Source organism: Mustelus asterias, chromosome 19 (genome assembly GCF_964213995.1).
Source record: "Mustelus asterias chromosome 19, sMusAst1.hap1.1, whole genome shotgun sequence".
NCBI lineage: Eukaryota > Metazoa > Chordata > Chondrichthyes > Carcharhiniformes > Triakidae > Mustelus > Mustelus asterias.
This window is the reverse complement of record NC_135819.1, coordinates 28,946,504-29,090,682: the sequence shown is the minus strand read 5'-3', so window position 1 is coordinate 29,090,682 and position 144,179 is coordinate 28,946,504. Positions and strand designations below refer to the sequence as shown.

Genomic DNA, 144,179 nt, shown 5'->3' with positions numbered 1-144,179 from the left:
TGCGTGCAGCTATATCCTAAAACTATGTTTGAGTTTTGCTAATTGATTGACCTGTCCTGTACAGGCAAATCGAATATGTTCAGATATTACAATTTTTTTTTGAATAAACAAAGCACGGGGGACAATGGTGTCCCTGGTACATTTGCGACGGCGACATCTCAATCAGCCAGAGCCGGCTTGCCAACCAATCAGCACCTCTTGTGCAGAATAAGTTGTTGTTTCCTTTGAAATTTGGCATTTTTGCTGGTGAGCGCAAGATGAAAGTCTTTAACAGCATTTCTCTTTTTTTAGCAATGCTCAAGTTCCATGCTACCAAAAACTGTTTCTGAATCTCATCAAGACTGGCTAATGTGGGTCAATAATATCCCTGCGAATAAAATGAATAATAAATCATGTTAATTAACATTATTTGATCATAGCAAAGCATCTGCAAATTAAATGGAATTTAGGTATCTTCAATAGGGAGACACATTATACACAATTCCTTTTTAAATTGTTTTCAACTCAGGATGTGGATGAAATGGCAAAGCCACACTTATTGGCCATCCTATTGTCCTGAAAGTGATGGGGTCGGAGGAACCCATCTTGGAACCACTGCAGACATTTAACCATTAACCACAGGCTGTGACAGTTTCCCCAAATACAATAGCATCAGATGTATAAAACACCACATAGATGATAAATCCAAATCCAATTCTTCCTGTCAGGTTTTCAGCTCAATTCTCACAATGGTGTTAAGTCAGCAAAGCCAAGATTTTGACACAGCGATGATGCTGTTTAGTTATTTAACACCAAGTCCTGGCCTTAAAGATTATAGATTATCAAAAATCTAATGGGAAGAATTGGATTGAAATTTACACATTTGTATCTGGTATTTTAGATTTTTATATTTGATATCATTGGGTTGGGTAAAGATTGTTCTCAAACCAGCTTAATTATATTGTCATTGTTAGTGGTTGTTGCAAATATAACGTGGTGCTGCAAAAGCTTACTATTAACCTGCTTGGAAGACCTCAAAGACCTGACAGAAAATTCAGGGTACTACAACTTTTACTTAACTACATCTAAAACCCTACTATCTATCACCGTTTGATCGGTCTATATTAATGAAGTTCAATATTCCAGATAGCAGCAAGACCTTGGCAGAGTTCTTATTGCAAAGTAGAATGAGAGTGCTTTAAAGTTGAGTCAGACTTGGACTTGCACTTAAAATGCAATCTCATTCATGTAGTAGAAAATCAGTTGGAGTACCCAAATTTTCATTGATTATGGAATGCAGATTTGTGTTTAGCTGTACAATACGGTATCTGTCTGCTTGAAATTCTTCATTTTCTTAAAGTCCTCTTCATTTCAAACTCTTGTTCAACCCCAAGGTTTTCAAAAAACTTAGCTGGCCAATGTTAAGCTGTAAATTATCCTGGTGCTGTGAGGCAGCAGTGCTGACCACTGTGCTGCCTACGAGGGTGGAGGAAGTGGAGACAATAAACAATTACAAAGGAAATTGGGTCAAGTGTAGCAAATGAATCATCTGCCACCAGAGAAGGTTCACTCGACTGATCCCTGGGATGGGGTGGGGGTGTTGGGCACAGTGGTTAGCACTGCTGCCTCACAGCACTAGGAATCCAGATTCAATTCCGGCCTTGGGTCACAGTCTGTGTGGAGTTTGCATGTTCTCCCTGTGTCTGTGTGGGTTTCCTCCCACACTCCAAAGATGTGTGGGTTAGATTGATTGGCCATACTAAATTGCTCCTTAGTATCAGGAGGCCTAGCAGGATAAATACGTGCCATTATGGGGATAGGCCTGGGTGGGGTTGTTGTTGGTGCAGGCTCGATGCGCTGAATGGCGTCCTGCATGTAGGGATTCTATGAAGCGGAAAGGTTGGACAGGCTGAGCATCTATTCATTGGAGTTTTCAAGATTGTGAGGTGATCTTACGAAACATAAAGATCCTGAGGGGACTTGACAGGGAGGATACTGAAAGGATATTTCCCCTTATGGGTGAGACTGAAACTAAGAGACACAGTTTAAAAATAACGGCTCTCCTATTTAAGACAGAGATGCGAAGAAATTTCTCTCTGAGACGATCGTAATCTCTCTGCCCCAGAAAGCAGTGGTGGCAGGGTCAATTAATATTTTTAAGGCAGAGGTAGATTAGCAAGGGAGTCAAGGGCCAGCACAGTGGTCAGCACTGCTGCCTCACAGCACCAGGAACCTGGCTTCAATTTTGGCCTTAAGTGACTGTGCAAACTCCACACACACATTCTCCCCGTGTCTGCATGGGTTTACTCTGGGTGCTCCGGTTTCTTTCCACAGTCCAAAGAAGTGCTGGTTCGGTGGATTGGCCATGCTAAATTGACCCTCAGTGTCGGGGGAATTAGCAGTGTAAATACTTGGTATTGTGGGGATAGGGACTGGGTGGGATTGTTGTCAGTGCAGTCTCGATGGGCTGAATGGCCTTCTCCTGTACTGTAGGAATTCTATGATTCTGTGAGTCAAAGGTTATCAGGGTGGGTGGAATCTCGAGTTGAGGCAACATTCAGATCAACCATGGTCTTATTGAAGAATGGAGCATGCTTGAGGGGCTGAATGGCCTACTGCTAGTTCACATGTATTAATTGGAAAAGATGATTCATCTTGAAAAGAAATGCCTCCAAAATTGTAGATGTCAACTTAATTAGCATATTGCATAACAAAAAACCTAAATGTTTTTACTACACTGTTATCAGCAATTATGTTAATGAGAAATAACCCCATTTCTTTACACCTTACTGGGATTAATGAAAGCCCATCAGAAACTGTATCAGATGAGCTGATAATATTGTGACTGGAGGACTAAAGGAAAATAAATCTCTTTGCCTTTCATTGAGCTCCTATAACGTTCAGCTGTAGAGTTCACATTACATAAATATTCACTCATCTTATGTTGTTACCAAGTACAAGGCTAACTGTTACTTCCTTGAGAGCAGAATTTCTACACTATAGGTGTAGAACATAACAGGTACTGGAAAAAAAGACTTTTGGACTATAATGTAAAGTGAAATTAGCCGATAATTGGCATTACAGGTGAGCCTACATTCCACACAAACATTTTCACTTTCTAAGCACATTAGTGCAGGGGTCAGAAAAAACAAAGAGAGAACTGTGTTAGGCCATAACCAGACCACAAGGCTTGAGGACAAATAACAAACCTGCAATTTTTATAGGGCACTATAGCAATATGGAGCAAGATTACTCCCAAAACAGGAAAATGCCTGTCTTTTTTCCCTGCAGTATCAATTTTAACTGAATTAATTTGAAGTAATTAACTCATCATTTGAGAGCAAAGTGCTGCAGATGCTGGAAATCTGAAATAAAAACTGAAAATGCTGGAGGAAAGATCATCAGCCTGAAACTTCAACTCTGCCTCTCTCCATGGCTGCTACCAGACCTGTTGGGTATTTCCAGCAGTTTCTGTTTTGATTTCAACAATTGGTTTTACATACTACAGACTAAACTTGTTCTTCGGGAGTCTTTAAATATGTAGAAAAAGAAAATCAGCTTCTAAGAAATCATGGACTTTAAAGCCATGTATTCTTCCAGTTTCATTAGCCAGTTACTAACTATAGAAGGGGAAAAAAGACAGGCATTTTCCTGTTTTAGGAGTAATCTTGCTCCATAATGCTATAGTGCCCTATAAAAATTGCAGGTTTGTTATTTGTCCTCAAGCCTTGTGCTCTGGTTATGGCCTAACACAGTTCTCCCTTTGTTCTTTTTGACCCCTGCACTAATGTGTTTAGAAAGTGAAAGTGTGTAGGCTCACCTGTAATGCCAATTATCGGTTAATTTCACTTTACATTATAGTCCAAAAGTCTAAGTCATGTAATGTATTTTTTTCCAGTATCTGTTATACTTTGTATATAAATCAATCTATATGAGCTAAGTCAGAATATGCTGCTATGATTTGTTTTACTCTAGTAAGACATGAATATAGTTCAGAGAATGTACTGTTGCATGCAAACAGCCTGGCACTGGTTTACTGTTGTGATGCCTTAATTATTATTAAACCTATCCTCTGAACTCTGAAATTGATAATGTTACCAATTACCTTTCCGCAATCCCATTAAAGGAGCTTGGAATGGGACTCAGCGAGGAGGCTTTATCTGATGAGGAGATTCAGGAACTGACTGATGGTTACAGTCTCAGACCCTTAAAGGTGTGGCGCATTGCAACGTAAGATGTAAAAAGGATTTTGTACTTGAGCAAAGTAAAACATTTAGAAATTAATGTTTAATAATATAATATACATTTTAGACAAATACATATAAGTACATGAGGGAGAAAGGAATAGAAGGATATGCTGGTGAAATTATATTAAGTAAGGCAGGAGGCGGCTCATGTGGAGCATAAACACCAGAGTACAACAATTGATCCAAATGGCTTTCCTGTGCTGTATACACTATGTAACATGTCTCTTCCAATCAAAAGTTCATGAAAACAATGTCCCACCCAATATTTCTAAGTAGATTAACTTTAATGGAAAATTGAGCATTTTATTCCCAAAGTTAAAGCATACCACAATGTGGAGTTTGCACTTTCTCCCTGTTTCCTCTGGCTGCTCTGGTTTCCTCCCACAGTCCAAAGATATGTGGGTTAGGCTGATTGCCATGCTAAATTGACTCTAATGTCAGGGATTAGCAGGCTAAATGTATGGGGTTACGGGAATAGGGCCTGGGTGGGATTGCGGTTGGTACAGACTCGATGGGCCAAATGACCTTCTGCACTGTAGGGATTCTATGATTCTTCTAGGAGATGAGACTTGTCAGTGATACTTTTCCTCCACAGGCACTGTCTTCAGTTGCACTGTGTTAAATTGCTTATCTTCTGCACAACCAACTTTGAGTGACTTCAACAGATAACTTTTTTTTCCCAAGTTCTCGTACATAAATGTCTTGGGATCAGTGGTGCAGCCAGTTGGAGCTCCCAGCGGCTTGTGCTATGAAGTTGCAAGACATGGGTTTGTCCCTCCAAGCTTTCCCGGTGTCAACAATGGAAAAAGCCAAGCAAAGGTCAAATAATTAACCCATAGGAAGGGAGAATCAGAAGACGGGACACACATGCTCAATCTTCTGTCATCTACTCAGATAGGAAAGAGAAGAAAAAACACCATAAAATAACATCCCATAAGCATAATAAAGGACAGGAAGGAGCAGTGCATTTCCTGATTAACCCATTCTGTACAGATGCTTTATAAAATATGCTGTAGGTGAACTATAAAGGTCACAAGTGGGATAAGCTCAATATTTAATTGTTTTCTTTGTTAATTAAATATTCTAAATATATGATGGTGCAGGACTTATTTGTAATTGGAAGAGATAGGGGACAGATAAAAACTCTTCCTGTAATTATGGGACGGCACCTGTTTCAATGCTTATCCCTATTGCATGAGTGGCCTGGAAAATAATTTGGATATACAGACCGGTAAATATCAGTATTAATTTTAATGTATCTTTTTGTGTTTAATAAAAGTTTATCACAAAGGTATAATTTTTTTTGTGTACAGGTACTGTTTCAGCTTTGGGTGGGTCAAAGCTCAGAGTTTTTCAGGCGCCTGGCTTTATTGTTGTCTACAGTCCAGGCCCCAAACAAGCCCCATATTAATCCACAGCACTTAGCACATCACGTGTTTGCAGAAGTAACCCGCGATGTACCTCGCGTCCTCACTACTTGCCTTGAAGAATTGAAACGCAGCTATGACTTCCATAGGTATTTGCAGGCACAGCACCATTCTAATTTGGAAGTCCCAACTAAGACCAAACAACAATCAAAGGAGCTGAAAAATGTCTATACTGCAGTGCGTAGTCTGCAACTCCACCTTAAAGCACTATTGAATGAGTAAGTTCATGCATTTAACAGAAATACTGTTGTGTTGTTGTTATTTGGTATCACTATGTCTGATTACAGGTCCGTGCTGATTAACCTGAAGCAGTATTCTACAGTAATAATAGAATCTTGGGTGTGATTCATCATTAAAACTTGTTGTTTGGCTCAGGACTTTAAACATTTTGGGATAGACTACTTTAAGCTTTCAAGTATTAGTTCAGTTTATATATGCTGGTTTCTTGAACAATTCAAAATAAGAAAAACTCTGCTTGTAAATCACAGTGTCTTTATCTGACAACATAGTTATTGTAACAGTTATTTATTTTATTGTCTCATGAGGTGTTTTGGACTTTTTTAAATATGTAACAAAATACACTCAAAGTTTCATTGATACACAGGGTTATTTCTTTAGAGGATTACCTGGAAAAATTCTTTGAATCCCAGGAACAGCATGAAATAACACTGGAAGTGTACAATAATCTGAATCAGAAGCTTAAATTGATCCAGCCACATATGGATGCGAGCATAAACTGCTGGGATGAGACAAGCAATCAGGTGGATAAACTAGTACACAAGTCTGTGAACAACAAAGGTAATATTACAAAAAGAAGTGTGGACTGCAAGAGTAGCTGTGTGTTTAATGTGTGTAGAATAAGGCAGAACTTTCTGCACCTTGATCTTATTCTTGGACTTACTTCCTGCCAAAGCTGCTCCACCCCTCTCCACTCGAATAAACCTTCTCAAAGTCCACCTCTTCAATCAAATTTCAGTTACCATCTTGGTTTCTCCCTTCCTGGCTCACTGTACATTTCCTTTTGCCTATTTCTGCAGAGTTTGTTTTTGGACTTTTCTTTGTTGAAGGCACTGTAGAAATGCAAATTGTTCCTGAAATAGGAAAGTGTTTCTGCACACATTGAAACAGAGCAGGAAGCTAATGTTTAGAATGAGTAACTTGCATTTTTTTAAAGCCATTCGCAATATCCTCCAATAGAGTTTGTGTAATGAGCTTGCCAAGTTAATAGGTATGAATGACGGCCTTCCAAATGAACTATGACTGTAATCACATTTAATCTGCTTGAAGATTAATTTAAAACTATAGTACTAGCTGTGTGTGACTGCAGCATGTGTCATGACCCTTGCTTGTCTGTTAAACAACAGAACTCGCGTCATACCATTTCAGCTGCTGACAGTTCTTTCCGTGCCAGTGAAGTGCAGCCCTAAAGTTAGATCTTTTTTGAACTGAATGGCATTTCAGTTGTAATGTACTTAACTATTCAGCAAGAACACAAATCATTGAAAAGCAACTGTCTGAAAGAAAATCCCACATTTTCAAGTTAAAACTATCTTCACCAGCATCCTGTGTCTGGGAAAGACTTCATTGCTACTGCCCTGTCTGTCACTGTTCTTTTCTTCCATTGTTAAAATTACTTTTAATTAGAGACTAGTTGACAAGATTGAAAACAAGGATTTTTCTAAGGATTTCTTAAAATCATAGCAGCAGTTGAAAAATGCCAATAAACCTATTCTCTCCTCACTGTTCTGGACTTCTTATTTAAATTAATCACGTGCTATTGATAGACTCCATGGCACCAAGTAGGACCGAGGATGAAGTCGGAGATTCATGGGAAAATCATAGCATGTAATTTTCCATCCATTAGTGTCATTGGACAACACTCTGGAACCATAGAAAGAAATCATAGAAACCCTACAGTACAGAAAGAGGCCATTCGGCCCATCGAGTCTGCACCGACCACAATCCCACTCAGGCCCTACCCCCATATCCCTACATATCTTACCCACTAATCCCTCTAACCTACGCATCTCAGGACACTAAGGGGCAAATTTAGCATGGCCAATCAACCTACCCGCACATCTTTGGACTGTGGGAGGAAACCGGAGCACCCGGAGGAAACCCACGCAGACACGAGGAGAATGTGCAAACTCCACACGGACAGTGACCCAAGCTGGGAATCGAACCCAGGTCCCCGGAGCTGTGAAGCAGCAGTGCTAACCATTGTGCTAACCCACTTGGTTTATTCTGTCCCAAACAGAGCACCTCCCTTTGAGACAACCAATATGATCAATCTTTTGTGTTTCTTTTGGCTTCTTTCTTACCAATCTGATGACATGAAGCTTGGAAAGCCTTGCTTCGATAAATCACTCTATCACCTCCAACTCTACAACCCATCAACCAGAATTTAGCTGGCCAAATTGTGGTAACCGCTTTCAAACTGGACATGGACACTACCTCAAATCTTCAGCTGTGGGAACCTAAAGTGAGGCTAAACCTCCTGTGGACAAATACAACCACGTCCTACGTTGGTGAATCATACCTGCTAACTAATTTGTTAGCTTTGCGTGCTGGTGATGACAGTGCTTTAAGATGGCTGGAATTGATCTCCAGAAAATTGTGGCAAAGCACCTTTAAACCTCCACCAAGCCATCTGCTTTGACTAGGGGGTTTCCAATGGTGTGTCGCTTTGCATGGTTTTGCTGCTGTTATTTCACTCATGTCCAAGAATTAACTGAACACAACTGATTAGCGAATAAGATATAGCAGTGTACAAACTATTGTTGTGGAAACAGCAAGTAGAGGAATTTTTTAGAAGAAATATAAATGTTGAATGAAAGCAGAATTAGTTAAAAGATATTTTTACATTTCTAAAAACTGCAGCTGATGTTCTGTCACGGGCTTCCCTTGTTCATATATTATTGTTCTCTCTCCTGCTAATTCCCTTGAAACTGCTTTCTGAATCTGTGCCACCAGCTCTTTTGCCTACAATGTCTTGATTGACTCTTCCCTGTGTCTCATCCATTTCCTCCCTTATCTGTTCTCTAAAGTTTTGGTTAGATTGGATCTATGTTTCCAATTGTGTTCAGTTCTGGGTTGTCTTGGCTGTCGCTCGAATCAAGGATGACATTCACTCAGGTTCATGAGTTCCTGCCATGTATCTTTGTGACTGAACAGGCCGACTCTGCCCACTGATCATCAGGCACATGGGGCAGGATGTGGTAGTGGAATCCGGAGTGCAGGATTTACTTCTTTCCTTCTCTGTCACCAATCTGCCTCATTAATCAGGTTTGCGACTCGAAGCATGGTGAAGCTTGTTGGCCCATTCTGTCGCCATTTTGAACAATTGACAGCAAGCTCTTCCTAATCATTAATGTCAATGCTGCGACACTTTGACGAGAGCTACATCCTTTGAAGCATTTTCTCTGATCTTGTGTGGAATGCTGGTCATCCGAGAGTTAAGAAAATAGGACCTGGCAGGGAAGACACTTTTCAGCTATCCGAACACAGTGTCCAGTTCATTGAAGTTCATTTTGCAGGAGTGTTTCCTGAATGCTTGTGGAGCTGGCTTCAAGAAGGACATTAGCAAGGAGATGTGATGGCACAGTGTAAATGTCACTGCACTTGTAACCCAGACACCTAGAATAATGCTCTGGTGACATGGGTTCAAATCCCACTATGACAGCTGGTAGAATTTAAATAGACCTGGAATTAAAAGCAAGTCTCAGTAATAGTGTCATAAAAAACACATCTAGTTAACTATTGTCCTTTAGGGAAGGAAATCTGCAGTCCTTACCTGGTCTGACCTACATGTGACTTGCAGCATTGTCTAACTTGTTGGTTGATAGTTTTGTTTAGGCAATGCTCAAGAACAGAATTCTTGCATGAAAAATTGAACCGATCGAGAGTGGCTTGTAAATCTGGTGAAGAGTGGGCAACGACACTACAGTCACTCCCAAAATGTTGATCATGTATGTCTATAGTGGTAAGTTCTGGATACCTCACCTCAGAAAGGATATATTGACCTTGACAGGAGAATAAGGTAGATTCAGCAGAATGATGTTGGCTGTGTTAAATTATGAGGACAGTTTGCATTGACTGGGCTTATATTTGTTGAAGTGTTTAAGTTGATAATGGACTTGATAAGGTAGATAGAGGAAAACTATTTACTTTGGTGGGGTAATCCAGAGAAAGGGGTCATAGAATTAGACCAAGGTCATTCAGAGATGATGCCAGGTAACACTTTGCATTTATCTGGACTTCTCATTTCCATCCCCTACCCAACTCCCAAAAAATGCTGTTGAGAGTGGGTGTCAATTGAAAATGTTTTAACTGCGGATTGATAGATATTGTTAGGCAAGGCTTTCGACAGATATTTAATCAAGTAGGTGAATGAAGTTGAGATAAGAACAACAGTGATCTAACACCAGTTTGAGAGGCTGAATAGCCTCCTGTTCTTGGGTTCCTGTCTATCCCCCTAGATTTCTTTCTTGTCCATGTTTTATTTATGTATTTGTTTTCCCTCCTATATTAATATGCGAGCCAGAATTGAGGCATGGCGTGGAGTTCTTTTATCTAGTTTATAATGGCAAACGGAAGTTGAAACAGCCAAAATATTCTATTCCCTGATTCCATTGGGAAACAACCTGAACAGGCCACCCATAAATGGCTTGGGTCACTGTGATGCTTACACTGTGGTCTCCAGCTGGGCCCAATTCACAGACATGTGGATTATACTAGGCGCAGAATGGCTGCTGGATTCAATTTTGTCAACTTCTGGGTCATAGAGCTGCAAACTTGTATAAACATGGTATTCCCATTAAATAGCAAGAAGCAGAAGAAATTCCAAAGCCAATGCAGGATTTTTGTACTGAGGCACAGAATCAATATGGGACTTTTCAGACTTTTCCCACCAAACTTAAAGCAACCTGTTTTCACAATTCACGGCAAATTGTTGGCAAGGGAACTCCTTTTTAAAAAAAAGAATTTTGGCAAACTTCCACCCAGCTCTCCTGATAGTGTGTATGATTGCTGTTTTATTTATCTTGCCTCCATTGATGCATACATGACAAAATGGTAAGAATTTTTTTTCAAATTGGGGGAAGAATGTGCTACATTGTTTAGAGATTTAAAAATATATATATATATATTCTTGGGATGTGGGTGTTATTGGCAAGGCCAGCACTTAATGTTGCCCTGGGAAAGTGGTGCTGAGTTGCCTTCTTGAACAGCCACAGTCTGCAAATGGTTTTATACAACTGAATGGCTTGCTAGGTTGCTTCTGAATGCAGTTACAAGTCAACCATTCAATAGAAACAAATGCAACTGTAATGTTTCCAAAAGTCCTCTTTGCCCTCTCCCAACCAGTACAGTATCCAAATTGATCTTAAATGATTCCAAGTTTTCACCCCCACCATTCTATCTTGAGTTCTATTACAAAAAATGTTTTATTCCATCCTTAATTTACAATGCCAATGCTCTGAATGGACTAGGCAAACGCAAATCCATTCCTTGCTTGCTCCAAAAACTAAATTCAAAATCCAATTGAATCCAATTCAAGGACTTCACAAGAAAGACGAATATGATCCACGCTGACAAGACAAGGCATTGCACCCCATCTTAGCCAAAAGGCCAAGAATAAGGATATTTAGCAATGGTTGGATTCAAACCTATGCCCCCCAAAGGGACAGGAGCTTTAATCTGACCACTCGGCCACAAAAATGTCCATTGACTGGCTGGGAATCGAACCCAGGCCGCTGCAGTGAGAGCACTGAATTCTAACCACGAGACCAGGGAAATTATGGAATGCTTCATGAATATGTGTTGATCACTCTGGATCTGTCTACTTCTAAATTGGCCTTTTGCTAGTTTGAACTTTAGTCATTGTTCTGCTCTTACAGTTTTAAGTTAAAGTACTGCTGTGAGTTTTTACTGTGTGGATAAACTTGCAAACCATCAGGAGATGAGTTAGAATAGGGTCTTTTGAATCCAATATTTGGATTTATCTCATTTGGATGTCTTAAATGATTAGTAATCATTTGGGTGACTTTGTTGCTCATTGAGATGTGAGGAGTCAACGTTTGGGGAACGAAGCACCCTTTAACTTTTGAAAGTCAGTTTCTGCATCAGGCACTAGTGGTCAGGTTGTGTTGTCCCTTCGTTATACCTTAACACCAGTCTCAGAAGGCTATCCTATCAGCAGCAGCATGTTGTTTCCATGCCCATATCCCTATAGTGCATCTGAATGAGACTAATAGTTTGTTGGCAAACATCTATGCATTTAGACTTATGCCCAACAGGAACTGTGTTGAGGCTATCCCATACTCACTTAAAATCTTTAGAATTTTCAAGAGAGGAAAACCTTTCATCGCAGAAGTCTGGGCTGGATTTGAACTTAGGTCTCCAGAGGTGAAAGGGCACCCATTTTCCCCAGACATTCCCTATTTGTAAGTCTCTTAAGGAAATCGGCAATAAAGAATACTGTACAAAGGAAACTGTAAGAAAGATAAGTACCCAGTCTGTGCTGAAGGATAATGGACAATTGGAAGTGTTGTTTACGATTTATTGTCTGGAGCAGCAGTTGTATCCATGTGTTGCACTCAACTAATTAAAGGTCCTGCTTTGTTTGGGTTTGTCTTCAGCTTTAAATTGGCAAATGCTGGTAGCTATGCCTCTGGATTCTGTCTGGCAATATCACAGATAATTGGAGTGTCAGCAGCCGCAGTAACAATGACATGTCAAGTATAATTTTGTTTTCAGGAATATTTGTGAGATGTAGAATGTAAAAACTTGATCAATCTTGTCTATTTGCAATGTTGGGAGTGAGGGTTACAGAGTAGTGCATAGAATAGGTATGACCTAGAAGTGCAAAAACAACTGGATACCCTATTGCATTAGTGGCTTCTGAAAGCTGGGACGCTAGCCTTGCCAGCGGTGTCTACATTGAGTTTTTTCTAATTACAGAACTACATTGCTTCTGGAAACTAAGTGAAATATTTACCACCAAAGTGTGTTTGTGTGTCATTTTTTTTCAATTCGTTAACAGCAAGAGCAGTGTAATCTGAACTAAACTTTACATTTCCTCTGCAGACACTCATCTGTGTTTCATCAGTATTCCACTTTGGGTGCCCACAAAAAGCAAACTAAACCAGAAGATCAGTGCCTTTCATTCTGTACAGTACTCTCTTTGTTCTCAGTAATAAGTTTTCTAGGCAACAGAATCACTTTATGAAAAATCTTGGACGATCACGTTTAATCTTGGAGTTTAATTACCTTATCTGAATATATTATACATAAGAAACTATAAAAAGTACTGTCACAAATATGTAACATTCTGGTACTTGTTTGCCTTCAATATTAAAGCAGTTTGGATTTCTGAGGTTTCTCATTGTCTTCATGGTGAGTGTGATCACCAGCACTTTGTAGATGCAGTTTCACTAACAATGCTTAACTGCAAGCTTCACTCAACTATTTGAACTGTTATAACTTAGTTGAGTGCATTTGTAGTAAAGGGATCAAAGGTTACGGGGAAAAAGTGGGGGAATGGGGTTGAGAAACTTATCAGCCAGGATTGAATGGCGGAGCAGATTCGATGGGCCGAATGGCCTAATTCTATTCCTATATCTTATGGTTTTACGGTCTTAATTTCAGAAATAATCTGAAACTTAACGTGCTCCAGTTTTGCAATCATTTCTTAACATTGTCTTCCACAAATCTAGGTGCTGATGAAATATGATACCACTGTTTTTTCCACTGCTGTTTTTTTTTGTTGCTGTAGGCAAACCTGTGGCACAAGACTATAATTTGCTTCCAACCTGGAAACCCTCAGCGAAATCGGTTGTGCAAATAGATGATCAGGATCCAGTCCCTGAAGAGCAGGTAAGAACATGTACGCGCATACTCATTCCTTGAAGAGCAAGTGCCTACACCACCGCTGTCACTGTATTGAAAGTGTAGTGGAAACTCTGTTTACATCTCCCGTCCTGTGGATTATGGTGCAGAGCCAGAGGGACTCCAAGGACATTGCTGTTCAAAGTTTGAAGTTATAGAATCTTGATCGAAACATTTATTTATTCATATCCAGCTCTCGGCTACAACGGATAGTGAAATCTGATATTGTTAATTGTAAGTTGTTTTTGTTGATGTCTTTAAAGAATAAGGTTAATATCTCATCACCAGCAACTCAACTAGACACAAATCATATTTCTCATGCCGTTGGTACCTATATGGAAACTTAGGAGCAAGAGTAGGCCAAATATACAAATACAAATTCAGAATATACCTAAAGTGAATGTATTTATTTCATCTTTGCTTGCCAGTTGTCAGGTGGCTAATTCATGGGAAGGCACTCACAGCTTCAAGAACTCTGGCTAGATGGCTTCCCTTCATTGTGTGAACCTAGAACCTTTCTGGAGTAGTGAACTGGCAGATGTCTTTGGAGTTTCTTTCAAACTTTTACCCCAGATCATTGTAGCTTATGTTTAGAGCAGCTGAAGAGAAGGCAAGTGAAAGGGGTTTGAACCCGACCAGCAAATTGGGAGTCAAGCAGACTGGGGAACAGCTATGTAATTCCACTTTTATACATTGGCACATGGAGTCTGGCAGTATCTTTGCTATCCACAGCCCACACTCAGGAAGTGTCTGAGCAGAGTAAATCTGCCATCTTGCTTATGCCAAATTCCTTAGATTTACAGCTTCTACATTTGCAAACAGGAGCCAAATTCTTCCCAACAGCTGGGCCTGTGAAGATGGAATATATATTTTATTTTTCTGAACTATGGCTAGTCTCTTTGAGATTACATCATGTTTAAATCTGACAGCTGAGTCATACTGTTGATTTCTCTCTCTCTCAACTGCAGGAACTTGAGGCTTATGTCGAAGAATCTGACTCAGATGGAGAGTTCAGAGGGAGCATCTTTAACTACTTGTCACTAGAAGAGCGCGACAAGGAGAAGCGAGAGAAGGAGGAATCCAGGAGAATGCTTCAGGAACTGAAAAATGTGTTGGGATTCAAGGCCTCCGAGCTGGAGCGGCAGAAGTGGAAACAGCTCCTTTTCAATGACCATGGTGAGAGGTAGCATTACCCATGTTGAGTTGGTCGAACTTTTATCACTGTTTATGAGATTTTTAAAAGTTCATTATGGGATGGGGGTATCACTGTCTAGACCAGCAATTATTGTCTCTCCTTAATTGCCCTTGAGAAGGTGATAGCTGCCGCCTTGAACTGCTGCAGTCCATCTGGTGTAGTTACATCCACCGTGCTGTTCGGGAGTGAATGCGAGAATTTTGATCCAGCGATGAGATACAGATGTTGCTGGTACAGCTGCTGTTACTGCCACTGCTTTGCCCTGAGAAAGTGGTGGTGAGCCAACTGCAGCCCTTGTGATAGTGCTCCCACCAGTATTACCTTGGGGAAATAGGCAAATGCCCTTTTTAATAGAAAAATCTAGTATGGGAACAAGTTAACCTTATCTGAATATATTAGATACAGGAAACTATAAAAAGAGCTATCACAAATATGTAACATTCTGGTACTTGTTTGCCTTCAATATTAAAGCAGTTTGGATTTCTGAGGTTTCTCATTGTCTTCATGGTGATGTGATCACCAGCACTTTGTAGATGCAGTTTCACTAACAATGCTTAACTGCAAGCGTTACTGAACTATTTGAACTGATATAACTTAATTGAGTGTATTTAAGATAGAGATAGGTTCTTGTGGTAAAGGGATCAAGTGTTACAGAAAAAAAGCGGGAGAATGAGGTTGAGAAACTTATCAGCCATGATTGAATGGCGGAGCAGACTCGATGGGCCGAGTGGCCTAATTCTGCTCCTATATCTTATGGTCTTAACTAGCATTATGACAGGAAAGGAAAGTTGGGCGATGAATGAGCAGAGAAAAGGACAAATAAAACAGCTCTTTCAAAATGCCAATGCAAACAGGATCCTATATGTCCTTAAGTACCGTATGAATCTATGATTCTAATACAAGCATGAATAACAATGAGCTCTAACGCCCGAATTGCCAAGTGTCAAAATGAGGGGTGCCACAAATATGGGCTGGGGAACCCTTCTTGCAACTTCACAGGTAAGTGTTTGTGTAGCAATAGCCCAGAAATGTAAACGTCCTCTGGTCAGTTTCTACCATTGAGTCCCACTCATTTCTATAGCTGTCATTTAGCTAAAGGAATGCAAGGGTTGTAAGGTGAATAATTTAAAAAAAGGAAACAGATGTGAAAAATGATCAAAACAGCTACATTTTTTCAGAGTTAACATGTTCATTAAGAATGGGCTTTGTCATATTTTAACCTGATAATCTAACTAATCCTGTCGCACTTCAAAATCTTTTTATAGCTGCACTGAAAACCATTCCATCTGCGGACTTAACACAATTGGAGGGAGTCCCAGTGGAATGTCAGGAGGTGAATGCAAATGAGCAAGGTCAGAAGGCCAGTGATAACAGCTTCCAACAAGCAGATGCCAATCGAGTAGACAACTTCACGGATAGCAAGGAATGTTGCAGATCAGTAGGACCAGGCTGCATTGATGTACATCTGACTCTTGGCAAAGACATTGATCCAAGTGACATAACTGGAATCGCTGAGGCAGATAGAAGCTTGGCTTGCTGCTCAGAGACAGCAGACAGTTCCATAGAAGAGCAAGAGAATTCACAGCCAGCTGTGTCTGAGCAGCTGCAGACAGCTGTGAAACTGAGACTTGCAGAAGGGCATGAAGCTGTCTCCCTCCACTTTACCTCTGCTCTGGCAGCACAGGTTGCTGCTCGCTCACACAGCTTTGCCTGCTTACCAGAGCAGACGTTTGGTGATGATGATGATGATGAGGAGGAGGAGGAAGAAGAAGATGATGATGATGCTATGGATAAAGATTTTGAAAGTAAATCCTGGAGCTCAGTAAATCCAGAGTGATTGGAGCATGCAAAGTTTTATTTATTATTTAAAAGCAGGTCAGTGCTGCGATGCAGAAAGTACTCGCTGTAACAAGGACAGTAAATCATTGTTTGACAAAACTTGTACTGTGCTGTGTGAATTTTCACTCTAAGCAATGAGGATTCTCTATGGTGAATGGAACACTTGGGTGCTGCTGAAACATGGAATGACCCATTCAGCAGCTACTTGCATTGTTTCTCCTTCATACCCTACTGTGCTCCTACCTCATGTGAAGGATTTGAGTGATAGGTTCTAGGGAAGTCGGTTACAAATCCTTTGGTCCTATGGTTGACCTCTTATGGGGCAGGCACAATACTCTACATAATCCCAGTGATATAGAATATTCTTTAACACTCTGCATCTGATCACTGATGATGCACCAAGTGCAAAAAGTGCAGTATACAGGAGCTGATATCCCACTACCTCCAAGAGTAGTTACGATACTGAACGAGTTAGCCAGACTCGTCCAAAGATCACAAGTTAATTTTCCACTGCAGCAGTTGAGAGTTTGAATTCAGTTTTTAAATCATGAAAATAAAATCAAAATTAGGTATTGGTGAAAGTGACCATGAAACTGACATATTGCTGTGCTTTCTGAAATCGCCTAACAGACCACTCGGTTATGTCTGTAAACTCAGAGTGGGAATAAATGCCTGTCATACCAGTGAACAATCCAGTTTCAAAAAGGTGATTACGCTTCATCTGACCTTCTCACCAACAAGATTATAACAGTGGCTGTTTTGTTTTTAACTTCTTCAAAAATAATTAAGTACTGCTTTGGCCACCAGCATCACCCATCTACGTTTACTGATTTTAAAGTCACAAAGTCCCTCAGCCAGCACACCGGTTGAAAGCCTGCAGGCTGCACTCTGCACTGTAGCTCCCCCACTTCCTCGTTAAACAGGAGTGTGAGCACACACTGTAATCACAGTGCCCTGTGTGTACCCCTCCCCCTCAAACCCTCCACCTCCTCATTAAACAGGAGTGTGAGCACACACTGTAATCACAGTGCCCTGTGTGTACCCCTCCCCCTCAAACCCTCCACCTCCTCATTAAACAGGAGTGTGAGCACACACTGTAATCACAGTGCCCTGTGTGTACCCCTCCCCCTCAAACCCTCCACCTCCTCATTAAACAGGAGTGTGAGCACACACTGTAATCACAGTGCCCTGTGTGTACCCCTCCCCCTCAAACCCTCCACCTCCTCATGAAACAGGAGTGTGAACACACATTGTAATCACAGTCCCGTCTCTCCCCCCCCACCCCCCACCTCCTTGGTCACTGCTGCTTGAAGGCAGAAACATCAGCTGGGCCGACATGAAGCAATGACATTTTGCAGGAACTCAGCTGTTAGAGCCCCAGGCCTGAGAGAAGGCAATCTTACTCTCATTATCTCTGCTTCTTTCCTCTGACAGAGCTCCAAAGCCGACTGGATTTTATCACAGCAGGCCTCGACTAAGAGGTCCCATACCCTCCTTTGATCAAAATCTGTGTATTTAACTGTGGTTTTCTCAAAGGATGCAATCAGAGCCAGCTCATCCTCGGTTTTTTTCCCCAGACAGACAGATTAAGCTCTTTAGCCACTAACAGGATTGGGGAAAACATTTGGTTTTATTGTTCATTCCTCGGATTTACTTTTAGTTCAGATCACATGCGGCCCTCAAAATAGATCAAGTCTATCCAACCATTCCCTTGAACACCAAGAGGTCAGTACCAGACTGATAGAGGGCCTCAGAGTAAAAACCACTCTACATGGTAGTGATTGTTGGAGGGCATTCATCACAACCCAAGGACATTTCTGCAGGAGTTCCTCAGGGTAGTGCTCTGGGCCCAACAATCTTCAGCTGTTTCATCAATGATCTTTCTTCCATCATAAGGTTAGAAGTGTAGATGTTTACGTATGATTATAAAATGTTCAGCACCATTCGTGACTCCTCAGATACTGAAGCAGTCCATGTCTAAATGCAGTAAGACCTGGACAATATCCAGGCTTGGGCTGATAAGTGGCGAACAGCATTTGCACCATGCAAGTGCTAGGCAATGACCATCTCCAGCAAGAGAGAATCTAACCATTGCCCCTTGACATTCAATGACATTTCCATCACTGAATCCCCCACTATCAATATCCTGGGGCTACCATCGTCCAGAAATTTAACTGGACTAGCCATATAAATACAGTGGCTGCAAGAGCAGGTCAGAGACTGGGAATTTTGCAATGAGTTGCTTAACTCCCAACTCCCCCCTAAGCCTGTCCACCATCTACAAGGCACAAGTGTAATGCAATATTCTCCACTTGCTTGGATGAGTGCAGTTTCCACAACACTTAAGAAGCTCAACACCATCCAGAACAAAGCAGCCACTTGATTGGCATTTTATACACACCTTAAATGTTCACTCTTTCCTAGAGTGGAATGCCTGAACTGGCAGATGTGACTAACGACGGAACGTCCCTCAAAGCAACCAAGTAGTCGATGACTAAAGTCACCAAGAAGCCCCCCCAGAGAAGTGGTGGAAAACCCATAAGCAGAGCTACTCAACCTACATGTACCAGGTGCGGACCCAGGTTCACCCTTCCACCTGGATTTCACCCAAGGCTACAAGCCTTGAACTCCTTTGTGGTGGACATTTTTGAGCACATTGCCTCCAAGCCCTCACGCCTAATTCACTACAACAAGCGGCACACCATCTCAGCCCGGGAGATCCAGAGCACCGTCCACCTCACGCTGTCGGGTGAACTGATGAAACACACCGTTTCCGAGGGCGTGAAAGTGGTCACCAAGTCTGTTTAGGTTGACCATGCTAAAAGATTTTTAAAAAATAAACAAAGAAACATCCTTGACAGTCAGTGGCAGCAGTGTGTACCATCTAAAAGTTGTACTGCAACAATTTACCAAGGCTCCTGTAAAATTAATAAGTAAATTAGGTTTTAGTTTTGGGACAATATGTTTGTGCTTATACAGAACAAGGGATTGAATTCCACTGAGTGCTATTTTTGTCTAAAATTCCGGTGGGTGTTATTTATAACATCATTCACCCACTCGAGTAAATCGATTAATGATTCTTTAAATAGCATGTGTGGGAACTTTATAAAACCCCAATCATCAGTGTGTTAAAGATGGTTTGCAGCTGAACACCCCCTGAAGTGTTTGATTACTTGTATGTCCCATTGCAACTAACTGAAACTGACTGATGATGTTCTCTGGGTTACAGATAGTTTTTATAAAGTTTCCAATCTCATGGCCAACTATGGTGTGATGTGGTATGAAACAATACTGAATAAAAATGGATATTGGGTAGGAATGGAATGAATAGAAATATTTTTAACTCATGGTGTCTGCGAAGCTAATTGATTTTGCTCAAAGCAGCGTTTGATGACATTTCACAATCAGCCTCATTGTCCCTGGGCAAGGGAGTATTTTAAAAATAAATCAGGATCTCTACTTCTGAACACTCTGCACTGACGTGTGCTTGAAAGTCGGTGTGCATGTACATGCATGTGTTTGTGGGGAGACAGGATTAATCAGAAATTGTGCCCTCTTAAGCTGCAGGGGCAAAAGATTAGCATTATTTGTCATCTCTCGATTCCTTTACTCCATTGTCTTCTTGCTGCTCTTCCAAAAATTCTTAATAAATTCTTAACTGGTTCAAAGTGGATCTGCCGATAACTGCTCATGTATTATTCCCATCCACACTGAACCATAGTGGCTCCCTCCAGCCAAATACATTCACTTTAAAATCCTTGTGCAAATCCCGAATGCTATGACCTTCTTCATCCTACATATCCTCTCCACTCCCTTTCCTCCTCTTTTTCCTCTAGTCTTCCACTTGCCTCTGCAATCATTCCTTATCCCATCAGTGCTTTCAGAGTCCCCAGATCTACACACTGGAGCTCGCTCCTTGTTAGGATGTGAGTTCTGCCCACAGTTCCCAAACTCCTGATCTCATCTGAGCCAAACCATGTGGAGGTTAAAATGTGTCTGTGGCGCTCTTGCCACTGAGTCTAACATAATTGGTTCAAGTCCCACTCCAGAGACGAGAGCACAAAAATCCAAGCTAACACTCCAAGCTGCATGTGGGAGTGCTGCACGCTTGGGCAGATGTAAAATACATACGGCAGTGTATGAGGAAGGGCAGAGGAGTTCTCTGCCATCATAGAGTCATAGAGCAATACACCATGGTGTCCTGGGCAATATCTATTGCTTAACCAACACACCTAATGGGTATCTGATCATTAGCTCATTGCTATTTGTGAGAGTTTACTGCGTGCAACTTAGCTGCTGCTTTCCTATAACAGTGACTATATTTCAAAAATACTCTATAAGTGCTTTGTTCATTCTGTGGCTGTGAAAGGTTAGTTCTAATAAACGGCTTCAAGCATCTTGCTGCACATTATCGTCCTTGAATTGTCCTTGAATTGTTCATCATAGCTACTTTTTTTTACAGTCTTGAGAGACAATGAAGATTATGCTATTTACATAACCAGCTGGGCAAAATTACCATCTGTACATAGTATAAACAGTGATCCTTAATTATCACTTTCATCTTCAGCTTATTCGTATCTAAAAGCATACATGAAATAATTTTAATCACTTAGCAAATAAGAAATTCTGTAACCTGTAGTTCCAAAGGTGAGATGTTACACTGATGGGTTACAGGTACTGGGATGTACTGCTCACTATTCTTGGGTGAAAGCCCAAGAGGCCTCTGTGCTTACCATGACATGAGATCCTAGGTTGATAATCCTAATGATATGAAATTAGCTGGGCTCAGGGCATCACCACCAATGTAGAAACAATGCATGTTCAGCTTTAAATAATTATTCCAAACCCAGGCACAGTAACAGACATGTTTGAGAATGCTTTTACTTTAATATTTTAGTTTCTTTACTATTCTGCAGTTTGAAAGGTGTGAAAGTTATATGGTATTGGACATAGTTTGGTAAGTCTTATAAAGGTAAGTATTTATTAACAACTGGAAACCATATACATAGTTCATAGTATAGTGAAGCACCAAGCTGGGAGCTGTCTCCATGCTTGCTTCTACGCACTGATGTATCCAACACTACACTGACTCCTAGGTGCTGGTCTTGTGTTCTCTTATCGTGTACTCAGACCCATGTGTCAGACCCGTATATTACATTTCTCCCAAGTCTTTATTAATGTATTTACAACTCATCCCAGTTTACCCCATGAATATTAATTGTTATTACTACCCCACCCCCTCAAGTCTCTGAGTCCATAGGCTCAGGTGATCTGGAGGCCTTATAATCCTCACAAATCTTGTTCTCAGTGTCTTCGGGGGAGTGGTAGGCTTGCTCTTTATGAAGCAAACTCTAGGCTTGTCTCTAGAGTGTGGCTCACCATGACATGCTGGGATTAAAGATCTTGTTGTAAAGGTGTGACCAGGTAATAAGCTTTGCGTTTGACTGTGCGTTGTGCTGTTGTCAAAGGGTGACTGCTACTTAGTTGTAGCATTGTTTGTGGCATAGTCTTACTGGCGGGGGATTGCAGCATCTGCTCTGTGGTCATGGGGTTTATCTCTCTAATAAGGGTCAGAGCCAGAGTTGGAGACTGTTCTCATTGCTGTTTCCCGAAGTACCATGGTAACCATTTGAATGGTTGGCTGGTCTGCCCAACAAGGGGCTTCTGACACCCATAACAAAAGTGGACAAACCTGCTCTGCAAAGAGAAAAGACAGTTCAACGCTGAAGTCCCTGCTGCAAAAATCTTTCTTGTTGGAGCTCTCAGGAGTTTGCAGTTCTGTATAATTTACAGTAGTGGTTGTCTTGACATCTTTTGCCATTTTGAGGAGATTCAAAAGTATACAGGCACCTTTGCTTGAGAGAAAAAGACTAGTTACAGATAAGGTTTCTGTGCTGCTATACCCTAATGGCTGCAAATTCATGCCTATAACTGGAAATCAGATTCCTTTGGGCTCATAGTGGTATGTCTGTTGTTGATACCAGAGGTCTCTCAGCCATGGTTCTTTGTTTAAAGAGCATAACACTGGCTTCGTGCATCTGTGCTGCAAATGGATTTCAGATTGCCTGACAGTCTGGATGGCTTTCTCAAGCGTTGGATCTTTCTTCGCTTGAAGCACTCTGAGAGTGTGTTGTCTGCCTCTCTTACAACTATTCTATCCCTGATTAGCTCAGATTTCAGGTCACCATAATCACAGCCTTCAGCCATTCTGTATAGCTCAATGATGGAGTTGACAAGTTCTCCTTTCTGCTGGACACGTTTATTAAATTTAGCCGTTTCAAGGATTCTGTTACTTCTAAGGTCAAAATAAGCGTCGAACGATTTGAATGATTCATCAAGTTTTGTAAATGATTCATTGATTCCTTATCTAGCTATTGTGTCGTCGAGTGTTGCTGAAAAAAGACACAAAGTTTTTTGTCTTGTGTTTATCAGGACAATTTGCGAGAATACCAAATTGTAAACAATTTATACTGCATGAGAAGAGAGTGCTGATTGGTTGCCAAGTGGATTGTAATGGGTAGAGGCATTGCCATGGAAAATGCACTAATTAACTGATAACTGACAATTAATTGCCAAGTTTTGTTTAAATTCAAACCAGGCAGGTTGATTCTGGTCAAAGAGTCACCTTGGATAATGAACCAGGAAATGGCTGCCACTTATTCTATTTAGTTGAAAAAGGTGCAATATGTGTACATGTTCATTCTGTCTACAAAGGACAGGGCCCTGTGTATTAATATATGTAGCTTCTAACACTGTAAGCGAGCCACACTGCGAGCTTGATCTTTAATCTTAAATTCGTTGTCAGTGTAATTCTTAACATACTCAAGGATTGTTTAGCAAATGTTGTCCAACTGCGGAATCTCATCTAAAGTTGGACACTGTGCTTTGAGTTTTACAAGCACAGACTGGTTTAGTATGATCAGTACTTTGCCTGTTGCAAACAGCTGAATGGACATGCTGTTTGATACCATCCGCTGCCAGTCTTTGGGATGTACCCAGCAACACATCAGCACTGAAATACATATACCACATTACTCCTTTCTGTGATGGGCAGAAAGTCTTTTAGGTTTGACAGCAGCATCTGTTAGTGGTGAATACTACTCATGGTATAACTGGTACATTCTCCAAGGTAATACCTCTACCAATCAGAATCTATTTGCCAATCAATCTTTTCATGCAATATAAATTATTGTTCCCTTTACAATTTGCTATTTGCAAATTATTCTGATGAGTGCAAGATAAAAAGCTTCGACAGCATGTCTTTTTCAACAATACTCAGGTTCTTTAGTACAAAATAACAATACATCATTGGCTGTCAAGCCTACCAAGTAAAGCAATGTGTTAACTTTTGCAGCTTCTGTCTTTTTATCTAGACCTGAAACAATCATGTATCAAAGGAATGTCTTTCTCTAGAGTCCCCAATTTTGTGATTGATCAGAGTCTTGGATATGTCCAAAGTGATCCAGAAGAGTAGATTTCTGATCCATGGTTAAAGTTTTCAAATTGTGGGTTCAACTTGAGAGGTTTTCAAAAATCCAGGATGATCATGTCATAAGCTTTTGCACAAAGTGTTTTCCTGTGCTTACCAGTTTTGGCAGGCTCCCATGATATTACAATTTTTCCAATAGTTGGATAGATTTTCTGGTCCTGCCCACTGCAGGAATCATTGCAGGTGGACAGAACATTGACAGACCACTGAAGGATCCATCGATTTCGGACGGAAATTTCCGATCTTGGGTGTGTGGAACTGGAAAATCCCACCCAATGGCTGCCTGTATCAACTAGTTCATAGAATTCCTACAGTACAGAAGGAGGCTGTTCGGCTCATTGAGTTTGCACTGACCACAATCCAACCTAGGCTCTATTCCCATAACCCCACATATTTACCTGCTAAGCCCCTGACACTAGGGTCAATTTAGCGCAGCCAATCCACCCAACCCATCTTTGAAATGTGGGAGGAAACTGGAGCACCCAGAGGAAACCCACGCAGACACGGGGAAAATGTGCAAACTTCACACAGACAGTGACCCGAGGCCGGAGTTGAACGTGGGTCCCTGGCGCTGTGAGGCAACCGTGCTAACCACTGTAACACCATGCAGGTTAGTTTATCCCATTTTAACACAATGATTTTGGGTCTCAGAAATGTTGAAGTCTGACATTTGCTGAGCTTTTAAAGCTGCCTAGTCAATCATGATTAGTTTTTAATTTTTTTTCTTTGTTCAGAGAAAGTTCGGCCACCATGAGTTCTCAGACTGCGAATTAAATGGCAATTTCTGACCGCTGCAGTTTTTAATGTTTTTCAGAATTTGTGTTGTCCAGGAATTTTAAATTTTTAGTTCATCCCTCTTAGACCTGCTGACTCTGCACGTTCTGAGTATTGAAGCGGGACTTCCACAGGAGTTAGTGAAGTCCTCTGCTACAGTGAGGAATTTAATTTCTGCCTTCAGCTTCCAAGCCTTTCTTTAGAACTTTTTTCTAGTGATTTCCTTCTGTGTCTTCACTTCTTGAGCTTTTTTTCAGGTCAGAATTCTTTGATTTTTCTTTCAGTTTTAAAGAATTTTAATTTTTTTCTGCAGTCTCAGTGATGTTTTTGCTTTTCCATTTGCTGCCTGTTATAAGGTGTTGGACGTAGTTCTGTAAGTTTTATGATGGTATTTGTAGTCTAAGATAGTTCAACAGCAAGTATTCATTAACTGTTGGTGTTAGGACCGTTCCCAAGATGAGGTCCCCAATTTTTTATGATTCCAGAAGTGATACTCCCTAAATGCAATATCTCCAAGTTTGCAGATGACATAAAACTGGCAGTTCAAGAAGGCAGCTCACCATCATGTTCTTAAGGGCAACAAGAGATGGACAATAAATGCTGGCCTAGCTAGTGACGCCCTTATCCCTAAATGGAAAAAAAAACAACACTGATACGAAATTGGCTGAGTGACAGGAAACAGAAGATAGTGGTTAATGGATGTTTTTCAGGCTGGAGGAAGGTTTGTAGTGGAGTTCCCCAGGGATCAGTATTAGGGCCCGTACTTTTCTTGGTGTATATTAATACAATAACCTCGACCTTACGGGTATACAGGGCACAATTTTAAAGTTTGCGAATGATACAAAACTTGGAAACATTATGAACAGTGAGGAAGATAGTGTAGAACTTCAAAAGAACATAGGCAGTTTGGTGAATGGACAAACGAGTGGCAAATGAAATTTAATGGAGAGAAAAGACGAACACGACAATATAAATAAAAGTCCAATTCCAATAGGGTGCAGGAGCAGAGGGACTTTGGTATATATGTGCACATGTTATTGAAGATGGCATGATAGGTCGAGAGAGTGGTTCATAAACATACAGTATGAATAAGGACATAGAGTACAAGAGCAAGTTGTGTTAAGTTTGTCCAAAACACTGACTTGGCCTCAACTGGAATATTGTCTCCAGTTCTGGGCACTGTAATTTAGGAAGGATGTGAAGGTATTGGAGGGAGTGCAGAAAAGATTCACAAAAATGGTTTCAGGGATGAGGAACTTCAGTTAGATATGTTGGAGAGGTTGGAACTGATTTCCTTAGAGAAGGTTGAGAGGAGATTTCATATCACAAGGTGTCTGAAACATAGAAGATATGAGCAGGAGGAGGCTGTTCGGCCCTTCGAGCCTGCTCCATTCTGGTGGTAATCTGCCACCTTGTTTTTGCTTCCAAAGTGAATAACCTCGCATTTATCCAAATTATACTGCATCTGCCATTGATTTGCCCATCACCCAATCTGTCCAGATTATGCTGAAGGATCTCTGCATCCTCGTCACAGTTCACCCTCCCAACCAAATTGGTATCATCTGCAAACTTTGAGATGTTACATTTTATTCCCTCATCCAATCATTAATATATATTGTGAATAGCTGGGGTCCCAGCACCTATTCCTGTGGCATCCCTCTAGTTACTGCCTGCCAATTTGAAAAGGACCCATTAATCCCTACTCTTTGTTTCCTCTCTGCCAACCAGTTTTCTATCCATCTCAATACACTTCCCCCAATCCCATGCGCTTTAATCTTGCACGATAATCTCTTGTGCGGGACTTTGTCAAATGCTTTCTGAAAGTCCAAACATACCACATCTACTGGTTCCCCCTCGTCAACTTTATTAGTTACACCTTCAAAGAATTCCAACAGATTTGTCAAACATGACTTCCCCTTCATAAATCCATGCTGACAGTATTCGCATTCCAACCATTATTCATGTAAATTGAGTCTGTGTCTTTATAAGCTCTGTTTGTGAACAGAATTCCCACTCACCTGAAGAAGGGGCTTAGAGCTCCGAAAGCTTTTGCGGCTTTTGCTACCAAATAAACCTGTTGGACTTTAACCTGGTGTTGTTAAACTTCTTACTGTGTTTACCCCAGTCCAACGCCGGCATCTCCACATCCTGTCTGATCCTGCCACTGCTTTCTAAATGCTCTGCTATAAAGTCCTTGATAATGGATTCGAGAATTTTCCCCACTACCGATGATAAACCTACTGGTCTATAATTCCCTGTTTTCTCTCTACCTCCCTTTCTGAATATTGGAGTGACATTAGCTACCCTCCAATCTGCAGGGACTGTTACAGAGTCTATAGAATCCGGGAAGATGACCACCAATGCATCCACTATTTCTAGAGCCACTTCCTTAAGAACTCTGGGATGTAGATTATCAGGTCCTGGGGATTTATCCACCTTCAGTCCCATCAATTTTCCTAGCACCATTTCTCTATTAATATTGATCTCCCTCAGTTCTTCCCTCTCACTAAATCTTGCATTCTCCAACATTTCTGGTATCTGATTTGTGTCCTCTTTTGTGAAGACAAAACCAAAGTATGTATTCAGTTGCTCGGCCATTTCTTTGTTCCCTATTATACAGTCCACCGTTTGTCTGTAGGGGACCTACATTTGTCTTCACCAACCTCTTTCTCTTCATGTATCTATAGAAACTCTTAGTGTCAATCTTTATGTTCCCTGCAAGCTTACTTTCGTACTGTATTTTCCCCTTCTCAATCAATCCCTTGGTCCTTCTTTGCTGAATTCTAAACTGCTCCCAATCCTCAGATCTATTATTTTTCTTGGCCAATCTGTATGCTTCTTCCTTGGATCGTATACTATCTCTAATTTCCTTTGTAAGCCATGGATTGGCCCTCTTACCCATTTTGCTTTTGTGCCAGACAGGAATAAACAGTTGTTGCAGTTCCTCCATGCATTCTTTGAATGTTTGCCATTGCCTATCCACTGTCATCCCTTCAAGTAATTCTCCCCAATCTATCAAGGCCAACACATGCCTCAAATCATCATAATTTCCTTTATTAAGATTCAGTATCCTAGTCTCCAAATAAACTACTTCGCTCTCCATCTTGATAAAAAAATTCTATCATGTTATGGTCGTTTATCCCCAAGGGGTCTTACACAGCTAGATTGGCAATGACATTATACAGTACCCAGTCTAAAATGGTCTGCTCTCTAGTTGGTTCCTCCACATATTGGTCAAGAAAACCATCCTGTATACACTCCAGGAATTCCTCCTCTACGGCATTGTGGCTAATTTGATTTGCCCAACCTATGTGCAGATTAAAATCACCCATGATCATCAATATTCCCTTATCACGTGCATCTCTAATTTCGTGTTTAATGCCATTTCCAACATCACCGCAGTTTGGGGTCTATTTATGACACCCCCTTGGTATTTCTCAACTCTACCCATACAGACTCCACGTTGTCAGAGCTAATATCCTTTCTCACTATTGTGTTAATTTCCTCTTTAACCAGCAGTGCCACTCCATCACCTTTTCCTTTATGCCTGTCCTTCCTAAATACTGAATACCCTGGGACATTCAGTTCCCACCCCTGGTCACCCATGTCTCCATAATCCCAATTATATAATACCAGTTTACATCTATCTGTGCGATTAATTCATCCACTTTATTGCGAATGCTCCGCACATTAAAGCACAGAGCCTTTAAGCTTGTCCTTTTAACATTGCTTGTCTCGCTCCCAATATTTTATCTATAGCTCTGTTTGAATTTTGTCCTTGGTTTCTCTACTACTACTTTTCTTACTACCTTTTCTACCTTTTGTTTTTGTCCTTGCTCCCTCCTTCTTTGACTCCTTATGTAGGTTCCCATCCTCCTGGTATATTAGTTTAAACCCTCCCCAACAGGTCTAGTAAACAGTCCTCCTAGGACATCAGTCCCAGTCCTGCCCAAGTGTAACCCATCCAATTTGTACAGGTCCCACCTCTCCCAGAGCCGGTTCCAATGCCCCAGGAATCTGAAACCCTCCCCCGACACCATCTCTTCAGCCATGTATTCATCCAATATATCCTGTCATTTCTACTTTGACTAGCACGTGGCACCGGTAGTAATCCTGAGATCACTCCCTTTGAGGTCCGATTTGTTAACTTTCTTCCGAGCTCCCTGTAGTCTGCTTTTAGGACCTCATCCCCTTTTTTACCTATGTCATTTGTACCGATGTGTACCACAACCAATGGTTGCTCGCCCTCCCCCTCCAGAATGTCCCGTACCCACTCTGAGACATCATTGACCAGGGAGGCAACATATCATCCTGGAGTCTCGTTTGCGGACTATTCCCCTTACAATTGAATCCCCTATAACTGTTTCACTGGCACTTTTTACCCCTCCTCTCTGCAGCAGAACCAACCATGGTGTAATGAGTTTGGCTGCTGCTGCTTTCCCCTGAGAGGTCATTACCCTCAATAGTAAATCCAAAACAGTATATCTGTTTTGCAGGGGAATGGCCACAGGAGATTCCGGCACTACCTGCCTATCTCTCTCGCTCTGTCTGGTGGTCACCGATTCCCTTCCTGCCTGCGGAGTCTGAGCCTGCGGTGTGACCAACTCTCTATATGTGCGATCCACAATACTCTCTGACTTGTGGATGCAATACAGTGTCTCCAGCCGGCGCTCCAGCTCTGAAACTCAGGCTTCCAGGAGCTGTAGCTGGAAACACTTCCTGCACACATGCTGACCCAGGGGACTGGAACTGTCCCCAGCCTGTCGCATGGAGCAAGAGGAGCAAACCACGGCTTGGAGCTCTCCTGTCATGTCTTACCCCTTTAAATTAAACTTTTGAAAGCTGTTTTGTTTCAGATTATATCCAATTCTCTCGGGCCCTTCGTTCCTGCTCCTCGTTACTACTGAATATAACCTTCACAAACTCTAAACCACAGGATAGGGAGAAACTGTTCCCATTGGTGCAAGGATCAAGAACCAGAGGGCACAAATTTAGGATATAGCAAAAGAAGCAATGGCGACATGAAAAACCTTTTCATGGAATGCATTGGAATCTGGAATGCATTGGAATCTGGAATGCACTGTCTGACAGTGTAGTGGAGACAGATTCACACAGTGAGTAGTTAGGATCTGGAATGCACTGTCTCAGAGTGTAGTGGGGACAGATTCACACAGTGAGTAGTTAGGACAGTTCGGGCACTGTCTGAGAGTGTGGTGGAGGTAGTTTCAATAGAGGCATTCGAGAGGGATTTGGATTATTATCTGAAAAGGAAGAATGTGGAGGGTTGGGGAGAAGGTGGGGAGTGACACTAAGTGAATTGCTTCTTCAGAGAAATGGCACAGTCTGTGCCTTTCTAGTCTCAGTAAGAAGTTTAACAACACCAGGTTAAAGTCCAACAGGTTTATTTGGTAGCAAAAGCCACACAAGCTTTCGGAGCGCTGCTCCTTCTTCAGGTGAGTGGGAATTCTGTTCACAGACAGGGCATATAAAGACACAAACTCAATTTACTGAATAATGGTTGGAATGCGGATACTTACAGCTAATCAAGTCTTAAAGGTACAAACAATGTGAGTGGAGAGAGCATCAAGACAGGTTAAAGAGATATGTATTGTCTCCAGACAGGACAGCCAGTGAGACTCTGCAAGTCCAGGCAAGCTGTGGGGATTACATATAGTGTGACATGAACCCAATATCCCGGTTGAGGCCGTCCTCATGTATGCGGAACTTGGCTATCAGCTTGCCTGGACTTGCAGAGTTTCACTGGCTTTCCTGTCTGGAGACAATACACATCTCTTTAACCTGTCTTAATGTTCTCTCTACTCACGTTGTTTGTACCTTTAAGACTTGATTAACTGTAAGTATTCGCATTCCAACCATTATTCTGTAAATTGTCTTTATATGCCCTGTTTGTGAACAGAATTCCCACTCACCTGAAGAAGGAGCTTAAGGCTCCGAAAGCTTTGTGGCTTTTGCTACCAAATAAACCTGTTGGACTTTAACCTGGTGTTGTTAAGCTTCTTACTGTGTTTACCCCAGTCCAACGCTGGCATCTCCACATCCTTTCTAGTCTGTCAGTGGCACAGTGGTTAGCACTGCTGCCTCACAGCGTCAGGGCCTGAGTTCAATTCCTGGCTTGGGTCATTGTCTGTGCAGAATCTGCACATTCCCCCGTGTCTGTGTGGGTTTCTTCCGGGTGCTCCGGTTTCCTCCCAATAGTCAGAAAGACGTGCTGGTTAGGTGCATTGGCCATGCTAAATTCTCCCTCAGTGTAACCGAACATGCGGCTGAGTGTGGCGAGTAGGGGATTTTCACAGTGGCTTCATTGCAGTATTAATGTAAGCCTACTTGTGACACTAATAAATAAACTTTAAACTGATTGTATTTGGTCCTGTTCCCTCACCACTGATCCCATCCCCCCTTCCTGGCCACAATCTCAGCTGTGTTTTCCAGCATCTGGGTCCTAAAACACTTTGTTTCCCTCTTCTTTATGAATCTTCCTGAAACTGACCTCTTTGACCTGAGCTTTAGGTCAGCTATGGTTCAGTATCAAATCTTACCCCTGTGAAACAGCTTGGTGATAAGTGCTACTGTCAGAACACTTCTCTAAATCCCAAAAAATAGTAACCCAACACTGAAAAGCAGATCAGTACCACATTTACAAAGCCCAATAATAGTACAGTACCACATTTACAAAGCCCCTTAATATTAAACCCATCTTGCATTTAAATTGTTTATACAGCTCCTTGAGATGTTCTCTCAAGTAAGGCCTTATTAGCCTTAGTTTCACTTTCACTTTGTTTCAGAACAAACAAATGGATACATGTTTTTCACAGTAACTGTGTTTATACATCACCTTTAACATGGAAAAATATCCTGAGGCGCGATGTCAGGGAGTAACCAGACAACCGTTGACATCAAGCCAAAGGAGGAGACAACAAAATGCTTAAGTCAAAGAGGTAGGTTTTAAATAGGGCCTTAAAGGAGGCCGGAGGGTGGTGGGGGGGGGGGGGGGGGGTGGATAGTGGGTGAAAAGGAGATTTCATCACCAGATGTCACAGCCAAATATTCTAATGCTGAGAGTGCATCTGAAGAGCTGGAATCCTGGAAATTTTAAATATGGGTTGTTCCAACAAAATATTTTGATTGATACTTTCAACAATGCTTAGTGATTCACCTGGAACACCCAAGCTTGCAGCATTTTCCATAAGGTGAGTTTGAACGCCTTCATCCAGACCATGTAATGATGCAGTTTTACCAAACCAGCAAGACTATTCTTTCCTTCTCTTTGTCATTGTTGCTGCTGAGCTGACAGATGTGAATTTAATAACAGCATCAGTATTCTTTCTTTATAATTAGCACCTTTGTCTCTGTATGTCATTCTAAGTTTTTAAATTATTTTTTGAAGTTTATTTGTAAGCTGGGTTTGAGATGTGAAATAATTTAAGAAAACTAAAGGAGCTTAGATCTGTTATTAACTAGATCTCGTTTAACTAGATTCAATACAGTTAGCATAGCAATTTAGTAACTAGAGTTAATGGTACAATTATATCTGGTACAAACATGAATTAGGAGCAATAGACCATTCGGCCCCTCAAGCCTACTCCGCCATTCATTAGATCATGGCTGATCTGGTTGTAGCTTCAATTCCACATTCCCAACTATCCCGATAACCTTGGTCTCCCTTTTTAGTCAAGAATCTATCTACTTCTCCTTAAAAATATTCATTGATCCACCACTCTCCAGGCAAGAGAGTTCCAAAAATTCAATACCATCAGACAAAATGTTGTCCTCATTATCTTAAAACCCCTTACTTTTAAACTTTGGGGCCTAGTTCAAGGCCCAGCCTGCCCAACCTTCCCTCATGAATTAACACTTCCTTCCCACCCAACCAGTTCAGTGAACCTTCTCTGAACTGCTTGCAACGCACTTCTTCCTTCAATAAGGAGACCAAAACTACACAAAGTACACTTGATGTGGTATCACCAACAACCCTCGCAAAACATATTCCATTTACAATGAACGACAACATTCCATTTTCCAACTGGGGTACAAACTACAATAGATAAAGGAAATGACCTTTCCTGTTACAAAATTAACAGTTTAAATTAATATATAATTAAAATATATATATGAATAATGAGAAACCATAGTGTGTTGAAATGTACAAATACTAGATGTGCCTTGTGTGTAGAATGCTGCAACTCGAACTTTGGTTGGCTAACCAGCCTACTGACCTAACTTTCAGGACTGCTATCATAGTACAGGGACAACTGAGCTGAATACAGTAAGTACAGAGAATAACTGTGAAAGGAAATAAAGGGTAATGAGAATGCATGAGAGTAACAACATAAATGATCATCCAAATCCTTTTACAAACACTGTGTTAACGTAAACCTACTTATGACATTAATAAATAAGCTTTAAATAGTAAAAGGATACTCAATGGAATAATGGGATGATTAGCAACAACAATGAGATCTTGTGGAGGCAGATGGTATGTCTGACATCCTAAATGAGTATTTTGCATCTGCCTTCACTGTCAATGTCAGTGTGCGGTGGAAGCAGACTCACACAGTGAGTGATTAGGATCTGGAATCAGTAAGAAGTCTCACAACACCAGGTTAAAGTCCAACAGGTTTGTTTGGAATCATAAAATCCCTACAGTACAGAAAGAGGCCATTCGGCCCATCGGGTCTGCACCGTCCACAATCCCACCCAGGCCCTACCCCTATATCCCGACATATTTTACCCACTAATCCCTCTAACCTACGCATCTCAGGACACTAAGGGGCGATTTTAGCATGGCCAATCAACCTAACCCGTGCATCTTTGGACTGTGGGTGGAAACCGGAGCACCCGGAGGAAACCCACGCAGACATGAGGAGAATGTGCAAACTCCCCACAGACAGTGACCCGAGCCGGGAATCGAGCCCAGGTCCCTGGAGCTGTGAAGCAGCAGTGCTAACCATTGTGCTACCGTGCCGTCCATGAGCTTTTGGAGCGCTGCTCCTTCATCAGTTGAGTGGAGGTTAGTTCACAAACATGACATATATAGGCAAAGACACAACTGCAAGATAATTACAGATTGGAATGTGAAGAGTGGTTGGAATGCGAGTCTTTACAGGTACAGACAGTGCGAGTGGAGAGAGGGATAATCACAGGTTAAAGAGGTGTGAATTGTCTCAGTTCGTAGGATTTTGCAAACCCAGACAGTATGGTGGGGGTTACAGATAGTGTGACATGAACCCAAGATCCCTGTTGAGGCCATTCTCGTGTGTGGAACTTGGCTATCAGTTTCTGCTCGGCGATTCTGAGTTGTCGTGAGTCTTGAAGGCCGCCTTGGAGAACGCTTATCCTAAGATTGAGGGCTGAATGCCCTTGACTGCTGAAGTGCTCCCTGACTAGAAGGGAACGTTTCACGCCTCTTTAACCTGTGATTATCCCTCTCTCCATGCACACTGGTGTTGTGAGACTTCCAACGCCGACATCTCCACATCAGAATCTGGTATGTTCTGCCTGAGAATGTGGTGGAGGCAGATTCAATTGTGGCTTTTAAAAGAGAATTGGATAATTATCAAGATAGAGTAACTTTGCGGGGCAACAGGGAAAAGGTAGGGTAGTGGGACTTGATAAGTTACTCTTGCAAGAGAACAGACACAGTGGGTTGAATAGCCTCCATCTGTGCTGTAATCATTCTGCGATTCACTAAAAAGGTTGGCAGACTTCAAATTATTGGGCTGGGATGCATCTTGGCTTACTGAAGGAAGGAAGGAAGAGGTGGAAATTCCAGAGGCTTCAGCTAAAATCAAGGTCTACAGCAACAATGTAGATGGAAGCATAAATCACAAAGATAACATTAACAAATAAAGTGAATAGGTAGCATGGTGGTACAAGGGTGGCATAGTGGTTAGCACTGCTGTCTCACAGCACCAGGGACCCAGGTTCAATTCCAGCCTCAGGTCACTGTCGGCGTGGAGATTGCACATTCTCCCCTTGTCTGCGTGGATTTCCTTCAGGTGCTTTGGTTTCCTCCCACAGTCCAAAGATATGCAGGTTAGGTGGATTGGCCATGCTAAATTGTTCCTCAGTGACAAGGGGTTCAGCAAGATAAATACTTGGGATTACAGGAATAGGGCCTGGGTGGGATTGTTGTCCGTGCAGGCTTGATTTGCCAAATGGCCTCCTTCTGCAGTGTATGGATTCTATGATTCTAAATTTGTGCCAAATGGACTTTGTAGCAATTGTGAGATCATCCACTTTGCACCTAAAAAGGATAGAACTGGGTATTATCTATCCGGTGACTAGCAATAAACAGTGGCAGTCCAAAGCCTGGTACACTGACCATTAAAATGTGTCATGAACAGTATTGAAAATAATCAAAATAGCTAAGAGAATTCTGGCCCTTAAATCCAGAAGACTAGGATTGAAGAGAGTAGGAGTCATGGTTCAGCTACACACACCCCAGGTTAGACCACACACGGAGAACTGAGAGCAGTTCTGGCCACCAGATAGAAATTACACAAATTAGAGGTGTATTTCCTGAAATTTAGAAGGGGCGATTTATTTGAAGTTTTTAAGATATTATGGGGAACAGAGGATCGAGGGGAACTATTTCCACAGAATGGGAAGTTTAGGACTAAGGAGCAGAGTCTAAAAATTAGAGCCAGACCTTTCAGGAGTGAAATTAGGAAAGACTTCTATATGCAAAAGATGGCAGAAGTTTGGAACTTGCTTCCACAACCAGCAATTCATTTTAGATCCATTGTAAACTTTGAACCTGAGATTGATAGATTTTTGTTATCCAAAGGTATTAAGGGAAATGGAGAGAAGAATCACATGGAGCTAGGATGCAGATCAACAACAATCTCATTGAACGGTGAGAAAAGCTCGAGAGACTAAATGATCGACTCCTGCTCATAATCTGCCCAATCTTTCCTATACTAAAACTGATGATTGCACATATTACACCCCTGTTTAAAAAGGAGAGTAAGAACCCAGCAGCCACAGGTCAGTCATGAGGTGGGGAAACTTTTACAGACAATAACCTGAGACTAAATAACTGGCATTTGGAAAAATATAGGCTAATGAGTGAAAGCCAGCATGGATTTGCTAAAGGAAAGTCACTTTTGAATATCTTGTTTCAAGGAACTCATGAACTTCCATCATGAAGTAACAGGGGGGGTTTGATGAGGGCGGTGCAGATAATATCGTGTTTATTAGTTTTCAGAAGTCAATTCATGAAGTTCCACATTACAGACTTGTTTAAAAAACAATTAAAGCCCATGGGGTTTAAGGGGCAGTAGTCGCCTGGGTGTGAAATTAATTGGCTGAGAGACAGCAAGCATAGAGTAGTGGTGAAGAGTTTTTCAGATTGGCTGCAAGTATACAGTGTTCCCCAGGTCTCATGTTAGGAAGATTTGTTTTTTGATATATATTAATGGCTTGAACTTGTGTATAGAGTACCTGTGTATAGAGTTTGCAGATGCACAGAATCCAAAAATGTAGCAATGAGGCAGATCAGAACAAACTTGAGGACAAGTTGGATAAACTGGTGAAATGGTCAGGAAACCAGATGTAATTTAATAGAGAAGTGAGAAGTGGTACATTTTGATAGGAAGAATGAGGAAAGGCAACATAAATTTAATGGTGCAATTTAAAGGGTGCGTAGGAACAGAGGGATCTGGGGGTATATATTTACAAATCATTGACAGCAGAAGTTAAAGAGAGGAATCCCAGAATTTAGGACATTGGCAGCTAAAAGGCACAGTTACCAAATGGTGAAGTGAGTAAAATCAGGAATGTTGTCCAAAAGCAAAAAAAAAGAAATCGGCATCTGTAAAAATAAAAGAATTACAGTCTAAAAATATTGACCTCAATGTTGAGCCCAGAAGCTCTGAAGTGCCTAATGAAAAGATGAGGTGTTAAGCTCCAGCACAGGAACCTGAGGCCAGAGAAGTCAGAGTGGAAATGGAATCTAAGTGACTGGAAGCTCAGGGTCTCACTTGCAAATTGAACTGAAGCGTTCTGCAAAGCAGCCACCCAACCTGCGTTTGGTTTCCTTACTGTAGGGGACTAAGTCGTGAGTATCATATATATAATATATATATATATATATATATATATATAGTCGACTCGATGGATAATGCCATCAGCCAACAGAGGGAGAGAAGAAATTTGTGGTGTAAAGCAGTGGGGAATGTGGTTCACAATGTGGAAAATGGTGAAATGGAGGAAGGACGGTGAGCGTCAGACACATCATCAGGGACTTTACACTTTGTGGTTTTAAGGCTGTATAGAATCCCCTGCGGGATGACACCTCAGAGGGCTCACACAGCGAGACAATATGGGGAGAGCTCATGAATAGGAAGGGTATAGTCACAATGTTGGGGGTTTACTATAGGCCTCCCAACAGCCAGCGAGAGATAGAGGAACAGATATGTAAAAGTAACAGGGTTGTTGTGGTGGGAGATTTTAACTTCCCCTATATCGACTGGGACTCACTTAGTGCTAAGGGCATGAATGGGGCAGAGTTTGTAAGTAGCATCCAGGGGGGCTTCTTGAAACAGTATGTAGATAGTCCAATGAGGGAAGGGACCTTCCTGGATCTGGTATTGGGGAATGAGCCTGGCCAGGTGGTCGATGTTTCAGTAGGGGAGCAGTTCGGGAACAGTGACCACAATTCGGTAAGCTTTAAGGTACTGATGGATAAAGATAAGTGTAGTCCTCAAGTGAAGGTGCTAAATTGGGGGAAGGCTAATTACAACAATATTAAGCAGGAACTGAACAATGTAGATTGGGGCAAATGTTTGAGGGCAAATCAACGTCTGGCCTATGGGAGGCTTTCAAGTGTAAATTGATAGGAATTCAGGACCGGCACATTCCTGTAAGGATGAAGGATAAGTATGGCAAGTTTCGGGAACCTTGAATAACAAGAGAATATTGAGCCTAATCAAAGAGAAAAAGGAAGCATTTGTCAAGGCTAGGAGGCTGGGAACACATGAACCAAGTGTGGAATACAAGGAAAGTAGAAAGAAACTTAAACAAGGAGTAAGGAGGGCTGAAAGGGGTCATGAAAAAGCATTGGCCAGCAGGATTAAGGAAAATACCAAGGCTTTTTACACATATATAAAGAGCAAGAGGGTAGCCAGGGAGAGGATTGGCCCACTCAAGGACAGGGGAGGGAATCTATGCGTGGAGCCAGAGGAAATGGGTGAGGTATTAAATGAGTACTTTGCGTCAGTATTCACCAAAGAGAAGGACCAAAGAAGGAAATTTCTGGGTTCTTGAGAGAAATCTTTGTATCCTCACTGGCTACAGGGGAGGTCCCAAAGGATCGGAGAATAGCCAATGTTGTTCCTTTGTTTAAGAAGGGTAGCAAGGATAGTCCAGGTAATTATAGGCTGGTGAGCCTCACATCAGTGGGAGGGAAATTATTGGAGAGGATTCTTCGAGACAGGATTTACTCCCACTTGGAAATAAATGGACATATTAGCGAGAGTTAACATGGTTTTGTGAAGGGGAGGTTGTGTCTCACTAACTTGATCGAGTTTTTTGAGGAAGTGACGAAGATGATTGATGAGGGTAGGGCAGTGGATGTTGTCTACATGGACTTCAGTAAGGCCTTTGACAAGGTCCCTCATGGCAGACTGATACAGAAGGTGAAATCGCACGGGATCAGAGGTGAGCTGGCAAGATGGATACAGAACTGGCTTGGTCACGGAAGACAGAGGGTAGCAATGGAAGGGTGCATTTCTGAATGGAGGGCAGTGACAAATGGCGTTCTTCAGGGATCAGTGCTGGGACCTTTGCTGTTTGTAATATATATAAATGATTTGAAGGAAAATGTAACTAGTTTGATTAGTAAATTTGCGGACGACACAAAGGTCAGTGGAATTGCGGATAGCGATGAGGACCGTCAGAGGATACAGCAGGATATAGATTGGTTGGAGACTTGGGCGGAGAGATGGCAGATGGAGTTTAATCCGGACAAATGTGAGGTAATGCATTTTGCATCAATGCAGATGGGAAATATACAGTAAAAATAGAACCCTTAAGAATATTGATAGGCAGAGGGATCTGGGTGTACAGGTACACAGGTCACTGAAAGTGGCAATGCAGGTGGAGAAGGTAGTCAAGAAGGCATACGGCATGCTTGCCTTCATCAGCTGGGGCACTGAGTTTAAAAATTGGCAAGTCATGTTGCAGCTGTATAGAACCTTGGGTCGTACTTGGAATAAAGTGTTCAATTCTGATCGCCACACTACCAGAAGGATGTGGAGGCTTTGGAGAGGGTACAGAAAAGATTTACCAGGATGTTGCCTGGTATGGTGGGCAATAGCTATGAGGAGAGGTTGGAGAAACTTGGTTTGTTCTCACTGGAACGATGGAGGTTGAGGGGCGACCTGATAGAAGTCTATAAGATTATGAGGGGCATAAACAGAGTGGATTGTCAGAAGCTTTTTCCCAGGGTGGAAGAGTCAATTACTAGGGGGCAAAGGTTTAAGGTGTGAGGGGCAAGGTTTAAAGGAGATGTACGAGGCAAATTTTTTACACAGAGAGTAGTGGGTGCCTGGAAACCGCTGCCGGGGGAGGTAGTGGAAGCGGATACGGTAGTGAGTTTTAAGGGGCGTCTTGACAAATACATGAGTAGGATAGGAATAGAGGGATATGGTCCCCGGAAGGATGAGGGGTTTTAATTCAGTCGGGCATAATGGTCGGTGCAGGCTTGGAGGGCCGAAGGACCTGTTCCTGGGCTGTAATTTTTTTGTACAGTGCAGAAGGAGGCCATTCAGCCCATCAAGTCTGCATCAACCACAATCCCACCCAAGCCCTATTCCCATAACCCCACATATTTACCCTGCTAATCCCCCTGACACTAAGAAGCAATTTAGCATAGCTAATCAACCTTTACAGCGTTGGAGGAAACCAGAGCACCCGGAGGAAACCCACGCAGTCACGGGGAGAATGTGCAAACTCCACACAGACAGTGACCCAAGCCGGAATTGTACCCGGGTCCCTGGCGCTGAGGCAGCAGTGTCACCACTGTGCCACCACTAACCACTGTAATGAGGAGAAAACCTGAAAGTGGGGGCATAATGTGAGACAAATGTGTTCCAGGACTGTCGTAGGGAACATTGGATTTAGCAGACTACATCATGAATATGGAAGGAATTTGACTTTTATTAATGTAGAATAAACAGTGGCACGGTAGCACAGTGGTTAGCACTGCTGCTTCACAGCTCCCGGGTCCTGGGTTCGATTCCCGGCTCGGGTCACTGTCTGTGTGGAGTTTGCACATTCTCCTCGTGTTTGCGTGGGTTTCCCCCGGGTGCTCCGGTTTCCTCCCACAGTCCAAAGATGTGCGGGTTAGGTTGATTGGCCAGGTTAAAATTGTCCCTGAGATGCGCAGGTTGGAGGGATTAGCGGGTAAATATGTGGGGGTAGGGCCTGGGTGGGATTGTGGTCGGTGCAGACTCGATGGGCCGAATGGCCTCCTTCTGCACTGTAGGGTTTCTATGATTTCTATGTCTATATTAAGAGTCCTGAAGTGGCAATTAATGGCTTGTGCCCATAACAGCAAAGTATTCTGAATTGTAGCTGTAGAAATCTAAATGCACCTTTAATGACAGTGCTTGGGCGAATATATCTTCAGTGACGATCCCTAGGCAAATGCATTTTTAACACCGTTCCGAGGCAGTCCCTGGGAAAACCAACTTTAGCTGCTCCCTCAGCTCCTGGATTTTGAATGTGGTCATAGCAATCTCGAAAGTATTTGATGACTAAGATTAAGAGTAACATGATCCTTTCTTACTGCTATATTTGGTCAGAACTAACAGTGTTACACAGTGACTTTCATCAGCTGTAAAAATTACACTAGCATAGCATATTCTATTTACAACGCACAAGCAGCTGTCCTCTGCTCCTGCCCCGTCTGGCTATCAGTCAGCTTTAAGGGCACAGCCTTTCACAAGAGTTCCCAAAGATGTAGATTCCGTTTGATACATATCTTGGTCACAACAGATATCTCTTTGGGTCAAGCTAAATGCGATGAATTCCTGGATGGTCGGAACTCTGGAAAAGAAAAGAAAGATTGCATTGTGTTCTGGGACAATACAGTGCACTCTTGTTACCATCAATCATCCAGCTATCTCCACTTGAGCTACCAACTCCTCGGGTACAGGGTACCCTTCCAATCCATTTGTCACTGATGGGGATTTGAGGAGGGCTAGGGGGATGGTGGTGGTTGGGGGAGGAGCTGCTATCTCTGTTCTCCCCTGGTAACAACACACACACTTTCCCCTCCCTATCCTGGTGGCAGAAACCCATAGGAACCGCTGCTCCAAGTCCATATCTGCTAATGGAGCAGACCATGGATTAAGCTTCCAGCTGCCTGATTGGCATGGACCAGCTATTCAAAGATAAACCTGCTGCATCTTGTAACATTCCTACAGAAGTCTCAGGATTGGGAAGAGGAATTCACCAAGGCAGCAGCTTCCAAACCCACAACCACTACCCCCTAGAAGGACAAGGACAGCAGATTCCTGGGAACATCACCTAGAGGTTACTCATCATCCTGACTTGGAACTATATCACCGTTTCGAGGTCAAAATCCTGGAGCTTCCTCCCTAACAGCACTGGGCGTGTACCTATACATGGACTGCAGCGGTTCAAGAAGACAGCTCACCACCACCAGGGCAATTAGGGATGGACAATAACTGCTGGCCTAGCCAGCAATGCCCACATCCCATAAATGAGTAGAAGAAAGATAATGGGATACTGGCTTCCAATGGGTGGGTAGAGGGCTAACATTGCCCCTATTTATCCCCCCCCCCACCAACGTGCAGGAGCCAATAAAATGGTAGGCAGCACATTGGTTTTATAATGAGGAAAAAAGTACTAAAGTAAAATATTAATAAATGAATGAAAAATAAAGGTTAGACAACAGTTAAAGGACTGTGCAGTTTGGTGCACTTGATGACAGAAAGGACAAAAAAGCTATTGAACAGGGTACAGCATCAATTGAATGTACTATCAGGAATGGGAACTGTGGTTATAAGGAGACCTGAGATACTGAGGTTATTCCCAATGGAACATAGACATCTCCAAGGAAAGTATTTTTTGAATCATCAGGTTAAAAATGTTACTGAGAGTGAGGAGAAAGGGCTTTCTGTGGAGGGTTGTTGGACTTGGGAATCTTTGCTATGATAAATTGGTGAGGCAGAGACAAATCCACATTTTAAGAATAAAAACTGGACAAATATTTGAAATAAAGGATCATACGAAGAAAGCGGAGCGATGGGATTAGTTTTGAATTTTGCTGGCAAAGAGCTGGTACAGACATGATTGGCCAAATGGTCTCCCTCTTTGCTGTCAACCTCTGGTTCTATTTTCCACGTAAGCTGTAGAGGTATTAGTTGGATGGCAGTCAGGAAACTTCATGATCTTTCCCTTAGTGAGCATAAGGCAATGAAACTAATTACATCGAACCTCGCCATTAATCTACATAGCTGACATAACTGATTCAGGAGATCAGGAACCAATGCTGAGTCCCACATGCCGAGCTCAGTACTGTGACATGTTTATACATTGACCTATCCCTGGATTTTATCCTTCTCACCTACCCGTTGGAAGACTTAATGATGCATGTGCCCGGCTTAATAGAGGCTTCAGATTTGGGTCTCCAGTGAGGCTGACGTTTCCAGGACCTCTCGCCCTGTGCTGTTCTTGGCAGCTCTGATTCAATTGAACTGGGGAAAGTAGAAAGGCTTTTCAATAATTTGAAACAGATTAATGATTCAATTCAACAAGTTTTTGAAAAGTGGTGCCATATTTCATGTTAGAAACAATAAGCTGACATTTTCCTCAGTTAATTTAGACTGGTCGGGCATTTAATTATTGCCATGTGAAATATTATTCGACATTGAAAAAAAATGCGGAAGGATTTATAAAGGCTAACGTTAGCATTAAAACACTTGGGTTTCTATTTTGCCAATTGTAATGCTGATGGTCACATTTATTCTAATGGATCACCATCAGAAAAACTAGCCCCAAACAATTAAAATTGCAGAATTGATTCTTCATTCTGACCAATCGCATACCTTATGGATTGTCCATTCTATCCATTCAGTGGCAGTTTCACAGTAGATTAAGCAGATATTTCTCTCATAGATACTCCAATCATAACAAGATATAGGCCAGAATTCTCAGACCTTGCCTGCGGCTGGGATTCTCTGGTCCTGCTGCAGTGAACGATGGTTTGGCTGAGCACCAAATTCTCTGTTCTCGCTGGCAGCAGTAGTGGGGTATTCAAGCCTGGAGAATTCTGGCCAGTGTGTCAGCTGTGGCTCATGTTGGGAGCAGTCGTAGCTCTTGAGTTGAAAGGTTGTGACCCACTTGATCACAAAATCTAGGCTGACGCTAGGCTGATGCAGTGCTGAGGGAGTTCTGCACTGTCAATGGTGCCATCATTTGGATGGGAATTTAAACCAAGGCCCCTTCAAGCGCCTCAGCAAATAATTCCCTCTTATTAAGTATATAATTTTGGCATCCTCTGACAGAGATGGGAGAAATTGATTGTGTTGTACAGTCAAGGATTAGCCTCATGTCAGAAACGTTGATGGCTGTGAGTGTGAACTCTCCAATATTTGACCCTCTGTTAATCATCTCCTCTGTTTCTATCTCTTTTTCCCCGGTTGCTTGTTTTCCTCCTCTACCTTTCCTCCTGCTTAGGTCAGTGTTGTTACTACTCGAGAAATTCGCTTCCACATTGTTTGGTTAACATCCGGCCACAATGAGCTAGTTTCCAGTATTCCTCAGTTAGATGGATCATGAGTTCCTTCTCAGTATTTGGATTGTAACTTTACGATTGTCCCCACCTTGTCTTCCTCTCAACTCCACATCATCCAGGGATTAGACATTTGTTTTAGGCGAATTGTTCGTTATCATTACAAAGCCTTGTACGGTTGATATCCTGAGTGCAGCTGACTTTTACAACAGTGGCTAGTTAACACAGTGTTAAGAACCCAAAGAGCTGTCAAGGGAGTCAATGATTTAAACTTCAATGCTGAGCAATATTGGTTGTTTCCTGGTTGTAGTATTATAGAGCACTGTATGGTGGGGAAACCTCTCCAAATGGGCAAAGAGCAACCTATCAGTTTCACACAAACACATTGTTTAGCAAGTGTTGTTCAATCGAGGAATCACAGCTAATGTTGGACACTATGGCTGGGATTTTACTGTAACAGGCATAACAAAGTCGTAAAGTGGGGCATAAAGCAATTAGTGCAATTGTCGCAGGTTTGTGCGACTGGCGCCATTTTACGAGCGCTGGATTTCTGCCACGGTCAGCCTCTCGCTGGAAATGGGCGAGAGGCAAGTTAATGTATTCAAAATTATTTAAATAAGCATTTACATGTCATTAGTGAGCCCGGCGCTCAATCGTCTGGGCTCGCCTGCCTTTATGAGGAATAGACATGCTCCCCATGAACAGGGAGCAGTCGACTTGACCTCACAGGTGGAACCGAAGGTCATTGAGGCCCCTGGGGAGGCCGTGGGCAAAGGGGGGGTGCCCCTTGGGCAGTGCCAGACTGGCAGTGTCACCCTGGCATCTGAGCATTACCCACCGGCCACCTGGGCAATGCCAGGGGTGTGGCTAATGTGGGAGGTGGCCCACTACCACTCTGCAACGATTGGTGGAGTGAGGGCAACGGGACTGCAATCGGTGAGGGAGGGAGGGGTCCACGATCGGTCTGGGTGATGGGGAGTGTATCTATGGCCGTGGGCCCCCATGATTGCAGGGAGTGGGGGAGCTGCTTCAGGTTGCCGACACTAGCAGGGGCCTGGCAGCTCTCTCTTTGTCTGTCAGATTCCTGCTACTTCTAATGCGCATGTGCAGCATCAGAGGCCTGCACATGCGCACTACCTCCCTCTGCAGGGTTTCGGGCATGTTAAGCCCCGCGCGCAGCCTTCTGCAGTGAACAACAGACTTGCTCAAAATTTTGCAGGCAGAGTGCGTATTGGGGGCTTAAAAACACACCCAAAAGACGGATCTGAAACTCTCCCAGTTTCAAGTCCGTCCAACACTTAGACAAAAAATGGTAAAATACCGCCCTATGTTTTGAGTTTTGCAGACACAGGCTGGTTCAGTACTGTCAGTACATTAGGTCTGTTGTGAAAAGCGGAAGGGACATGCCATTTGAAGCGATCCACCAATTGTTGGGGTGTACGGTTTATATACCTGGCATCACACTGGCATTGAAATTCATATCCCTCATTGCCTTGTTATCAGCAATAAACAAAATGGTACAATTTTAAAGGAGAGTGCTGGGGATTCATATACACAATTCTTTGAAATTCACAGAACAAGTTGTAAAAGTTATAAGACAAAAACATATGTGATCCTTAAGTTTAATAAACAGAAATATAGGTCACAATTATCTGGCCCTTAATGCTGATGGAGTCTTCCAGTCCTTCTGATGGCGACTCCTCATGGCATGTATCCCAGTGGCGGAAGGTGCGGGGTGTGTAAACCTCACAGACATCAGCGGGACTGGATGATCCTACCAATCACTGGAACAGCCAGTGTGTGTGTTAGTGAGCAATGCTGTATCACTAAGACCCCTGGAACAGCCAGTGTCTCCTTAGTGAGCAGCACTGTATCCTCAGTGTTCTGGAACAGCCAGTGAGTGGGTTGGTGTGCAGCTTTGTATCACTGGATGTCTTGGAACTACCTAATTACAGGAAGTACTGCATTTATTATGTTACCTCTACAAACCTTTTCAGAATTCAATGCAACAGGATTATTACCAAATGGGTGTCTGACAGAATTAGCATTCAGTCAACTGTTTCATTTCTTTCACAGGTAAAGGGCACCTACAAATAGTGAATATTGTAAATGTAAGCTGACAAATAGCTGTATTAAATACCTGAACCTAAAGTCATACAGCAGGTGACGGCCCATTAGGTAGTCGTCATACGTTTTGGTAATTTGTTTCTTCAGATCCTTAATGGAGTTACTGTAACCATTAAAAATGTGGTCAGCAAACAGCAACTTGCCTCCAATGTACATCTGTTGGCAACAAGGAGAGGGTTTATGAGTCAGATACAGCATGAAAATAGGCCCTTCAATCCATTTTGCCCAGTTTTTACCATTAAACTAGTCCCAATTGCCTGCATTTGGCCCATATCCCTCTATACCCATCTTACCTATGTAATTGTCTAAATGCTTTTTAAAAGACAAAATTGTACCCGCCTCTACTACTACCTCTGGCAGCTTGTTCCAGACACTCACCACCCTCTGTGTGAAAGAATTGCACCTCTGGATCCTTTTGTATCTCTCCCCTCTCACCTTAAACCTATGCCCTCTAGTTTTAGACACCCCTACCTTTGGGAAAAGACGTTGATTATCTATCTGATCTGTGCCTCTCATTATTTTGCAGACCTGTAAGATCACCCCTAAGCCTCCTACATTCCAGGGAAAAAAGTCCCGGTCTATCCAGCCTCTCCTTATAACTCAAACCACCCAGTCCCGGTAGTATCCTAGTTTTTTGCACTCTTTCTAGTTTAATAATATCCTTTCTATAATTGGGTGACCAGAACTGTACACAGTACTCCAAGTGTGGCCTTACCAATGTCTTGTAGAATTTCAACAAGACATCCCAACTCCTATACTCAATGTTCTGCAAATGAAACCAAGCATGCTGAATGCTTTCTTCACCACCCTGTCCACCTGTGACTCCACTTTCAAGGAGCTATGAACCTGTACCCCTAGATCTCTTTGTTCTCTAACTCTCCCGTATGCCCTACCATTAGGGGGGGTGGGGGTGAGTTAATAGGTTGTGATGAACAAAGCATCGTAGCTGTGAGGGACAGCTCGGTGGATAGGATATTAGGATGTAGATAGGCTGGAAAATTGGGCGGGGATCCTGGATTCAGGATTCAATCCTGGACCGGGGAGCGGCGCGGGCTTGGAGGGCCGAAGGGCCTGTTCCTGTGCTGTATTGTTCTTTGTTCTTTGTTGTTCTTATAAACTGAGTAGGTCCTGCCCCGATTTGATCTACCAAAATGCATCACCTCGCATTTATCACAGCTTGGTATGGCTCCTGCTCTGCCCAAGACCGCAAGGATCTAAAAGTTTGTGAATCACCCGAACCAGTCTCCCATCCATTGACTTTGTCTACACTTCCTGCTGCCTCGGCAAAGCAGCCAGCATAATTAAAGACCCCATGCACCCCGGACATTCTCTCTTCCACCTTCTTCCTTTGGGAAAAAGATACAAAAGTCTGAGGTCATGTATCAACCGACTCAAGAACAACTTCTTCCCTGCTGCTGTCAGACTTTTGAATGGACCTACCTTGCATTAAGTTGATCTTTCTCTACACCCTTGATATGACTGTAACACTACATTCTGCACTCCCTCGTTTCCTTCTCTATGAACGGTATGATTTGTCTGTATAGCGCGCAAGAAACAATACTTTTCACTGTATGAGAATAAATGTGATAATAAATCAAATCAAATTATCTAAATTAAACTCCATCTGCCATTCATCAGTCCAGTGGCCCAATTGATCAAGATCCCGTCGCAATCCTTCTTCACTGTCCACTATGCCACCAATCTTGGTGTCATCTGCAAACTTACTAATCATGCCTACTAAATTCTCATCCAAATCATAAATATAAATGATAAATAACAGTGGACCCAGCACCGATTCCTGAGGCACACCGCTGGTTACAGGCCTCCAGTTGGAAAAACAACCCTCTACAACCACCCTCTGTCTTCTGTCATCAAGCCAAATTTTTATCTAGTTGGCTACCTCACCCTGGCTCCCATGAGATTTAACCTTATGCAACAACCCACCATACGGTACCTTGTCAAAGGCCTTGCTAAAGTCCATGTAGACAACTTCATTGACTCTGGGCAGGATTTTATTTCATTTTTCCATGGAAATGTGGGCCTCACTGGCAAGGCCAGCATTTGCTGCCCAGCCCTAATTGCTCTGACAGTTAAGAGTCAACCACATGGCTGTGGCTCTGGAGTCATATGTAGGTCAGACCAGGTAAGGACGGCAGATTTCTTTCCCTAAAGAACATTAGTAAACTAGATAGTTGCCGTTACAGAGTCTAGTTCCAAATTCCAGGTTCTTTTTCATTCATGAATTAAATTTATTTATTGAATTTAAATTCCACACGCTACCGTGAGGAGATACTAACCCATGTCCCCAGAGCAATAGTTTGTGTGACTGGATTGATAGTCCAATGACATTACCACTACATCACCATCCTCCAATATGCACCATGTTGGGTGGCACGGTAGCACAGTGGTTCGCGCTACTGCTTCACAGCTCCAGGGACCTGGGTTCGATTCCCGGCTTGGGTCACTGTCTGTGTGGAGTTTGCACATTCTCCTCGTGTCTGCATGGGTTTGCTCCGGTTTCCTCCCACAGTCCAAAGATGTGTGGGTTAGGTTGATTGGCCATGCTAAAATTGCTCCTTAGTGTCCTGAGATGCATAGGTTAGAGGGATTAGTGGGTAAAATATGTAGGGATATGGGGGTAGGGCCTGGGTGGGATTGTGGTCGGTGCAGACTTGATGGGCCGAATGGCCTCTTTCTGTACTGTAGGGTTTCTATGATTTCTATGTTCTGGCACTCCTTAATCTCCCAAATGTGTCCCCAGCTACTCAGTACAACCCAATAGGCACAGGTTGGAAAGGTGCAGAACGCAAACATTTCAAAGCATATTTTTCACTGAACTTTAGGTGAGAAATCAGGTCTCTGAGTGGTGTTGGCCCTGCTCCTGTAATCGTGGCACTGGGCACTCTGCTGATTTTCCTTCTTTTTTAATAGCGAGGAACACAATGAAAAGTTCCTTTAACTGAGAGAATTATTTATTCATGAATTAATTCTATTGCAGGTAATACAAGTAAATAACAAAGTTTTATTGCGATCTATGAATATTTAATCTTCATTACACTCAGAGATTTGGATTTAAAATTCAATACACTGCCAGCAATTATTTTTCATATTTACATGCTAGCTATCACAAAATTGGTCTGAGATTTGTATTTCAAGAATGTTACTTTAAAAATTAAAATACACAGTGAGCAATTCTATAATCACCTTTTTCTCACTGTGCATTCTGTAACTAACACAAGGGAAGGATTCAGGTATAATGATGATATATTGAAAAACATACAATAGAATCATAGAATCCATACAGTGCAGAAACAGGCTACTTGGCCCATTGAGTCTGCACCAACAACAATCCTACCAAGGCCCTAGCCCCAGAACTCCACATATTTACCCTGCTAATCCCCCTGACACTAAGGGGCAATTTAGCATGGCCAATCCACCTAACCTGCACATCTTTGGACTGTGGGAGGAAACCGGAGCATCCGGAGGAAACCCACACAGACACAGGGAGAATGTGCAAACTCCACACAGTCACCCGAGGAATTAAACCCGGGTCCCTGGCGCTGTGAGGCAACAGTGCTAACCACTGTGCCACTATGCCTCCCATGATCATATGTCAAGTGTCACTTCCTGTCCACGAGAGTTTACTTACTTGCGTCAACTCTTTTCCATCATTAATTCTTATCTAAATTTATAACGGAAATTGCCTATGTAAATATGTCACACTGTAATTACAGTCTCCTGCCAGAGGTGGCACTGTAAGACATCTCTTCGCTACTCAACCTCTATGGCTGAAATTTTCTGGCTCTTCCCACCAGCGGGATCTTCCAATCCCGCCCTCGGCAGATCTAAAGATCTGAAAAATTAACTCTTTCTCTCTCCACAGATGCTGGCAGACCTGCTGAGTATATCCAGCATTTCCTGTTTTTATTTCTGATTATCTTCTGCCCTCTAAACCTGCTTTACTTGAAGACTACTTAGGCTTGAGCCCCCTGTAGGTGAATGCAGCTGTATATTTACTCATTGAGCTCAGTGATAGAGCTCTCACCTCTGAGTCAGCAAGTCATGTGTTCAAGCTCCAAGCCAAAGACCTAAGTCCATAATGCAGACTGACACTAGCACTGAGGGAGCGCTGCGCTATTGGAGGTGCCTGTTCTCAGAGGAGATGTTAAACCAAGGCCATGTCATCCTCTAATGTGAACATAAACAATCTCTTGGCACTAATTTGACGAAAGAGCAGGGGAGTTATGCCCCATGTTCTGTCCAAGATGACCCTTTGTCAAAGCTTTGACAAAGGGTCATCTGGACTTGAAATGTCCAGATGGGCGGCACGGTAGCACAGTGGTTCGCACTGCTGCTTCACAGCTCCAGGGACCTGGGTTCGAATCCCGGCTTGGGTCGCTGTCTGTGTGGAGTTTGCACATTCTCCCTGTGTCTGCGTGGGTTTCCTCCGGGTGCTCCAGTTTCCTTCCACAGTCCAAAAATGTGCGGGCTAGGTTGATTGGCCATTCTAAATTGCCCCTTAGTGTCCCGGGATGCATAGGTTAGAGGGGTTAGTGGGTAAATATGCAGGGATATGTGGATAGGGCCTGGGTGGGATTGTGGTCGGTGCAGACTCGATGGGCCGAATGGCCTCTTTCTGCACTGTAGGATTCTATTCTATGTCAGCTCTTTTCTCCCCTTACAGATGCTGCCAGACCTGCTGAGATTTTCCAGCGTTTTCTCTTTTGATTTCCGATTCCAACATCTGTAGTAATTTGCTTTTAAACACACTGATTAGGTGGTCATTATCACAATGCTGCTTCAGAACTGTTTCTCTGCATGAACAGGGTGCCAGATTTCCTATATTGTATTAGAATATATTCCTATATTATATTAGTGAATGCACTTAAAATGTACCCCATGAGCTGTAATATACCTTGTGGTGTTTTATGGTCATAATAGAACATGCTATAGGGATGCAAGTTCTTATTTTTGTTGTGTATAATATGAAAACAAAATACTGAAGATGCTGGACAAATAAAATAAAAACAAAAATTTCTGGAAATACTCAGTGGGCCAGGCAGCACCTATGGAGAGAGAAGCAGAGTAAATGTTTCAGATTGTTGACCTTTTGTTAGAATTGGGAAAATGTTAAAGATGTGATAGAGTTTGAACAAGTGGGCAGCACGGGGTGGCACAGTGGTTAGCACTGCTGCCTCACAGCACCAGGGACCCGGGCTCAACTCCTGGCTTGGGTTACTGTCTGTGTGGAATCTGCACATTCTCCCAGTGTCTGTGTGGGTTTCATAGAAATCATAGAAACCCTACAGTGCAGAAAGAGGCCATTCGGCCCATCGGGTCTGCACCGACCACGATCCCACCCAGGCCCTATCCCCATATCCCTACATATTTACCCGCTAATCCCTCTAACTTACGCATCCCGGGACACTAAGGGGCAATTTAGCATGGCCAATTAAGCTAACCCTCACATCTTTGGACTGTGGGAGGAAACCGGAGCACCCGGAGGAAACCCACGCAGACACAGGAAGAATGTGCAAACTCCACACAGACAGTGACCCAAGCCAGGAATCGAACCCAGGTCCCTAGAGCTGTGAAGCAGCAGTGCTAACCACTGTGCTACCGTGCCGCCTCCGGGTGCTCCTGTTCTTATGTTCCTCCCACACTCCAAAGATGTGTGTGTTAGGTTGATTGGCTATGCTACAATGACGCTTAGTGTCAGGGGATTAGCAGGGTAAATACATGGGGTTACAGGGATTGGGCATGGGTGGGATTGTTGTTGGTGCAGACTTGATGGACCGAATAGCCGCCTTCTGCACTGTAGGGATTCTAAGTGAAGGGGTGGGGGAGATGGAGGGAAGAACAAAAGACGAGGAATGTAATGGGGGGGCGGTGGAGATACTAAATAACACACAGTTTCATGGTGCAAGGCCAAAGGAAGTGGTGATGCAACAAGTAAAGAAAAAAAAGAGATGTCTAGAGGACATGTGAATGGCAGGATAACTTTTCGGAACACAAAGTAATTCAGTGAGAGAGAAGAAACCAAACTAAAGAAAAACACACAAACTAAAATGGGGGCTGAGGTTATGATTGAAAACTGTTGAACTCAGTGTTGAGCCCAGAGGCTGGAAAGTGCCCAGGCGAAAAGTGAGGTGCTGTTCTTCGTGCTGGACACTGCAGCAGGCCAAGGACAGAAAGGTCAGAGCGGGAGCAAGGTGGAGAATAGAAATGACAAGTGACAGGAAATTCAGGGTCATGCTTGCAGGCTGAGCAGAGGTGTTCAGCAAAGGGGTCACCCAGTCTGTGTTTGGTCTCTCAATGTGGGGATGAGCACATCATGAGCAGCAAAGACAGAAGACTAAACTGAAGGAAGGACAAGTAAATTGTTGTTTCACCACAAAGGAGCATTTTTGAGGCCTTGACAGGTGAGGAGAGTGGAGGTCAAAGGGCAGGTCTGCGTTTGCATAGAAAGGTGCAGTAAGACAGGGAGGGGATATTGAGGATGACTGAGGAGGGGACCAGGGCACCGTGGAAGGAATGCACCCTTCAGAATGCTGCTGGAGGAAGTGAATTGAAGGTGTGATTTCGGTGGCGGTATCACCTTGGAGGTGGTGACAATGGTGGAGTAAGGCCCATCAAACTGAGAGGCTGCCTTTCAATCTCTCACATGTTTCTACAACTTTATTTTCTTAATTTGCTGCTGAATTTAGTTTTCTACGTTACATTGCAATTGTCATTAAATAAGAAGTAATAATCAGCAGCTGAGAATCAGAATGGCCAGCAACAATGTTTGGTCATATAAAATTTACTTTCTCAAGTGGGCCCTGATCAGCACTGTATTCAAACAGTAATATGATTAACTTACGGTATTTGGAAATCAATCCGGGTATTGTGTATATAAGCAGTGGCTGGAATACTAAATCCTCTCATCAAGATTAACAAAAGGAAGTTACACATAATCTTCAATAAGAGGACTATTCAGAGTGTAAATGATCCAATCACTGCCCAAAGAAATGTGCACGACTAATTCATCAGTTCAAATGACACACAAGGATTCGTCTGGGAGCCTCGAGCTGAGGGTAGGTGTGTATGAAATTTGAGAATCACCATCACCAATGCCCAAAGCAGCCCTGACTGTCCAGCCAACCCAACATTGCTTTACACCAATGCACATGTTCACATACATGCACACATACTTAAACATGTATATACACAAACACACATTGATACACAATCATGCACATACACACACACTATAGGTTTGCTGAATTCTATACAATATCACTGAGAGTTTCTATCTGATTGATATAAATAGTTGTACAGTAGTTTGTGTATTTATCAATAAATTCCTGTTTGCTGAGTTTGTCTGATGTGTTGTTCCACTAACATTGCACTCAGATTAGGTTAAGAATATATTGTGTTGTGAAGAATGAACACTAGCTCAGCCCAGTTCGACTCCCTGGGACTAGGCTGTGTTCTGACCTTTGTCAACAATCGGATTTTATTGCTGTCCTGCAATAAAATTGGTGAACTCCTGAATATAAACTCACTTACTTCTGATTATTCTCACACAGAGCGGAAACACATGTACAAGGCTGTCATTTGAAACTTGTTTTTCTCAGTATGGAGCTGCGGGTCTGTGTGCATTCCAGCTGAGGACTGCCAAAGCCACTGAAAGAGGCTGAACTTCACATATGGCAGGAAGCAATTGCAATGTCTACAGTAGCAGCTGGCCCTTGTAAACCAGCTGCATTGCTGTGATCCTGACGCCTCCGCCTACCATTCCTCTTAAATATCCAATCCTCCTGTCAATAAATAGAACCAATGTTCACCCAAGATCTTATTTCAGTGAGTGTTTATTTGAGAGAAGATGCGGGTGTGTGTGAGAGTGCGAGGGTGCTTTGTGCGAGTATGTGAGAGGGAGTGCGTGTGTGTGCGTGACGGAGGGAGGAGTGCATGAAGGAGTGCGTGTATGTGAGGGACTGCGTATGTGTGAGAGGGAAAGTGCGTGTGTGAGAGGGTGTGCCTGTGTGTGAGGGAGGGAGTGCCGCATGAGTGTGTGGGACTGCGTGTGTGCGAGGGAGTGTGTGTGGGAGGGAGTGTGTCTGAGGGGGTGTGCGAGGGAGGGAGTGTGTGTGTGTGTGGGAATGTATGTGTGGGGGTGGGGGGGGGGGGAATGCGTATGTGAGAGAGGGAGGAACTGCGTGTGTGTGTGTGCGCATGTGTGGCACTCAGCCAAATCTCCCTTCACTGCAGTGGGCCTGCTGCAGTGGTGTATGTGTGTGAGCCGCACCTCCCCCCGCCCCACCCCCCCCCCCCAACAACATCTCGAGCAAGTTAAAGTACAACTCTACACAGAATTTAGCACAAAGTGTTGCTCAGGGAAGGCAGTTGCTGAATAATGTTGGGAATGGTCACACTGATGTTGCAGGAGGTGTTATTTTTACGATATGCTCAGTCCATATGTAGGATCGAGGAGCTTTGAGAGTGGTGCCAACATGGAAGTGTTCCATTGCCAGGACAAACCTCAATTCCGGATTTCAAACACATAAAATCCCATTTAAAACAAAAATATAAAAATCCTTTGTGGCTTGGCATTTGCTGTTGATCTCCCGAGCTGCTGAGAACAGGAGGATCCCAGAAAGGTCAGAACGCTGGGAGAAATTTTATGTGGGAATGGGTTTAGGGTGTGGGACTCCACAGGAACAATAGCCAGCCTGGCTGTGTCAGTGAGCTGGTGATTATGGGAGGAGTTTCTCCTTTTCCGCAATAAAAATGATTCCTACTAGAAACCTGTGGGGAACTGTAGCCTGTGCATTAGAAACTGGTTTTTCCCATGTTCATTCTACTTCCTTTGGTGTCTGTCAAGAATGTCTTAGTATATCTGAAATTGAAACCCAATAATCCTACCATATAGATATACATATTACATATGTACACATGTACAGATAGTGAAATAGATATACAAGTAGGATATAGAGATAGATGTTGATTGATAGACAGAGAAAGACAGGTACAATGATGTTGAAAATTCAAGTTATGAACTCTAGCAGGGAGTTCTCCCAGTGTCCTGGTCAACATCCTCCTCTGAACCATCACCAAGAATAGGAGCTGAGCCAGTCATTCCCCTCATTGTCATTTGCAGATGCCATTGGAAAAAATGATGAACAAAAATACCCTCACATTTCCTTTACTGTTAAATACTGCGCTGTGTTGGAACCTCTTCCAATTCCAATGAAATGTCACAGACCTGAAACTTTTTCAAAGTTTCTCTCTCCGTAGATGCTGCCAATTCTGCTGAGTGTTTCCAGCATTTTCAATTTTGTGTGAGTGCCCACCCGCAGTGTGCTGGCCACCATTCCTCCCCCAATCAGCACAAACTAAACATCGCTTTCAGCGGTGTTTGTGGAATACTGCAGTGCACAGATTGCCACATTTCTTATATTAAAAACATACTTAATTGGCTGTAAAGCTCTTTGAGACACTCTGAGGGTGTGAAAGGCGTTATATAAATGCAAGGGGATTTTTCAAAACTTTACAATTACATCACAGGGGATTGGAATCTACTAGCATTGAAGTAGAAAGCAGCTCCCTCACATTCTCTCAGTTTAATAGCAGCTCCTGCACCATCCCCTAATGAGAAACCGCATCCCCACTGTCCCTGCGTTTAATAGCAGCTCCCTCACTATCCCTCAATGATAAACAGCTCCCTCACTATCCCTCAATGATGAACCACTCTCTCACTATCCCTCAATGATAAACCGCTCCCTCACTATCCCTCAATGATAAACAGCTCCCTCACTATCCCTCAATGATGAACCACTCCCTCACTATCCCTCAATGATAAACAGCTCCCTCACTATCCCTCAATGATGAACCACTCCCTCACTATCCCTCAATGATAAACTGCTCCCTCACTATCCCTGAATGATAAACAGCTCCCTCACGATCCCTCAATGAGAAACCGCTCCCTCACTATCCCTCAATGGGAAACCGCTCCCTCACTATCCCTCAATGATAAACAGCTCCCTCACTATCCCTCAATGATGAACCACTCCCTCACTATCCCTCAATCAGAAACAGCTCCCTCACTATCCCTCAATGAGATACAGCTCCCTCACTATCCCTCAATCAGAAACAGCTCCCTCACTATCCCTCAATGAGAAACAGCTCCCTCACTATCCCTCAATGAGAAACAGCTCCCTCACTATCCCTCAATGGGAAACAGCTTCCTCACTATCTCTCAATGAGAAACAGCTCCCTCACTATCCCTCAATGAGAAACATCTCCCTCACTATCGCTCAATGAGGAACAGCTCCCTCACTATCTCTCAATGGGAAACAGCTCCCTCACTATCTCTCAATGAGAAACAGCTTCTTCACTATCCCTCAATGAGATACAGCTCCCTCACTATCCCTCAATGAGAAACGCTCCCTCACTATCCCTCAATGAGATACAGCTCCCTCACTATCCCTCAATGAGATACAGCTCCCTCACTATCCCTCAATGAGAAACGCTCCCTCACTATCCCTCAATGAGAAACGCTCCCTCACTATCCCTCAATGAGATACAGCTCCCTCATTATCCCTCAATGAGATACAGCTCCCTCACTATCCCTCAATGAGAAACGCTCCCTCACTATCCCTCAATGAGATACAGCTCCCTCACTATCCCTCAATGAGAAACGCTCCCTCACTATCCCTCAATGAGAAACCACTCCCTCACTATCCCTCAATAAGAAACAGCTCCCTCACTATCCCTCAGTCTTTTCAGTGGTGGAGGTTTCTCGGCAAATTTAATCGTCTGTGAGAAATATAATTTTCAAAAGTAAATTCCAGAACCACATACAGATTACATTGAAACGAGAGCAAGAGATCCAATATCTTTCATATTAAGATAGTGAGGTAGAAAGCCACATATTCGAATGAGCTGGTGACACAAAGATAGGCAGAATTGTAAGCAGATGTGTAGATGGGAGTGTAAAATTACAAAGCAACATTGATCAGTTAAATGACTGGGCAAAACTGTAGCAAGTGGATTTCAGTGCAGGCAAGTGTGAGATCATCCATTTTGGTTCGAAAAAGGAAAGAACAGAGTCACCTTCTCAATGGTGAAGAACTAGAAACAGTGAAGGTCTAAAAAGACTTGGGGTGATGGTGGTCGCTGCAGATACAAAGATTATTAAAACGTCAAGAACAGGTACAGAAAATAATCAAAATAGCTTAATGGAATACTGGCCTTTACATCTAGAGGATTGGAATAGAAGTGGTTAGAAGCCATACTTCAGCTATACAATGCTGCCCTGTTTAAACAACATAGAGTCATAGAGGTTTACAGCATGGAAACAGGCCCTTTGGCCCAACTTGTTCATGCCGCTCTTTTTTTTAACCACTAAGCTCGTCCCAATTGCTCGCGTGTGGACCATACCCCAGCTTGTTCCAGACAGTCACCATCCTCTGTGTGAAAACAATTGCCATTCTAGACCCTTTTGTATCTCTCCCCTCTCACCGTAAACCTATGCCTTCTAGTTTTAGACTCCCCTACCTTTGGGAAAAGATATTGACTATCTAGCTGATCTGTGCCCCTCATTATTTTATAGACCTCTATAAGATCACCCCTCAGCCTCCTACGCTCCAGGGAAAAAAGTCCAGTCTATCCAGCCTCTCCTAATAACTCAAACCATCTGGAGCAGAGTGAGCAGTTCTGGGAAACACAACCTTTGGAAGGATATATTGGCCTTGGAGGGAGTGAGGCATGGATTTACCAACTGACCCGGGGATATATTAAGGAGAAAAGAGTGGGCCAATTGGGATGACCTATTTCCCCTTGTCTGGGGACTATGGTACTAGTGGACTTTATCTGAAGATTAGAGTGAGACCATTCAGAATTGAAATTAAGAAACATTTCTACACAGAGGGTGGGAGAGGTTTGGAACTCTTTTCCACAAATGGCAATTGATGAAGGGTCAATTGGTAACTTTAAATCTGAGATTGATAGATTTTTATTAACCAAAGGCATTAAGGGAAATGGGGCCTAGATGGAGTTAGTTGACAGATCAGCCATGATCTCACTTCCCAATGGAACAGAGTCAAAGAGTTAAAGGGCCTCCTCCTGTTCCTCTGCACCCTGTATGCATTGATATGACTGTCCAACAGCAACAGTCATGGTTTAACCGCTGAATGAGTCCAACACATACAAGGTGCGGATCTTAACTAAAGACAAAGCTGTAGTTGCCAACCCTCCAGAGTTGTCCTGGAATCTCCAGGAATTAAAGATTAATTCCCGTGTTCGAGCAACACCAGGAAAAAAATCACAGGGCCACTTAAAAGATGGTTTTGGTTGTAATTTTCTTTGTTCAGTAGTCTTTAAAATCACAAGAATCTTAAGAAATTGGAGCAGGAGCAGGCCATTCAACCCCTCGAGCCTGTTCTTCCATTTAATATGATCATGGATGATCTCATCTCGGCCTCAACTCTGCTTACCTGCCCATTCACCATAGCCCTTGAAACCCTTACTAATTAAAAATCTGTCCACCTCGTCCTTAAATTTACTCACAGTTCCAGCCTCCACCCCACTCTGAGGTAGTGAATTCCACAGATTCACCACTCTTTGAGAGAAGTAATTTCTCCTCATCTCTGTTTTAAATCTGCCGCCCCTTATCCTAAAACTACGACCTCTTATTCTAGATTGACCTACAAGAAGAAACATCCTCTTCACATCTACTTTGTCAATCCCCAGCATAATCATAGAATCATAGACTCCTACAGTGCAGAAGGAGGCCATTCGGCCCATCGAGTCTGCACTGACCACAATTCCCCCCAGGTCCTATCCCCATAACCCCATGCATTTACCATAGCTAGTCCCCCTGACAATAAGGGGCAATTTAGCATGGCCAATCCACCTAACCCACACATCTTTGGACTGTGAGAGGAAACCAGAGCACCCGGAGGAAACCCACAGAGACACAGGGAGAATGTGCAAACCCCACACAGAAAGTGACCCAAGCTGGGAATTGAACCCAAGTCCCTGGTGCTGTGAGACAGCAGTGCTAACCACGGTCCACTATGCCACTAAGATTGGTGGCATAGTGGACAGTGAAGAAAGTTATCTCCGATTGTAAAAATATCTTGATCAATTGGGCCAGTGGGCTGACGAATGGCAGAAGGAGTTTAATTTAGATAAATGCGAGGTGATGCATTTTGGTAGATTGAACCAGGGCAGGACTTACTCAGTTAATGGTAGGGCGTTGGGGAAAGTTACAGAACAAAGAGATCTAGGGGTACATGTTCATAGCTCCTTGAAAGTGGAATCACAGGTGGACAGAGTGGTGAAGAAGGCATTCGGCATGCTTGGTTTCATCGGTCAGAACATTGAATACAGGAGTTGGGACGTCTTGTTGAAGTTGTACAAGACATTGATAAGGCCACACTTGGAATACTGTGTACAGTTCTAGTCACCCTATTATAGAAAGGATATTATTGAACTAGAAAGAGTGCAGAAAAGATTTACTCGGATGCTACTGGGACTTGATGGATTGAGTTATAAGGAGAGGCTGAATAGACTGGGACTTGTTTCTCTGGAGCGTAGGAGGCTGAGGGGTGATCTTATAGAGGTCTATAAAATAATGAGGGGCACAGATCAGCTTGATAGTCAATATCTTTTCCCAAACATAGGGGAGTCTAAAACTAGAGGGCATAGGTTTAAGGTGAGAGGGGAGAGATACAAAAGTGTCCAGAGGGGCAATTGTTTCACACAGAGGGTGGTGAATGTCTATAACAAGCTACCAGAGGTAGTAGTAGAGGCGCGTACAATTTTGTCTTTTAAAAAGCATTTAGACAGTTACATGAGTAAGATGGATATAGAGAGATATGGGCCAAATGCAGGCAATTGGGATTAGCTTAGGGGTTTAAAAAAAAGGGCAGCATGGACAAGTTGGGCCGAAGGGCCTGTTTCCATGCTGTAAACCTCTATGACTCTGTGCCACTGTGCTGCCCTACAATACTGAAGTTCGGAAACAAAGAATGACCTAATTGAGTGATGAAGTGTCTATTCACTTTCCAATTGGGTCAAAATAATTGAATTGTCAGCCAGCCAATGGGGGAAGCAGAGGAGTGTGGCAATTGGATGTCATGTGATGAGCCCTTACAGAATACATCCAGAGTTGGTGACTGTAGACCAGTTCTCCATTCACAGTGCAGATCAAAGGTGCAGAGAAACATCCACGGGGTAACATTTGCAGTTTTAATGAATGGTTCAGAATAGAGATTTCTTTTTAACTCATGATGAATTTATTATTGCCAAAAAAAGAGGCATGCTGCCGAAGCTTTTTGTCTTGCAATCACCAGGACAGGTGCAAGAATACCAAATTTCAAAGGGAACAACAATTTGTACAGCATGAGAAAATGGGTGCTGATTGGTTAGCAAGTGAGCTCTGATTGGTCAATGAATCGATCAACCAATCACCTCTTCTTTTCTTAGGCAGTATAAATTTTTCCCCTTTTGAAATTTGGTATTCTTGCAAATCTGTCCTGATGAGTGCAAGGTGAAAAGTTTTGACGGCCTATCTCTTTTTTCAAAAATGTTCAATTTTTGTACGATTATTTGATAGTTTTATTCTTTCAGTTCCCAGGCACCAAACATCCCCTCTTACCAGGAACATGCCGGGAGTTGCGTTGTGTCGTGCCACCAGTAACACTGGGCTTGGAGCTGTGTATTCGTTGGCTGTGCTGATGTCATACTTTATTATCCGGAATGCGTCTCTTTGACACTAATTGTAAACAGGAAATACCATTAGCCTTACAGTGTGTCAGTAACTATACACCACCTTCCATCAGTTCAGGAGTTAAACAGCTGGACATCCTGGGATGATAATATTATCAACAATTTACATTTACATAACTTCTCCACAAATAGCCTTGAGCTGAAGGAAATGGATGCAATGCTAAGGAAGAAGAGGCCAAGAAGGGTGATCCAAAGCTTGGTTGAAGAGATAAGTTTTCAGGAAGTTCCAATAGAGGGTTGCATGGTGGCACAGTGGTTAGCACTGCTGCCTCACAGCGCCAAGGACCTGGGTTCAATTCCAGCCTCGGGTCACTGTCTGTGTGGAGTTTGCACCTTCTCCTCATGTCTGTGTGGATTTCCTCCGGGTGCTCCGGTTTCCTCCCACACTCCAAAGATGTGCAGGTTAGATGGATTGGCCATGCTAAATTAACTGTAGAGTCAGGGTAAATATGTGGGGTTATGGGAATAGAGCCTGGGTGGGATTGTGGTTGGTGCAGTTGGGCCAAATGGCCTTTTCTGCATTGTAGGGATTCTATGATTCTAAACTGTTTAAAAAATGGAAGGCCATGAGGGACCACAGCTCTCTGCTTTCATATAACTGACCCTAATTAGGTGTCATACATTATGTGAAATTATATCTGTTGTATGATTGTTTTTCTTATTACTTATCGATTTGGGGCTGGGGAGGGTGGGGAGTGGTTCCATTATTTCTCTCTCTTTTTCCTCCGACTTCTCTCTCTTCTTTCCTCTTTCTTTTCTCTCTCCTCTATAACTTTACAAAATCATTGCTGTATTGCAAGTTATGCTTTGTACTGTTATTCATTACAACTGTGCATAATAAACAGATTTTAAAAAAAATGCAAGGCCACCTTCCAAGGTGAAGAACAAACAAACCCACCTCAGGGGGAGTGTGAAGAGAGAGACACTTCCTGTACTTCAAAGACCCATCAAAATTCATCACTGTCTAAGGAAGAGACATTGAAATTAAGGCTGCCACGGACAGACAAACCCAAAACCTCTTGGAAATACACAATGGGTGAAGTACATCAGGCCAGTCTGTAGCCACGAAAGGAAGATTATAAGAAGGTTTTAAGCAGAGGAAACTCTTTTGCAACAAGTGTATTAACCCCAGTTTGGAAGCCAATTTTACTAGAAATCTACCATCGAACCGAGATAGAACATTACAGTGCAGTACAGGCCCTTCGGCCCTCGATGTTGCGCTGACCAGTGAAACCAATCTAAAGCCCATTTAACCTACACTATTCCAATATCATCCATATGTTTATCCAATGACTATGAGATCTCATAATAACTTCAACATTGCCTACGTCTGACCACATTCACCAATGCAGCGAATCCAGGGAGGGACTATCCTGTGGAGGGGCGGTCTGGCGGAGGGACGGTCCGGCGGAGGGACGGTCCGGCGGAGGGACGGTCCGGCGGAGTGACGGTCTGGCGGAGTGACGGTCCGGCGGAGGGACGGTCTGGCGGAGGGGCGGTCCGGCGGAGGGACGGTCCGGCGGAGGGGCGGTCTGGCGGAGGGGCGGCCTGGCAGAAGGGCTCTCCACACACTGTCCACAGTGATGGCCTGCCTCCTAAATTCATTTTTTATTTTTAATGTTACAAAAGTTACAGAAAATGTACCTCCAGCTTGGAAGGGGGGTAACCAATGCCCCTTCTTTATCTGTGTAGTAGGGCAGAATCCAGTATTGGGGCAAATCAGGGTGTGCATGTAACAGCAGGAAAAGGAATGTCTAAGAAAGGGTTAAAACACAGGGTCCACTGTAACTGCGGGCAGACATACCCAATTAACATCTCAGACTGCCAACACAGATACTTTACAGGTGAGATCATTTCAAGGCCTTGGCGAACAATGCACGGTCGATAATGAGTCTAAAGAAGCCATTGTTTCTAGAAACTGGGGAGATGGGATGGTTATCACACCATCGAAACATATTCATCACACACATCGCTTTTGTATCACAGAACAGACAGACAAGGATAGCCAGACACAACCGATTAATGGGGAAGGTGTAGTAGACCTGCCTAATGTGATCTATAATTAATTCAAGCGATTTGTACCAATGATATCCTGTATTGCAATACTCTGGACCCCAGAGAACAGTATAAGTAATGTGTACAGCCTTTGTATCTTCAGAATCAGCCTAGATACAGACTAGACTTCACTGGGTCCGGGCTGATTCTCCCTCATTCATGTGGAAATAAAACCATTTTACTGAAGCCTGACATGGACTTAAAAACTCCTTGTTTATTCCCTTCTACAATTGGCGCTGCGAGCAGGGTACTGCACTGGATGACCGGCGACTATGTGGCTCCAATTCGGGTGAGAAGGTTTAATTTACCACCCATAGTTAGGGGAGTGATTCCACATTAGTCGTTGGCCAGCCATAAGTTGCAGTACTAAAAGAACTATACAGAGGAAGAGTCTGACCGTGTGGGGGCTTGAATAAAATCGTAGGGGGTTACCGGGGTATAGAGTTGGGGAATTAGAAAACTAATTAGGGGCCTCCGGAGAGCCGAGGAAAAATTTGTGAAAGGAGAGTGTAGGACGGATTGAGGGGTCTTGCTTACAGCGAGGAGGAGTAGCTGCGAAGGAGAATTCTGTGAGAGGATAAAGCCGTGAGGGAGAGAGTTTAAGGATGGCTGCGATAGTCGAAAATGATAAGACAGGCTCCAGTGTAGGGGATCTACAATGGGGGCTCGATAGTAAATCAGAATATAAAATTAATTAAGAAGATGAGGGAGAAGGGATACAATTCTGATGCAAAATGCCTAGTGGATGGGTCAAGCTAAAAAACAAGAATGGGGAAGGTGAGTAGTCACGATAGCTGTTAAAAAACTCAAGGGGCAAAAGAACAACACAAAATGAGAGTTGTAGTTGTAAGACACACGCACGAGGAGGACAGGGAAAAGACAGCACTGACGATTTGTAGAGACAGTAATCACTCCCATTATTTTTTAGAAATTTCATTCAGAAGCATCAGCAGGATTTTGTGCCAGATTTTTCAGCTGAGTCACAAGATTGCCTGATATGTTCCAATTGTTCTATAAGGCTTAAAATACAGTGTAAAACGCTGGAAGGTGGGGAGATGAATTGGCCCAAATGCAGCTTAATCATTTTGAACCACACTTTCTTTATATAAATAACATCTACAAAAGCATTGTTTTAGAATAGCCCAGCTTTGCCTTTTTTATAGATTGTGGAGTTTAGACTTGTGGAAAGTATTGTGAAATTGTCACGTTTAATCAAATGTTTCTATGATTCCTTTCAAGAAAAACACTGTGCCCCTTAATTAATAATTTGACTCGGACATCCTAATATCACATGAAGTTTCTTTAACTTCAAGGAAGCCAAGAATCAGCTTTATGCAGTCTTAAGCTTTGCCATGTATTCTTCTTTGTCTCGCATTAGGCAGATAAACCCCACAGTCATGGTATATGTTTTCTAATTTGTGCTAATTTACCAAAATAACATGTAGACCAACCTTGTGGAATTTGATCCATTTAATGGGATAGAAAGCTTCAATATGATGGCAATGTGCACAGTAGAGGAACATTTGCCCTCTTCCCTCTCACCTGTGATACATTTTGTTTGCTACAATACGAGTGTCCTAGATAAATTATACCCTAATGTATTTGATATAACTTTATGCCGATTGTTTGAATATGTACATTCCTCTGGTACATTAATAGTCCAGTGATTGGGGTTTTAGATTTTTTATTACATACTTGATATTTATTTTTCCTTCGCACAGCACGAGTGTCTCTGTTGTTCCGTTAACAGTAAAGGTAAATTCAGCTCCTCATTCTCACAGACAGTGGTATTGAGAGAGGGCAGGATCAGAGAGAAGGTTGGAGCATTGACCCCAACCACAGGGGCTGTGGGAACAACTATAGTCAGACTTTTCTGGACTGCTCCCGCAGTCACAGAATAAGAAGTATTACTTGGTGCTGATAGATAAATCCACCCCGCCAGCCATCAAACCTAAGTGATCACACCAGTTTGGGGGAGAGATATTCCAGACCGCACCATTATCGTGCCCCGAGAGAGAGAGAGAGAGAGAGAGGGAGAGCTGGAATCCCGATCAGGATCAAGGACCCGGGATGTGACTGGGCCAACAGGGATCCAACACTTTGAAAACACCCACAGGATGGCTAGAAACCACATATAGGGTGTTGGTGCACCACGCCCTCTGAATTGGGACTTAAAACAGAGACGGACTCAGAGGGACACTTGGTTATTAAAGGGATATACGATGTACATATGGGATTGGGCATGTGGGCTTATATATGTAACGTAACGGAACTAAAAGAAAAGGGGGTGGATCTTCGGTCCGTACTTGAATCCAACAGCCGGATGGGCCAATCTACCTCCTTTTGTGTGGGAGCCAGGCCTTGGAGGTCAATATTGTCAAGCATACTGTACACATGTAATAGATAGACTAGGATGTAGAGATGTTAGGTGTTATAATCTTAGTACTTGTGGATATCAATTGGTTGCACTCCCCCTGACCTTCTGCCTAGATACAGACTGGACTTCACTGAGTCCGGGCTGATTCTCCCTCATGCATGTGGAAATAAAACCGTTTTATTGAAGCCTGACACGGACTCAAAGACTCCTCGTTTATTCCCTCCTACAGTCTGGGCGAGAGTTAGTCACCCCGGGGTGGCTGCATGGCCCTTGTCAATATTTCCCTTTACCAGATATAAAAACAATTTTAAATGGGGTGAAACGAGGCTGTCTGGCTGACAGTGAAGCAACATCCAGCTGGGTTTTCTTGTTTTCCAATTGGTGTAGCGTGTCACAGGACGGATGGCTGAGTAATGGCTGGAGCGTGGGGACAAGTCATGTGATGAAACCTCCATTTAATCAGGTGGTTGACAACCCCATGTCCAGTTGAATCCTAAAAGCCCTGCTTTAAATGCTTAAATTAGCCATGCACTGGCTTCAGGTAGCTGCCTGGTTAGGGAAACAAAATGGTGACAGCCAAAGTAAAGGTGGGGGAGGGCTGTAAAGTTCTCTTTCATGGTTTTTGGATGACCATTGCCCTGTTCTCGCCAAACAGGAGGCCACAAGAAAACACCCTGTAATGGTTTAATAAGTAAGGAGTCTAACAACACCAGGTTAAAGTCCAACAGGTTTATTTGGTAGCAAAAGCCAAATTTTGCTACCAAATAAACCTGTTGGACTTTAACCTGGTGTTGTTAGACTCCTTACTGTGTGTACCCCAGTCCAACGCCGGCATCTCCACATCATGGTTTAATAAGCACAGTGAGTTAGACTTCCACAACGAGCTGCTGGGTTCAGGGATTTTTTCCTCCAACCAGCAACCCTGGCCTGGATAGAGGGATGACAGGTGACCCTACCTCCAAACACGGCTGATGTCGGTTTCTGCTGTTCTGCTCGTACAACTCCTGAACCATAATCTCGTAGGGCGGGAGATTCTCCTGCTGGGATGTCACCACACAGACAATGATGATCTGCTGACTCTCTGTGCTTGACTTCTGGATAAAGGTGTCATATTCCAGGTCTGTGATGTTGGGAACTTTTGTCGTGCTGCACCTACAGGTTTTCACTTCATCACCAAGCATTGCATTCCGCAGTGCGACCGGACAGGGAACGGGCAAACGCAGCCAGGGTTTCTCATCCTTCTGAACTTTAGGAAACCGAAGCCTAAAGGGAGGAGGTAACGATCGGAACAAGGGAACAAATCAAGGAAAGAACATCATGCACCTTTCCACATGTACATACATATGATCTATATGTACACGCACATATATACACAGTGAATATCGATATCTAGGTTTTATATACATACCCAAACACCCACATTACACACATCTACAGCTTTTAATTTGCATATATTTGCCCCTTTGAATGTGGTCCCTCTGCCTATTTCTGTCCTTGATAATCAGTCCCACCCCTCCTCTGCACCTGAGACAAATGACTATTCTATCTGTATGAGCCTAAACTGGGAGCGCTTTAAAGTAATTCTACTGTGGCAGGCAGTTACTGAGGAGGATTTCCAAAGGTGTCAAAGAGGCCAGCAATGCATGGGGCTGTGTCAGAGGGATGGCAATGTACAGTGATATGTAAGGAGGCAGCAATGCATGGGGCTGTGTCAGATTGGTGGCAATTTGAACCATAGAATCCCCACAGTGCAGAAGGAGGCCATTTGGTCCATCAAGTCTGCACTGCCTCTCTGAAAGAGCATCTTAGCCAGGCCCATCCCTCTGCTCTATCCCTGTTACCCCGTGTACTTACCATGACTAATTCACTGAACCTACACATTTTGGGACACTAAGGAGCAAATTAGCATGGCCAATGCACCTAACCAGCACATCTTTCAGACTCTGGGAGAAAACCGGAGCACCCGGAAGAAACCCACGCCGACACAGGGAGAACGTGCAAACTCCACATAGACAGTGACCCAAGCTGGGAATCGAGCCTGGGTCCCTGGCGCTGTGAGGCAACAGTGCTCACCACTGTGCCACCCGTAGCGAGGCAACAATGAATGGAGATGTGTCAGAGGGGGGCAGCAATGCATAGGGTGAGTGAGTGATCCATCCTCACACCGCATCCTCTGGCTGGTGCCTCCATCCATCCCTCCAACTCCATTCTGCAGCATTTACAATCGGTTCTGCAAATGGAGATTTGGTCTAATGTCACGCCTGAGATGACAGTGTAAATGGTAAACTGGGCTTTTTGTGCTGAACACTCTTCTATCAAAGCAATGGAAAAATCCATCATCCTTAAATGGCTAAGAATGGGATAAAATTTGAGAAATGCCTGATATATTTGGTGCACTTAAAGGTGGACCTTTGCACTTGATGGTTAGTGTGCTATTTGCACTATAGAGGGAGCTGATGTGTGAAGCAGGGATATTGTTAACGATGAGGCTAGGATTTACAGCAGCCTTGTGTACTGTTTTAGCGTTCCATGAATCTATATCTCAAGCTTTATACTACCTGTCGAACCAGCCTTAACATCATCTTTATCCAGTCTACTGGGCCCGGAGACTTGAACAATTCCCATCTTACCCATCAACACCTTATTCTGATTCTGTTATCATTTGACTTTCTAATTCCTGCACAGTGCATTGAGAAGGACAGCCCTTCTCCTCGAGGATTTCTCACGCTCTAACAATCTATTCCAGTCTGGAGATTGAAACATTTGAGACTTGGGACACCGACCAATGGCACCTGCAGTCACTGGAGAACTTCCACCAGCAGTGTCTCTGTAGGATGCTCAAACTCCCTCACCAGAAACAATTCCTCCAGTATTTCAGCCAGGATATTACAAGGGACATATATTGGTGGCACGGTGGCACAGTGGTTAACACTGCTGCCTCACAGCGCCAGGGACCCAGGTTCAATTCCAGCCTCGGGTGAAGTTTGCACATTCTCCCCGTGTCTGCGTGGGTTTCCTCCGGGTGCTCCAGCTTCCTCCCACACTCCAAAGATGTTCAGGTTAGGTGGATTGGCCATGCTAAATTGCCTCTTAAGTTGCAGGGGAATTAGCAGCGTAAATATGTGGGGTTACAGGTTAGGGCCTGGGTGGGATTGTGGTCGGTGCAGGCTCAATGGGCCGAATGGCCTCCTTCTGCACTGTAAGGATTCTATGAACACTCGCTGCTCTGGACACTGAATCAAAATGTCAAATATTCAGCTCCCAAAGCATTTCCTCTTTGCAGCTGCTCTCGAGGGGAGAACATGCAAACTCCACACAGTCACCCGAGGCTGGAACTGAACCCAGGTCCCTGGCGCTGTGAGGCAGCAGTGTTAACCACTGAGCCACCCACATCATCCTCCAGAGATCAGTGAAATTCTCTGGAGGAAGGAGAAGTGAGGCTCTCAATGTCAAAAAGATTATCTAGCGGTTGAGATGCAACAAATTATGTGTGTTCATAATGTGATCAAACAGGTTGAGTATCAACCTGTAAATCCTTCTAACCATGCCAGCGGCTGGTGATAAGAGTGGGAAAGACTCCTGGTCAGCCACGCGTGATATGGAGCGGCGCCCCTCAAGCTATAAGTCCCTGACAACAGACTAGTGACCTATCCAGCTATGGAATGCAGGTGTGGGGAGAGAGTTGGAATGCAACAAGTTGCAGCAGTCAAGAGTTTCATTTTCCATTCTCTCTGTATAGGAGACCTGTGCTACATTTTGCCCCATCCTTCACTTTGTTCAGAATACACAGCCCTGTCTGTGCTTCGCGGAATTCAAACAATTACATTCCAGAGATTGTAACACATTATAACACGCTTTCTCAGAATCCAAAAGGCTTTAATTTTTCAGAAATATTGGCCTTCCGGTGGAAATCCCCCAATACTTCGCTCAGTTCTCTTGCGTATTGTCCACTTTGTCAGGGGAAAGCCTTGCCCCCTGGTCCCAGAATTAAAACCAGCCTCACAGAGAGATAAACGGGTAAGTCCATGCAGCAACATTCTGCAGCGCACTCCTCTGGTGTACAGGCTCATTGCAGCACCTCTAGATCATAGCTTTATAAAAGCTGTGTTTGTGTGCAGTCCTTGGGAACCCTATTTTACAGACATTCTGAATGTTGGTGCTTGTTAAGGTACAAACATATAATTTATAGTTTGAGCAGTTCCACAGGACTGGTGTTTAAATAGTCTCAAACAATATCCCTCTCACCTCTGATCGTTGGCATTTATATTCGCTATGTTCAGTGTGTACTCAGGCTCACACTTACCCCTGTTTGATATCAGGATAGGCAAAAGATCCGCGTTTGCTGGCCATAAGGAAGCTGAGGTTGCCTTCTCTGCCAATTGACGAAGCCAAGTCCCTGATAGAATGAAAGGATTGATAATTAATACCAACAGAGCAAAGTCAGTGAGAATTTATAACCCTGTCAAGCTGCTGCATTTAAAAACTGTTCATCATTTTCCTCTCTTGACGGAACGGGTTTTAAAATAGAGTTACATTTAATTGCTGTGTTTTAAAATACCTGCAAATTCACACAGCTTTCAAGATAACAAGTGTCTCGGGGCGATAAAGATGTCTATAAAAAGTAGATGAGCCTGTTTCTCTCACAGCTTAAACATCTTTTCTTAAACTGTTACAGGTCTAATTTTTTTTCTTTCATGGGACATGGGCGTCACTGGCTAGGCCAGCATTTATTGCCCATCCCTAATTGCCCCTTGAGAAGGTGGTGGTGTGACGATGCCAGCTGATGTTACTAATGGACAAGTCAGATACCAGGGTGAAATCCGGACTCATAGATCCTAAATTTTATTTTTTGTTTAGAAAAGTGGAAGGAAGCTACTGGACAGAGTCACAGGAGTCAGCTGTTGTACTTTTAACAAAAGAATAAAATAATTATTAAACAAGGAAGGAACAATAATATATGACTCCTTTACTCCAACTATACCTTTACACAGGTATTTTCAGATTCATAAGGATAACACAAGGTACAAGATCTATCTCATACCCCAATGTTCATCGTAAGTACACAGCCCAGGTAACCTGATAGGCGACCTGTGGTCAGACACACCACACTCTGAGAAGAAGTGACAGATGCCACCCAAACAACTTCTCCAGATTTCTCAACAATTCTCCCCAGATGCCTGTCACACTGTGAGCCAACTGGTCTCACTGGAACTCTGTCTTTCACTGGACGATTTCCAAATTCCGCTCTCAAAGAACACGCCTTGGAACCATCTCCCAAATGACGCTTTCTCTCAGATGTTGTCTGCAAGAATCTACCTCCAGGGTTTCCTTCTGACATTCTTCTAGGCTGGATCATTACGTGCATTCAAGCTTTGCCTTCCACACAATTTCTCAGCCATGCTAACAGAACACCACTGCTTCAGATGCCGTGGTAAGGAGTCACCAACCTTGGATCTCTGGCTTCTCACAAGCCCACTTTATTCCAGGTCTGCACTTTGTCGCCTTATCTTTTAACTTGGAGCCTCCGTTCCTCACTCATAACCTCCTTAACAGGATATTTTTCCAGATTCCTGTGTTTTCCCTTTGACTAGAAGGTCTTCCTTCTGTCTTTCTCCCTGATTTTGGGACCTTTCTGTTCTTTAGTTTAGGACTTGCTTTCTATCCCTTTTGCAAGCGCTGCCTGTCTGGCACTTCCTGTGAACTGATCTTTCATTCTGGGTCACCTTGTTCCAATTGAACTAAAAACTGCTTTTGTGGCTCCCTAGTTGCTAGGCAAGAGCATAATTTTCCCCTACTTTAGAGTCATAAAACCTCATTAGAATGCAGGCATCTTTTAAAGTGAAACTAAAACTCAAGTCTTCTTAACCTACAACTGCAGAAATATAAATTAAACTTAAACTGAAAGCTAAAATCTAAAGCTCAATACACCCAAATACAAATATAAATGACCAAAAACTATATCTATTTTCTTAACAGTGATGAGCATTCTTGAACTGCTGCAGTCCATGTGGTGTAGGTACACCCACAGTGCTGTTAGGGAGGGAGTTCCAGGATTTTGATACAGCGACAGTGAAGGAACGACGATATATTTCCAAGTCAGGATGGTGAGTGGTTTGGCGGGGGGGAGTTTGCAGATAGTGGTGTTTCCATGTATCTGCTGCTCTTGTCCATCTAGGTGGTAGTGATCTCAGGTTTGGAAGTGCTGTTGAAAGAGTCTTGGTCATTTGCTGCAGTGCATCTTGTAGATGGTACATGCTGTGTATTGAAGATGTGATACACGGGACAGACTTTGGTTAAAAACGAAAGAAGCTTTATTAATATGGAGCGTGATCGCTTCCATGGCTGCTTCTTGTCTCTGTTTCCTGCTCTATATCTTTTGACATCAAATTTATTTCCATACATTACTAGTGCAGGGCTCCACAATGAGCCAATAGGAGCAAATACAAATATATAACATTTCCTTCTCCTTAATTTAAATGTCCCTAAAACATGTTCAACGTGAGCAATAGTCAGTAAGTCAATCACTATTAAGAAGTCAGACGGTCTGGAGGTCGTCTCTCTTAGAACGGTTGACGGTGAACCTCTTCTTCATCTTCCCACTAGCCTCACAGGTGGTTGTTTTTACCCAGCTTTGATGTGGAGACTAGAGGCTGTCTCTGCATGAACAGAGGGTGAGGTATTGACTTCCTCGGTGACTTCCGCTGGTGTCGGGCTAGTAGGAAAGTCCTGATTAGGTAAGTCTGAACCTGAATTTTCAACAGGATCCACTTTTTACTGGATCTGTTTTTCCTGTCAGTAACTGGTCTGCATGTCTTCTGCAGATAGTGTCATCTCTGGTCTGGACAGTGTGAGAGATGGGTTCAGTCTATGCAAGGATGGAGGCAGGAACCCATTTCTCCTCTGTGGAGTAGTTCCGAGCCAAACCTCCTTGCCCTTGGTGAAAAGCTCTGTTTTGCCTTGCCTTCTTGCCGTTCCACTTGTGCCTGTTGTCACGGTCACACAATCTCTTTAGCTTTTGGAGGTTTTCAAAGATGGAATGAGTAAGGCAGGAGAGGGGCGTGGTGGGGGTGCATGGAAACCTAGATCTGAGTGCTACGGGACACCACAACCCACTTCCAAACACACAACATGTGGGCAGGTTATATTATAATCAAAATGAAATTTACTAAATCACAATTGGCTGTTGTATGGAAAATGAGCGAGCAAAGTTTATAGCTACATGAGGCTGCAGGGCATTTGAATGTTCTGTTTGTAAATTAGAAATTTAGTTTTTTGCACCTGACCAAATGGTAGAAACTGCTTTTGAAGAATGCATTTTGAGCAATTTAACTGATTGGTTTGTGTTTGCAGACTTCTTACAGCACAGCGGAGGCCATTTGGCCCATCACATCTACTCTGGCTCTCTCTGAATGAGCCACGCACCTAGTGCCACTTCTCTTGTAACTTTTTCCTTTTCATATAATAATCCAATTCACTCGAATACCTCAATTGAACCTGCTTTCACCACACTCATTCCAGATCCTAACCACTCGCTGTGTGAATCTGTCTCCACCTCACTCTCAGACAGTGCATTCCAGATGGTAACCACTCACTGTGTGAAAAAGGATTTTTCTCAGGCTGCCATTGCTTCTTTTGCCCTGGCTGAATCCTCCCCATTTTAATTGCTCATTACTGTGATTCCCCAGACTTGCATGTAGAACTTCCTGTAGGACTCGTAGAAAAACAAGCTCCCTGATGATTGGTAATTACCTGACCAGGTGGAACCCCTATACCCAGCCCTTTATAAAGCAGGCCCCTGAGTGGATCCATTATTACACTGCTCCGGTTGGGAGCTGTTTGTGTTCACCACAGGCTTGTGGTTTTGCTTTGCGATATTTTGTGCAACAAAGCACCATTCCTTTACAGCCAACTCCTGGAGTTATTTTACTGGTGATGTGGTAAAAGTAACATTTCAGTAACCCTGTTCATTCGATTCCAGTAAGCCTGTATTGTGAAGATTTGTAATGCTGTTTTTCGGGAAATTGCGAGTGTTGAGGACTGGCCACAATATGCTGAGAGAATGAGGTGCTTCTGGGATAACAGAATAGAAGGTGATAACTGGCAAAAGGACATCCCAATAACCGTGTGTGGGGCTGTAACTCTCAGTATTATAAAAAGTCTGATGTATCTGGCAACACCGGATTCCAAGACCTTTGAGTTAGGGAATGGTGGCAAATCATTACGATCCTAAACCTTCCATGATCTTGCAATGATACAAGTTCAATACAGCTACTAGATTTGCAGGGCAATCAGTGACAGAATTCCTGACACGACTAAGAAAACTGGCGGAGTATTACGAGTATGGCTCAGCATTACCTGAAATGCTGAGAGACTGTTAAGTATGTGGCAGAAATGATCTAGCAACCCAAGGAAGGCTTTTGACAGAACCAGACCCTAGGTTTAAAAAAAGCCATAGCGCTAGCCTTACCTCACAAAAATGCAGAGAAAGGAGCCCAAGAGCTGCAAACACCCATAGATAACAATGTCCTTGGGCTCTAGGCTGGGCCGAGCTTCCTACTGCTGGCCCAGGTCCCCAGTTAAACATACTCGTGATGCCCAGTCTTGGACGAGGAAAAATGAGCAAACAAGGAGACCAGGAATTCCCGGCACTGGGTGAGGGAGTCCCACAATTTAGGGAGTGGCCAGCACAACAACACTGCTCATGTAACCAGCAAGCCCACCCCAAAGCAAAGTTACTGATCAAGCCGAGGTTGCAGCGCCTAGATCGAAGGGCGAAGCCACCCAAAGCAGAACATTTCAGGCTGAAGAAGAGGAACTAGATTAATTGAATTATATCACCACAGCAAAGGTGGCCCCATTATCGATCCAGCTCCAAGTGAATGGACACCCATGGAACATGGAGGTGGACATGGGTGCAGCAGTATCCACTGTAGGCCAGCAGGAATTTAGAAGATTACGACTGAGTATCTTATCACTCAAGTTGAGAAACAGTAAGGCAAGATTGGCAACTTACAGTGGAGAACCATTATGCACAATCGGGTCCACTGTAACCCCAGTCAAGTATGGGTAACGAACAATCTGGCTCCCGTTGATAGTAGTACAAGGACTAGGACCCAGTCTTTTGGAAAGGGACTGTTTATAAAATATCTGCTTGGATGGGCACTGGAAGCTTATATGAGGTAATAGGAAAGTATCTACAAGGCTTCCAGCCAGGCCTTGGAAAGATAAAAGGAGCCAGGGCAAAAGTTTACGTCGAACCAGATGCTCAACTGAGATTTTCTAAGTCAAGAGCAGTTCCATACGCGCTAAGGGCTAAAGTAGAGACCGAGTTGACGCAATTAGAAGAGCTGGGCATTATTCAACTTGTGCAATCCTCCGAGTGGGCCACAACGGTAGTTCCAGTGTTAAAGCCAGACAACACAATCCCCCTCTGTGGTGATTATAAAATGACAGTGAACAGAGTATCTCTTTTGGCCTAATATCTGATGCTGTGAATAGAGGATCTCTATGAAAAATTATCCGGAGACCAGATCTTCACAAAGTTGGATATGAGTCAGGTGTACCTCCGGTTAGAATTAGAAGCATCATCAGAAAACATGACGGTAAACACGCACAAGGGATTGTACAAGTCATAAAAGAGGCTCCAACACCAAGGAATACGACAGAATTAAAAATGTTTCTCGGCTTCGTAAATTATTATGGAAAGTTAATTCCAAACTTGGCACCCCTACGTACGCTGCTAAAAAAGCATAAGTAGTAGACATTGCAAGAACCACAGGATGATGCTTTTGTGAGGGTCAAACATCAATTACAATCATAGAATCCCTACAGTGCAGAAGGAGGCCATTCAGCCCATCAAATCTGCACCAACAACAATCCCACCCAAACCCTATCCCCATATATTTACCTGCTAGTACCCCTGACACTAAGGAGCAATTTAGCATGGCCAATCAACCTAACCTGCATATCTTTGGAATGTGGGAGGAAACCAGAGCACCCGGAGGAATCCCACGCAGACATGGGGAGAATGTGCAAACTCTACACAGTCACCAGAATTGAGCCCAGGTTCCTGGTGCTGTGAGGCAGCGGTGCTAACCACGGTACCACCATTCTGCCCATGGAGGCACAGTTAAAATACATATTGGCCCATTTCAACCCGGAAAGGCCATTGGTTAGAACATGTGACGCCTCTCCTTATGGAATACTGTCACATCGATGGAGCACTGGGATGGAGCGCTTGAATGCGTACGCCTCACGGGTGTTAGCCGATGCAGAAAGAAGGTGCGCACAGACCGAGAAGGATAGTTTGGCAATGATCTTCGCAGTGAAGAAATTCCATCAGTATGTGTATGGTCGACACTTTACCATCATAAGAGGCCACAAACCTCTGGGCCTTTTTCTAAACACCAAACAGTTCCCCACCCGCAATGCGTCAGCTCGAATATAATGGTGGGTTCTCTTGGTAATCACTTTGAGTGCTCCCTGGAACATACAGCAGGGACACAAATCGCAGATGCAGATGCCCTGAGCTGTCTATCTTTGCTCACAAGTTTACCTTCACCACCGAAAATGGACAAAGTTGCAATGGCCTAAAATTTTATGGATACCTTACCAATTTTGGCCAAACAAATTAAGAGTTGGACTCAGAATGATCCTGCATTGGCAAAATGAAACCACGTAATATTAAAAGGAGGAATACAAGAATTTCCGGCACAAAGCTTAAAGCCGTATGCGACAAAGTACCTGGAATTAATTGAAGACAGCATTATCCTATGGGGAGCCCGGATGGTTATCCCATGCCCCATCCAAAGGCCTATCCTTCAAGAACTTCATAATGGTCATATAGGGATATCAAAATTGAAGATGTTAGCGAGAAGCTACATCTGGTGGCCCGGCATAAATGGGGACAGAGAGAAGATGGTAAAAACATGCAGAATGTGCCAAGAGAACCAGAAGACCCCCACCAGAAGCTTCTCTGCACCTCGGGAATGGCCAGGAAGACCATGGGTTCAGGCGCATGTGGATTTCACAGGACCATTTATGGGCTCAATGTTCTTGTTACGAATCGACGCCCGCACTAAGTGTATGGATGAGCACCGGATGACACCCAGCACATCACATAAAACGATAGAGACTTAGGCAATCTTTTAGTCCCCATGGGATCTCAGAAGTCTTTGAGACAGACATGGAATGGAACCCCATCTACCATTGGAATATTTGGGACATTCATGAAAACAAATGGAGTAAGACATGTCCGCATGGCTCCGTATCATCCATCATCGTACGGATTAGCAGAGCGAGCAGTCCAAGTTTTCAAAAATGGAATGGAAAAACAGACCGGGGGGGTCTGTAGGTACAAAACTGGCACGTTTCCTTTTTGACAGGACGACTTCACACAACAAGATTAGCCCCAGCAGAGTTACCAATGGGCAGACACCTATGGACCAGGCTAAGCCCTACCTTCCCGAACTTAAGTGAGAGGATTCAAGAAAAGCAAGAAGCCCAATAAAGGAGCCATGATGCACTAAAAGCGGAGTTTTCTTTTTGCCAGGAGACACAGTCCAAGTGCAAAACTTTGGAGACAACACCCCATGGACACCAAGAACAATTCTTGCAAGAGCAGGTCCAGTGTCCTATACGGTTAAGGTTGGGGGACAAGATCCTAAGGAAACATGTAGACTTTAGACTATATGGACTTTAGTAAAGCGTTTGACAAAGTCCCTCATGGTAGGCTGGTGAAAAAGGTTGGATCTCATGGGATAAAGGGGGCGGTGGCTAGGTGGGTGGAGAACTGGCTTATTCACAGAAGACAGAGGGTGGTAGTGGAAGGGTCTTTTTCCGGCTGGAGGCCTGTGACTAGTGGTGTTCCGCAGGGCTCTGTATTGGGACCTCTGCTGTTTGTGATTTATATAAACGATCTGGAAGAAGGTGTAACTGGGGTGATCAGTAAGTTTGCGGACGACACAAAATTGGCAGGACTTGCAGATAGTGAGGAGCATTGTCAGAAGCTACAGAAGGATATAGATAGGCTGGAAAATTGGGCGGAGAGGTGGCAGATGGAGTTCAATCCTGATAAATGCGAAGTGATGCATTTTGGTAGAAATAATGTAGGGAGGAGCTATACGATAAATGGCAGAACCATAAAGGGTGTAGATACGCAGAGGGACCTGGGTGTGCAAGTCCACAGATCCTTGAAGGTGACGTCACAGGTGGAGAAGGTGATGAAGAAGGCATATGGCATGCTTGCCTTTATAGGACGGATGATGTGGAGATGCCGGCATTGGACTGGGGTAAGCACAGTAAGAAGTCTCACAACACCAGGTTAAAGTCCAACAGGTTTATTTGGTAGCAAATACCATTAGCTTTCGGAGCAATGCTCCTTCGTCAGATGGAGTGGTCTCTGTTCTCAAACAGGGCACAGACACAGAAATCAAATTACAGAATACTGATTAGAATGCAAATCTCTACAGCCAGCCAGGTCTTAAATGTACAGACAATGTGGGTGGAGACAAGACGGGCATAGAGTATAAAAGTTGGGGTCTGATGTTGCAGATGTATAGAACGTTGGTTCGGCCGCATTTGGAATACTGCGTCCAGTTCTGGTCGCCACACTACCAGAAGGACATGGAGGCTTTGGAGAGAGTACAGAGGAGGTTTACCAGGATGTTGCCTGGTATGGAGGGGCTTGGTTATGAGGAGAGATTGGGTAAACTGGGGTTGTTCTCCCTGGAAAGACGGAGGATGAGGGGAGACTTAATAGAGGTGTATAAAATTATGAAAGGCATAGATAGGGTGAACGGTGGGAAGCTTTTCCCCAGGTCGGTGGTGACGTTCACAAGGGGTCATAGGTTCAAGGTGAAGGGGGGGAGGTTTAACACAGATATCAGAAGGACATATTTTACACAGAGGGTGGTGGGGGCCTGGAATGCGCAGCCAGGCAAGGTGGTAGAGGCGGACACACTGGGAACGTTTAAGACTTATCTAGATAGCGGATATGAACGGAGTGGGAATGGAAGGATATAAAAGAATGGTCTAGTTTGGACCAGAGAGCGGCACGGGCTTGGAGGGCCGAAGGGCCTGTTCCTGTGCTGTATTGTTCTTTGTTCTTTGTTGACTATCTCAGGAGCTGTCAACAGAAGCAACTAGCACATCAAGCATGCCATCTGGGAACCCAAGTACACTGAGGAACTACAAAGGAACTCAACCAATGGGAGGCTCAAGACAGCCTATGAGATTCCGCCTCTGAAATGGAAACAGAAGCAGCGGAATCTCAACCAGAGAAAGAACCACTTTGATGGCTATCCAGAAAGAGGCATCCACCAATACGGTATACTCCACATCATCAGGCAGAGCATTAAATGGGAAGAAGACCACAGGCCAAAAGACAAAGACGGCCCAGGCACCCAAAGAGCGAGGGAGAGCCCTCGGACTCGGTGGAGGGGGAAGGGTGTGATCACCCCAAGACTTGCAAGGGGAATCGCTGATTGACCTCCCTGTAGGACTTGTTGAATATGAGTTCCCTGGTGATTGGTAATTATCTTACCAGGTGGAGCTCATATACCGAGCCCTTTATAAAGCAGGCCCCTGAGTGGGTCCATTATTGTATGGTCCCAGTTTGGATCTTTTTGTGTTCACCACAGGCTTGTGGTTTTGCTTTACTTTATTTTGTGCAATAAAGCACCATTCCTTTTATCGCTGACTCCTGGAGTTATTAGAATACATAACAATAGTTAAGAAAGCCCACCAATGCCTCTACTTTCTCAGAAGACTAATGAAATTTGGCATGTCTGCTACGACTCTCACCAACTTTTACAGATGCACCATAGAAAGCATTCTTTCTGGTTGTATCACAGCTTGGTATGGCTCCTGCTCTGCCCAAGACCGCAAGGAACTACAAAATGTTGTGAATGTAGCCCAATCCATCACGCAAACCAGCCTCCCATCCATTGACTCTGTCTACACTTCCCGCTGCCTCGGCAAAGCAACCAACATAATTAAGGATGACCCACACCCCAGACATTCTCTCTTCCACCTTCTTCCATCAGGAAAAAGATACAAAAGTCTGAGATCACGTACCAACCGACTCAAGAACAGCTTCTTCCCTGCTGCCATCAGACTGTCGAGTGGACCTACCTCGCATTAAGTTGATTTTTCTCTACACCCTCGCTATGACTGTAACACCACATTCTGCACTCCCTCATTTCCTTCTCTATGTACGGTATGCTTTGTCTGTATCGTGCACAAGATACAATACTTTTCACTGTATACTAATACATGTGACAAGAATAAATCAAATATTTACTATTTACTCAACAGTAATTTGTTGCCTTTCTGTGAGAAAGATATTTGAGCCAATGAGGTGCAAGTGTGAGTTTACAAGTGCCGGAAGCCCTTTTAGAAGTTGCATGCATTTTCGAGATCTGAACCACCCTGTCACTAGCTTACCTGGTAAAAGTGCAACTCTGAGGCAAACATTTGGTCTTTTCTTGAGCTGATAGGAAACGAATATAATCTGCCTGGTCTGAAGTAGCTAGGTTTATGGCACGGATTTCCACTTCTTCTGTCTTCGGTTGCAACAGCCTGTCACTGTCGAAAGTCTTGACTAGGGAATATTTGTTAAGACCTGTGCAAATAAATAACAAGGAAATCCTGATCAGAACAAGAATGTTTGAAGAGAACATGCAAGACAAGGATGTTGCCTAACATAGAATCCCTGCAGTGCAGAAGGGGGCCTTCAACCTACCGTGTCTGCACTGACTCTCCGACAGAGTATTTTATCCAGGCCCTACCCCTCTAACCTCACATATTTATCCCACTAATCCCCCTAACCTACTCATCTTTAGACACTAAGGGGCAATTTAGCATGGCCAATCCACTTAACCTGCATATCTTTGGATTGTGGGAAGAAACTGGAGCACCCGGAGGAAACACAGACATGGGGAAAACGTGCAAATTCCACACAGTAACCCAAGGCCACAATCGAACCTGAATCCCTGGCACTGAGACAACAGTGCCAACCACTGTGCCACCATGCTAACCACATCTCTGAAGGTTTCTTTTATTGAAACCATAATTTGTTGTTCACATTCATTGAGTCCATTTCCAAACCTCTCACCACGCGGATGCTTTTTAAAAAATGTATTCACAGTCGCATTCAATCGGTTGTACCTCCATAATGGTGGTCTGGGTGGTACGGGCTCTATCTGGAGGAACAGGCAGATGGTGAGCACCTTGGGTCAGCATGGATGGTATTTTGGGGCGAGATGTGATCCCGCTTCACTGGATAAAAGCAAATTACTGCGGATGCTGGATTCTGAAACCAAAAGAGAAAACGCTGGAAAATCTCAGCGGGTCTGGCAGCATCTGTAAGGAGAGAAAAGAGCTGATGTTTTGAGTCCAGGCGACCCTTTGTCAAAGCTAAAAGGCATAGAAATTTATACTGCAGGGGAAGGGAATGAAAGATAGCCATAGAAATTAGGGAAAAGGATGCCAACAGCTGTCCACAGAGAGAATAAAGGGTGTGAATGGCCAAACGGCAGAGAAGCTGAAATGAAGATGTGGGGGGTGGGGTGGAATGGATGGGACAGAGGTAAGATTTAGAAAAGGAGAAACAAGGGGGGAGAAAAGGTAAGGGAAGGGGTGTAAAGTAGGGGGAAAGAGTGGGGGGGATAGAAAAATGAAGAAAGACAATAAAGAAATAAAAGGTAGGGAACAGTAAAAAAATTAAATAAAATAGAATGAAGACAAAGAGGTCGAGGTGGGGTAGAGCAAATCATCTGAAGCTGTTGAATTCGATGTTGAAACTGGAAGGCTGTAAAGTGCCGAGCCGGAAGATGAGATGCTGTTCCTCCAGTTTGCGTTGAGCTTCACTGGAACATTGCAGCAGGCCAAGGACAGACATGTGGGCATGGGAGCAGGATCGTGTGTTAAAATGGTAAGCAACGGAAGGTCAGGGTCCTGATTGCGCACAGACCGAAGGTGCTCAGCAAAGCGATCACCCAGTCTACGCTTGGTCTCTCCGATATAGAGACGACCACATTGGGAGCAGCGAATGCAATAGACCAAATTGAAAGAGGGGCAAGTGAAACGCTGCTTAACCTGGAATGAATGTTTTGGACCTTGGATGGTGAACATGGAAGAGGTAAAGGGGCAGGTGTTACACCTTCTGCGATTGCATGGGAAGGTGCCCCACACCAGGACGGCCTGAGAGCTCTTCGCTTCTTTCTTGAAAAGAGGCCTGAACAATTCCCATCCACCACCACTCTCCTCTGCCTGGCTGAACTCGTTCTATCTCTCAACGACTTCTCCTTTAACTCATTGCATTTTCTCCAAATCAAAGGAGTAGCAATGGGTATCCACATGGGTCCTGGCTACGCTTGTCTTTTTATGGGGTATGTGGAACATTCCTTGTTCCAGGCCTGTCCGGGTCCCCTCCCACAACTCCTTTGCCGGGACATCGATGACTAATTTGGTGCCGCTTTATGCTCTCGTCCAGACTTCGAAAAATTCATCAATGTTGCTTCCAGTTTCCACCCTCCATCGCCTTCACCTGGACACTTCCCTTCCCTTCCTTGGTCTATCTGTCTCCATTTCCAGCAATAGACTATCTACCAATATCCACGACAAGCCCACTGATTTCCACAGCTACTTGGACTCCAGCTCTTCACACCCTACATCCTGTAAGGACTCCATCCCTTTCTCTCAGCTTCTTCGCCTCCGTCGCATTTGTTCCGATGATGCCACCTTCCAAATGGTGCTTCTAATATGTGCTCCTTTTCACTCAACTATGGATTCCTATCTACAGTTGTCGACAGGGCCCTCAACAGTGTGCGGTCCATCTCCTGCGCCATGACTGTCACCCCCTGCCCTCCCTCCCAGAACAAGGATAGAGTCCCCCTTGTTCACACATTTCACTCCACCAGCCTCCGCATGCAATGCATTATCTCCGCCATTTTCGCCAACTCCAGCGTGATGCCACCACCAAACACATTTTCTCTTCACTCCCTCTGTCAGCATTCCGCAGAGACCGTTCCCTCTGGGATAACCTAGTCCACTGCTCCACTATACCCAACACCTCTCCTGTCAGTCATGGCACCTTCCCATGCAATCGCAGAAGGTGTAACACCTGCCCCTTTACCTCTTCCATGTTCACCATCCAAGGTCCAAAACATTCATTCCAGGTTAAGCAGCATTTCACTTGCACCTCTTTCAATTTGGTCTATTGCATTCGCTGCTCCCAATGTGGTCTCCTCTATATCGGAGAGACCAAGCGTAGACTGGGTGATCGTTTTGCTGAGCACCTTCGGTCTGTGCGCAATCAGGACCCTGACCTTCCGGTTGCTGCCATTTTAACACACGATCCTGCTCCCATGGCCACATGTCTGTCCTTGGCCTGCTGCAATGTTCCAGTGAATCTCAACGCAAACTGGAGGAACAGCATCTCATCTTCCGGCTCGGCACGTTACAGCCTTCCGGTCTCAACATCGAATTCAACAACTTCAGATGATTAGCTCTACGCCACTTCGACCCCTTTGTTTTCATTCTATTTATTTTTTACTGTTCTCTACCTTTTAATTCTTTATTGTATTTCTTCATTTTTCTTCCCCCCAACTCTTTCCCCCTACTTTACACCCCTTCCCTTACCTTTTCTCCCCCTTTGCTTCTCCTTTTCTAAATCCTACCCCCCCCGCCCCCCCCCCCCCGATCCCTCCACACAACATCTTCATTTTAGCTTCTCTGCCGTTTGGCCATTCACACCCTTTATTCTCTCTGTAGCAGCCTTTTCCAATGGTTTCTGTGGCTATGACTCATCTTTCATTCCCTCCCCCTGCAGTATAAATATCTCCCATTTTCTATGCCTTTTAGCTTTGACAAAGGGTCATCTGGACTTGAAACGTCAGTTCTTTTCTCTCCTTACAGATGCTGCCAGACCTGCTGAGATCTTCCAGCATCTTCTCTTTTGGACCCGCTTCACTGCATCAGTTGCAGCCATATTCTGAGCTGCTTGGCCTCCAACAATCGCAACTATCTGCCATTGCGCTAGGTGTGACTCCAGCTAGTAGGCAGCTACTCTCCTCATTCCCGCTGACTTCAATTCTACCAGGGCTCCTTGACGCAACACTCAAATAACAAGGGCCATCACTCTCACCACAACTCAACTCTTCTGCCAATGTTTGGATCAAGACTGCAATGAGGTCTAAAGTTGGGTGGCCCTGGTGCAACCCAAAATGAGCATCAGTGAGCAAGTCTTCTGACCTAATATTTCCTTGCATGGCTCGATAACATACATTGTTTTATATTATTCCTGTGAAGCACCTTTGCAATGTTTTGTTAGATTAAAAGTGCGATATAAATATAAGGTGATTTGAGTTAGTGCTGCTTGATAGGCCTATCCAGGACATAGAAATAGAAAAAATACAGCACAAACAGGCCCTTTGGTCCACATGTTGCGTCGGCCATGTCCCTACCTACCTCATAGAAATCATAGAAATCATAGAAACCCTACAGTGCAGAAGGAGGCCATTCGGCCCATCGAGTCTGCACCGACCACAATCCCACCCAGGCCCTACGCCCATATCCCTACATATTTACCCGCTAATCCCTCTAACCTACACATCTCAGGACACTAAGGAGCAATTTTAGCATGGCCAATCAACCTAACCCCCACATCTTTGGACTGTGGGAGGAAACCGGAGCACCCGGAGGAAACCCACGCAGACACGAGGAGAATGTGCAAACTCCACACAGACAGTGACCCAAGCCGGGAATCGAACCCAGGTCCCTGGAGCTGTGAAGCAGCAGTGCTAACCACTGTGCTACCGTGCCGCCTAGGCTTATATGTAGGCTTACCTATAACCCTCAATCCTATTCAGTCCCATGTACTCATCCAGAAGTCTCTTAAAAGATCCTATCGAGTTTGCCTCCACCACCACTGACGGCAGCCGATTCCACTCACCCACCACCCTCTGAGTGAAAAACTTACTCCTGACATCTCCTCTGTACCTACCCCCCAGCACCTTAAACCCATGTCCTCTCGTAGCAGCCATTTTAGCCCTGGGAAAAAGCCTCTGCGAATTCACCCGATCTATACCTCTCAACATCTTGTATACCTCGATCAGGTCACCTCTCATCCTTTGTCTCTCCAAGGAGAAAAGACCGAGCTCCCTCAACCTATCCTCATAAGGCATGCCAACCAATCCAGGCAACATCCTTGTAAATCTTCTCTGCACCCTTTCAATAATTTCCACATCCCTCCTGTAATGAGGCGACCAGAACTGAGCACAGTACTCCAAGTGGGGTCTGACGAGGGTCTTATAAAGCTGCATCATTATCTCCCGACTCCTAAACTCAATCCCTCGATTGAAGGCCAGCACACCATACGCCTTCTTAACCACCTCCTCCACCTGCGAGGCCGATTTAAGAGTCCTTCTATATGACATCTTCTATCACTTTACTGATGATCAAGAGTAGACTGATAGGTGATAATTGGCCGGGTTGGATTTCGCCTGTTTTTTGTGTACAGGATACCTGGGCAATTTTCACCATTGCTGGATAGATACACTGGAACAGCTTGGTCGGAGCGCAGCTAGTTCTGGAGCACAAGTCTTCAGTGTTTTGCCGAAATATTGTCAGGGCCCATATCCTTTGCCTCCAGTGCCTTCAGCTGTTTCTTTATATCATGTGGAGTGAATAGAATTGGCTGAAAACTGGACCTCTAGAAGAGGCCAAGATGGATCATCAACTCGGCACTTCAGCCTCATCTTTTGCACTGATGTGCTTGGGTCCTCCATCATTGAGGAGTTTGTGCAGCCTCCTCCTCCAGTGAAGTATTTTAATTGTCCATCACCATTCACACTGGATGTGCAGGACTACAGAGCTTAGATCTGATCCATTGGCTGTGGGATTGCTTAGCTCTTAGCATGCTACTTCTGCTGTTAGGCACGCAAGTAGCCCTGTGTTGTATCTTCAGGTTGACGTCTCATTTTTAGGTATGCCTAGTGTTGCTCCTGGCACCTGGACTTGCAGAATCTCACTAGCTGTTCTGACTGGAGACAATACACATCACTTTAACCTGTGTTTAATGCTCCCTCCACCCACATTGTCTGTACCTTTAAGACCTGGCTGGCTGTAGGGATTCGCATTCTAATGAGTATTCTGTAACTTGATTTTGTGCACTGTTTGAGAGCACATTTCCACTCCATCTGATGAAGGAGCAGCGCTCCGAAAGCTTATGGTATTTGCTACCAAATAAACCTGTTGGACTTTAACCTGGTGTTGTGAGACTTCTTACTGTGTTCATTCTTCATTGAACCAGGGTTCTATCCCCAATCCACCATTGGTGGTAATGGTGGATTGGGGATAGAATACAATTCTGCTGCTGACAGTGCACAGCTCCTCATGGACGCTCAGTTTTGAGTTACTAGATAAAAGCAAAATACTGTGGATGCCAGAATCTGAAACAAAAACAGAAAATGCTGGAAAATCTCAGCAGGTCTGACAGCCTCTGTGGAGAAAGAATAGAGTTAATGTTTCAAGTCTGGAAGATCCTTCATCAGAGCTCCCTCTGATCTGTTCTGAATCTATCTGTACAATTCTGGTTGCCACACTACCAGAAGGATGTGGATGCTTTGGAGAGGGTACAGAAGAGGTTTACCAGGACGTTGCCTGGTCTGGGGGATATTAACTATGAGGAGAGGTTGGACAAACTCTGTTTGTTCTCACTGGAATGACGGAGGTTTGAAGGGTGACCTGATAAAGGTTTTGAGTGGCATGGACAGAGTGGATAGTCAGATGCTCTTTCTTAGGGTAGAAAAGTCAAGTACTAGGGGACATATATTTAAGGTGCGTGGGGAAAAGTTTAGAGGAGATGTGCGAGGCAAGTTTTTTTTACACAGAGGGTGGTGAATGTCTGGAATGCGCTGCCCGGGGAGGTGGTGGGAGCAGGTACGATTGTGGCATTTAAGGGGCAACTAGACAAATACATGAATAGGATGGGAATGGAAGGATACGGTTTTAGTTTAGGCAGCATCATGATGGTGCAGGCTTGGAGAGCTGAAGGGCCTGTTCCTGTGCTGTACTTTACTTAGTTCTTTCTCATTTAACACAGTCATACAGCCTCCCTCAGCAGGAACGGGCATGGGGTAATCACACGTTGTGTGTTCTTCCCTAATTGTCTTAGGGATGGTTTTGCGCTGGGAGTGCACATTAGAAAATGAGATAGAGGAAAAAAGGAAGTTTTTGTATATATGCATTTCCTTGTAGTTGAAATGTCCTTGAACCGTAAATACACCAGTCACCGGCTCAGTTTCACTTGTTGTCGTTCAGAACTTGTGCAAGATCAAGAAATGTAGCAACTCCCAAGAGTTTTGCGGCAGTTGAAAATGATGTTCAAGAACTGCCTGCACAGAAATCGACATATTACATGTACTACAAGAACAGGGGATGCTGGAAAATCTCAGCAGGGCTGGCAGCATCTGTAAGGAGAGAAAAGAGCTCACGTTTCGAGTCCAGATGACCCTTTGTCAAAGCTGAACATCTGGACAGGAAACATCAGCTCTTTTCTCTCCTTACAGGTGCTGCCAGACCTGCTGAGAATTTCCAGCATTTTCTCTCGTGATCAGCTATGATCTTATTTAATGACAGGGCAGCGTCAATAGGCCAAATGCCCAATTTAAGTTTATTTATTAAAGAACAAAAGAACAAAGAACAGTACAGCACAGGAAACAGGCCCTTCGGCCCTCCAAGCCTGTGCCGCTCCTTGGTCCAACTAGACCAATCGTTTGTATCCCTCCATTCCCAGGCTGCTCATGTGACTATCCAGGTAAGTCTTAAACGATGTCAGCGTGCCTGCCTCCACCACCCTACTTGGTAGCGCATTCCAGGCCCCCACCACCCTCTGTGTAAAAACATCCCTCTAATATCTGAGTTATACTTCGCCCCCCTCAGCTTGAGCCCGTGACCCCTCATGATCGTCACCTCCGACCTGGGAAAAAGCTTCCCACCGTTCACCCTATCTATCCCCTTCATAATCTTGTATACCTCTATTAGATCGCCCCTCATTCTCCGTCTTTCCAAGGAGAACAACCCCAGTCTACCCAATCTCTCCTCATAGCCAAGACCCTCCATACCAGGCAAAATCCTGGTAAACCTTCTCTGCACTCTCTCTAACGCCGCCACGTCCTTCTGGTAGTGCGGCGACCAGAACTGGACGCAGTACTCCAAATGTGGCCTAACCAGCGTTCTATACAGCTGCATCATCAGACTCCAGCTTTTATACTCTATACCCCGTCCTATAAAGGCAAGCATACCATATGCCTTCTTCACCACCTTCTCCACCTGTGTTGCCACCTTCAAGGATTTGTGGACTTGCACACCTAGGTCCCTCTGTGTTTCTATACTCCTGATGACTCTGCCATTTATTGTATAACTCCTCCCTACATTATTTCTTCCAAAATGCATCACTTCGCATTTATCCGGATTAAACTCTATCTGCCACCTCTCCGCCCAATTTTCCAGCCTATCTATATCCTGCTGTATTGCCCGACAATGCTCTTTGCTATCCGCAAGTCCAGCCATCTTCGTGTCATCCGCAAACTTTCTGATTACACCAGTTACACCTTCTTCCAAATCATTTATATATATATCACAAATAGCAGAGGTCCCAGTACAGAGCCCTGCGGAACACCACTGGTCACAGACCTCCAGCCGGAGGCCACAAGTAGGCTTACATTAACGCTGCAATGAAGTTACTGTGAAAATCACTCCAGTGCCTGTTCGGACACACTGAGGGAGAATTTAGAATGGCCAACGCACCTACCCAGCACGTCTTTCAGACTGTGGGAGGAAGCCGGAGCACCTGTGCGGCACAGTGGTTAGCACTGCTGCCTCACAGCGCCAGGAACCAGGTTCAATTCCTGGCTTGAGTCTCTATCTACGTGAAGTTTGCACATTCCCCCCATGTCTGCGTGGGTTTCCTCCAGGTGCTCCGGTTTCCTCCCACAGTCCAAAGATGTGCGGGTTAGGTGGATTGGCCACGGTAATTGCCCCCTTAGTGGCAGTGGGACTAGCTAGGGTAAATGCATAGGGTTATGGAGATAGGGCCTGGGTGGGATTGTGATTGGTGCAAGCTCGATGGCTGAATGGTCTACTTTTGCACTGTAGGGATTCTATGATTCACCCGGAGGAAACCCGTGCAAACATGGGGAGAATGTGCAGACTCCATACAGACAGTGACCCAAGCCGGGAATTGAACCCGGGTCCCTGGCGCTGTGAGGCAGCAATGCTAACCACTGTGCCACCATGCTGTAACTTATTTTTTATGGTCATTATTTGCTACTTCCATTGACTTCAAATGGGAGATTAATAAAACAGGGCATCACCCATTGTAGACCATAACACAAAGACCACATAAGCTATCTACAACTATGTAGAGATCACAAAACATAACCACAATTGTGTCGGGGGTTTGCCTGCTAGTAACGTACCAGTTTCACTTCTGTAATAATCCATCCATTTATTGGTGATCTGCTTTATCCTCTTGTGCACCTGCCGCAGGTACTGAACGGTGACTTCCTTAAAAATGCGCGAAGGTACAACTGAAAAGGATGAACTCTTCACACTGGAACGCTTCTTGCTAAACTATGAAGGCAGAAAGTAGAATGAGTTTTATTTATTCGCATCCCCCTCTTTCCCCTCCCTCAATTTGCAGTCAGACACGTGGGAACATCACCATCTGCAAGATTCTCCCCAAGCCATCCTGACTTGGAATAATGTCACCAGTTCTTCACTGTCGCTGAGTCAAAATCCTGGAGGTGCTACAGCAAAGGTTCACGAGATCGGTCCCTGAGATGAGGGGGTTGCCCTATGATGAGAGGCTGAGTAAACTGAGTTTATATTCTCTAGAGTTCAGAAGAATGAGAGACAATCTCATTGAAGAGGTTTGATAGGGTGGATGCTGAGAGATTGGTTCCACTGGTTGGGGAATCTAAAACATGGGGAGACAATCTCTGGTTAAGGACTGAGATGGGGAGAAATTACTTCAAAGGGTTGTGAATCTTTGGGTTGGGGACATTCCATTGTTGAATACATTTAAAACTGGGATAGACAGATTGTTGATTTGATTTGTTTTATTATTGTCACACGTATTAACATACAGTGAAAAGTATTGTTTGTTGCGCACTATACAGACAAAACATACCGTTCATAGAGAAGGAAAGGAAAGAGTGCAGAATGTAGTATTACAGTCATAGCTAGGGTGTAGAGAAAGATCAACTTAATGCAAGGTAAGTCCATTCAAAAGTCTGACAGCAGCAGGGAAGATGCTGCTCTTGAGTCAGTTGGTCCATGACCTCAGACTTTTGTATCTTTTTCCCAACGGAAAAGGGTGGAAGAGAGTATGTCCCGGGTGCGTGGGGTCCTTAATTACGCTGGCTGCTTTGCCCAGGCAGTGGGAAATGTAGACAGAGTCAAAGGATGGGAGGCTGGTTTGCGTGATGGATTGGGCTACATTCACAAACTTTTGTAGTTCCTTGAGGTCTTGGGCAGAGTAGGAGCCATACCAAGCTGTGATACAACCAGAAAGAATGCTTTCTAGGTGCATCTGTAAAAGTTGGTGAGAGTCGTAGCTGACATGCCAAATTTCTTAGTCTTCTGAGAAAGTAGAGGCATTGGTGGACTTTCTTAACTAGAGTGTCGGCATGGGGGGACCAGGACAGGTTGTTGGTGATCTGGACACCTAAAAACCTGAAGCTCTCGACCCTTTCTACTTCGTCCCCATTGATGTAGACAGGGGCATGTTCTCCTTTATGCTTCCTGAAGTTGATGACAATCTCCTTCGTTTTGTTGACATTGAGGGAGAGATTATTGTTGCTGCACAAGTTCACCAGATTCTCTATCACATTCCTGAACGCTTTCTCGTCATTGTTTGAGATCTGACCCACTATGGTGAAGTCATCAGCAAACTTGAAAATCGAGTTGGAGGGGAATTTGGCCGCACAGACATAGGTGTATAAGGAGTATAGTCGGGAGTTTTTTTGGTTTTTAGAATTTTTGGTCTCTCAGGGAATTATGGGATAAGGGGAGTGGGTGGGAAAAGGGTGTTGAAGCCCAAGATCAGCCATGATCGTATTGAACGGTAGAGCAGATGCGATGGGCTGAATGGTCTACTCCTGCTCCCATTTCTTATATTCTTATGCTTTTCAACTCCAGTTACTTATCTTCCAAGGCTCACATGTGTACAAAGAGACCTCTTACAACCATTCAGGGCAAACAAGTCTTGTTCCATTATTCTCTTGCTAGATGTTTCACAGTTCCTCAAAAATGTCTATCTGAGATCTCGATCCCAATGTGGAATTCCATTGAGTTTGCTCATTCCACAACAAGATGCTTTGTCATTCATTCATTCTGGATGTAGTTCAGGTTAGGTTGAAAGAGTGAAATTCTCAGTTGATTAGAGTATTCATTATAAAAATGGCATTGACGTATGGAGAAAATAATCAAAAGGGTGAATGGAATGTAGGCCTTTAAATTGAGAGGACTAAAATACAAGAGAGTAGGAGGCCCACTTCAGCTGTAGAAAGCCCTGGTTAAACCACACCTGGAGTTACTGTGAGCAGTTTCAGGTACCAGCTCTTAGGAAGGATAGAAGGAGTGTAGCATAGATTTACTAAAATTAAAGTTTGGCTCCAGGGTTTAAACGTCAAGGAGAGATTACACAAACTAAGGTGGTAAACTCTGGATTTAGAAAGTTAAGAAGTGATTTAATTAAACTTTTTAACGACAGTAAGGGGAACTGATAAGATAGAGAGAAAGATTATTTCCACTGTTTGGGAAACCTAGGGGTAGGAGCCTCGGGCTAAGAGTAGGCTGAGGAGATAGTTGGTGGCATAATAGTAACATCATGGAACTTGTAATCTAGAGGCTCAGATTAATGTTCTGGGGACATGGGTTCAAATCCCACCACGGGAGCTGGTGGAACTTTAAATTTATTTAATAAATCTGGAATTTGAAGCTAACATGAAACAGTTGTACCATCTGGTTCAGTGATGTCCTTTAGGGAAGGAAATCTGCCAACCTTATCTGGTCCTACGGGTGAGTTCAGACCCACAGCAATGTGATTGATTCTTAACTGCCTCTGAAATGGCCGAGCAAGCCACAGTTCAGGGGCAATTGGTCTTGCCAGCATCACCCACATCCTCTGAGAGATTAAAACTAAGAATCTAAAATTTAGATCCAAACCTTTCAGGAGTGAAATTAAAGGTACACAAAAAAGGTGGTGGGCGTTTCAAACTCTTCTTTCTCAAATGACAATTAATGTTGGGTTAATTTTAAATCTGAGATTGACAGAATTTGGTAAACCAAAGGCATTAAGGGAAAGGGGGCACAGGTGGGAACATGGGGGCATGATTCTCCCAGCCCGCTGCACTGCTAATGACAGTATGGAAATCGCTATTTCCATTTCATTAGTGGGCCCAGGACTGAGGTTTCCGGGCCCACCAACATCTCCCCATCCCCTGCCAGGAGTGGTTCACTCCACTAACGGGGAACAGGCAGCTGACCCTGCTGGAGGGAAAGGAGGCCATTAAGGTCCTCCCCAGGAGGTCGGGGGTAAGGGGGGGGGTGCCCATTGGGCAGTCTGGCACCCTGTCACTGCCCAAGGGGCAAACTGACTGCACAAGGGACAAACTGGCACTGCCCACTGGGCATCAGGCAGTGCCAAGGGGGTGGGGCCTTAGGCGGTGGGGGCAGGGTCTATTGGGACGATTATTGGGGGTGGGGGGAATCCCTCCCTCTGTCTGCACTGAGATCGCAGGCGGAGGGAGGGAGGGAGTGAGGGTGATCGGGGCTGCCATCAGGTTGGGGGCGGGGGGTAGTTGGGGCTGCCAGGACGTCGGAACTTTTTGGGGGCGGGGGTGGGGGCTGAGACCATCTGGAGAAGATCGGGATACTGGGGCTGGTCGGGGTGGGGGATAGGGATACCCGGGCTAGCTGGGCGATCAGGAGATTGGGGCTGGAGCGGGTGTGGGGGGGGGGGGGGGGGGGCGGTGCTAGGGCGCTCTGATGCAGAGGGTGAGGGTGTGGAACTCCCATTTTCCCACAAGTTGAGGATTTATCATTTTTTGGGGAGAATCCTGGCATGGGGTTAGATAAAGGTGAGATGGGGGGAGCGGCGAGAAAGAGGGGAGCAGCAAGACGGGGGTGGGGGAGCGGCGAGACGGGAGTGGGGGAGCGGCGAGATGGGGGTGGGAGAGCGGCGAGATGGGGGTGGGAGAGCGGCGAGATGGGGGTGGGGGAGCGGTGAGATGGGGGTGGGGGAGCGGCGAGATGGGGGTGGGAGAGCGGCGAGACGGGGGTGGGGGAGCGGTGAGATGGGGGAAATAAATGTTGAACAGGTTGGGCTTATACCCACTGGATTTAGAAGAATGAGAGGTGATCTCATTTAAACATAAGATCCTGAGGGGATTGGTGGGTACTGGGGGAATGTTTCCACTTTTGGGGGAGTCTAGCACAAGGGGCACCATTGAAGAATAAGAGGTCTCCCTTTTAAGACTGAGGTGAGGAGAATTTCTTTTTCTCTTCCCAGGGAACAATGAAGGCTGGGTCATTGAATTTATTCAAGGCTGAGTTAGGCAGACCTTTGGTAGACAAGGGATCAGGGTTATGGGGGGGGCAGACAGGAAAGTGAGTTAAGCCTACACCCAGATCAGCCATGATCTGATTCAATAGAGGAGCAAGCTCAAAGGGTCAAGTGGCCTACTCCTGCTCCTCAGTTCTATGTTCCTATGTCACGTGTTTGTTTACATTGTCACTACACACGCACCAAGCACTGCGTCACCTTCCTTCCTTCCTGCTCTAGTGTTATTAACTACTTACTGGTCTGCTGGACTTTCTGAGCCCGTCTCTACTCCTAGTCTTCGATCCCTTCGCTCTCATGAATAACTTGGCTGCTGATGATGTAAATGCCAGATCTGTCTGTAGCACACCCTAAAATATTGCATAAACATGGAATTCACTGGCCTAAAACACTGAAAAACACTCCTCATACATCTCAATATGGATATAGCCCACTCCTTTGTTATATTTTAACACTGGCATTCAGCAATAAAATACTAATATAACTCCCAGCAGTAACAGGACTGCATTGCTTTAAAATGTCAGACAACAAATTACAAAGTCGAACACTGTAAAATAAACCATTGAGTAAGGAAAGATATGGGGGATAACTGGGCCACTCCCAGATAATCGCAGCACAGGTCAAAAGCTGCACTCCTGATACATCTAACTCCATGCCAGAACTAGCTGGCATCCACTGACGATGAGTCATGGTCCAATGTTCACGAGACATTAGTTCCCTCCTTGACTTACATCACCAGGACGATGCTGTCAACTCCTTTAGCCACCATCCACATGTGGCTGATTGGGAATCCAGATGTAGACAACTGCATTTCCAATTAGCAAATAAAAAACGAGTAACATACATACATACATTTCAGCAAGGCCTTTGACAAAGTCCCTCATGGGAGGTTAGTTAGGAAGGTTCAGTCACTAGGTATACATGGGGAGGTAGTAAATTGGATTAGACACTGGCTCAATGGAAGAAGCCAGAGAGTGGTTGTGGAGGATTGCTTCTCTGAGTCGAGGCCTGTGACTAGTGGTGTGCCGCAGGGATCGGTGTTGGGTCCATTGTTGTTTATCATCTATATCAATGATCTGGATGATAATGTGGTAAATTGGATCAGCAAGTTTGCTGATGATACAAAGGTTGGAGGTGTAGTGGACAGTGAGGAAGGTTTTCAAAGCTTGCAGAGGGATTTGGACCAACTAGAAAAATGGGCTGAAAAATGGCAAATGGAATTTAACGCAGACAAGTGTGAGATATTGCACTTTGGAAGGACAAACCAACGTAGAACGTACAGGGTAAATGGTAGGACTCTGAAGAGTGCAGTTGAACAGAGGGATCTGGGAATACAGGTACAGAATTCCCTAAAAGTGACGTCACAGGTGGATAGGGTCGTAAAGAGTGCCTTTGGTACATTGGCCTTTATAAATCGGAGTATCGAGTATAAAAGTTGGAGTGTTATGGTAAGGTTGTATAAGGCATTGGTGAGGCCGAATTTGGAGTATTGTGTACAGTTTTGGTCACCTAGTTACAGGAAGGATGTAAATAAGGTTGAAAGAGTGCAGAGAAGGTTCACAAGGATGTTGCCGAGATTTGAGAAGCTGAGTTACAGAGAGAGATTGAATAGGTTGGGACTTTATTCCCTGGAGCGTAGAAGATCGAGGGGAGATTTGATAGAGGTGTATAAGATTTTGATGGATATAGATAGAGTGAATGCAAGCAGGCTTTTTCCACTGAGGCTAGGTGAGAAAAAAACCAGGGGGCATGGGTTAAGGGTGAAAGGAGAAAAGTTTAAAGGGAATATTAGGGGGGGCTTCTTCACGCAGAGAGTGGTGGGAGTGTGGAATGAGCTGCCGGATAAAGTGGTAAATGCTTTTAACATTTAAGAAAAATTTGGACGGGTTCATGGATGAGAGGGGTGTGGAGGGATATGGTCCAAGTGCAGGTCAGTGGGACTAGGCAAAAAATGGTTCGGCACAGACAAGAAGGGCCAAAAGGCCTGTTTCTGAGCTGTAATTTTCTATGGTTCTATGGTTGGTCATATGATCTCAATAACCATTTTGCATGACATATGCAAATGAATTTTAACCTTTTCCCGCAAATGTCTGCCAGCTGCCAAGGGGAAAGCGGATTGTGGGTGTGTTCAGGTCTCTGCAGTGAGGCCTGAACCCACCAACCCTCTGACTCAGAAGCGAGTGTGCCACCTCCCCACTGAGCCACGGCTGACGGAGAAATGCTTCCGCCCGTGAGGAGATAGGCAGCTGGTTTTCAACACTTGCTTCAGTTTTCATCTCAGGTTGCCAAGGCTGCAGGTTTGTCCAGGGCTGGGCGGGGTCACCAGAAATTAAAGAGACTGCTGCAACCAACCCACTGCAGGGAAAAGAAAGCAGAGACGTAAAAAAATTGATGCTCTTTTAAATACTTTTGTTTGTCAGTTAATATTGGAGATGAGGGGGAAAAGGCCCTTCGACCAGGTTGAGTGTTCAAGAACGAAAAGGTATTTGTCCAACCAGAGTTCACAATCTTACAATTACATTTTCTTCCACTTAAAAGTAAATGGAATTAGATAACAGGGTTAATGTGATGTTAATTAACTAATAATAAATACAAATTAGCACAATGGCAGAACAGGCTTAAGGGGCTGAATGGCCTCCTCCTCTTCCTAAGCTCCTATAAGACTCTGCAATGCTTACTCTTTTGTTTTAGGGCTTGCCAACCACATTCATTCATAGACACGGGGGATGATCTTACCACTGCGCCCTACTGGCCAATGGGTGGGGTGAGCTGGTAAGATCGCAAGAGAGCCAAGAAATCAGGTTCGCGACCGATTTCTTGCCTCTCATGACCTTACCGGCACCGGAGATCTGACGAGGTCAGCCTCGCACCCATTTCCGGCGTGAGGCTGAATAATTTATTCAGATTAAATTTAAATATGTTTTGCATGGATTTAATGAGCTGAGGATGGAATCATCTGGGCTCACTTGCCTCTGTGGCCTCACTGGGAGAGGTTCTCTCCGAGGCTGAGTGACAGGCCTCTGCCGTAGTGACCTGCACATGCGCAATGGCACCCTCTGCTGCTCTCAGCCAGCATTTGGACAGGTGAGAAACAGTTTTTGATTTTTTAAAATTCTAAGTTGATAAGATTGCAGATTTGAACTTGCCCAAAAAACGGCTCTGAAACTTTCCCATTTTCACACTTGTCCTGGACTGAGACTTTTTTTTCATAAGATCGTCCCTTGGAACTTTAGACAAGGACTTTGTTGACTATCATTGAGCTGTACACACAATGATCTACACTCACCATTTGGTTAGGATTGGGTGGAATGACATCTGGCAAGGGGGAGAGAGGAAAGCGGATGATCTCGTAGCGCCACTTGAAGGTGAAGTGGATGGAATATTGCCCAGTAATCCGGATAGTGATGTAGTCATTTACCTGGAGACATGGAACACAAGTCACACACCCTGTGGTATCACAGTAATATCATTTTCGCTAGGATAGGAGGACAGGTTCCATACACTTGGCTTGTAGTCCCTTAAATTCAGAGAATTGAGAGGAGATCAAATTGAAGGACTTCACATGATTTAATGGGATTCAGTAAGGTGAGGCAAGAGGCCCTGATATTTGCCTGGGGTTGAAAAGAAACCAGAAGGTGCATTTTCAGATAGGACATCAAAAGTCAGGTTACATAAGAAATAAAATTGGAAGTAGGCCATTTGGCCCCTCGAGCCTGCTCTACTGTTCTATAAGATCATGGCTGATCTGATTGTGGCCTCAACTCCACTTTCTTGCCTGTCTCCGTCATAACCCTTGATTCCCTTGTCAATCAAAAATCTGTTCAACTCAGCCTCGAATATATTCAGTAACACAACCGCCACTGCTCTGTGCAAAGAGAGTTCCAAACACTCACCACCCTCTGCGAGAAGAAATTCCTCCTGATCTCTCGCTTCAATGGGAGAGTCCTTATTTTGAAAATGCGCCACCAGTTCTAGATGCCCTCACGAGTGGGAATCATCCTCTCAGGATTGACCTGTCAAGCAACCCTCAATAGGATCACCTTTCATTCTTCTAAATTCCAAAGAGTGCAAGGCCCAACCTTTCCTCCTAAAACAACTCATTTATTCCAGTAATAAGCCTGGTGAACCTTCTCTGAACTGCTTCCAAATAAGGAAAACTGTACACAGTACTTTGAGTGTCGTGTCATCAAGTGTTGTACAGTTGCAGCAAGACTTCCCAAGTTTTATACTCCGTTCACTTGCAAAAAAGGCCAACAGTCAATTTGCCTTTCTAATTATTTGCTGTACCTTCATGCTAACCTTTTGTGATTCATGGGCAAGGACATCCAGATCCCTCTGCACTGCAGCATTCTGTGGTCTCTCTCCATTTAAATAATATTCTGATCTTCTATCCTTCCCACCAAAGTGGACAACCTCATATTTTGCTCCAAGTGCCAAATTTCTGTTCACTTCTGCATATCCTCTTGCCGACTCTTTTTATCTTCACTTGCTTTACCATATATTTTTGTATTATCAGCGAATTTGATTCCAATACAGCTTGTCCCTTTGCTCAAGTTATGAATATAGATGGTAAAGTTGAGCACTGATCCTTGTGGCACTGCACCAGCTGAAGGTTGCCAACCTGAAGGTCTCTTTTTATTCAAAAGTAACCCCCCCGCCCTGCCACCCACAAACAACCAGCTTGATTAACATTGGGGATTTTCACAGTAACTTCATTGCAGTGTTAATGTAAGCCAACTTGTGACACTGGGGGTGAGGTTGGGAGGGGTGCAGATATTAGGGGTGTGGATGTCAGACATTGGGGAGTATCAGCTCATCTTGGGAGTCCAATTGCACAGTGATAGTTTTGTTGGTTTTGGGGATTAAAGGCAGTTTGTCCTGGGCCCAGCTTCCTCACCTTCTTTATATTACTGAGATTCCCCAGATCTGGGTAAACCCAGATTCCACCAGTTTAAGCTAAAATATATTGTTAAATTTGAGACACGCTGCCTCTTCCAAACATGTCAGTGACAAACTGGCCTCCTGAGAGAGGCTGCTTTCATTCAGCCTGCTTCTGTTAAAGCTGAAGGTGTGTGGGTTGGATGTGGGTCAGGTTCGAAGATGTGATTTTTAAAGGTTTTTCCTTACCCTCCCGTTCTTGTGGTTTCAAATGTCCCGCAAATTTAAAAAAAGATTTCTTCAGGAATGGGAATCAGTACAAGAGAGCATAATCTTCAAATGAAAGCATAGAACATAGAACAGTACAGCACAGAACAGGCCCTTCGGCCCACGATGTTGTGCCGAGCATTATCTGAAAGCAGGTCAGTTTGGAGTCGATATCAGAGTGAATATCAGCCGCTTACAGATTGCTGCGAGTTATATATATGAGATACAGGATTTACATTTATTACTGTCAGTTACATATAGACAGTCGGTGAGTTCCATTCTCATTAGAATGCTCTGCCCTAAGATTTCCTTCCTACACTGCACCCTCCATTTCTCATTATCCTCTGTTTCCTCTCTTGCCTCCTTTCATTGCCTCCTTTTCCCCAACCTCCACTTCTCATCACCTTTAAGTTAAAGTTTTTTTCTCAGTGTCACAAGTAGGCTTACATTAACACTGCAATGAAGTTACTGTGAAAATCCCCTAGTCGCCACACTCTGGCACCTGTTTGGGTACACTGAGGGAGAATTTAGCACGGCCAATTCACATAACCTGCACATCTTGGGAGAAAACCGGAGCACCTAGAGGAAACCCATGCAAACACGGGGAGAACGTGCAAACTCCACACAGACAGTGACGCAAGGCTAGAATTGAACCTGGGTCCCTGGTGCTGTGAGGCAGCAGTGCTCACCATTGTGCCACTCTGCCTCCCCTTGTTTCCCTCCTCCCCTTTCCCTGTCAGTTTCCCCTCATCCTCCACTTTCCGTTTCGCCTTCTCCCCCACCCTCAGTTTCCCCTTCTCCCCCAACCTCGGTTTTCCCTCACCCCCTGCTTTCCTGTGGACTCCTGGAACCTCTCTCAGAGCAGCTGCTAATGTGAAACCACAAGTCTAGATTCTCTATTACAGGGAGCCAATCTCTACAAGACAAATACAATGACAGTTATAGAATTCGTACAGAGGTCATGTGATTAGGCATCACCAGGTCAGAGGTCATGTACCCAGAATATCACATGATCAAATCTCTAGCCATGCCTCCAAGTGGCGCTGGCAACTCTAATGCCCCCCCCACCCCCCCCCGCCCCCCCATCAGACAGCAGCCCTTTACAACTCATCGCCAGGATTGTTAGCCATCCTTAGCCCTGATTCAGACTCTATAGACACAAACCTTGACCCATATCGGTTCAGCAAGCTTCCCCCGTCTTGGCCATTGCCAATTCTTCATTATAGTATCCTTTAGATATATCATCACGCCACCTTCTTCGTGGAACTGCAGGACCATTGCATTTCTAACAACATAACAATTAGAGAAAATTACCTTTTCAACTCAGAATCATCGACAGGGATTTTAATGGAACTCACAAGAGCAGGAAACGTGGCTGAATTAGGCTGGAGAGGATAGGTAGGTAGGGTTGGAATGTGTCTATGGCAGTATGGGTCTCATGCTAGCCTGCAGGGAGGGCGGGTTTCTTATTTGTCACACATTTACAAGTCATGAATGCTCATTAAAGTAATTTTTAAAAATTACAGCCTTCATTTGAGATGAAGGCAGCAGCACTTGAGAATTTCACATTCATTTAAAGGTGCTATGCACTAGTCAGTTTGTGCTGCTGTGTCTCATGAGAGTGTTTTTCTTATGTTGAACTCTGTGGCTCAGGGAGGGGAGCAGGAGAATGGCAGCTTGCATGGAGTCTCAGGACCAGCTGAGGGATAAATTTTGTCCAGGATCCCTTGCTGCCCCCATGTTTTTCAAGTTGTGGTTGTGGGATCTTTTATATCCACTTTAACAGTGGGATTGGTCTAATGTCTCATAAAGAAAGTTTTACATTTCTATTGTGCCTTCCAAACCACGGACCATCCCAAAGCACGTTATAGTTAACGAAGTAGATTTGAACTGTAGTCACTGCTGTCATGCAGCAACTAGTTTGCACACAGCAAAATCCCACAAACATCAATTCAATTGTTTCTGTGACATTAGTTGGGAGGGATAAATTTTGGCTCAGACACCAGGAAGAACATCCTCGTTCTTCTTCAGAATAATGTCCGTGGGGTCTTTTACAGCCACCAGAACAAGTAGATGTGACCTCAGTTAAACATCTTGTCCAACAAACAGTGCAGCTCTCCCTCAGTACTCCATCGGAATGTCCATCTGAATTTTGTGCTGAAATCCTGGAAAGGATCCTTGATTCACAACCTTCTCATCCTGAAGCAGGTCACCATTGAGCCAAGCTAACATGTTGGAAATATATTGAGGTTTATGGGGGAGTGGGGGTTGGGGGGGGCGGGTGGAGCAGGGTGGAGGGGCTGTCACTTCCTGTGGTCTCCCAGGAACAGAATTCAGGACTGTAAAAACAAACCTTATAAAAAGTTTTCCCTGTGCTTAACTGTTTCTTACTGGGAGTGAGACCATGCTTAAAGTAAACAGTACTCACATGAGCAACAGTAATGCAGGCAAACAACAACTTACAATAAACTCATCGAACCAAACAGCATGTTGTTTCTAATATGCAGAAAACAGACCGTACTCAACCAGCCTGCACTCGCAAAACCCAAACCAAGGCATCTACTGTCAAATGTGATTCTGTTGGGCAGCATTTGCTGAATACTCCTGAGTGTGCTAATAGCTACATGAACAACCAGTTGAAGATCATCAGTCATGGTCATAAACTGGCTCATTTAGATATGCTTTAAGTGATATACATTCACACAAAGAGACACATCCTCTGCAAACAAAAGTAACATATACAAGATTTGTGCCTCTATTGAATTGCTCAGGGAGCTTGGGAAGCCAATAGATCCCCATTGCTTTCTCCATGGCAACACCACAGCCAATCAGAATTCACTTACCAACTAGTTAGCACCCTTTTCTCCTGTGGTATAAATTGTCGTGATTGTTTAAATTATGTTTGACCTGATGAGCATGAGATGAAAAGCTTTGGCAACATGTTTCAAGTTTCAGCAATATTCAAATTTATATTCATATGGTAGCTTTTTACATAACATTTCACTGCAGTGATATGAAACAAAACAATTACAGGTTAGGATGAGATTACAATTTCACAACTGTAATTTTATAAACATGAGGGGTCAAAGATGATGCCACTCAGTGTGTTTAGACACACTTAACTTAGTTCAAGTTTAGCAATACTCTCACATTCTTTTATTATTTAACTTACTCGCCCGATAAGAAAATACTTCCATGACCAAATGGTGTGAAACTAGCCAGTAAAACAGGCTGTAGTGTCGAATCACTGAAGATATTGGTGTAAAATGCTCCTTGACAGGAAAGTCCAGAGTGACTGCGACAGACGGCAATATTACCTGAAGGATAACTGAACTTAAAGTCAAGGAGTAACTCCGAGGGAATGGTTTCACTGATAGGGATATCACTCTTACAAGGAATAGTTCAAAATGTTACACAATAATAACTGGTTAGCATTCAACCTCTCCACACCCTCACCTTTGCCCCATTACCACCACACCTTCACCCCACTCTTACCCTCTGTCATCCTGTCCATCCCCATCATCTTCACCCTAACCTTCAGTGATAAACCCATCACCCTCACTCCCACTGCATCCTCAGCCCCTACGAATCCAAATAAAGCCTCTTGCCATCTCCCTAACCCTCAATCTCACCATCAAACTTCACCCTCAACCTCACCCAGGCAACAACAACATGTAGATAGCACCTTTAACACAGTTAAACATATCATAGAATCCCTACAGCGGAGGAGGAGACCATTTGGCCCATCGAGTCTGCACCAACACCAATCCCACCCAGACCCTATCCCGTAACCCCATATATTTACCCTACTAATCCCCCTGACACCAAGGGGCAATTTAGCATAGACAAACCACCTAACTCGTGCATCTTTGGACTGTGGGAGAAATCGGAGCACCCAAAGGAAACCCATGCAGACACGGGGAGAATGTGCAGACTCCACACAGACAGTGACCCAAGCCAGGAATCGAGCCAAGGTCCCTGGCACTGGTGAGGCATTGTGCCGCCGTTCCGCCCACTGCCACCGTGCCGCCCATGCTTAACAAGAAAGGTCATTACCAATAAAACAAAGTTCATACCCCTCCCCACATAAAGAGAGATTGGGGAGATGACCATCAGCTTGTTCAAAGAGACAGGTATTAATAAGTATCTTAAAGTGAGGCAGAGAGATGAAGAGATGTAGGGAGAATATTTCAGAGCTTAGGGTCCAGGCAACTGAAGGTACGGCTGTAAAGCGTGGCACAATAAAAGGTGATGTATATGATGTCAGAATTGGAGATTTTTAAAAATGATTAATTCAAGGGATGTGGATGTTGCTGGCTGGCCAGCATTTACTGCCTATCCCTAATTGCCCTTGGGAAGGTGGTGCTGAGCTGCCTTCTTGAACCGCTGCAGTCCATGTGGTGTGGATACACCCACAGTGCTGTTAGGGAGAGAGTTCCAGGATTTATTTCCAAGTCAGGAAGGTGAGTGGCTGCTTAAGGAATCTTGCTGAGTTGCAACAGCGCATCTTGTAGATGGTTCACTCCGCTGCCACTGTTCATCGGTGGTGGAGGGAGTGAATGTTTGTGGATGGGGTGACAATCAAACAACCATCTGCCTTTATGGCTATTGCCCGGTGGCTCTGACATTCATCATCATGAAGTTCTTCGAGAGGTATTCATGGCACGAATCAATTCCGGCCTCCCAGATTACCTGGATCCACTGCTGTTCACCTACTGCCGCAACAGATCCACAGCAGACACCATCTCCTTGGCCCTACACTCAACTATGGGACACATATGCCAGACTCCTATTTATTGACTACAGCTCAGCCTTCAACACCATTATTCCTACAAAACTTATCTCTAAACTCCATGGCCTGGGCCTTGGCTCCTCCCTCTGTGACTGGATCCTAGACTTCCTAACCCACAGACCACAATCAGTAAGGAGAGGCAACAACACCTCCTCCATGATCATCCTCAACACTGGTGCTCCACAAGCCTGTGTTTTCAGCCCCCTACTATACTTCTTATATACCTGTGACTGCGGCCAAATTCTCCTCCAATTCGATTTTCAAGTTTGCTGACGACACCACTGTAGTGTGTCGGATCTCAAACAATGGTGAGACAGAGTACAGGAATGAGATAGAGAATCTGGTGAACTGGTGCGGCAGCAATAATCTCTCCCTCAATGTTAGTAAAATGAAGGAGGTGAACTGGAGCTGGGTGTGGAGTGTACACATGAAAATTAACTGACTTCTTAATGAAGTCACCAAAAGACAGCTGATAGGTGAGGAATAGAGGAGGAAAATAGACAACAGAGCAATTCACCCCCACCCCCACATCACCTTCACACATCCCATTCCCATCCCCCTCCCCATTCCCATCCCCCTCCCCAACCCCTTCACTCTCGCCATCACCCTCACCCACCCCATCCCCTCACCCACCCCATCCTCCTCACCCCTCACTCTCCCCATCACCCTCACCCTCCCCATCACCCTCGATGCCCACATTACTTGCTTAATTTTAATTGTCCACTTGTGAGACAGCTAGATTTGAAATGAATCTTCTAACCGCCATTCTCTGACTGACTTAATCTTAACCTTTGCACTTTCTAACCTTTGAAGTATCCAAGGTAAAACTAAGGGTATCTTAAAAAGAAATGACTAGATTGAGGGTCCAATCTCAGATTGTGTGGGCCCCATTTAGTCAGCAAGCCCAGAGGGGGAGAGGGTTGTGCGCTAGCCCGACCATATAGACAGAAACTGAACTCAGGCTCAGGGTGACTATGATGCCCCCTGGACATTCCCTTCAATATGTATCAACATCTCACTTTCAAAGCCAGCACACTGCCCTGTGTCACTGAGTCCTAAATAAGCTGGGATTGGTCTTTCAAGGATACTAAATGAAGGAGGATCCATCATTCAATGAATAATACATTTTATTTAATGCAGGATTCTCCACCTTTAAGATTGGGATATGAGGTTTTCCGTCTCTTAGAAGTGACACCTCAGGCACTGGGATGGACTTCCTGAACTTGGATGTTGATTCACTTCTGGCTTCTTCATAATGCAGCAGAATCACCGGCTTGTCCAACCCATGTTTAATCATAGCCGCTTTTTCAAGGTTTCTGATTAGAAAGCAAAAGAGAAAATCAGCTGTAATTGTGGATACGGTTGGTGCGGGTGGGGTGGCGGGGGGGGGGGGGGGGGGGGGGGGGGGGGTGGGGGGAGGTTGAATACTCGCTAAGTGTTGGAACAGGTTCTCTGCAGCTGGTGCAGAAATCCAGAGCCAGGTATAGTGATGACCTGTGACCCAGAAACAGTCGAGAAAAGAAAAAAAATCTTTAAAAGGTTTGTGGAATCTGTACTTGTTTTAAAGCGATGTTTGAAGATGACTTTGCATCAATTACAATGGGATCAATTGTAATTTTCTTGGGTAGTAAGAAATACTGGTCCATGTGACCTGGTGACCCTTGATCTGGAAGCAGAGCCAACAAGAAGGAAATTAAGAAAAAATCTATTTGCTGGTAGACACAAAGGAGAGGTGCACACTCGAAGGGGAGCTGCAGACTCAAGGGGGGGGGGGCTGCAGACTCAAGGGGGGGGGCTGCTGACGCAAAGGAGAGCTGCAGACTCAAAGGAGAGTTACAAGCAGAGGAGTTGGAAGGGAAAGGCAGATGCAGACACAAAGAGAAAACAGACAGAAGCAGAAAGAGGAACACAGAGAATTATTGTGAGGAGAAGAAGTAAGTCACTCTCAGGAAGAGATTAGCTTTTCTGTTTCAAGACAGGTCTCTTGGAGACAGTGGGGGGAGTTTTCCCATTCCACCCACCATGGGAATTGTAGCGGGCAGAGGAAGAACAGCCACGCAAAGGTCTGTTGACCTCGGGCAGGATTTTCTGGTTTTGGGATGAGCGCAGCCTGAAAGTCCCACCCAATGTGTGAGCTGGCTAAATGGTCTAAAACCTGGAAAGCTCTGTTAATAGCTAGGATACACTAAATAGCTGGATGTTTCCCAGAACTGGCCAAACCATGATCTGGGACATTATTAGTTGATTTTTTGAAAAGGACTCTGGAAAGCGACACCATCAGGACTGTTATGACCCAAGGGAGAGAGGGTTTATTGAAGTGTGCCTTGTTGATGATAATGCGACCCATGAAACTCAAATATGAAAGCTGTCGGATAGGACTCTTGACCTATTGCTTGAATAAAGACGAGCATATGAGGAACTATGTAACTATGTCATGCCACATTTGGGTAGGAATTATACAAGAGCTTGTGGTTGTGCAAGACTTATCTTAGTGTATTGACTATTTAAAGTGCAATTTAGCTTTTTTATTGAAAGCATCTTTAGCCTGTTAATTCATGTTTAATTTGTGTTGGTTTTGATTTGTGATAAGGTAAAAGTTACAAAGAGTGGGATCTCATTGGTAATTTCTTCATTTGGGAGTCATTCAGTAAATGTGGGTATTATTGGTTATTTTTGGTTGGCGGCCCCCCATGGCGTTGCGAATAGCATCAGTAATACGGTGCACAATGAACTGGGGTATACAGGTTTAGCCTCTAGCCCATGGCAAATCTTTGCATCCAGGGTTAACCAGGCAATGATGTTGCCTCAGGAAATTCATCTGTTGCAGCACCCAGCAATATTTTCAGTATTCCACTCTGGATTCGTGTGTGCAGCCTGAATGTCAGCTTCCCTGGGAGTGAATAATCAGCCAAACTCAAAGCCAAGCGAGTGGGGAAAAAAAAAGGCTCTTAAAATCTTAAAGTCCAAAGATGTGCGGGTTAGGTTGATTGGCCATGCTAAAAATTGCCCTTAGTGTCCTGGGATGCGTAGGTTAGAGGGATTAGTGGGTAAATATGTAGGGATATGGGGGCAGGGCCTGGGTGGGATTGTGGTCGGTGCAGACTCGATGGGCCAAATGGCCTCTTTCTGTACTGTAGGGTTTCTATGATTCTATGAAAATATTGAATTATCGAATGTTATAGCACTAAAGGAGGCCAATCGGCCCATTGTGTGTGTGCTGGCTCTTTGAAAGAGCAATCCAATTATTCCACTCCCTTACTCTTTCTTCACTGTATGTCCTTTTCAGGTATTTCTCCAGCTCCCTTTTGAAAGTTATTATTGAATCTGCTTCCAGCACCCATCCAGGCAGCACCTTCCAGATCGTAACAACTTCCTGGGCAGACTGTTCAACTATGCCTCCTGCTGAGACTGGGGGAACAATTAGCAGTGTGCAAACCCCTTCAGCTCTGTGACTCTTTAATGGAACCATGACACTGGTATCTCACCTCCTCAGCCAATTAGGGATGCGATGTCGATTCTGACAAAGGAAGGATGTTTTATTGAAGGGAATGGTTTAGAATGGAGGCTGCCGAAAGCACTGGAATGGAACCAGAGGAAACCTGGATAGACTCCCCACCTCACCTCCCAAATAGGTCCTCAATCGTACCTGGACCTTCTGCTGTTGGGATCTGAGGGACTTGCAGTCAGATGCACTCTACCAAGGCCCCTCCACCCAAGCAGGGGTGGATGGAAGTGCCGGGGAAGTCATCAGCTGGAGTGTGATTCCTCCAGCCTGGAAACAATGTACCGAGAGGATCAGGAATGGAAAGTGGAATAACGTTATCAGGTGCCAAGCTCCACAGTCTGACTTTCTCCACATTCTCCACACTCCTCATAACAACACACCTTACACCTCCACTCATTCCTCTCTCTCCAGGCACCTCTCCACATCAACATCAAAACAGGCAACATTCACCCTCTCCACAGGCCTCACAGTCAATCTGCACCAATACCGTCTTTCCCTCTTTTCCACACAATCCATTTCTCACTCTCAGAACTTTAGTGCAGAAGCAGACAGCGCACAACAAGAGCTGGCCCTCCGGGGAGCTGGCCCTCCAGGGAGCTGGCCCTCCGGGGAGCTGGCCCTCCAGTGGCAGGCACCTTGATGGCCACTGGCAATGTGTTCCCACCTGCTCCACTGGGAAGCAGCCTGATCCTCCTGAATCACTGGTGTTCAGACATGTGGAGGGAGCTAATCCTCTGCTTACAGACTCTGTGCTGGGGTATTACCTCCTTCCAACTGGATATCCATCCCCTGTGCCTTGTGGAGGAGCAAATGTCTTTGGGAGAAGGTAGCGTGTGTTGTTCCTGTTGCTCCTGTTGGTGTTCGTGCTGCTCCTCTAATTCCTCATCAGAGGGAGAAGGTAGAGCTACTTAAACTGCTCCCAAGCCATAATAAAAGCTGGCAGCAAAGAAGTGCAGCTGAAGGTGAGTGAAGTGCAAGATAGTTGAAGTGACTTCCAAGGAGGTAACAATCACCTGTCAAACACTGAAAGCATTCCCTCAAAAAGAATCCTGTGAGCAGTATCTCTCATCTGTGTATGGCTGCTGATCAAAGACTTCCCAGCCTGTCAGTTTCACTGAAGAAACCACTGTGCACTCACTTCAGTGACGCTGCTGAGTTCCCCAGTGTTCTCTAAAGCCAGAATGGGTGGTTGAAGCAACAACTTGGGATCTATTTCAATATCTAAATACCTTACCTCACAGTTCCCTGCTTGAATTCAAATCTACCCAGGTCAGGCCAAGGTTTGGGCAGGACAATGTTAGGTTCCTGATCTGACCTCACATTTGGGGGATTTAAGTACTCAACCCCTACCCACCCACCAACCACCCCACATGCATCCCCACCCTGCGTCTAAGCATTTCTCCCCATTCATACTCTGGTTGTTTGGATAACTCCCTTTAACCTGTGTTTGCTGACTGTTCTTCCAATGGACAGTTACTCTTTGCTAACTCCATCAAACCCTCACATCGACACCTCCTTGAGACTTCCCTATAAACATCCCTGATCCAAGGGGAAAAGCTCAGCTTCTCCAGTTTCTCCACATAAGGACATCTCTCTGCCCCCAGCACTCCTCCACCCCACACCGTTCTGTTGAATCTCCCATGACATTCGATTAGAAATGATTATGTTAAGAAAGGATTCCATTTAAAATATTTACATTCTTTCATTCTCAGCCTGAATTCTCTCCAACACCATGGTGCAAATTTCCTTCCAGTCCAGTTTTGCAATGGTTTCATCGTATGATTTAATGATCCATCCTAACAAACAACCAAAGGAAGATAATTAATGTGGTGAGAATAAGAGTTTTAAAATTCAATCACAGGATAAGGATGATTCTAGGTGTTGCCTCTGCAGCCTCCAACCTAAGCCCCCCCAAACCCAACCCACTTCTAATTCAGGCCATTCGGCCATCGAGTCTGCACTGACTCTCCTGACAGAGTACCTTACCCAGGTCCTTTCCCCCACCCTATCCCAGTAACTCCACGCAATTACAATGGCATATTCACATATTCCTTCCCACAAACAGGATGGTCCTGGTAGACTTGTTGTTTCATTCAGTTCCTGCCCCAATCTCGACCCTATTTTTTCTTCTTTTCTCTAGTCTCTCCCTGTCTATTTCTGTGACTCTTTATTCCCTTGTCACTTGTTTCCAGTTTCTGGCTCAAACCATCTTCTCGGGAAAAAGATACAAAAAGTCTGAGGTCACGAACCAACCGACCCAAGAACAGCTTCTTCCCTGCTGCCACCTGACTTTTGAATGGACTTACCTCGCATTAAGTTGATCTTTCTCCACACCCTAGCTATGACTGTAACACTACATTCTGCACTCTCTCCTTTCCTTCTCTGTGAATGGTATGCTTTTTCTGTAAAGCACGCAAGAAACAATACTTTTCACTGTATGCTCATACATGTGACAATAATAAATCAAATCAAATCTAATTAAATTCTCTTCATGATGGATGTCCGATCTCTTTACACCTTCATCTCCCAGCAGGACTGAGGGCTCTCAGGTCCATCCTTGAACAGAGGCTCAATAGACCCCCATCCACCATCACCCTCCTCCTCTTGGCTGAGCTTGTTTTCACATTGGACTTCTCCTTTAACTCCCCTCATTGCCTCCAGATACAAGGTGATGCTCTGGGTATCCATATGGGTCCTAGCCACACAACCGTATTGTGGTAAATGTGGAATATTCCTCGTTCCAGCCCTGCTGAGGCCCTCTCCCTCATCTCCATTTTCCAGTGCACCGATGGCTGCCTTCTGTTCCTTCCCAGAAATCAAAAATCTCATTGACTTTGTTTCCAAGAGGGATTAGAGTATGGGATGTGAGAGGAGTGTGTTCATCTTGATGAAGTTGTCTCCTTACCTCCAACACTCTCTAATTGGACCAGCCTAGCTGCTTTGCAGGGCTTTACATTTGCGTTGGTGAGGGCACAGCACGTGACTCAACGTGGAATTCAATATGTGACAGTGCTCACTGACTTAGGACACCTGGACAGGAATGGCCTCGGTGAGTTGGACCATCTCGAGGACTGTGATCATGCTCTCAATGTGATGCAGCTGCAAACCCCCGAAGGCCTCAACAAGGTCAATGAAGGGAAGGTCTATTTGTGATATATATAAATGATTTGGAAGAAGGTGTAACTGGTGTAATCAGCAAGTTTGCAGATGACACGAAGATGGCAGGACTTGCGGATAGCGAAGAGCATTGTCGGGCAATACAGCAGGATATAGATAGGCTGGAAAATTGGGCGGAGAGGTGGCAGATGGAGTTTAATCCGGATAAATGCGAAGTGATGCATTTTGGAAGAAATAATGTAGGGAGGAGTTATACAATAAATGGCAGAGGCATCAGGAGTATAGAAACATAGAGGGACCTAGCTGTGCAAGTCCACAAATCCTTGAAGGTGACAACACAGGTGGAGAAGGTGGTGAAGAAGGCGTATGGTATGCTTGCCTTTATAGGACGGGGTATAGAGTATAAAAGCTGGAGTCTGATGATGCAGCTGTATAGAACGCTGGTTAGGCCACATTTGGAGTACTGCGTCCAGTTCTGGTCGCCGCACTACCAGAAGGACGTGGAGGCGTTAGAGAGAGTGCAGAGAAGGTTTACCAGGATGTTGCCTGGTATGGAGGGTCTTAGCTATGAGGAGAGATTGGGTAGACTGGGGTTGTTCTCCTTGGAAAGACGGAGAATGAGGGGAGATCTAATAGAGGTGTACAAGATTATGAAGGGTATAGATAGGGTGAACGGTGGGAAGCTTTTTCCCAGGTCGGAGGTGACGATCACGAGGGGTCACGGGCTCAAGCTGAGAGGGGCGAAGTATAACTCAGATATCAGAGGGACGTTTTTTACACAGAGGTGGTGGGGGCCTGGAATGCGCTGCCAAGTAGGGTGGTGGAGGCAGGCACGCTGACATCATTTAAGACTTACCTGGATAGTCACATGAGCAGCCTGGGAATGGAGGGATACAAACGATTGGTCTAGTTGGACCAAGGAGCGGCACAGGCTTGGAGGGCCGAAGGGCCTGTTTCCTGTGCTGTACTGTTCTTTGTTCTTTGTGTAGTCATTGGCTGCTGTGTCAACACTGATTGGACCAGGTTTGACCCGAATGCAAAGGGACAGGGATTTGTCAGGCTTCCAATGATTCAGTTTGCTAATCATCAAAGCATTATCCTGGAAGGAGCCACTGGCAAAAGATTCAGTGCCACATAAAGCCACTGGCATGGGGTGGCTTCCAAGTCCTTGTGGCATGAGTTCCTCACTGAGCAGGTGGCAAATGTGAGCCATCCCAGGACAAGCGAAGGCTCCTGTGGCACTGTCTTCCACTCCTCCTCATATATGATCTATGAGTTCTATGTATCCTTGATAGCACCACACGCCTTTGTGGACATTTCCCCTCCTCGGGAACATCAGGGCTGACCTAGGGCCTCGCTGCCTCCATCTGCTCAGGCCGATGTTCCTCCTGGACGTGAGCCAATCCGTGACAGGCCCCCCTTCTCCTCATCTGAAGCACCGATATCAACAAGGCGGTGTTGTCTACAGCCTACAAACCTCCTCCTCCTGATATTCTTCAATTAATAGAATTGAGAAATCACTGCAACTTCCCCTTGAATGCTCTCCTTCCATCTCCAAGCCAGGATTTCCAGCTCCTGGCCTGCTCTCAGTCTAGCCATGGCATCCCCAAGCCACCTCTTGCAGCTAAAGCACACCCTGATGTCCATGGATGGATCAGCACCTCCCTCAGACATGACTGTGCAGCCACAGGGAATAATTAAAGTGAACACAGGCAAGTGCTATAACCCTCGGTCAGGATAGTGCCAGCTCACTTCCATTAACCTCGACATTATCAACACTCTGGTCTTGAGCTAATGACATGACTTTAGGTGTTGTAGCGTGTGACCATGACAATGGTAATGTTAAGGCATGTATTGGGCATGTTCAGCAGGCGTAGGCCATGATTGTTTGATACTTCTTCCATTTTTACCTCTGTCTGGAGATGGCCAAAGAGACCAACTTCACTGGAGCCCGAGGCTGGATGGATTCTTGACTGAATGCACACCATCAGTAAAGGAGCAATTCTCCTTCAGTGGGTATTTGAAACCAGTATTCAGCTAAGCCTCATTCTCAAGGCTTGTGATAATTGCCAAGCTGCCCCTTCACTTGGCCCAAAGTGCTCGTCCTGAACTCTTCCCACACACCTTGAGACCCCTCCCATATTGTTTTTTCAAGCTTGTTTTTCCAACTGCATCATTCCTCGGAAGAGGATGTGTTGCTACCCTCATGGATGGGAGCCGCACCTTCCAGCCTCTGCGTCACTCACTAATTTCCTCCCATCCTCATTCACAGTCACCACCTCCTAATTCCCATCCCTCTCATAGGCTGACTGGCCTGCCCCTGGTTTGTATATTCAAATCTGAACAGGCTCTCAGTTAGCTGTTTGGAACTCTTTGTGTCTCAGTCCTTATCCCGGCAGCCTTCATCTGGCGGGAAAAGCCACAACAGTGACGTCATTGAGTTAAAATCGCAGTTGTTGGGTCCCAGTGGCATCATTTTTTAAACATTTGTGCATGGGGGGGATGTGTATCGCTGACTGGGCCAGCATTTGTTGCCCATCCCTAATTGCCCTCGAACTAAGTGTCTTGCTCGGCCATTTTCAGAAGGCATTTAAGAGTCAACCACATTGCTGTGGGTCTGGAGTCACATGTAGGCCAGAGCAGGTAAAGACGGGCAAATTTCCTTCCCTAAAGGACATTAATGAACCAGATAACGGCAATCGACAATGGTTTATGGTCATCAGAACCCGACATGCATCTGTGAAGGACCCTACTAGATGTGAAATCACTCCAAATGTTGCAGCTAAGAAACTATCAAACTGAGATGCAATGGAAGACCCAGGAATAAGAGGGAAAGGCTTCTCACTGTAGCTAAATCAAGTTGACATCAATAAGTTCCATTCTGCCCTATTGACTCAGAACAAAAGGATAAAATAATCTGTGAGAGCGTTCCTACTCTTTAAAAAAGAACCTTACCTTTGTCCATACAGGCTTTTGATGACACGGCAAAATTTATTGTAAACCCTAGAAATTAAACAGGAACAACATTTCAAACCTGGTGAATTCTGGATTGCTGCTTTCCGTCAGAACCAGGAAGTACAATCTTAAACTGAGCGAGCAAAATCCAGAAGCACTTTACACTCAAAAGATATTGGAAATCTGGAACCTTATGTTCCAAAAGGCTTTGATGCTGGGGGAACAGTAGAAGTCTTCAAGTCTGAGACCGGGAGATCTGGGTATTGACCTGAAATTTTAACTCTGGGAGAATTTTAATCCCAAAATGGGTGAATTTGGTTGTGGTGAAATGTAAACGTTCTGAAAACCTGAATCAAGTCTATTGAATATTACTGAACAAAGAAACATGCTGTGGAAGTTTTTTGCACCATCAGGACAGACACAAGAATGCCAAATTTCAAAGGGAGCAATAACTTATACTGCATGTTGGTTGAAAAGCAGGCTCTGATTGGCTGAGGCATTGTCATGGGGAATGCACCGGGGAGCTATTGTCCCTCCTGTTTTAGTTTAATTCAAAAAAGGCTTAATGGCCTGGACATGTCCTTTTTGTGGAGATGCTGGCGTTGGACTGGGGTAAACACAGTAAGAAGTCTGTTTTAACTCCATATTGGAGACAATGCACATCTCTTTAATCTGTGCTTAACCCTCTCTCCACTCACATTGTCTGTACCTTTAAGACTTGATTACCTGTAAAGACTAGCATTCCAACCATTATTTTGTAAATTGAGTTTGTGTCTTTTTGCCCTGTTTGTGAACACAACTCCCATTCACCTGACGAAGGAGCAGCGCTCCGAAAGCTAGTGGCTTGTGCTACCAAATAAACCTGTTGGACTTTAACCTGGTGTTGTGAGACTTCTTACCATGTCCTTTTTGCCAGCAGAGGACAGGTCCTTATACATAATGTATGTTCCAGTATAAAATTGCTGCAAGGTCAGGGTGGGGGGGAGGATCCCGGAAGGAATCCCCTCCATGCAATTTCACACTCCCCCCACCTCCTCAGAATCAGCAGGGCTGGGAGGGAGTGAGTGTAAAATACTGACCCAGGAGTTCCGAAGAGAAGTCAGAGTGGACTTGAAACATTAACTCTGTTTCTCTCTCCACAGATACTATCAGACCTGCTGAGTTTATCCAGCACTTTCTGTTTTAACTTCAGAAATTCATCTCACCTTTGCCCTTTACAAGCGAGATCAAAGCTGGAGGGGCTGATTGGCCTCCTCATTTTCCTTTGTTCCTTGATTGATTTCCATTCTACGCTTTTTCTAAACTTGCTACAAGTTGCTGAGAAGTGGCGGCAAAGCATTTAACTGTTGGATCGACCACTCCCTCCAGCTGCTGGGTTTCTGTTATATGTAAAATTGCCCTAAATTTCAGGCACACAGTCTCATTAAAATACCTAATAGTGGGAGTGCCTCTGGGGAGCAGGTTAGTCTCCCATGCCCCAATTCACTCCTAGGCAACTACATTAAACAGAACACTAACCACCTCCCCCCCCCCACAACCAGGAATATTGCCACACATGCCGTTTGCCCCCATACCCCTCAATCACCACCCCGGACATGGCCCCACCCCCCCCAACAATCGCTGCCACAGCCAATTGCCCCCCACTCCCCGATGGCCATCCCAACCCCTGTTCATGGCTGCCCCCACCGATCAACTTCCCCCTCCTGCAGAGTTCCACTCCCTTCCCTCCTATGGGACTTCCCCCCCCCGCCCCTGCCTCCCCCCCAATCAGGTCTTACCCCCATCAGCCTCCACCCCCTCAAGACACGCTCCTCTCAAGACCCACCGCTTGGCAGTGCCAGGCTGACAGTGTCCCCGTGGGCACTGCCCGGCTTTGTGTCCGAACTTGCGGGGGGGCTTCAATGGCCTATGGTCCCAACAGCGTGGCCATCATATCTGATCCCCGTTGGTGGGGACCATCTGTGATCCTCACCAGTAAGGACCTCGGCCAGTGATGGGGCTAAGGTGGGGATGCCCAGACGATAACACCCAGGTTTCATTAATGACATGTAAAACATGTTATTAATATTGAAATCAGGGCGCAAAGCTAATTTCGCCGGCAAAACGGAGACATGAGGCAAATTCGATGTTTTGCCTCTTGTCCCGCTCGCATGGCAAGCCAATAAGATCAAGACAGGACTGTCTTTCACACAGGATGTTAAAGTCAGGCCCTCCCTGTGTATCTGTTTCGGTGGGTGCTAAAAACAACAGAGGATTCTGCTAGTGTGCTTCCCACTCTTCCATCAACCAACATGGCAAAATAAAATAATGGGTCAATCATCTCGTTTCCTGTCTGAGGGATCTGCTTTGTGCAAAATGGCTGCCATGTTTCTAACAACAGTGACTACAGTTCAGAAGTAATTCATTGGCTGTGTATCATTATGGGATGACTACAAGTCTATTGCGATAACAAAAACCCTCCTCTTGTTGTCAGAGATGTATAAAATAGCAATTAAGTTTTAAAAATAAATAAAATAAACTATAAAATATCAATTAGTTAACAGGATACAGCATAACAAAATGATCCTCTCAACACAGTATTAACATGAAGAAACTCTGTACCTGTTCGTTGAACTTTACTTGCTGCAGCCCTTTCTGGCGATTTCGTTTTCTTCGCAACTTAAGTAGCAAAAGAAAATCACAATTCATTGGTTAAAAAAGGATCTGGCAGGAATAGCGTGAATCAAAAACAATGTAATCCACCCAATCCTCTTTGTCCCTCTTGCCTCTTGATTTTCTCCAATTGTGTGTCTCAGTAATTGTCCGCCATGCCTGGTTGTTCACCACTCCCATCACTGAGACAGGAAGACACGAATCTCACCAGAGATTTGGTGCTTCACCCCTGTGGATGGAAACTAGTAGAAGCTCTTTGCAAACACAGCTGAGAAAGCACAGCCTTGGTGTGTGAGAATAAGGTTTTATAACGGAATGAATGTTCATGAAAAGTGTTTGTCCCAAAATGTAAACAATTTACCCCCCCTCTTCTCCTTCCCCCCCAATCAACCATCAACTGCCCGGCTGTGTCCGAACTCACAGGGGCTTCAATGACCTACCTGTGGTTTTGTGTCTTTGCAAGAAGCTTATGTTTATACATACCACAGAGCTCAAATGTGGCAGGGTGGCACAGTGGTTAGCACTGCTGCTTCACAGTGTCAGGGACCTAGGTTTCATTCCCGGCTTGGGTCACTGTCTGTGTGGAGTTTGCACATTCTCCCTGTGTCTGTGTGGGTTTCCTCCGGGTGCTCCGGTTTCTTCCCACAGTCTGAAAGACGTGTCGGTTAGGGTGCATTGACCCAAACAGGCACCGGAGTGTGGCGACTAGGGGAATTTCACAGTAACTTCATTGCAATGTTAATGTAAGCCTTACTTGTGACGAATAAATAAACTTTAACTTTAACATGTGATAACACTCTAGAGCTCTCTGAGGAAATTTAACAAGGTGTTCCTCAGACTGCTAACTCTTAATGTTGTTGACTATGGACAGAAAGGGCAGAATAAACATACATTTCCCCAGAACAATCTTGTTGCTCACGCTGGGTCATAATACAGGCACTGCTAGTCAAGGGAAGACAGTAGAATGGATGTCAAATGGGATGGTATGTATTGGTTAAGAACCTGACTAGTTCATTAATATGCTGCAGAGTAGAAGGCTGCATCCTTAAATAGACAGTATTCCCAGCATCGAGGTGCTAAGCACTCAAAATCCACTCCGCTGGCGAGGCATGAGGTTCACAGGCCTGACGCCAACCAGACTCCTGAAGCAAACTCTTCACCACCTCCCCTAACCCCTGGCTCACACTCTGGCACCATGACAGCCTCCAAATGGGGTTACGGCAGGAAAAAGGTTTGGGGAGCGGAGATTGAGGGTTTAGAATCTCAGTGTTTTATATAAATCTCAAGCATGAATCAGTAAGCTGCACATCTCAGGAATGTGATCTTACAAGCAATGCAACAATTCCTGTTCACCAGCCAGGTAAATAATAACTGTAATGTTCAGTTACATAAAACTACAATACACAGACTTCCAGCCTCATGGCCTGAGCTCACCAGGGGATTCCCCCACCCTGCTCTCTGATTGGCTCACTAGGCCATGTGACCCTTGACTCTGCCGATGGATCCTTAAAGGGACAATCACCACACCAAACAATTCCCTTTTAAAAGCTACTATTGAATCTATATCCGCAACCTGTCAGCCAGTGCGTTCCAAATCCAAACCACTTGTCGAATAAAAACACTTTTTCTCATGCTAACTCTGGTTCTTTTCCAACCACCTTCAACTTGTGCCCTTTGCTTATCGATTTTTGGAACCAATTTCCCTTTATTTACTCTAACTAACCCCTTTGGAATCTTAGTAGGCTGCACTGCAGCACAGTGGTTAGCACTGCTGCCTCACAGCGCCAGGGACTCGGGGGTTCGATTCCCGGCTTGGGTCACTGTCTGTGTGGAGTTTGCACATTCTCCCCGTGTCTGTGTGGGTTTCCTGCGGGTGCTCCGGTTTCCTCCCACAGTCCAAAGATGTGCGGGTTAGGTGCATTGACCCGAACAGGTGCGGGAGTGTGGCAACTGGGGGAATTTCACAGTAACTTAATTGCAGTGTTAATGTCAGCCTTACTTTGTGACTAATAAATAAGCTTTAACTTTTTAACTTTAAACACCTGTCTCTGTCAATTTTGCTGTGTTCCAAGAAGAATAATCTCAGCTTCTCCAGTTTACCGTGTAACTGCATTCCTTCACCCTAGAACTCTTCAGGAAAGTCTCTTGTGTACCCTCTCCAAAGTCTTCACACTGTCATGAAGACGAGTTTGTATCAAATACTGATTTTTACTTTATCAGCTGGAAACAGGAATTAAATTATTAAAAAGGCAACTTTTTGCAACAGGAAAAAAGTGACCTATGAATGTATAAATTAGGAGCAAGCATAGGCTATTTGGCCCCTCTATAGCATCCTCGCCATTCGGTAAGGATGGCACGGTGGCACAGTGGTTAGCAATGCAGCCTCACAGCTCCAGGGACCCGGGTTCGATTCTGGCCTTGGGTCACTGTCTGTGTGGAGTTTGCACATGCTCCCCGTGTCTGCGTGGGTTCCCTCCGAATACTCCAGTTTTCTCCCACAGTCGAATGATGTGCAGGTTAGGTGCATGATAAATTGCCCCTCAATGTTCCAAGATGTGTAGGTTAGATGGATTGGCCATGGGAAATGTGTGGGGTTACGGGGATAGGATGGGGAGAGGGCCTGGGTAAGATATGCTGTCAGACAGTCGGTGCAGACTCGATGGACCGAATCACCGCTGCTGCACTATAGTGATTCTATAAGATCATGGCTGATCTGATTGTGACCTCAACTCCACGTTCTGCCGACCCCCGATCACCTTTGACTCTCTTTGACTTCAACCTACATCAAGATGGATTTGTGAAGGGTAAGTCTTGCCTCACAAATTTGATTGAATTCTTTGAGGAGGTAACTAAGTGTGTAGATGAAGATAGAGCAGTTGATGTCGTATACATGGATTTTAGTAAGGCGTTTGATAAGGTTCCCCATGGTAGGCTCATGAAGAAAGTAAGGAGGTGTGGGATAGAAGGAAATTTGGCCGATTGGATAAGTAACTGGCTATCTCATAGAATCAGTTGCATTCTTGGACACACGCATCTCCATTAAGGACGGTCACCTCAGCACCTCACTGTACCGCAAGCCCACGGATAACCTCATGATGCTCCACTTCTCCAGCTTCCACCCTAAACACGTAAAAGAAGCCATCCCCTACGGACAAGCCCTCCGAATACACAGGATCTGCTCGGATGAGGAGGATCGCAACAGACACCTCCAGACACTGAAAGATGCCCTCATAAGAACAGGATATGGCGCTCGACTCATCGATCAACAGTTCCGACGCGCCACAGCGAAAAACCGCACCGACCTCCTCAGAAGACAAACACGGGACACGGTGGACAGAGTACCCTTCATCGTCCAGTACTTCCCCGGAGCGGAGAAGCTTCGGCATCTCCTCCGGAGCCTTCAACATGTCATTGATGAAGACGAACATCTCGCCAAGGCCATCCCCACACCCCCACTTCTTGCCTTCAAACAACCACGCAACCTCAAACAGACCATTGTCCGCAGCAAACGACCCAGCCTTCAGGAGAACAGTGACCACGACACCACACAACCCTGCCACAGCAACCTCTGCAAGACGTGCCGGATCATCGACACGGATGCCATAATCTCACGTGAGAACACCATCTACCAGGTACACGGTACCTACACTTGCAACTTGGCCAACGTTGTCTACCTGATACGCTGCAGGAAAGGATGTCCCGAGGCATGGTACATTGGGGAAACCATGCAGACGCTACGACAACGGATGAATGAACACCGCTGGACAATCACCAGGCAAGACTGTTCTCTTCCTGTGGGGGAGCACTTCAGCAGTCACGGGCATTCAGCCTTGGATCTTCAGGTAAACGTTCTCCAAGGCGGCCTTCACGACACACGACAGCGCAGAGTCGCTGAGCAGAAACTGATAGCCAAGTTCCGCACACATGAAGACGGCCTAAACCGGGATGTTGGATTTATGTCACATTATCAGTAACCCCCACAGCTTGCCTCCTGGGCTTGTAGAATCTCACTAGCTGTTCTGTCTGGAGACAATACACATCTCTTTAACCTGTGTTGAATGCTCCCTCCACCCACATTATCTGTACCTTTAAGACCTGGCTGGCTGTAGAGATTTGCATTCTAATTAGTATTCTGTAACTTGATTTCTGTGTCTGTGCACTGTTGGAGAACAGATATCCACTCCATCTGACGAAGGAGCTGTGCTCTGAAAGCTTATGGTATTTGCTACCAAATAAACCTGTTGGACTTTAACCTGGTGTTGTGAGACTTCTTACTGTATCTCATAGAAGACAGAGGGTGGTGGTGGATGGAAAATTTTCAGACTGGAGACCAGTTAGCAGCGGTGTACCACAAGGGTCAGTGCTGGGTCCTCTGCTATTTGTGATTTTTATCAATGACTTGGAGGAGGGGGCTGAAGGGTAGGTCAGTAAATTTGCTGATGACACCAAGATTGGTGGAGTAGTGGATGAGGTGGAGGGCTGTTGTAGGCTGCAAAGAGACATTGATAGGATGCAGAGCTGGGCTGAAAAATGGCAGATGGAGTTTAACACTGATAAGTGCGAGGTTATTCATTTTGGTAGGACAAATTTGAATGCGGATTACAGGGTCAACGGCAGGGTTCTGAGGAATGTGGGGGAACAGAGAGATCTTGGGGTTCATATCCACAGATCTCTGAAGGTTGCCACTCAAGTGGATAGAGCTGTGAAGAAGGCCTATAGCGTGTTAGCGTTTATTAACAGGGGGTTTGAGTTTAAGAGCCCTGGGGTTATGCTGCAACTGTACAGGACCTTGGTGAGACCACATTTGGAATATTGTGTGCAGTTCTGGTCACCTCACTATAAGAAGGATGTGGAAGCATTGGAGAGAGTGCAGAGGAGATTTACCGGGATGCTGCCTGGTTTGGAGGGTAGGTCTTATGAGGAAAGGTTGAGGGAGCTAGGGCTTTTCTATTTAGAGCAGAGGAGGATGAGAGGCAACTTAATAGAGGTTTATAAGGTGATGAGGGGGATAGATAGAGTGGATGTTCAGAGACTATTTTCTCGGGTGGATGTAGCTGTTACTAGGGGGCATAACTATAAGGTTCATGGTGGGAGATATAGGAGGGATGTCCGAGGTAGGTTCTTTACTCAGAGAGTGGTTGGGGTGTGGAATGGACTGCCTACTGTGATAGTGGAGTCGGACACTTTAGGAACTTTCAAGCGGTTATTGGATAGGCACATGGAGCACACCAGAATGATAGGGATTGGGATAGCTTGATCGTGGTTTCGGACAAAGCTCAGCACAACATCGAGGGCCGAAGGGCCTGTACTGTGCTGTACTATTCTATGTTCTATGTTTTAAGATGGCTAAAACTAATTTACACCATTATACACATGTCAAATTCAAATCAATACAGAGGAGGCAGCAAATCTGCAAAACTCACCAAGGACAATGACTACTGCCCCACACTCCCTGGGGACTGAGGAAGACTTTCCTTCCTGCTCTATTGAGAAAATATCTATTGGAATCACCTATAGTATTCAACAACTGAAGATGAATCATTAAAAGGTTGATTGCTTGGACAAAAAGACAACTCTCCAGATGAGCTACTTGAGTCATATTTGTAATATACAATTACAGTTTGAATTATTGGCAGTTGGAAAGAGAAATCAGGTGACAAGCAGGCTCTTTGGGTGGGATTTTAAGGCCTTGCCTATCCTGAAACTGTAAAATCCTGCCCGAGGTCCACGGACCTTTCCCTAGGACAGTCTTCCACTCCTCCCCCCTGTTTCTTTACCTACCCCCCCTGAGTCATTCCTCTGTCTTCCCCATTTCCTTCCTGTGTTCCACTTTGCCCAACCCTAATCCTGTTTCTGTCTTTCCCCATTCACCTTGAACTTGCTTCACGGTCACCAGCCTTGGCACAGATCTGAAAATGCCACCTGAGATGTCACTGTTAAAGGTAGGCAAAAGCAGTATCGATGTATCCCAGAGGCATTGATGGAGTGAAGCTCACCAGCTGCATGCCACTCAGGTGCAGTCCCCTCTGCTGGCAGGGTGCTCCGTTTGGAAGGGAACGTAGTTCCAGTGAGTTGGCTTTTCAATGAGGATTCCTGAGATGCGAGTGTGGCTCCCCACAAGGATCAGTGGGAAAGTCCATCCCCTCTTTTAACCCGCCATCAAAATCAGGTGGGAAACTGACTTTTGCCAACACTCCACAGTTTGTGTCTTTGCCCGCCACAATTCCTGCTGTTGGCGGGAATGGAAAATTCTGCCTGTAAAAATTCCAATACTGAAACAGAACATTTGGTTAAACTGTCCCTGTTGGTGGATATAGTCCAGGTGAACTAAAGGCTCAGATCACAGTTACCTACCATAATCCCATATCCCTCCTCATCCACCTACTCAGTTTAAGCTTGTACTGTGATCTGGTTCCTCCCTCAGCCAGCGACACTGATGGTAAACTCCACACTCTCAGACTTAGAAATAGAACATAGAACATTACAGCGCAGTACAGGCCCTTCGGCCCTCGATGTTGCGCCAACCAGTGGAACCAATCTAAAGCCCCTCTAATCTACACTATTCCAATATCATCCATGTGTTTATCCAATAACCATTTGAATGCTCTTAATGTTGACGAGTCCACTACTGCTGCAGGCAGGGCATTCCACACCCTTACTACTCTCTGAGTAAAGAACCTACCTCTAACATCTGTCCTATATCTATCACCCCTCAATTTAAAGCAATGTCCCCTCGTGTTAGCCATCACCATCCGAGGAAAAAGGCTCTCACTATCATTGTCATTGATATAACAGTTACAATCTCTTGCTGCAGCTTCACCTCTTAGTGAGTCTGAATTTTCCACTGCCGATAGTCTCCATCTGGTCACAATGCTCAGCTCTACAATGTCGTGTAATATTAGCTCCACATCAATCACCGTCCTTTTCCCAACGGTCCATATGGTGACTGGCAAAATGATAGAGTTTCATTGCCAACCCTTTGCTCAAAGGCCAGACTGCTGTAACTGATTCGCTGACTGGTCATGACGTTTTTACAAAGGTTTTTCTTGACAACTGAAAGGGTTTAATCACTTCCCACAGTAACACAACGATCCTTACCCACGCTTACTGTGTGTCTGACTGAATAAATATTGGGAAATGCAGGAAGAGTACAGTACTACTCAAAACATATTCAACAACAGCTAGGGTTTCTAAAGTGTCTTTAATACAGTAAAATGCCCCCCCTCCCCCAAGACTTTAAGTGGGGTAATAAAACAAAATTAGATGACATCCTCTGACAAGTCAGACAAGTCAGAGGATGTCACAGGACAGCCCTCTCACCTCAGGAAGCAACCAATTGAACCTTTGTTGCACCAATCCAAAGGCAAGTATATCCATCCTTAGGTAAAGAGACCTAAGCTGTAGATAGCGCTCCAGGTGTGGGCTCACTAAAACACGATACAATTACAATAAGACTTCCTTATGCTTATGCTCCAGGCCTCTTGCAAGAATGGCAAACATGTCATTTATCTTCCTGGTTGCTTGTTGTACCTGCATGTTAACTCTCTGAGATCAAAAGGGTTGCCTGATACACCCTGCCTGATATTCAGACTTACTGTGCATGGGTCCAATGCAACACTCCCCTTTCAGTGCCGATGGCCAAGTCCAACTTCAACCCCAGAATGTCCTTTGGGCAAATGATCTGCCTGCTTTGAGCTCCCAATGAAGTTGCATTTTACCTCCACGAGTCCCTGCAGGCCCCATCCCCATCCCCAACCTGCACCGACATTAAGATTCAAGTTAGATTAGCAGCTGGTGAAGGTCCAGATAGCTGCCAGAGGTCAAGTGAAGGATGGATGAATGGGCAAAGAGACCAAGTTAATATTTAATTTATTCAGTTCAGATGTTCAGACATGATCAGTTGCTGAAATGTTAGTTTAATGTGTTTGCTCTTCAAGCCCTGATTGGGCTGCTGTGCATTTCCAGTATTTTCTGATTTTGGTCCGAATAGTTTGAATAGTGTTCCCAATTGTACACAATGGGGGGTTGTGCAAGAGAACAGTGCAAATAATAGTACAAAAGGCAGGAATGGGGGCTATTGTAGATCTGGAGCAGCTGACAAAGATAGAAATGTAATAGGAATGAAACATTTAAACATATATATTTCATAGTTGATAGTTATATTCCTATTCTACATAATATATTCTATATGAACTAACTCTTTGCTTGTGTGTGCAACAGGTCAATGTGATGTGTTCAGTGTGTGGGTGAAGAGTCAGCGTTTTTCCCACTTTTTGTGTGCTAGTTTGATTCTCATATTGAGCCGACACTGCAGGCTAATATTGATGTGGTGAAAGGGGGGCTAAATGGATAAGATTCTGCAGCAGCAAGTCCTCAGCTGTGCCCCTTCAAAGACACACAAAAACTGGGTTCCTCACAGTCCCAGACTAATTTTTTTTAGAGTAACCCAGAGAAAGGTCGGCACAGTGGCACAGTGGTTAGCTATGCTGCCTCATGGCTCCAAGGACCCGGGTTCAATTCCAGCCTTGGGTCACCGTCAGTGTGGAGTCTGCACGTTCTCCCTGTGTTTGCGTGGGTTTCCTCTGGGTGCTCTGGTTTCCTCCCACACTCCAAAGATGCGCTGGTTAGGTGGATTGGCCATGTTAAATTGTCCCAAGGTATGTTGGGTAAATGGATTAGCTATGGGAAATGTTTGGAGTTACGGAGATAGGGCGGGGTAGAGGGCCTGGATGAGAGGCTCAGTCAGAGAGTTGGTGCAGACCTGATGGGCTGAATGGCTTCTTCTGCACTATAGGGATTCTACGAATAAGGTTTGGTCACCAGACATACAGTGTGCGGTTCATGCCCTGGCACTCATGAACCAACCGCCCAAGTATGGTCAAATAGTTCCACTGCCTTCTGGATACCTCAGGAGAGTTGAAGGCTAAAGGTGTAAACTGTCACAAAGAATCAGGAGTGGAACTGAGGTCTAAATAGGTCATCTTTTCAGCAGCAACTCCTGCAACCAAGCCAGTGCTAAACGTAATGCTTTTCACTCCTTTGGACTCAGCTGGGGAGGTTGAGAGAGGCATCCTGATGTTTGGGCAGTCCAGGGTCTCCTTAATGCTTGCCCCAGGTTGTGCTCTGGAGTGGACTCTCCAGTTTCACTGCAGAGCATGAACACAACATAGGAGCCAGCAGTTACGAGTGGTATTCCAACTCTATCAGCGTAGAGAATGGGTGCTGATGGTGGGAGGGATCACCATGTCCCCCTGGCCAGTCACTGCCCACCTCAATCCAGCAGCACCTCCCCCCTCACACCTGCCCTGACTAGTAACCTTCTGACCCACCATGGCCCATCTGGATCACTGGCTTCTTGGAGCTTAGCGTCAACAAGTGGACAGAATCCATCGGAAGAGGCAAACACACAAAAAGAAAGAGGATGCCAACTCTTTCATTAGTGAGCTTGAACAGCAGGACCACATGCATGGGAGTGATGGAGGATTTGCAGCTGGTCACTAACACAATGAGCTGTGATCAACCTGGGATCTGGCAGGCTGAGCATTGACATAGTTTCTGTACAGGAGAGCAGGCTCACTGAGAGCAGGTCACTGAAATAACACTTTCATCCAGCAGGGGGAGGGCTCAAAGGAAACGTGTGGGAAAAGTTTAGGCTTCACTGTAAGGAACTCGCAATTCCCAATGTTAGAACTCTCTGCCAATCACCATCTGCCTCTCACTTCAAACAAGGCCAGTTAACCTCTTGCATATCTATAGTCCAAACACTGTGCTCCATTCGAGAGGTGAAGGGTCAGTTCCAACGAGGAGTTTGACCCTGTTATCAGCAAAATCCCCAAGTCAGAGCCCCTTTATCTACTGGGAGCTTTCGGTGCAATAGTGGGTGCGGATCATGAGGCCTGGCCCCTCCTGCCTCGGATGTGATGACAGTAAGAAGTTTAACAACACCAGGTTAAAGTCCAACAGGTTTATTTGGTAGCAAAAGCCACACAAGCTTTCGGAGCTCCAAGCCCCTTCTTCAGGTGAGTGGGAATTCTGTTCACAAACAGGGCATATAAAGACACAGACTCAATTTACAAGAATAATGGTTGGAATGCGAATACTTACAGCTAATCAATTCTTTAAGATACAAACAACGTGAGTGGAGAGAGCATCAAGACAGGCTAAAAAGATGTGTGTTGTCTCCAGACAAGACAGCCAGTGAAACTCTGCAGGTCCAGGCAAGCTGTGGGGGTTACAAATAGTGTGACATGAACCCAATATCCCGGTTGAGGCCGTCCTCGTGTGTGCGGAACTTGGCTATCAGTTTCTGCTCAGCGACTCTGCGCCGTCGTGTGTCGTGAAGGCCGCCTTGGAGAACGCTTACCCGAATATCAGGGGCTGAATGCCCGTGACCACTGAAGTGCTCCCCAACAGGAAGAGAACAGTCTTGCCATCGGATGTGATGGCCAGGGAAAGATCATTTCAGCTTTGCTGCTCCCGGGAGCTACCAGTAATCAACACCTTCTTTCAGAACAAGCCATGTCACAAAGTGTGCTGGAGATATCCCAGATCAGGGCATTGGCACCAATTACATCTGTTCTTCACTAGATGTGACTCTCTGAACTGTACTCTCAACACAGGCAGCTATCAGAGTGCTGAGTGACACAGTCACTCCCAGGTGTGCACCAGGGTTAGGATGAAACTCTCAAAGTTTTATCATTCAAAGCAGTAATGCCAGGCCCCTATCAACGTCAGCCACTGCCTGCCCAATAAAAATCAGCAACTCCTGAACAGACACACGCCAACAGCATTCCTAATTAGAGTATAGAAACAAAAAGGAACTTGGAGACACAATCTGCAACACCACACTCTCAACATATGGGAAGCAAGAGTGGGAAAGTGCTAACTGGTTTTGAGACTGACATCACTGTGATGGAACCTGTCATTAAGGCCAAGTGGTCCACTCTTATTAATTAGAAAGAGAGATTGGAGTGAGAGGATTCTGAATGCACTAAAAGACCCCCAGTGTAAAGGCCAGCAGACTGCTAGGCAGTGTGCCAATGACAACTGGCTACAGCCTTGCCAGAATATCCAGATGTGCTTTGACCCAGGGATCAAAAAGGCAACATGTCCATCTGCAAAGAAAACGGCTCCACTGGAAACAAAGGCAGGAAGGTCATCACCGACTGCAATAAACAGATGGGGAGATGGGTGGAACACTACCTCAAGTTGTATTTGAGGGAGAACATTGTCCTTGAGGGAGCACTCGGTGCTTTAGAAAACCTGTTTGTCACGGCAGAGCTAGGTGTCGAAACCACAGTGAAGGAACTGAACAAAGCGAGCGACTCACTTGTCATGGGCAAGTCTCCAAGTGCTGATGCTCCAGAAGGATCCAGTACATTAAGGGTTAACCTGGGATTGAGCATAGTACACCCACCCGTGATGTCAGAAGGCACCTGACCTAGAGTGAGGTATAGAGTTAGGTGGCAACATGTCAGGACAGGCTATGGAGTCCTCTCCATACCTTTACCCCCCCTTAGTGTACAGAGCTCAGTAATGTTAAGAAAGACTTCCTGGTAAGTTCTACAAGACTACTCCATGGTATCTAAGCAGTGCACTTCATGGGTAGTGAAAACTAAAGCAGACAGATGCTACACCAACTGAACTCAAGCATGAGAAATCAGCACTACCTCAGCATCCACACCTACATATCTGTTGCTGCTAGAGGAAGGGTGTAGACTATATGTGTAATGGAAATATTGTGACTCTGTGCAAGAACAAGGGTGACCGCAGCGACTACAACAACTATCGAGCCATCACCTGGCTGAGCATTGTGGGAAGAGTATTTGCCCCGGTTGCAGGTCCTGGTTGAGCACATTTACCCCAAGTCCCAGTGGGGTTCCAGAATTGCAAAATCTATAACTGACGTGACCTTTTCAGTCTGGCAGCTGCAAGGGGAAAGCTGCGAAGAGAGCACAGTAAACTGTCTTCACTGAGCTCGTCCAAGGCACTCAACCATGTGACGAGAGGCAGACTATTTAAGCTGCTGGAGAAAACTGGCCGCCCACTGAAGCTGCTCCATGGCATCTCCTCCCTCCTGACATCATGATGGGTAAGGTCAGCTATGACAGGGCAACATCGGAAACCTCCGAGATCCACAGAGGGGTCCATCAGGGTTGTGTTTTAGCACCAACACTCTGGGGTATTCCTCCCATTGCTGCTGTCAGATGGTTCCAGGTTATCCAGAGAGGGTATTGACTTACCTATCAGCACTGATGGAAAGCTGAGATCCAAGACAATGGTACACCAAGTCCTTGTCAGAGTGTTCTGTACGTTGATGATGGCGTGCTAGCACTGGAATATCTGTAGTGGCAAATGGACAGACTCTCTCACACCTGGAATGAGTTTGGTTTGACCATCACCATCAGGATGACAAATGTCATGTTCAGGATGCTGCCTAACACCATCCATCAGAATTAACAATGCGATGCTGGACACTGTTGATAGCTTCACATATCTCAGCTCCACAATCACCAACAACCTGTCACTTGATGCTGAAAACAATACACACATCACAAAAGCTGCAGCAGTTATGTCCAAGCTGAGTCAGAGAGTGTGGAACACCAAACTGTGAGTTTACCAAGTCTGTGTCCTCAGCGGAATCCTCTACGGCAGTGAGATTCGGACAACATACACTAGACAGGAGAAAAGGCTGAACAATTTCCACCTTCACTGTCTCAGACACATCCTCGATATCTCTCAGCAGGACAAGGTCACCAACACAGTCTAAAGATGTGTGGGTTAGGTGGATTGGCCATGCTAAATTGCCCCTTAGTGTCAGCGGGACTAGCTAGGGTAAATGCATGGAGTTATGGGGATAGGGACTGGGTACCATTGTGGTTAGCGCAGACTTGAAGGGCCGAATGACCTCTTTCTGCACTGTAGGATTCTATGATATTCTATGGAGCCTGCTTATACCATCAGCTTATACTACTGCTGAGCCAATGATGTCTGTGTTGGGTCAACCACATTCGTGAGATGAATCAAAAACAGAGAATGCTGGAAAATCTCAGCAGGTCTGGCAGCATCTGTGGAGAAAGAATAGAGCCAACGTTTCGAGTCATTCTCTCTCCACAGATGCTGTCAGACCTGCTGAGATTTTCCAGCATTTTCTGTTTTTGTTTCAGATTCCAGCACCCGCAGTATTTTGCTTTTATACACTTGACAAGTCTATCTTACTGAAGAACACTTTCCCATTGGCTCAATTAGAAAACAAATCTTCACTGGTAGGCAGTGGTTAAGTATCATTCTCAATCACCTTCTTTCCAATTCACTGAGAAGAGTGGGAGGGGTTCTCATAGAAACTTATAAAACTCTAACAGGGTTGAGAGGGTAGATTCAGAAAGAATATTCCCAATGGTGGGGGAGTCCAGAACTAGGGGGCATAGTTTGGGGATAAGGGTTAAATCTTTTAGGACTGAGGTGAAGGTGTGAAATTTACTGCCAGAGCAAGTAATTGAGGCCAAAACGTTGTGTGATTTCAAGAAGAAATTAGATATAGCTCTCGGGGCAAAAGGGATCAAGGGATATGGGGGGAAGAGGGGTATCAGGATATTGAATTCGATGATCAGCCATGATCAAAATGAATGGGGGCGGCACGGTAGCACAGTGGTTAGCACTGCTGCTTCACAGCTCCAGGGACCTGGGTTCGATTCCCGGCTTGGGTCATGTCTGTGTGGAGTTTGCACATTCTCCTCGTGTCTGCGTGGGTTTCCTCTGGGTGCTCCGGTTTCCTCCCACAGTCCAAAGATGTGCGGGTTAGATGGATTGGCCATGCTAAAGTTGCCCCTTAGTGTCCTGAGATGCGTAGGTTAGAGGGATTAGCGGGTAAAATATGTAGGGATATGGGGGTAGGGCCTGGGTGGGATTGTGGTCAGTGCAGACTCGATGGGCCAAATGGCCTCTTTCTGTACTGTAGGGTTTCTCTGATGATTCTATGATTCTATGAATGGCAGAGCAGGCACGGAGGGCCAAATGGCCTCCTCCTGCTTCTAGTTTCTATGTTTCTATTTGTTTACAATCTCCACAAATCTGCATGGACCCACTGAACTATTGCAATGGCTCCGGCCCATTCACTGCTTTTCACCTTAATTGTCCTTATTTTTTCTCATCTATTTACTTACTGCTTCTAAGTGTGCAAGGCCAAACCTTGAAAAATGTTGGCGGTACATTCTCCTTTATCTTGACTTTGGCCTTGTCATGCCTAATGTTTTGTCATTTGATCCTCCTTGTTCAGAGATCACTTTGTGCTGTCTGATCACTGATTCCTACAATAACTTGCCCAGTTTAACCCTATTTTCTTAAACCAATTCGTTCCCATCAGAGAAACTTTGTTCCCTCCAACTATATCCAATGGCAAGTGATAAGATGGATCATCCAGTCTAACACTAATCTCTCCTACCACTGGAATACTGTAACTGGAATAACCAGTCAGTTTCACACCAGTTTTGTGTAAGGGAATATGGGATTTCTAGTGCTCTCTCCCCGAGATGACGGGCACTGTTGCAGATACATCAACAGCAAAAGCAAGTTATGAATCTCAGGCTCTCATTTCTAATGTGGCCACTGGAATTTTATCTCCTTCCCTTTGAATCCCATCAGCTGTTTTTCTTGTTCTCTGACGGATTATAACTCCTGATCTCACTACTCAATAACATCACCTTCTGTTTGCATATCTATCAGATGCGCATCTAAGGTTTTCCAGCCTCCTGAACTAGCTCTGGGTGTAGCGTGACCCCGACCTGGTGCATGGCTGTTACCTGGAGCTTTAGCACAACCTGGAGCATTACTGTGTTCTCTCCTGCATACCACCTGAATATGACTGACTTTCCCAAAGGCATAGGGGGCCTTTAAATGGTTGGTGGCTATCATAGTAAGAGTAGCATCTACATTTCTGACTCTGAGACTGGGAACTTGGCTCCTGGGGCCCGGATCTCAGTGAAATCTGCCAGCTCAGGAAAAAAACTCTCTTGTAATACAACATCTGGGCACATGTTTGAATGGCAGTGGGACAGGCATTCTCCCACTCTGCTTCCGGACTCTCCCCCGCTGCCAATCCCGCAGTCCTGCCACAATTACACCCCCTCCCCTGTGCCACCCTGGAACATATTAGAAGGGAACATCAAAATGATTGATCACTTGTGGAGTCAAGAACATAACAGTCCTGCAGTCTCCTGACTGTTTGGCTGAGTTTCTCCCATCCTGTCCGTGCCAATCCTGCTGCCATTGAAAATGGAGAATTCGGTATCATTCAAAACCCAATTCACTGCAGCGGGACTGGAGAATCCCAGCCAAGGTCGGAGGTTTTCAGTGTATCTTTCTCCTTCCCTTTCTCTCTGCTCACCTTCCCTCCCCAACCCTACACATAGAATTATAGGGGGCGATTCTCCCATTCCGACGTGCTAATCCTTTGGTGGGTTGGAATGGGAGACATGCACGTGCGCTAATTCGCACACGCGTTCCCGATGCGCGCGTGGCTCCCACCGCTGGGTCCCACCTGCCAGTCTGTAGACAGGATCGGACAGGGCTGGAGGGAGGCCAGCGATCGGGTCGGGCTGGGGGGGAGATAGTCTGCTGTGGGGGTCTGCCTCCTGGGGGTGGGGGAGGGTGTCTGCCGCCTGGGGGGGGGGGGGGGGGGGGGGGGGGTCTGCCAGGGTGGGAGGGATCACTTTTGTTGGGGGGGTTTATGGAGATCGGGACACTCCTGGACGATGGTGGGGTCAGGGGCGGGGGGGGGGGGGGGGGCAGCACTGCAGGGGTCCTGGGCTGGCCAGCAATCGAGGTGGCCAGCAAACTGTAGGCTGACAGATCGGGGCCACTGTGCATGCGCAGAGTTCTGGAACTGTCAGACTATGGCGCGAATAGGCCCCGCACCCCAAGCTTTTAATGATATTCATGATTGTGACCTTTGCAGTGCACAGAGTGTGGGAGATTCGAGTGTGAACTCCCACTGAAAAAACAATTGTGATTTACACCAGTTTTCCTGCCAATTCAGCACTTCGAACTTTTTTGGGAGAATCGCCCCCAGAATCCCGACACAATTTAGAAGGAGGCCATTGGGCCCATCAAGCCTACATCGACAACAATCCCACCCAGGCCCTCTCCCTGTATTTACACTGCTAATCCCCTGACACTAAGGGGCAACTCTCTTTCTCACCTCAGTCTTCCTGGAAATTTCTCCTTTCTCTATTTTTCTGATCTGTGGCCAAGATTTTCCAGCTGCACCCACCAGCTTCCCCACCGCTAAATCCCTACCCCCAAATCCCACTGACAGTCTTCCAGTCCCACTGAATGTTGATGGACTTTTGGCTGTCCCACTGTATCCCCCGCAGTGGCTGCTGTCATTGTAGGGCTAGAAAATCCTGGCCAGTCTCTAACTCTGACATTGGCTCAGTGGCAGAGCTCTTTCTTTGAAGTCGGAAGGTTGTGGGTTGAAATCACAGAATCATACAATGCGGAAGAGGCCCTTCGACCCATTGAGTCTGCACCAACACGGGAGAACCACCTGACCTCCCACCTAATCCCATTTACCAGCACTTAGCCCACAGCCTTGAATGTTATATTTTGCCAAGTGCTCATCAGGTACTTTTTAAAGGATGTGAGGCAACTTGCCTCTGCTACCCTCCCTGGCAGCCCATTCCAGACTGTCACCACCCTCTGGGTAAAAAGGTTTTTCCTTACATCTCCCCTAAACCTCTTGCCCCTCACCTTGAACCTATGCCCCCTCGTGACTGACCCTTCAACTAAGGGGAACAGCTGTTCCCTATCCACTCTTTCCCTGTACCTCATAATCTTGTACACCTCGATCAGGTCGCCTCTCAGTCTTCTCTGTTCCAACGAAAATAACCCAAGCCTATCCAACCTCTCTTCATAACTTAAATGTTCCATCCCCGGCAGCATCCTGGTGAATCTCCTCTGCACTCCCTCCAGTGCAATCACATCCTTCCGATAATGTAGTGACCAGAACTGCACACAGTGCCCCAGCTGTGGCCTCACCACAGTTCTAAACAATTCCAACATGACTTTGTCGCTTTTGTAATCCATGCCTCAATTGATAAAGGCAAGTGTCCCACCCTACTAACATGCCCTTCCGCCTTCAGAGATCTGTGGACAAACAGGCCAAGGTCTCATTGTTCCACTGAACTTCCGTGTGTCATGCTGTTCATTAAATACTTTCTTGTCAAATTACTCCTTCCAAAGTGTATCACCTCACACTTTTCAGTGTTAAGTTCCATCTGCCACTTATCTGCCCACCTGACCATCGCATCGAAATCTTATCATAGAATCCCTACAGTGCAGAAGGAGGCACCCGGAGGAAACCCACGCAGACACGAGGAGAATGTGCAAACTCCACACAGACAGTGACCCGAGCCGGGAATCGAACCCGGGACCCTGGAGCTGTGAAGCAGCATTGCTAACCACTGTGCTACCGTGCCGCTGTGCTACCTATGCCTTCTAGTTTTAGTCTCCCTTACCTTTGGGAAAAGATATTGACTATCTAGCTGCCAAAAGGCTTTGCTGAAATCCATGTAAACTTCATCATGCACTACCCTCAGCTACACACCTGGTCACCTCCTCAGTAAATGCAATCAAATTTGTTATCCCCTGGTATCACAGATGACAAAGCCACACTGACTCTCCTTGATCAAACCCTGTCTCTGCAGATGGAGATAGATGCTCTCCTTCAGAATTTTCTCCAATAGTTTCTCTACCACTGACGTGAGACTCGTTGGTCTGTAGTTCTCTGGCTTATCTCTGCAACCCTTCTTACATAGCAGGACCACATGAGCTGTTCTCCCAGGTCCCAGAGGTGTAAGCACAAACAGCACTCCACTGCAGCACTGAGGGAATGCTTGACTATCAGAGGTATTGGCTTTTGGGTGAGATATGAGTTTGAGGCCTTCTCACGGGGACCTAAAATATCCCACGGGCAGTATTTTGAAGATGAGAGCAGTGGAATTCTCCCGGGCCTCCTGACCAACATTTATTCCTCAACCAACAACAAAATAGATGACCTGGTCATTTATTTAGTTGCTGTTTGTGGGAGCTTGCTGTGCCAAATTTAGCTGTCATGTTTCCCACTTAACAACAGCGACTGTGTTGACTATGACGCGCTTTGGGATGCTCAAAGGCTTTGAACAGTGCCCTGCAAATGTAAATCTTTATTTCTATAGCTGAGATAGCACTAAGCAAGTGAAGCACTGTGTTTGGTGCCTGGGACTGACTTACGATTGGTTGAAACGAGTGAAATGGGTTCCTGCTCAAATTTCATGATCATTTTATCTTTCAGCTCGTCTGGAAACACGATAGACTTGACCCTGCTTTTGGTTAACTCGGCTGCATTGCCAGGTGACAGACTAGGGCTTCGGACCAGTTTCTGTGAGGGTCCCCTGGTATCACAGATGTATTTGCAGGCTGCGGTTGGCCATCTCTTCCTGTTGTAGGCCACCTCCTTGATGAAATCACTCCAGTGGTAGTTCAAAATGTTCTCCAGACCTCGCGGAAATAGGATTCCAGCAATTTTGCAGTGAAGAATCATCCCATGAATCTCGGTCAGCAGAGAAGAGGCATTACTTTTCAGTTTCTCAAAATAATTCATGTGCTCACTTTCATCAGCATATGCAGAAGTAAAGACATTAATCCCAACGGCAGATGAACTGGGTCGCTCAGAAATATCAGATGCAAGGGATCTCCGTTGTTTAGTAACGAAGGGTGAAGGAGGTGAAACTAGCATTGTGCTCCCAGGTCGCCTGAAAGTAATGGAAGAGACAAACTGGAATGAATTAATGTCCCAGATTTCAGAAACCATTGCCAAGAGACAGAATTACACATTACTTACAGGACAAAGACAGACCATTCACTTTCATTAGTTCACATTCATGTATATAATCCATAAGTGCCTCCTTCCCCATTACTTCATCGAACCCCACAGCTCTGTACTCTTTTCTCCCTCACGTCCTTAGCTAGATTTCCCTCAAATGCAAATGCATCTGTTTGGGGGGGGGGGGGGGGGGGGGGGAGGTGGTTGCAGGCAGTGGTTGGGTGGAATGGTAATGCCATCAGGCTGCTAATCCAAAAGCCCAGGATAATACAGAAGGCAGCCAGCGGAATTTAAATTCAATGAGTAAAATCTAGAATTAAAGGCTGCTCTTGGCAATGACGAGCCTGAAACAATCGGCAATTATTGTAAAAAGCCAATCTGATTCACTAACGTTCCTTTAAGGAAGGAAATCTGCCATCCTTACCCAATCTGGTCTATATGTGACTCCAGACCTACAGCAATGTGGTTGACTCTTAACTGCCCTCTGAAACGGCCACTCAGTTCGAAGGCAATTTGGGATGTGCAATAAATGCTCGCCTTGCCAGAAACACACGTAACTCATGAAAGGATCAAGAAAAATCCTCAGTGTGCTAAATATTAGGCTGACAACCAGTTTAAGATTGTCACTTGGGATTGCAGTGCATTAATTGCATTTGAGTTGCATTTGCATTTGCGTTACTGATAGCTGCATGTTCTTTGCAGACAGAAAGAACATGTACACACATTGCCTTTGTTTCAGCTAAACAAAATAGGTGATAATCATTCACTGGTTCATTGCTCAGGGCAATGCCTCAACCAATCAAGGTCAAGCTGCCTGGTTTAAATTTTCAAACAAGGCTTGGCAGTTAACTTTCAGTCATCAATAACTGGTGTATTCTCTATGGCAAAGGTTCTACCAATCAGAGTCCACTTGCCAACCAATCAGCACTCTTCTCATACAGTATTAATGCTGCACTGTTTCTCTGTGTTGTAAAATGCAAGTACTGAATGAATGGTGCTTCTGCGCTGACTAGTGACCATCAGTTAGCTTACCTGTGTGATACTTTACTTAGTGACTTGGCTGGACTCGATAATTCAAAACTTCCAATGTCTGGCACATGCTTCCGTGGTTTTTTAAAAATTCTAAAACTTGCCTGTGGAGATAGAATTGAATTCTTATTATTAATTCTCCATTTTTTGGTTAATTGTGTTTAAAGAAGCTGCCATTTTCTTACCTGGTCAAAGAAAACCAAATCATCCGTTTTCAGAGCCATTGTTTAAGATTGCCTGAAATCACCTGTTCAAAGACACATGTTAAAACCATTAATTCATATTTTTATTGTGCTCATTGAAGCATTGCTTAGGTTTTCTTGATAGAGGAGAAAGGAAAGGCAGGCACCTTTAACTGGGGAGCCTCTATTCCCACAGTGAGATCTTGCTTTGGCAGGGGAGCGAATTGGAGTGTCAATCAGCAAGAAACTTACCTTTCACTCATTGAAATTAATAGCCAGAAACTTAGGACTTGTTACAAATTGGCTGACAAGAGCTCGGTCTGTGTAACATTCTCCTCCCTCTGCTACCAAATACACAACCCTCCTCCTCAAAAGCACTAGCCTCTGCACCAACTCCAATATCATGGATCCCATTCTTTTCATTCATTATTAATCTTATTCCACCCCAAGGAAACTCTGCATAGGCAGGTTCAGATAAAGTGCAATTACACTTCTGGAGCCTGTTCGGGTTCACTGAGCGAGAATTTACCATGCCCAATGGACCCTAACCAGCATGTCTTCCAGACTGTGGGAGGAAACCGGAGCACCCGGAGGAAACCCATGCAGACACGGGGAGAACGTGCAGACTCCGCACAGACAGTCACCCAAGCCAGGAGTCAAACCCGGGTCCCTGGTGCTGTGAGTCAGCAGTGCTAACCACTGTGTCACTGTGCCGCCATGGTGAAAAAGAATAAAAATCTTCATCTGGCTTTTCTGAGCTAGATATTGAACCTCACTGCTGCAGAATGGTTTCTCACCATTCGAGTTGTTAATAAAGAAGATGATTGAGCACACGACCTCCAGCTCTGTGACACTAGCCAAAACCTAATATTACCTTGAATGACCAGGAGGGGGTAAAACAGTGCGAGGAAGAACTGAGACACAAACTGGGCTAATTGCTTTAACTTCAGGTTTAGAGCACAAGACTTATCAGGGCTGAAGTTGGGGAGAGGGAATGGGTACACAACCACCAGAAAGAATATATACTAATCAAAAAAGCTCAACAACCAAGATTGTATGGGATTGAGACAGGCCAAGGGACTGGAAGGATAAACTGCAGAGCCTTAATGTCCTTGAAAAGAAGCCAATAGAAACTAGGACTTGCAACCAAAATCCTGATGGAAATCAGGAACAAGAAACAAGACAAAGCTGAACAGTAACTGTCAGGGAACGAAGACATCACACTTTTTACAAAAAGTATATAAGCTCTACCTACCTAATTACCAAAATAAAAAAAGATACTTTTTAAAATAGCTGAAGCTATGTCTGTCTATGACCTTTGAACTAATATCATTATTCATGAAGAGAGTCTAACAATTCCCTGAGGGGTGAAGAGACCAAATTCCAAGGGAACTATACAAAGGCCGTCTACATTTTACAAGCGAGGCCTGGCCAACTGGAGCTGATTCGGCTGCCAGAACAAAGAACCCTGCAGCCTCTCTTTAATGGAACATTAACAATCCCAAATGAAAGGATAGACATCCTTTGTTAAAAGCAAAGTGGAGAGGTGGGATTCGTGTGGTATGACCTCTCCCAGCAGGAACCAGTAATATTGCGTTGTGGTTCGAAGAAGCTGCAGTCTGCCATTTTTTCAATTAACTAGCAGCACATAAAGTGGGCTCCGTCCCGCTGAAGACCTGGTCCCAGCTATCTATTTCAATCAAACTTTTGTACTATTGTCTACAAAACAGATTCATCTCTGTGCGTATCTCATCATGGAAATCATTTCTGCTGGAAAAGTGAATGATCCAGTATCAGTTTTCAACCTGCTGACCATTGTGAAGGAATACTTCATTGGACTTTGATTCTGGACATTGGGCTCATGTGATATTTTCTCTGTGTCTTTTCCCCTGTTAATCTTCCTTTCTCTATCCCTCTTTTACTCTATAAGTGTGCAAGGCACTCGAAATACCAAACTGAAGGGTTGAGAAATACGCCACCGCTTATAAAGTAGGTAGCAAATGAAAACATCTTTCTGTTTATGGAGGAGCGTGGTGAGAGGAGAAATCAGAGCCGCTTAAATGAACACCCCTCCACTCAGGATGAGAACACTCACACTGATAGGAGGGAGAGCGCGAATGTCCTCAACGTCAGAAAGAGATCAGAACAAGATCAACGAGATTGGTCAAGACACCTCAGAGACTAACCCTGTGAAATCTAAGACTTGGGGGGGTGATGTAGGAGAATATAAATAGAATAGTGATAAAAACATGCTGGAGTGAGATGCAGAGTGAATGGTTAACATCAGAAGCACATGATGCTGATGTAATGATGATGTAGTATCACATGATTGAGTAACAGAGATCTGGAGGATGAAGAAGTTCCAACCTCAGGCAGAGGTCCCAACATACATATTTTAACTGTAAATAAAGAGTAATAGTTATAACAAACTGCAGTCTCAAGGGGAATGTGGTGGCATGGTGATATTGTCATTGGACTATTAATCCAGAAACCGTGGGTTCAAATCCCACCACGGCAGATGGTGAACTTTGAATTTTTAAAAATCTGGAATTAAAAGTCTAAAAATGGCCATGAAACCATCCGATTGTTGTAAAAAACCATTTGATTCATTAATGTCCTTCAGGGAAGGAAATCTGCTGTCCTTACCTGGTCTGGCCTATATGTGACTCCAGACCCACAGCAATGTGGTTGACTCTTAAATACTTCTGAAATGACCTAACACTTGGTGCAGGGATAATCAGAGATGGGCAATAATTGCTGGCCTAGCCAGTGACCATCATAGAATCCCTACAGTGTAGGAGGCCATTCAGCCCATTGAGCCTGCACCGATAACAATCCCACCCGGGCCCTATCCCCATGAAACCATGTATTTACCCTGCTAGTCCCTTTGACACAAGGGGCAATTTAGCATGGCCAATCAACCTAACCCCCACATCTTTGGACTGTGGGAGGAAACCGGAGCACCCGGAGGAAACCCATGCAGACACAGGGAGAACGTGCAAACTCCACACAGACAGTGACCCAAGCCGGGAATCGAACCCAAATCCCTGGTACTGTGAGGCAGTAGTGCTAACCACTGTGCCACCGTGCCGCCCCTATCTCATGAATGAACACAAAAGATGTCCTTTAATAAAAGCAAAATACTGTGGATGCTGCATTTCTGAAATAAAAACAGAAAGTGCTGGAAGGACTCAAGATGCAGAATCTTCCCAATAAAATTCAAAGTGTCCTAAAGTCTGAAAATGGGAGAGTTCCACACCGGATTTTTGGATGAGTTCGGCACTGCAATCTTCCCACACTCTGTCAGATTTTCCACACTGTGGGGGTGGGGGAGAGGGGGGGGGGTCCTAAGCTTGTTGGGGAAACCGGCTGCAGGGCGCTCGGGCGCCATTACACAGGGAGCCCTGATCTCTCAGTGAACTGGGAAACCTCCTCCCAATCCCCCACCCCGGAACATCAGAGCCTCCCCATCATCTGCGGCATGTTCTCCCCCCACACCACATACTTACTCCAGCTAGTCCCTCTGACACAAGGGTTAAATTAGCATGGACTAACCCGCACATCTTTGGAGTGTGGGAGGAATCCCACGAAGACATGGGAAGAACATGCAAAGCTGACACACCAACACGGGTTGCCCGGGGAAGCAGCCAGGAGAGTGTAAACAGTCATCCCAGACTTGTTAATGGGACTGAAATATATTCAATCCGATGCAAATCGACTTTGCGCCCTTTCTGGGCACGAGGCCAATCTCACCAACAAAACCAGACTTTTGGCCTCGTGTGCAATCTTAACGGCTCCCCGCACTGCCTGACCGGTGTGGTGAGCTATAAGATCATACCCAGCACGTCTGGCTGCCTCTGTGGAGAGAGAAGCAGCGTAACATCTTAAGTTCAATATGACTCCTGTTGGGAATCACAGCTCGGTCAAAACTGGTGGGGTTTTCCAGCACTTCCTGCTATGTTACAGATTTGTTCTATCCAAAAAGGCAGCGCCCCACCACCTTCTCAGGGCAATTAGGGGTGGCTAATAAATGCTGGACTTGTTATATCAGCCATGAATAAATAAAAACACACACTTTATTCACGTGGACTGACACACACAAACACTCATAGATACCTAAAAACAAACACTGAATAATAAAACACCGAACACAGATACTGGCAAACACAGATACACACTCAAATACACAATCGCATAATCACACTGCACACACAACACAGTCACACTGCTCACACAACACAGTCACACTGCACACACAACACAGTCACACTGCACACACAACACAGTCACACTGCACACACAACACAGTCACACTGCTCACACAACACAGTCACATGGCACACACAACACAATCACACTGCACACACAACACAGTCACACTGCACACACAACACAGTCACACTACACACACAACACAGTCACACTGCACACACAACAGTCACACTGCTCACACAACACAGTCACATGGCACACACAACACAATCACACTGCACACACAACACAGTCACACTGTACACACAACAGTCACACTACACACACAACACAGTCACACTGTACACACAACAGTCACACTACACACACAACACAGTCACACTGCACACAACACAGTCACACTTGACATACAACACAGTCACACTGCACACACAACAGTCAGACTGCACACACAACACAGTCACACCGTACACACAACACAGTCACACAGTACACACAACAGTCACACTACACACACAACACAGTCACACTGCACACACAACACAGTCACACTGCTCACACAACAGTCACATGGCACACACAACACAATCACACTGCACACACAACACAGTCACACTGTACACACAACACAGTCACACTGTACACACAACAGTCACACTACACACACAACACAGTCACACTGTACACACAACAGTCACACTACACACACAACACAGTCACACTGCACACACAACACAGTCACACTGCACACACAACAGTCACACTGCACACACAACACAGTCACACTGTACACACAACACAGTCACACAGTACACACAACAGTCACACTACACACACAACACAGTCACACTGCACACACAACACAGTCACACTGCACACACAACAGTCACACTGCACACACAACAGTCACACTGCACACACAACACAGTCACACTGTACACACAACACAGTCACATTGCACACACAACAGTCACACTGCACACACAACAGTCACACAGCACTCACAACACAGTCACACTGCACACACAACACAGTCACACTGCACACACAACACAGTCACACTGCACACACAACACAGTCACACTGCACATACAACACAGTCACACTGCACACACAACACAGTCACACTGTACACACAACAGTCACACTGCACACACAACAGTCACACAGCACTCACAACACAGTCACACTGCACACACAACACAGTCACACTGCACACACAACACAGTCACACTGCACATACAACACAGTCACACTGTACAAACAACACTGTCACACTGCACATACAACACAGTCACACTGTACACACAACGCAGTCACATTGCACACACAACACAGTCACACTGCACACACAACAGTCACACTGCCTACACAACACAGTCATGCTGTACACACAACACAGTCACACTGCACGCACAACACAGTCACACTGCACACACAACACAGTCACACTTGACATACAACACAGTCACACTGCACACACAACAGTCACACGGTATACGCAACACAGTTACACAGCACTCACAACACAGTTCACACTGCACACACAACACAGTCACATTGCACACACAACAGGGTCACACTGTACACACAACACAGTCACACTGCATGCACAACACAGTCACACTGTGCACACAACACAGTCACACTGCACACACAACACAGTCACACTGCACACACAACACAGTTACACTGTACACACAACACAGTCACACTGTACACACAACACAATCACACTGCACATACAACACAGTCACACTGCACACACAACACAGTCACACTGCACATACAACACAGTCACACTGCACACACAACAGTCACACGGTACACGCAACACAGTTACACAGCACTCACAACACAGTTCACACTGCACACACAACACAGTCACATTGCACACACAACAGGGTCACACTGTACACACAACACAGTCACACTGCACGCACAACACAGTCACACTGTGCACACAACACAGTCACACTGCACACACAACACAGTCACACTGCACACACAACACAGTCACACTGCACACACAACACAGTTACACTGTACACACAACACAGTCACACTGTACACACAACACAATCACACTGCACATACAACACAGTCACACTGCACACACAACACAGTCACACTTGACATACAACACAGTCACACTGCACACACAACAGTCACACGGTACACGCAACACAGTTACACAGCACTCACAACACAGTTCACACTGTACACACAACACAGTCACACTGCACGCACAACACAGTCACACTGTGCACACAACACAGTCACACTGCACACACAACACAGTCACACTGCACACACAACACAGTTACACTGTACACACAACACAGTCACACTGCACACACAACAGTTACACTGTACACACAACACAATCACACTGCACACACAACACAGTTACACTGTACACACAACACAGTTACACTGTACACACAACACAGTTACACTGTACACTCAACACAGTTACACTGTACACACAACACAGTCACACTGCACACACAACAGTCACACTGCACACACAACACAGTCACACTGCACACACAACAGTCACACTGCACATACAACACAGTCACACAGCACTCACAACACAGTTCACACTGCACACATAACAGTCACACTGCACACACAACAGTCACACTGCACACGCAACACAGTTCACACTACACAGACAACAGTCATGCTGCACACAGGAAAATCACACTGCACACACAACACAGTCACATTGCACGCACAACAGTCACACTGTACACACAACACAGTCACACTGCACACACAACAGTCACACTGCACACACAACAGTCACACTGCACACACAACACAGTCACACTGCACACACAACACAGTTACACTGTACACACAACACAATCACACTGCACACACAACACAGTTACACTGTACACACAACACAATCACATCGTACACACAACACAGTCACACTGCATACACAATACAGTCACATTGCACACACAAGTCACACTGCACACACAATACAATCATACAGTACACACAACACAATCATACTGTACAACCAACACAGTCACACTGCATGCATAACAGTCACATTGGATATATGAAAATCACACTGCACACACAACAGTCACACTGCATTCACAACATCATCACATTGGACACACATGGTCACACTGCACACACAACACAACCACACTGCCCACACAAGAAAATCAAAGTCATATACTCCCCCTCCCTTGCACACACGAATAATTCTGGAAACGATGGAAATCTGAAATTCACACAAGATGTTGGCAGCACTCAGCTACAGGCAGCGTGTGTGGGCAGAGAGACAGAGTTCACCTCTCGGCTCTGTCTGACTATTCACACCGTGACTAAAGGAGCTGTACCAGGAGCTACTGTCAAATAAAGTTTATCAGCTTCGACACCCCCTCCCCACCCCGGCCCCCGGTTCAAACCTCAAAGGACAAAAGCGCCGGAGCTGGAGTCTAGGCTGTGCCCCGCTGGGATGTGCCGGTGGAGTGAGTGCTGGGCTGGAGATTGCGGCAGCTCCGGCTGCTGTTGCTGGGAGCGGGCTGTGTGCCGGCTCTCTCCCGCGGTGTTTCGGCGTCTCCCTGTTGCCGGGGTGACAATGTGTTTAGTTCCAGTTCCAAGGCTGACCCGGCTGGGCTGCCTTCAGAAAGGGGCTGGGCTGCTGCTGCTGCTGGGGGCGAAGGATCCTCTCTCCCACTGAGGGCAGGCTGCTCTGCCACCGAGACACACCGAGGCTGCCCACTGAGTGGATATTACCGAGTTGGACAGCCTCAGTGCTGACAATGATCAGACTTCACAAAATGTGTGTCAAAGTGAACTGCCCTGGACAAACCCTACAGTTTATATATAAATATATACATATAGGTTCAGGAGGGAGAAAACAGTTCCAATGTTCAAACTCCAGTAAAAATTAGGATAAGAAATCAAGAAATGGGGAGTGAAAGTCTCTGTTCTGTGAAGGGCCATCCTGACTCGAAACATTAACTCTGTTTCCCTCTCCACAGATGCTGCCAGACCTGCCGTGTTTATCCAGCGTTTTCCATTTTTATTTCAGCTTTCCAGCATTATTTTGGTTTTATTCCAGGGAATGGGATTGGGATGGGGCGGCACGGTAGCACAGTGGTTAGCACTGCTGCTTCACAGCTCCAGGGTCCCGGGTTCGATTCCGGCTCGGGTCACTGTCTGTGTGGAGTTTGCACATTCTCCTCGTGTCTGCGTGGGTTTCCTCCGGTTGCTCCGGATTCCTCCCACAGTCCAAAGATGTGCGGGTTAGGTTGATTAGCCAGGTTAAAAATTGCCCCTTCGAGTCCTGAGATGCGTAGGTTAGCGGGATTAGCGGGTAAATATGTGGGGGTAGGACCTGGGTGGGATTGTGGTCGGTGCAGACTCGATGGGTCGAATGGCCTCCTTCTGCACTGTAGGGTTTCTATGATTTCTATGATTGATGGGGCAGTAACCTCATGGAGTCATTGAAAAATCCAGCATAGGCTTGTCGTCCTGGATGGCAGCAATGGCAATTCTGCCCACTCTGCTGGCTCAATACCAACACTTATGGGGGGTTTGAGGGGGGGGTGGAGTAGCAGCTCCGACTGTTGGGGGGGGGAAGGGGCCAATGATCAGGGGCACGGGGTTGGAGTGAATGCTGGCTCCAATCGGGGGTTAGGGGGAAACCCCTGAGATCTGTTGGGGCGGCACGGTGGCACAGTGGTTGGCACTGCGGCCTCGCACCGTCAGGGACCCGGGTTCGATTCCCAGCTTGGGTCATTGTGCAGAGTCTGCACGTTCTCCCCGTGTCTGCGTGGGTTTCCTCCGGGTGCACTGGTTTCCTCCCACATCCAAAAGACGTGCAGGTAGGTTCACTGGCCATGCTAAATTCTCCCTCAGTGTACCCGAACAGGCGCCGGAGTGTGGTGACTAGGGGATTTTCACAGTAACTTCATTGCAGTGTTAATGTACTTGTGACACTAATAAAGAAAGATAGCATCCTGATCTCAGTGCGGCTGGGCTTTGCCAGTGTGTTGAGGCCCCGTCTCCCCCCACCGCATGGTGGTGTGAAACATGCTCCTGTGATGTTTTTGGCAGAGTGTGGTAGAATCCTCTCCAGATTCCAGCACACTCACTCAGCTG

General features: G+C 44.9%; 2 protein-coding genes across 3 annotated transcripts in view; one reads left to right on the top strand and one right to left on the bottom strand.

Annotated features, from left to right (window-relative positions):
• vezt (vezatin, adherens junctions transmembrane protein) overlaps positions 1–17,268 on the top strand; it is a 66,025-nt gene extending 48,757 nt beyond the window's left edge. The window contains exons 7-12 of the mRNA XM_078235178.1: positions 4,045–4,192; positions 5,540–5,871; positions 6,258–6,451; positions 13,428–13,528; positions 14,509–14,716; positions 16,001–17,268. Coding sequence (XP_078091304.1) covers positions 4,045–4,192; positions 5,540–5,871; positions 6,258–6,451; positions 13,428–13,528; positions 14,509–14,716; positions 16,001–16,572 — 1,555 coding nt within the window. The 3' untranslated portion in view covers positions 16,573–17,268. The remainder of the gene's footprint in view (positions 1–4,044; positions 4,193–5,539; positions 5,872–6,257; positions 6,452–13,427; positions 13,529–14,508; positions 14,717–16,000) is intronic.
• Positions 17,269–40,410: 23,142 nt separating this feature from the next.
• LOC144507548 (uncharacterized protein C3orf20-like) lies at positions 40,411–142,779 on the bottom strand. 2 transcript variants are annotated; one of them, XM_078234688.1, is made up of 19 exons: positions 142,478–142,779; positions 134,829–134,890; positions 134,647–134,747; positions 133,023–133,543; positions 114,705–114,761; positions 112,104–112,151; positions 107,728–107,827; positions 103,615–103,842; positions 100,907–101,062; positions 98,899–99,019; positions 95,876–96,007; positions 88,442–88,595; positions 79,404–79,581; positions 69,262–69,354; positions 65,915–66,221; positions 60,396–60,512; positions 45,762–45,904; positions 42,459–42,584; positions 40,411–40,908 (listed from the first exon to the last, which is right to left on the bottom strand). In XM_078234688.1, exons 2-19 carry the CDS (start codon positions 134,865–134,867, stop codon positions 40,776–40,778), a joined length of 2,754 nt encoding a protein of 917 aa, XP_078090814.1. In that variant the 5' UTR covers positions 134,868–134,890; positions 142,478–142,779; the 3' UTR covers positions 40,411–40,775. The 2 variants fall into 2 exon arrangements, with proteins under 2 accessions (XP_078090814.1, XP_078090815.1); XM_078234689.1 differs by lacking the exon at positions 95,876–96,007.
• Between the last annotated feature and the right edge of the window lie 1,400 nt (positions 142,780–144,179).

Coding starts and splice junctions, on each gene's coding strand:
- LOC144507548 (XM_078234688.1), bottom strand. CDS start 134,867: ATGGCTCTGAAAACGGATGATTTGGTTTTCTTTGACCAG. Junction 66,222..69,261: donor TATCCTGATATCAAACAGGG/GTAAGTGTGAGC, acceptor TCCTCCCTTTAG/GCTTCGGTTTCCTAAAGTTC. Junction 45,905..60,395: donor CAACTCCCGGCATGTTCCTG/GTAAGAGGGGAT, acceptor TGTTGCCAACAG/ATGTACATTGGAGGCAAGTT.